The following is a 142143-nucleotide window of genomic DNA, read 5'->3' as shown; positions in this document are numbered from 1 at the left end:
CCTTATGTGATAGATCACGCTTAGAAGCGTCTCCCACCCACTACCAAGGACCATTACGATTCGGTACTCACAATACCCGCAGAACTCCATTGCAGCTGAGTTGTCTGAGCAGTCATCACGCAAGCACCGCTGGCACTCCGCCTGCGGCCGTCTCCTCTCCTGCCGCCTCACGTGATCCACCCGTCTCCGACCCCCTATCCAGGACCAGTCAATCTGCAGTTGCCAAACAAGGAGCGTTACTAAGCGATCCGAGACATTTCTTGAGTGGATCAACTTTTTCTTGGGACTTGCCATGGTTACGCCTCCTGCCGCCTCACGTGATCCATGTGTCTGAAACTCACTATCTATACCTACAGAATTGTACGATTACTTTCGCGCGTCCGCGAATTACACTGTTCTTTTCGCCAATTATATATAGCCCAATTATTGGATCAAAACTTACGGTAAAATATGTCAGTGAAACTCACGGCCCTTATTTTTTTTCCTAATTTAAGGTTTGATGTAAAATTATAGTAATTATCTTACCTGTACTAACGCAGCTTGATTCGTTCATGTGCTTTTCTTTACTGTCCGGATTTTATTCTCTATTTGTATGTAGCTATATGGTTTTCGTGTAAGCACCTATAATCTAGAAACTTATGGTTTACATTTAACAATTACCACTAAGTATACCTAATATTTTTATTAAAAATATTGTATTTAAGGGCTTTAAGTGGTCTCGGCAAAGAAAAATAATTTGGATTGTAACAGATACTGAAAGGGTATTAATATTAAATATTTGCATGTATACACAATTTTGTAATCGCTATCAGATACCTTAGAACAAATAAGCGCTTCCGCCTGTTCAATTTATTTGTCCAATGTGCATCGCGTCTCGCTCTCTCATTAAGCAAAATGTGAGATGTGTATGCAAATACACATTGGACCAAGAAATTGGACAGGTGGAGTACCAGAGGCAACTGAGCACGGGCTGAGAACTTATTTTGACGTTGAAATTTGTTCCAATACTTTTGAAGACTATGCGTGTTTGATGGCGACTCTACAGGCTTAGAAAATTCTTAAACTTGTCTTGTCCATTCTTCATGACAATAAATACAAAATGATATTGAAAATGTACGAAAGATATAAGCAATAATACATATAAAAGAAAGATGAATCCGGATATAAAAATAAAGTATCATTATCTAAGTATATATTATGTGTAACCCTTAAAACCTATGTAGTATATCAATTAATAAATACATGTAGTTTACAGCCCATTTTCCCTTGTTGCAACGAGATAGGGACCATTTATTTTGGGATTTGTATGTTTTGTTTGTGTGTACCGATAAAGCAAAGGAATCACCCGTTATTGCACAAGCGGATCCGCACATTGCTCCAGTGTTTGAGCAAGACAGTGCTATGCACGTATGAATATAGCCTGGGCGAATAAAATAAACAGTGTTTATACAAAGTCGCGATCTTCCAATATTCAGCGCCGTCTAATAACGAAAATTGAGTTACTATAACCAGATGTCTAAGTACCGAACATAATAGATGGCACTAAATCCTCTGGTCAAAATAACTCAGTTTCCGTTCAATAGGTGGCCCTTCGGAACCCCAAAACCTGAGGGCTAAGTAACAAAATGGATGGAACAGAGACCTGCTAGCTGCTAGTGACGCTGTCTGGCAATAACCTAAATATTGTAGGAACGCGACTTTGAGTTTTTGGTTTGGGGCATTCGGATCCGCATCTAATGTAAACACCGCTTTTTTATTTATATATACTTTTTGAAAGACCGCAAAAGTGTTTAGGGGAGACCAAATTTCACTGCCGCTTGCGATTTGATATACGGACAAGTCGGACATTGTACAGTTTTCGCATGTACATATGGTCTTTCTCTTGGTAGTGTTATGGCAAGAATATTAAATACAATCGATCTGTCTGTCCCGTCTAATGTTGAATCATGAAACATGACCTTAAATAACGTCATGTTGGTAAGAGATAAACGCCCACAGCGTAACGCTGCCATCGTTTAAAAGAAACCATGTCTTTAGATATGCCAAAGCCAAAGTAACAAACCACAGACTTTTGTATGGTTTCAAGGTGCCGTCTCCTTGCAGGGTGAACTCTTTAAAGTATCTGTAACTTTGTATAAGCTTGAAAGCTGCTGCTACTACTTTCAAGAGAATCTCTTGCAGAAAGCAGTGCAATATAAATTGTGTGGGGTCATTTATTTAAGGTCAATATTTCGCGCCTCGAGAGAAAATGACGAGAAATCCATTGAATGTAATATTCTTGCTCTATAAAAGGAAACAAATAAGTTAAAAAATAGGGTTTGTTAACTGATGGGATTTCACAGAATCCTATTTATATATGAAGTCTCGAAAACTTTGGGGACGTTGAAATACAACGTACATCGCAACTGGTCTCTGCGATTTGTTTTGGATGTTGCAACTATATAATGTATTATATGACATAATAAATGGTATTGTGTAAATGTGGTAGCATTAAAAGCAAAGAGTTGTTAGAGAGATTGGAGAAGAGGCGTAAAATTTATGAAAAAAATCGTACCGTGTCCCTGAGTTTGAGAACCGAATTAGATAGCGGTATATGGCGATATACGTTTTAATGGTAACTGGGGCGGTATCATGGTCGCATTTTTATCACTTGTCATGTCATGCATCACTTTCGCACTTACATACTTGTTAGAACGCGACAGGCATGATGTCAGACGATAAAACATCGACCATCTTGGCACTACTGAATTATAGAATGCGTTTCAACGCATGGTACGAATATTTCTTTGATTTTATCCCTCATCTACTATTAATAACTTTATAAATAAGTTATGTGTGGCTTAGAACAGTACCTATTCAACACGCCAATTAATCTTGTCAGTTTTATTATCTTGATTTAAATTAGTCTCCATATTAATTAAACACCCGGAATTTAATAAATAGTTTTGGGCATTATGATCCGCTTAAGGCCATTATAGGTATCATTCTGTATAACAGGCTCGCATTTTTTTACCACCTCTATGTCCCTTCGTGTCAAACCGAATCTTTTAACAGCAAAAATTTCGCCTACATTTTCTACTTCAAGAAACGATACAAGATATATTATGATCTTAATCGGATCATCAGTACCTATTTATTTCTGTGGCGTAACTATTGGCAATGTATATGACTGTGGCGCTGCATGGCGGCTAAAGGTTACTTTAGTTATCTGTCAGTTGACTGGAGTTCTCATTATTACGAAGTTGCTTTAGTTTCCCCACTACGCACTTCGCATATAGCCAACACGCCGATCCTGATTTAACAATTTGTGGAGGTGTTGATCGTGTTATGATACGACCTCGACGATCACTCACGTTGCACGCTGGTGCGCGTGAAATGCACTGTGGAGTCTTGTTAGGCATCTCGCTCGCGCTTCTTGTTGGGCGTGTGAATCGCGTCAAAGTCGTATCATAACAAGATCAAAAGTTTTGTTCTTGCAAGAGGTTTATATGTGTAGATGGATCTCAAATTGAGGAATCGTGTATGATTATTGTTATTTTCTACAGAATGTGCGTAGTTGTTCATGTTCATATATCCTCTAACTATAGTTCTTGCCATACTGCGACTCACACTTCATTAAATCTATTCGTCGGTATAATTCATTAGCCGTTTTTTTTGATTTCTTGTTAAATCTCGGGGTTCCTATCATTATCGCTTAAACACATGACATGAACGTTGAATGTAACATTCAGTATATAGCAATAAAATGTCTGGATCTTAGAATGCCATAATAAGTACGGTTCATTAGTTAAAAGAATCTAACAAGGAAGGGTACCCAACTCTCCGACTCCGATTTGATTAATTTTGATATATGTTATAGAGTAGTCTAAAATAACGGATACGTATTTTTTGAGTTAGAAGATTTAGTAACTTTTTAGTACTTTGAAGGCCATTTTCTCCTAACAGGTTGAGTTTAGGCAGCTAAAAAAAAAATACGTGTCCGTTATTTTAGACTACTCTATAACATATATCAAAATGAATCAAATCGGAGTCTGACAGTTGGGTACCCTTCCTTGTAAGCTTTGGATAATTTAATTTTTGGCTTAAAGTATTTCTTTCATTCAGACGATTTAAATTTCCAGGTCCTTTGTTACTTGCTCATTCTAATTGTATGTTGTTTTGCTGAAACTGTCTTTGCGCGATAAGGTCAATAAATCTGATAGGTACCCAGATCTCGCTTAACCATAGTAGATAGAATGGGATATGGTTGTATTGATTGTTAGCTTTTTGGCAAAGAGTTTCTGATTGTAGATTAAGTCCCATAAAGTCTAAGAAAAAAATGTGCCCCCGAGTTCGAGAGCTGAACTAGATGGCGCTATACGGCGCCATGTTTTGTAGTATAAACGTCAACTTTTGACAACCAGTGTTTCCGCATAATCCACCGTGTTTTTTTAAAATCTCCGTTAACTTCGGGTATGGCTACTGCTGAAAGGCATAGTTATTTTTTTTCCTAAAAAGTAATTAATAGCATTGCTGTAACACGGACATTATATTTAAACCCACCAAACAATTGAAAACTATCACATATGACACATCAATGACATTTAGGCTGGTTTTAGTGTCATGCGGACCGTCAGTACGGATCGCTCCGCACCGGACCAATATGACGGGTCCGCACGGACGGCGGACATGAACTTTATACAAATAGTCGCTGCAGTTCGCTCCGCACTGTCGATCCGCATGACACTAAAACCAGCCTTAGAATATCAATCGTCCGAGATAGTGGTTGAGCTTAGTAGCAAATTTATAAACTCATACTAAACGCTAATCAATATGTAAACAGGCTCTAAGGCTCGCTCGTAGGTGCCTTATCAGATAAAAAAATAATCATTGATTATATCTAAAATAGAGTTAATTAGAATACCGGTTTTTTTGAGAAAGTAACTTAATTTAAGCTCAGGAATACACCCTTGAAATTAACGGACTTTAAAAAAAACACCGTGTGTATGGGGCCGTACAGCATCATCCACTTTACCCATCGGATTTGAAACACGATTTTTTCTTAGTTTATAAGTTTTCTATGATAAATAATTCTTTGCTTTTTAGTAAAGTACAAGTTTCTGTGTGATCGCTGCAAACTTAATTATTTACTTACTGTCCAAATACTTTTATATTAGCGTAAAAAAGCAGCCGTTTGTTGAATTGTCGGTTTTGGTTTAATTAACTTTATCGGAAGCATGATAGATAATATTTTTTATATAGTATTTTTAGTTTTCTAACATCAGGTTTTCTATTTTTCTTTTTAAATAAAATCAGACCTCGCTTTTCCACATACGGTGTGTTTTATAAAATTATTTTATTGGATAGGTGTAGATATTAATACCTATAGAATAAAATTTAATATAGATAATTTTGGTGTTAAACTTGTCGAAGTACCTAGTCATATTTAGAATTGGTTCACACCAGATAGATAACTTACTTGATACACTTGTTAATTCAAATGAAAAATCGGGCTCTGACAAAATTATAAAAAAGCTTCAGTAGATGGCGCTGGTTCAGGGTCCTCCTGTAATTTAGAAAAAAAAATGTAATTTAACTTTGCGTTTGATCATCAGAACTATAGTGGCTCAAACAAGTTTGTCAGTAGTAAAGCGCGAATTTTAAATTTTCTATGGGACGTTAACCCTTTGCGTATTTTTTTTTAATTTGCCGCATTTTTCTACTGACGGAAATGGCTTGACAGACTATAACTACATATACCTTTATATGTAAGTCTTCGATTTAAGCTACGTCTACTGTAGTTTTATTATTGCGACTCGTATTTTCTTGACTTATCAGGTTTTTAATTCTATTATCTGTGTTTATATCGAGCTGATTTGTTTACTGATTATAATATCGAGCATTACTAAACGTTACTTTATGTGAACCGATTCTAACCGTGACATATTAATGTTCGATCTAACTCAGGGTTTCACAACCTTTTTCCATCGAGCATCCCTTAATGAAAGTATATTCCACGCCTCTTATTACCTTGCCATGTACCATACGGGGTGCCAAATTGGTTGGGGACATCTGATCTAAGGCCTTGGTCTCCGGTTGTGGATATAAGTATTTCCAAAGTACGTGATGCTGTTCACATCGGAAATGCACGGCGCCAACCGGAGACCAAGGCCTTAAGGCGGTTATTACATTGCTGTGCATCCGCAGGCCGCTCCGGTGTGTGAGCAAGACATCGTTATGCACGTGTATAGCGATGTCCCGCTCGCACACCGCAGCGGCATGCGGCTGAGCGTTCAATGTGATGACCTAATATTTTAATAAATTGTATTTATAGTTTTGTACTTAGCTTTTACCTCTGTTAGTATTCGGTGTGCGCGCAGTTGTTACGTTGTTCTAGGTGTTAGGATACTGTTCAGCCATATTGTATTCGAGATTATAGCGCGGATGATCTCACATCGCCAAAGGCGCTTAATTTGAAGAACTCAAATAGTCTGTAGTAGATATATGTATACCTATTAGGTTATCGAGAGGTAAAAGTGAGGTCTGATTTATATGAAAAATTATATATGTATTATCTTTACTCTTTAGAACTAAAAACAGATAATGTACAGTGCCTGACTGAACTGATAACGTGAAACAAAACAAAGAGAATATTAATATATTGTAAATAAAAAACGAAAAGTAATGTAATCTGAGTTTTTATACTATACTGCATGCACGATTGAAAAAAATGAGTAGAGTAAAACCACCTAAAATGAGTAGAGTAAAAACCACCTAAAATGATAGTGTTTCAAGGCACCAAGCAAACATATTTTCCGGTTAAGTACTTTAGAATTCAAGAGCTGTTTGGTGTTTGCCATAGAGTCTGACTCACCAAGCTAACTCTGACATTATTTCTGACATCTTATGACAAATTGTCAAGATGTTACCATACAGGTCAAATCTCTATGAAAATACTTCATTTATGGCACTGCTCCACTTAATCAAGTCGATGTCTATTGTCGGTGCCATATCTTAGATATAAGTACTTATTATAAAAACTGTAAACTGATCAGTTTCAAAACGAATGATTACGTGCGCAGTGGGAATTGGAGAAGGTATTTTTAGACTAGCGATTGTGTGCTCTATTTAGATCACGCTACCAGTCACTATTTGAGACATTAATGACATGGGTTTCACACTTTAGCAGCGGCTGATGTATGATTAAAGTCATAGTTAAAGATTACACGGAAAGCGATTATTTAAAATCGCTTTCGGATTACCAATAATGATAGGCTTCTGAATGGATTTTAATACATAGGTACTTAATTTGTTTTCTTAGAAATAAGGGGAAATAAAGTTATGCGTAGGCACACCTATAAATAGTATGTCGGATCTCGCACGCTTGTCGTTTTAGCATATCTTGTCAAAAGCCGCACGTCTACATATATACATCGAGCATATGGAGTCGGGACGAGACGTAGCGAGAAATGCAGAGGGTATTAGGTTGTTTACTTGTTTGATTTTACCACGTAACAAATAATAGCAAATAACAGTAATTGAACCTCAATACCTACTTGAATAAGTTTATTAATAATTGTAGGTATGTATCGAGATAGCAATATCGCAGGAGTAGGTAGACCAATCATGACTAATGAAGGAGACATGACTGCAATGGAAAACATTTAAGTATGTGAAATATTCTGTTTATCGGAATGCATGCAAATGTGCTGGTAGGATTGATAAACACCGGCAGCATGTCAAGTTCAAAATAAATAAATGATAAGGCGATCTCGCATTGCCAGCCAGAAAATGGCAAACGCTCGAAAAAAACAATTGTGCTAGTCAATACAACATAAGTATTGTTCGTGTCATCCACGATGACGCGCAGTTTGGTCAAATCTAAACGTTAATAACATGAAAATACTAGTCAAGGCATGCGTCTTCGTGAATGATACGATCTATGTATACTAAGCTTACAAAATTGGTACAACAACTTTACAACAAAAATAGCTAAGTAAACTGTTCTAATTTTAGTTAGTATCTTAAAAACGCAGCTTATGGCGAACGGCGCAAAAGCGCCTTTCCATATAGTCATGTCATCATAGTCATGGCGCTGCTGTCGCCGCGCTTTATGAACCGCGCGTTATTTAATTCGTAAAAATAGTAAAAGTTAAATTAAAGTGACAAAAAAGTGTTTTAAATGATAGAATAAACTGTAAGTGATAATAATAAATGTTATTTCAAAAAAACTGTAGTGTTACTACGACGCTCTGAGTTCAAATAGTGTGCCCTTACTTGAAGCTTTCAAATTGTGACTTTTTACGTAAAACTATAATATTATTCCACCTATCTCATTACAGTGATTAAAAATAGTGCTTACATACATATATAAACAAAGATTCTTGCTCTCAATTAGTGCGAATATCGAAAAAAATTCAAATTGCATAACTGCCGCCGAAAGGACGCTACCTATTACGGTCAATGACCTTTAGCCAAAACTTTGTAAATATTGTAAATAAATGCCATATAGGCGTACAGGATTGTTTACAAGTGCAGTACAAGTGTTATCTCAAAAATCTGTTACAGTGTCGGACCAAAAAGTGTTCCCAAAGTTAGTTACATTGCCAGTGACTTCTCTGATAACTATTTCTTCAAAATAAATCACCAAACCATGTGCATTTATCCAGAACAGTGAAAATAAGCATTTATAAACTAGAAGTGATGATAATTAGTATAATTACTGATAACTACTGCTATAAATAATAACAATTAAACTGTTTTCCTGCCGCTAAAACATCGCTTCTATCAAAAGTCAATGACCTCACAGCAAAACTTTGAAAAGTGCAGATTAAGGCTCGATTTCCTCTTACGCTGACATCGGCCGCTGACGCCGGTCGAGCCTAACTTTATTAGAACATAATAAAGTAAGTTGCATATACCTAATCTTCAGTTTGACATTTAAATTTAAATGAAAACACAAAATGTAAACAAACCACAACCCAATCAAAGAGCATATAATCTGAACCCAATAGCAGCATAGATGATCCGACCAATCAGGAAACGCTACCACAGACAAGATTCTGTTAGTAAATTAGTGCTAGACTGCATACGCAAGAGTGTAAAATGACAACAGCGCCATCTATATTTTAGTACCTGCACCACTCTAAGCTAAGCTAAGTCTATACTTAGCCCGAATTTGCCAGTGTCTGTGGGTTCGAACCCGAAGTATCACATAACTTTTTCGGTATTGTTTTTTTTTTATCTCATTAAAATGGCATCCAGAGCAAAACCCATCTGCGCAAGATGTGAAAATTACATCCAAGGAAAACATTACCTAATGTGTTCCCGTTGTGAGCGTTTTTTTTGATCTCACTTGTTCAAACATGGAAAAGTTGTATAATTTAATGGATCGAGAGCGTAAGGAGTCTTGGATGTGTACAATATGTAGACAGGGCAAGATACCGGCGAAAAAAGGTTGCACACCGAAAAGTCGAAAGCGGACTGAGTACAATAACTCATCACTATTACCTCAAACATCCACAGCTACGTCTGTGACTCCGATGACAGAATTGGAACTGATGCGACCATCATCAATTCTACACTCTTCGCCTGAAAATGAAACGGTAAGGAAGTATAATGTCCCTGTCCAAAACTCTTTCCAATATTTAAATAACGAATGCGGCTCAGGTACCTCATTCTTACAATCAGAAAACTGTTTAAATAGAAGTAGCAGTCTTGACATTACCGTTATTCACAAGAAGGAGGTAGAAGATAATGCTTTTGATTTAGATGACACATTAAAATTGACAAAAAATTCGGATGGTACATGTAAAATAAATGGCAATAAATTACAATACTCAGATATGCAGATGCAGAAAATAAAAGAACTCAAGAAGGAATTAAATAACATGAAAGACCAACTTCTGCGAGCGAACTGCAAAATAACAAACTTACTTACTGAAAACATGGATTTAAAAAGGGACATATCTGAGATACACAAAAAATATGAAGCTAACAAAAATACTTCGTATGAAACTACGCCTTTACCAACATCTCCAGTCATTTCTGTGCCTATCAAGAAAAATAAGTTAAGATCTAAATCACCAGTGACCGAAGCAATCCTAGAGTGTACAACTGAACAAACTGCATTACGGCCTGAAATGTTAACTCATGAACGTCAAACTACGATGACAGTTACAATACAGCCAGACGTAGAGAGCCAAGCCGACGAAAGTTCAAAGACTAAGGAGCATGATTTATCCAAGAAAAATAAACTGCTTATCTTGAGTAATAACAATAGGAACAAAATAATAAACATTATTAGAAACGATGACTACTTCGAAGGTCTTTCTGTTTGCCATCATATCACTCCAGGCGGAGGCGTAAGAGAGCTGCTCAAGAATATACAGAGTCAACTATGTGGTATGTCTATGAATGACTACTGTATTGTTCTAATTGGAGAAGATTTTCAAGATACTCAAGATATTGGTGCACTAGTACAATTAATAAGAGAAACTGCGAAATATATCACATTTACAAACCTGATTGTAGCGTGCCCGACATACATATATGGCAAACCTATCTATAATAGTAAAGTAGAATATTTTAATCACTTGCTATTTAACGACCTACAGAACCACAATGATTGTTTCTATATCTATGATTGTAACCTTAATGTAACTTTTGAAATGTTTTCACCGAACAATGGTAGGTTAAACAACTCTGGTATGAGGAATATTATACAAAATTTGAGCAATAACATACGATGGGTAGCAAAAAACCAACGAAATCTTAGTGATAGCTCTGATATTTTTTTTCGTAACTAACAGGATAAGTCATACAGACGTTTTAAATATATTTCATCAAAATGTATGCGGAGTCTTAAATAAAACAAATGAGCTAGAAATTTACCTTGACGAACAGGATAAACAAATGGACTATGTATGTATTAGCGAACATTTTCTCAATAAAAACTCTGTTTCATCTTTTACCCTACCCAATTATAAGTTAGTCTCATTTAACACAAGGCCAACCAAAAAAAGGGGTGGTACACTTATTATGGCGTCTTCAAATAGAGAGACACAAGAAATGGAAATATGCAAAAAAATATATGTGTCAGACGGCTTTGAAATATGTGGAATTAGAGATATCAAAACGAATGTATATATTGTTTGCTGCTATAGATGTCCCAAAGACAGTAATTTCGAAGTATTTATAAAACAACTAGAGCTCTTGTTAGATTACCTTTGTGATAAAAAAGCAATAATTTGTGGTGACTTCAATGTCAATTTATTAAAAGATACAAAGCAACGGTCTGACTTCCTTAGTCTTCTAAAATGTTTTAATTTTAAGCATCTTATTAACGACATAACCTTTAAACGTAACCATTTGCAGTCATGTGTTGATAACTTTATAACCAACTTGCCCTCTCCCCAAGACATATCAACATATGTTGAACATAATGGGTTAGCAGATGGACATGCTGCAATTTTCTGTAGTCTTACCTTAAATTCAGAAAAAGCAGGCAATGGCGATCAAACTGTAATAGAGAAAAGATACCTAAACAAAAAATCTGTAGAGTCGTTTAGAAGTAGGTTAGCAGACATATGTTGGACAAATTTGGATATAAACGGGTTTCTTCGTAAAATATCGGAAGAGTTTCATCTAAATTTCATTTAAAAAAAGAAGAAAATCAATAATAAAGATCAAAAGAAATTAAAATGGATCACAAAAGGTGTAAAGATATCTAGTAAAATGAAAAGAGTATTAACAAATATAGACAAAACATACTGCGACTCTTCTATTTTAGCATACCGTGATAAATACATAAATTTATACAGAAAAGTTATTCGACATGCAAAAAAAATAGCTGTACAACGGGATATATATGAAACAGGAGGATCAATTAAAGGTATTTGGAATGTTATTAATAGGCATAGAAATAAATCAACTGGCACGAAACAAAATAAACTAGTATTTAAAGTCGATAGCAATATTATACATAAACCCCAAGATGTTGCTGAATTATTATCTGATCAGTTTGATTGCAGTAAAACGTCAAGTACAGGTAATTTGCCCTCCGCAATCAACTTCTTACAACATCACAATGAAATCTGCTATAACGATATGCTGTGGTGGCCGATTACACCGTTTGAAGTTACAAAGACCGTGCAAGCCATGGAAAATAAAAAATCCTATGGCGTTGATGAAATGCCAATTTTTGTTATTAAACAGACTATCGGTCTTCTCTCAGAACCTTTAGCACAGTTTTTTAACCAATGTTATGATGAATCTATCTTCCCTGATCAGTTAAAAGTAGCCAAAGTTGTGCCTGTATACAAAAAAGGCCAAAAAACAGATCCGAAAAACTACAGACCCATATCACTTCTTCCAGTTTTGTCAAAGATTTTCGAAAAGCTTATTAAAACCCGCCTTCTGCAACACCTACAATACAATAGCATAATTAATCCAAGGCAATTTGGCTTCCAAAAGAACATAGGCACTATAGATGCTATTAATTACTTGATTGATGATGTCATATCAAAAATCCACAATAAAAAGAGAGTAGTAGGCTTATTTTTAGACCTTAGTTCTGCCTTTGATACAGTAGACCATGATCTGCTACTGAAAAAACTGGATTTTTATGGAGTGAGGGGCAAAGCTTACGGACTCTTACGTAATTATCTTGAAAACCGTATCCAGTACGTAGAAATAAAAGATATAAAAAATGGTTGCGTAAAATCCTTTAAGTCTGCACCAGTGAAAATAAGACGAGGTGTGCCGCAGGGGTCCATCTTAGGTCCTGTATTTTTCATTATGTTTACAAATGATCTTGTCAAATTTATCTCAAATGTAGTACCAAATTGCAACTTAATAATGTATGCTGATGATACGAATGCAGTGATTCATGCTGATCACATAATAGAGCTCAATGAATTAGTCAATCTTGCATTATCTTCATTTTACGAATGGTTTACTCTTAATAATCTATGCCTAAATACAGATAAGACTCAAATAATGCTATTTAATCAAAACTCTAAAAAAACTGACAAGCTTCAAATCGCTTTAAATGGAACCTCCGTAGCAATAGTTGATAGTGTAAAATTTCTCGGTATACGTCTCGATTTTAAGTTAAATTGGATACAGGAGCTGGATGCTATTGAGAACGCAGTTAGTTCAGCATGCTATGCCCTGAGAACCCTCAGAGATGAAATTGACATAGACCATCTTAAAATAGTTTATTATGCGCTAATAGAGGCTAAATTGAGATACAGTATTATGCTATGGGGAAACAGCTTCCAGTATAACATCAATAGAGCTCTTATTTCTCAAAAAAGAGCTATTAGAATCATGTTTCGCATCCCACAAAGGACATCTTGCAGGCAATATTTTCAAAAACTTGGTATCCTTACGGTGCCTAGTTTATATGTGCTTATATTACTCACGGATCTCGTTAAACATAGCTCTAGATTTGAAACTGATGAAGAACAGGAGATGCGCAAAGTGTCGCGCACCAAAAATATAAAAGTTAACTTCCGTCCATTATCGAAAGTAGAGGAGCACTGTACAAGACACCAGGCTGTTAAATTATTTAACAAATTACCTGAAGAGCTTAAAACAATTTCAAAGTATAATATCTTCAAACACAAATTGAAACAGTTTTTGTTGAGAGGATGTTTTTATACGGTAGATGAAGTGTTTAATGTTGTTTAAGTCTTAAGTATTGTTTCTCTTGTTATTATTTAGTATTTAAATGTTGCCGTATTTTTAGATTGATATTTATTTGTTTACTTGTAGGTACCTACATTTGATAAGTTCTTTGTTGTTGTTTTTCTCATGTTTTTCACTTTATGTACATATATTCAAACACAATTCTGTATTGTTCATGAATAAAGATACTATGACTATGACTATGACTATAAATGTTGTCCTCATTTATCTCATTGAAAATATTTTGACACAATTTGATGTATACTCGTATCAACCACAGCTATGCACTTTCGTTTGATTTTTTCGAATTTTAAATCTCATTTGATTTCACGGGCCTATAAGTCCCGGTCTTTTGATAGGCTTGCGTGGGGATATAGATCTAACACGTAGAGCTTGGAGAGTTTTTATGTCATGTACAACGCCAATAGACACCCATGTACCGGTCACAGCAGGCATTGGGACTATTGTAGAAAAAGTGAACAGTATAACCGTCTATGGATTGAAGTTTGGGTGGTCAATGAGACTGGGTTATTGCAAAGACGTCTGGACACCTGCCGTAACAATGTTTCAACACTAGTTGTCGAGGCAGGCGGTGACTCACCGTCCACTAGATGGGCCCCTGCAACTGCCGTCGTTAAGACGACCAAGAGCAACACCGGTGTGAGCGGCTCAGGGGTGTCGAGAGGTGTATGCCGCTTTTTACCCAGTGGCTGATAACAACATTAACAACCACTATGCCAACTCGCGTCTTGTGCAATTTATCACTTTCACCCCAGGAGCATTTAGCTCTAATACCTCGTTTACATTCAGCCGAAGTGGGCAGGACGAGTGTTTAAATACGATACGTCTCATGCCACTGCCATTGCCACTCGCGCTGCCCGGCGCTTCCCAAAATGGCGGTTTTTTGTGCGGAAGTCAAAGGACCGGCACACAGTGGATCGAAATGACTAAAAAATGGACAGTTGCATTTTTATGTTAAAAACCCTATTTTAAAAAATGCTTTTCGGTTGAAAATGATGTAAGGAATAAAAAATGTTATATAAAATTTTTCAAAATAAGGCTTATTTAAAGCAGAAAAAAAAATCTGTTTTTTTTTGTATGAAACTGAAAAATAGGTATCTTATTATAAGAAAACCGTTACCGATCCCGCTTTCTAACCTTTAGAATATTATGCTCCTACTTAAAAACAGTAGAAAATAGTAAACAGCTTGTCTCGGTAGGTGCCCGTTTTTTTTTAGTCCAGTCAAAAGTCAGTAAAAAAACAACATTTTTCTTAATGTTTTATTTTTTTATTTTCAATAGTTGCAAATGTAATTTTTAGCTATTTTCTAGTACAAAATTGTTTTTATCTTTATCAAAATGTCAAAAATATGTCGTATTTACACTAAATTATCATTAATATATCGTTAAACTGTTGAAAATAAAAAAATAAAACGCTAAGAAAAATTTTGTTTTTTACTGACTTTTGACTGGACTATAAAAAAAACGGGCACCTAACGAGATAAGCTGTTTACTATTTTCTACTGTTTTTAACTAGGAGAATAATATTCTAAAGGTTAGAAAGCGGGATCGGTAACGGTTTTCTTATAATAAGATACCTATTTTTCATTTTCATACAAAAAAATAAACAGTTTTTTTTTCTGCTTTAAATAAGCCTTATTTTGAAAAAAAATATATTACATTTTTTTATTCCTTACATCATTTTCAACCGAAAAGCATTTTTTAAAATAGGGTTTTTAACAAAAAATGCGAATGTCCATTTTTTTGTCATTTCGATCCACTGTGCGGCAGCGCAAGCAGCAGTGCGTGTTAACATTCTGCTCCGTCGCTCATTATCATTACTCGCCGAACGTCTGGAGGAGAAAGACGTGTGTTGGTCGTTTTTTTAAGATCGTTAAAAATAATACCCGGTATAATATACAAAATACTTAAATACATAGAAAGTTAATTATTAAAAAAATAATATTAGGTACTTACAAAGTTCTATTACGATGGATAGATATCATCCACCATCGTCTACGACGAACTTTCTTTTTTTGTATTCGATATCTTTTTAAATATCGAACCTAATTGCGTATCGCAAAAAGACACAGCGCGGCCGCTGTAATTATTTCGACGTCTGCCATTGCCGAAAGTTGAAAGCGAAGTGAGTGGTAGGCCAGTCTGTAAACACACACTCCTCTCGATCCTGCTGCAGCCGTATTTAGGGAATTATTGCCGGCAGCGGCAGGGGCTGAATGTAAATGAGATAGAACGATTCCTGGACGGGCAATGAAGTCAAACCACTATGCGCTATGATGTCAATATACATCCAATTATGTAAAAATATTTTCCATAATGTATTGACATCATCCAGAGAGGTAAATGGGAACTACGTTTGTATGAAGAAGCGGTCGTCCCCTTTCGTCTTAAGGAGCTTGCGCGTTGTCGCAACACCTGTTTTACAGGCGTTGCTAAATATGGTATACTATACTTGAGGCAACCGTTTAAATGGGCGCAACCGTAAATTTGACTTACATATCAGACGGGTTCGTACCGGTTATTACAGTCGTAACCTTTGACTTGCGTGTCCTGTTATGTAACTATGTAACTAAATAGGTATTATGTCGGCTTCCTAGTATCTAAATCGGGCGCTTCGGATAAACTTTCCAAACCTTTAAATCTTCTTTTTACATAGATAAACGTGTGTGCTTATTGTTTATGTCGCACCATAGCGATGAAAAATTACCCACGACCTCAATAATAATATAGGTACAAATACGCACTATATGTAGAGCTACTCAGGCATTCCGGTACTTCCCCTTAAAGATTACGTCAAGCGCCATTGCGTTCCATTTTATGTTTTCATTGTCACTTGTTATCTCGCTTATTTTTATTACGTAGAAAGTGATAAATGTAAATGCCATTTATTGAACTGGTTCTACTGGAGATTTTTATTTTAGTAATTTTGCAGCATAATTATTATTATTGTAGGACCAATCAATAATCTTTTATAATCTGTTTTTTATTGGCAAACTTCAAAATGGAACGTAACATTCGAGGAAAAAAATGACACTTGAAGTGATTATAAATAAAGAGCAGATAGAGCGTATATTTTGCTCATTGCCCATTAAGTGTGTTGTGAAAAGTGTTTAATTCTCAAATATAAGGCTAAATTCGACTGCTAACTGTTGGTCGGCAGAGTACAGTTACCTATAATACGCGGATACATAAAGTCGTCATAACAAAACACATTTGAAGCAGATAAAGTGTACGTATCTATGCGGTTTTTTATTCACCAGATATTATTATTGGTTTAACCACTCTTTATCGAAGTTAATTTATTATTATTAACTCATTATAACAATACGCGTAATTACAAAACGCAATAATCATAGTAGGTACACAAGTATATATATATAGCATAGATTGTAGGATCGTATAGATGTGCCATCCGCGCGCGCGCACCCGTGAGGGACAGGTCATATGAAATGCGACAAAATTAAAAACAAGTTTTAATATTCCTGACAACATACCAAAAACAATCTACGTAATTTGATCGGGTTATTATATATTAAAAACGTCTACCTTAGGCCCTTATAGAAGTAGGCAGGAAGGACAAGTAACACACTGACAAGGACAAACAATATAACGATTACTCGTACCAGTGAAACTACCTACCCCTACCTATTCCTACTGAAAGATACATAAGACTATCCTGTTCGGTCATTTCCCCACACAGTTCATGCCAGATCCAGTTAAAATACTAGATTCATGATATATAGTATTTTAGGTATGTAGGTATTTAGTCAGATCATAAGTTCTGTCATAAAGGTTTTGACTGATTTGAGGTTTGAAAAAGCTATAGGTACAGATGCCTTATTTTCATATATTTATGGGTTGAAAGCTTATTTATTGCTGAATTACTTACAATATAATCAAATGTAATTTGCTGTCTCAGTTTCACATAATTCTATGAAATATTGTGAAAAATATAAAAAAACATGCAATAAATACGCGACCTGTTCAAGGTGATTTTGATCCCTATTTATTGATTTTTCTTTTTTACATGGTTGAATCTTACATAAAAAAGCTGGATTTTAATTTTATTATTTTTAATTTATAACGTTTGACGATTATGATGAGAAAATAAACATACTTTTGACGAATGTAGCAAATTTATAGTGTAAATTTCATCGTGAAATAAAAAAATCTAAATCAAGTGTATTTTCAATTTCATTTTATTCAAGGACCAACGTAGATCATTTTTTGTTAGTACTTATAAAATATGGTTAGTACTTACTCTATACACTATAAAACGTCATTCTATGCATAAATATATTAATTGAAAGATAAAGAAATGAAATTAAACCAAAATAAAATGTAATAATAACAATATGTTTGAATTAAATCATATTAAAAAAAAGTAAAATTACAAATTAAAATTAATAATGTTAATCAATAAAAATGTCATAAATTTTGATTAAATGTCATTTCAATCACTTTCAATCTCTGCTCTTTCATAGTTCGCTTCTCAAGCTTCCAGGAATCAGTGTACCTATACATACCTTACATTTTGGTTTAGGTGTATGACACAGCAGTGATGGTAAATATGGTGATACACACAGGCTACACGTTCAGAGATCATTCTCAGAATGATGTTGGTACTGGCGCGGATCCGGCGCACCAGGGATGTACATCGCTTGCGCATAGTCGCGTAAAAACAGTCAAGTCAACCCGCGCCTCGGCAAACATCCCTGATGCACTACAGTATCGCAGCAGCCCCATCAGCACCCTGAAAGCGTTATTGAACTGTACACGAAGAGAATTGTACCGTGTTACTGTGTAGTTCGCCCATAGGCCGCTAGTATATAGGGAAGTACAGTACGCCCTGAAAAGAGTGAGCTTAACCTGATTAGAGCATTTAGCGAACCTACGGGCGATCATTTAGCTCTAATAGACAATGCTTTTCGTTTGCGTTCAATGTCTGTATCGTCTTTAAGGTCAGATGTCACAATATGTCCGAGATATTTAAATTGTGACACTACCGTGAGTACCTCCCCGTTTAGTTTCATAGGTGGGATATTGCATGGGCATTTGTTTCTAACTTTAAAGACCATAACATTCGCTTTTTTTAACGTTGTATTTTAAACCATGACTATTAGCGTGCCGTTCACATATACCTATTAGCTTAGTGAGCCCATAGGAAGAGGCACTCAGCAGCACCATATCGTCGGCATAGCTGATATTGTTTACGCATACTCCATTAATATGGCACCCGATGCGGGCGCTGCTGAGCTCCTCTATCAGTGCATTTACATACAGGTTGAAGAGCTTAGGCGAGGTCAATCCACCCTGCCTTACTCCGCACTTCATCCTGTATACATCCGAAAATACTCCCGCCCATCTAACAACGTTCGATTGGTTTTTGATACCAGTACTTCAGGAGTTGATTTAAGTCAGATGGCATATTAATGTCATTTACTTTTTCCAAAGAATGTCATAATTAACCATATCGAACGCCTTCGATAGATCAAGGTAGCATGCGTATACATTGGTCTGTCGGTCTGTGTAGTATTTGACAGTATGCTTAAGACCCAAAATTGCACTTTCGGTCGACAACCCCGCTCTAAAGCCAAATTGATTGTCGTGTAACTTTAGATACTTGTCAATGTGAGAATTAAGCACACTGTCAAACACTTGGGCTACTATGGTCGCAAGAGAAATTGGCCTATAGTTTTTTTTGTCGCTAATGTCACCGGTTTTGTTCTTCACTATTGGCACCACCACAGTCCTCATCAGGTCGTCTGGCAGGAACGCGTGCCCTATACAAAAAGAGTATAGCATGGCCAGTACTCTTGGTAGATGAGGCCCAGCATGCTGGAGGTGTTCAATACTGAGGCCGTCATGACCAGGAGACTAACCCCTTGTCATACATTTAATGGCTTTCTTAACGTCATGAGCCGTGAACTTGGTATTGGATTGCCTAAATTGCAACTACGTTTTTACGAAACCTATACTCGTTAGATGGCAGTCAAAAATTAGCACGTCACTGAAAAGTACCCTAAGTATGAAGGATACTAGCTGAAGTACAGACTTGTCGCAGAACTATATGCTGGTGATAAAATAACGTTCTAATAAAGTAGGTTCATGTAAATAAACAACTGTAACTAGGTAACTACCTATTTTATTAATGTGACACTGGTTTTTACTCTCTTTTGTAAAGTATAATTATTGACAATCCAGCCGCGCATTTGCGTCTAATGATAATCCCAAACCAAACAATTAGTAAATAAAGACGCGATCTAAACTAATTATATTACGTTTTGATCAGTATGAAACAAGCTTTCAAATCAAGGTAAACATTTTTTATTAAAAGGTTTGTATTACATTTTATCAGTCAAAAACCTTTGACACAGAACTTATGACCTAACTAAGTAGGTATATTTACATTTAGTTATTGTGTAAATTGTAATATATAGATGGTATTTTTTTACGATTAATGAGAAATAATTTACCCTTTAGGGCATCCTTAATAATTATTCTCGGTTTCTTTATGTTTAACACGAGAAAATAATTAATCAATGTATTTTGAGGTCGGAACCATTTACTCTTTGGTCGGGACCAGTTTGTCACCAATTGCTTATTGGCGTAATTTGAGGCTGTGTGTCCGTTGTGACTAAATTGATATGATATCATTATACTTATTCATTGTCTTTTGTTCGTCCTCATTTGAATTTATGTATGTATTGATAGCCTAAAATTTAGCTGTATGTACTTATACGTGTATTATGTACGTACTTATACATTTAATATACTTTTTTATACCGGTTGAGTCCTTTCAAAATCACATACTTCTTTACCTTTTACAATAAATAAAACAATAATAATAACAACCGCAATAATAACCGCAGGGCAGCTTGTGGCGAGCTGTTGGGGAGTAACGACCCCACGGACCCGAGTACTCCCGAGAGTCGGTCAGGGTCTCCGTCTCCGGCGTGTCTTCGTCGGTCGGAGTGGACCCCAAGGGGACCCGCAGGACTCTCAGCTTTGGCTTGTCGTTAGAGCTAAATGCTTCAGGGGTGGAAGTGAAAACTTGCATAAGACGCGAGTTGGCACAGTGGCTGTTATCAGCCACTGGGTAGAAAGCGGCGTACACCTCTCGACACCCCTGAGCCGCTCACACCGGTGTTGCTCCTGGTCGTCTTCAGGACGGCATTTTCAGGGGCCCATCTAGTGGGCGGCGAGTCACCGCCTGCCTCGATAACTAGTGAAAACATTGTTATGGCAGGTGTCCGGACGTCTTTGCAATAACCCAGTCTCATTGTCCTCCCAAACTTCAATCCATAGACCGTTATACTGTTCACTTTACTACAATAGTCCCAATGCCTGTTGCGACCGGTTCATTGGTGTCTATTGTTGCGCCCGTGAACGGGTTCCAGCAGGCGTTCTACATGACATTAAAGCTCTCCAAGAGGCCTCTACGTGTTGGATCTATATCCCCATGCAAGCCTATCAAAAGACCGGGATTTATAGGCCCGTGAAATCCAAGGCAATAACATTGGTATCTAAATGGGTTTGCAATTGTGTTTCAGATATTTTATCATGAGAATACGAACGTTCTGCAAGTTCGTAGAGGTGAGCGAGCTGACGCCACGCGAGCTGCGGGATGAACCCGTCGTGTTGGATGGTCAGAACCTGTTCTACAACTCCTACCAGCGCGCAGGCTTCTCCGTCGCCTTCGGGATCGAAGCTGACCGCTACGCCCGCTACCTCAGGCAATACCTCCAAATGTTCAAAAAGGCTAACGTCAAATGCTATTTCCTATTCAAAGGAGGACACGAGAACATGGAGAAAAGGCTGAAGAAAGATAAAGACAGCAAAATCATCCCTGTGCTCATGAAAGAAACTTACAAACAGATCTTGAAAGAAATGGATTTTGAATACGTGGTTTGTGAATATGAAAGTAAGAAAGATATCGTTGAACTGGCTCACAAACTCAACTGTCCCATCATAAGTTATGACATCGAAAATTGTTTCACCGGACTCCAGTACATACCTTCCACTACACTTAAACTTCAAAATGATACCATTCACTGTGGTTATTTCCTATTAGAAACTTTCTTGCGAAAATATAAATTAACCATGGACAAACTCGCCGTATTCATAGTTTTAAGAGATGAAAATATTTTCCCGGAAGGATTTTTCTTAGAGTTCTTTAAAAACATAAAAGCTCCTCTTGGACCATTCAAGTGTAATTTGCATTTGATGAGGTGGCTTTCTAAGAGCAGCAAGCAACAGATCTCGGCAACTATCTTTAGGTTTATATCAGCTGAAGACAAAAAGACGTTCATTGAAGAGGAAGCCAAAGCTCGGGCGCAAATAGAACGGCGTGAGTGCGGCGGGCTTGGCGCGGCGTGCTTGTTAGACCGCGACGCCGCCTGCGTGGCGCGCGCCGACCCGCGCTGGTTCGCCAAGGGTGTCGCCGCCGGACATATCGCTATCGACTACGTCAACCTTTATCGGTCCAAAATTTTTCTTGGAGCTCCTCCCATTAGAGGATTTGAACAAGACAACGCCACGCTTTTGGCTTTGAATATTATAAAGTACGCATATGATTTATTGACTAATTTCGAAAATGATGGTTTTAATTTTGTTTATGACGCTGGCCTGGAAAAAGAAACGATTCTCGTCGGAGACACGCATTCCATCCGAAAACCAGTTTACGAAGCGGATGTGTGTTTATTCGAGAACGGCTGGGAGTCAGTGAGTTCTCTTGGGCTGCTCGCGCACTTCGCGCACGAAACGTTGCACCTGGAAAACCTGAAACGCCTCGAGAGTGCGCCAGAGAAAACGCGACTGCTGTTGCTAGCGCTGGCGTACTTCTCGCGGCGCAGGCCGTCGGCGCCGGCCGCGCTTTCCTCAGCCGTGCTGCTCGCCTACGTAATGCTCGACGTGGTCGCCGACAAGGTAGACAAGGAAAGTCTTCCGAAGTTCCCCTTCGACAAGAAGCCGATTCTGGACTCGACCACAGACAGGAGCGTCGTCACTGAAGCCGACTGTGGGATCGCGGCCGCTATAATGGAGGAGTACTCCACCGCGTCCGAGGGTGACGCTGAGCTGATTTTGGATGGAAAATTGCTTCATGCGTTGGCGGAATTCCAGCAATGCCTGCTGCAGCTTTCTGCACTGAGCGTGCTGTGCGGTGCGGAGGTGCCGGCTCCGGTGTTTGCGCGCACGTACAACGGCACGCTGGTCTACAAGGTGATGCGAGCCGCCCACCGGGCCACGGACCGCCTGCTCTTCCTAGACGAGTTGCTGAGCCCAGCCCCCACTGTCTATGCTTTTTTTAACGGCCTCTTAGAAGCTTATGAAGACATTTTTTAAATTATACTCGTAATCAGTATAACTAATTATAGTTATGCATCATACTACTGCATTTATAATTATACAACGCTATCATTACGCAATTTATAATCCTATTTTGCTTACATCACAAAAAAAGTACAACTAATATTTAATAAATCATATTATCAGACTATTTCTGGATAAATCCTTTAAGTCATTATTATTTCCTTTAAGTACTATTTAATCTAGTGACGTTTGCACTGAAATAACTAAGATATATGCTACGAGTATACTGCACCTTTTGAATTTTAAATAAGCATCTTTGAAAGCTAATTTAATCTGGGGGCATGGGAGTGCCCCCGCCAAGACGAACAAAGCGAAACGCAAAGGCACTATCTACCTTTTCTCGAAGCGCTTCGGCGTTTTTTTTAACCTTCATATCTTGAGTTCGAAGTTTTTGTGGGGACTCAGTAAAACAAAGCAGATTGCATAAAAGATGCCCCTAGGTACGTATTTCAGGATTTTAAATAGTAAATCACCCCAACCCTTTGAATTAGGGGATGGAAGATTGTCATGAGCAACTTACAAAAAGAAGTGAAATCCCATCAAAAACATTTTCATGTAAAATGTTGCCAAGACGAAACCATACGGCTCGCATTGTCAAAAAGTTTAATAGATCTCATGTAGAGCCAAGTTTTTAACTCTACAAGCCCTAAATTCACAAACTCTACACCTTAGACAAAATACGTGGCTTGGCCGTTTCGGTACTACAAGAACTATTGTATAACAGAAAAGTAATGAACAGTGAATACATTTTACACCTTACGCCCATGTGATGGTAGCAAACCGGCCAAGCAATATATTTTGAGTAAAGTGTAGAGTTTGTGAAGTTAGGGCTTGTAGAGTTAAAAACTTGTTATCGTTACTCACGTTATCGTACGTAAAATTACGGTATTTTATTGTTTATAAATGATCAAACTGCAAAACGAGTGTGGCCAGTAAGTACAAACGGGTAATTTCCCGAAAATTAGGGTAACTGATGCCCTTTTTATCAAATCATTATGTATATTTGAGACTATTTAGGTAAAAGGCTAAATTATTGATTGTGCATTTCAAACTAGGTCGGTATGGTAATTTTCCGAGAATAAGGAGATTAAAGTCGCTTTAATGACCAATGTTTCCTAAATTGACTGTTTGCATTTTTTTTTGTTTCTGCGTTTGCATTGATACTTATAAACTTAATCTTATTGTGAATTGATGTACATACCTACTTAATGAGCAAAAAAATTTTAATACGTAGATTGGCTGCATATTAGTACATACAAAAAAAAATGTTATCCACGGCAATGGATGGCGTACTACGAGCCCGATTATGGCACACGTATAACGTCGAAATATTTTTTTTGACCCGCAGTTCTTTAAAAAAATCAGGAACCTATCGCGTGAGGTATCATATAAAAGCAAAAATTTTTTAGGCAATTTTAAAAATATACCAACCAAGTCATTTCAGCCATTTAATTAAAATTAAAACAAAAATACGAGTAATTTTCATAACATAACAACTTTGGGCTCCTCCAGATACGATATAGCTGATTTTTTTTGTACAATATACAATAAATGATATCCTCATATTTAAATTTAATCTATTTGGTTTTTTTTCTTAATTTTTCAATATTACAAAGTGACAGTTCTACTTCAGTACCTATTTTATGAGACTTATGGAACTGTACTGCAGATACGTTACATATTATAATCATAAAATGATACGTTACATCCATATAATTCAACAGGGAATACCTCTTTAACCATTTAACTGCGCCTCAATTAGGTATTTCGTATCCGAAGGACACCAAACTTGATATTTTGTGTAAAAAACTAAACAAACTATAGTATAAACCAACTGATGAAAATGCGAATTACCTATTCGCACATGTATCGTATAACGGATTAGAGTACATATGGCCCTTTAAATTTTCGACACAGTTACATAATGTGTTAATTATCGCACTAGTGTGATAAAGTACCACCATATGTACTGTAATAGTACATTACGATACAAGCGCGAAAAATAGGAAATTCGAAACGAGTGGCGATAAATTAAAACACGACCGAACGGAGTGAATATGTACAGTAAAAATAATAACTTCACCTTCGGGGAGAATTTGTGTTACATGATATCACTCGCCTACACGCACCCTTTGAAACCGTCCGCCATTATAGTGTCACAGTTTGTCATCATAAGTCAAATTATCTCTGAACATCGCCGGTGTCGAGGCCGCCGCGCACCAAGTATCATCGTACTCGTCATCTAAGTCGCTTAACTTAACAGGGTCGATCGACCTAATACACCGTAGGTATTGTAAAGAAAATCGCATGCAATTTCTTGAACTGTCTAAATGGGAAAATACAAGTGCATCATGACGCAAGTGTCGCACGGCGGCGGCGGTCGCAGGCAACAATGCGCGGAAGCTGGGCTCCGCGTCGAGCCGCAAGTGGACCACTGTGCCGCTACGCCTCCGCAACCGCCGGGGACGTCTATTTATAGAACCACGTGCATTTCCCAGATTATATGAGATGGATCTATGACATGATGTTGCTCTGAATTAGGCACCCACAGTTAATTAAGATAGCCGAAGGGAAATAGATGTAGAAGTAATGATACGTTTTTCTCGAAAGTTCCAAACCCACCTGACTGAAAAGTGATACAACTAGATTCTCCAGAATAAAGGTCATGAGTATTTGGTAACACGGCGCAAGAGGTTTGACGCATAGAATTTTATTATTGCCAGTGAAAACCAATTGACCAAACACAACTTTTTTTAATAGTGGGAAGTGGTTTATTGGATTTAAGTATCCAATAGACTAGGCTGCTCCAAGCTGCTAGGATATATTCATGGAGAAGTCAATGTCAGTGGGGTCATTTTTAGAAGGCATTTTCTATAGAGAACGTAGTCTATATTTCTCCGCTGGGTGTTTGGGAACACCGCTTTAAAAAAATAGTAGGTACTTTTTTCTGTGTTCACAATCTTAACATGTGTAGTACCTATGATGGGGAATGATGCGTTTCATCCATTAAACATATAATATATTGATTAATAGTTATGTCTAGTTACTTAAAAAAAAGAAAACAGGTACCAATACAGCATCTTACTGATATAAGTAGATCATATAAAACAAGTCCATATGCCATGTGAGCCTGTGAGATTGTGAACAATTCATTAGTTAGTTGGCTGCAGCAGGTGTCTGGCTAATAACCATAATCGAGAGATTGTGTTTAGTTCATCCAAGGTTGTCGTAATGTTTTGAAGTCAATTACCTCAGTACTCGATAATTGAATACCTATTCACAAATACTTATTTAATAATGGCTTTTGGCTTTTCATAAATGCCAACATAGCATATACGCAATTATTAGTTCTTAGTCTACAACTGACCTAACTTCGAGAAGCTATGCGAAGATACACAATAAGTATCCTAGCAGACCATTTTCCATGACTACAACAATTAAGGTAGAGTTTTATTAAGAAAGGTACCTATAGGGAGTTATTATTTCTATCTTTTATTAATTTTGTTAAATGTAGATTACGATATATCCACTTCATGGGGGTTTTCAGAAAAAATGGTTCCATTTCTTTTTTGCGAAAAACTAAAAACTTTTAGGTTATTTCGACTCAGAATCGCGGGGACTATTGATTGAAACAAAAAAGTGTGCCCAGTTTTTATAAAAGTGCGTTAAAATGCGTCACAAATTGTCATTTTTAGGACGCTTTTTAATTTATAAATTGATAGTCCTCGTGATTCTGAGTAGAAATAACCCAACAGTTGATGGTTTTTCGAAAATAAGTATAGGGTAAAATGCCCTCATACTCAATACAACTATGTACATTGTATTTACGTATATGTATACATACTAATAGTTTTGTTTACAGCGTATGAAGTGGTTACTCGAACGAACGTAGGTCGTGAAAGGATGTGCCGAGGATAACAGCTTGTCGCTAAAGTCCTTGACGAAGCCTCTACTAGGCAAACAGACCTATCGGACCCATCAGACCTGTTTGTATACACTTAGCTAATGTTTGCGTCTGGCGTAGCTACAATGTTTCATCTCAAATATTTTCAGATCTAAGGTGCAACAGATACGCGTACATAACTGAGTAAACACATAACAATAACTATAATGAACGTTACCGAGGTTATTTAACATTCAAGTACCTAACCGGTTATTCATTAAATTATGAGACAAAATGAGAAGGTGACCGTCCTTCCCCAACTTTGTTGGTTTTCTCATAGTCTAGGGTTTTAGAGGTCAGAGCAATCTTTCCATCGTCGCACGAAGCTTGCCCGGCGACCTTCTCCAATTAAACACGGGACAAACGCGTGAACATTCGGAATGCATTATGTGAAACAATATAAACTGCAGAGCCATTTTAGCACAAAATAACCTTGCCCCTAATGCGATGTAATTGTTTACGTTTACCCGTCTTTATGCGGAAAATTTTACACACTGAAGAGCTTTTTTTTAACTATGATTCTCATCTTAAACTTACATATTTACTTTCTATGAAGAGCGCACTGGTAGAAGAGAGGTTCAGAGGTGCGTGGGTTCGCATCCCGGTAACAATGAGTTAATTATTAGCATAGCAATATATTATTAAATTTTTAGGTGCTTATTGGTTAAGGAAACATTGAGGAATCATCCAATCTGGATTTAAAAATCAGATGGTCATCGCTTACATACAACATACTAGAAATCTTAGAATAGAATAGGTATTCTTTATTGCAAAACCACGGTAGGTACATATAGTTGTTACAATAAAATTTGTGAAAATTCATGGCACCCTATCAGAACATTGCTTCAATTGATCTAAGAATTAGGTACCAACTAAGCTGATCCTGGGTAATATGATCAGATCAGGAAAGTGCTAAGAGATAAGGACATCTTATTTGACGATTACTTTTAAACAGTCTTTTAAATATGTAAGTAAAGGTATGCGTCATATACGAATGGGCGACATGTCAGATACGAGCATGTAGAAGAACTGAAGAATGACTGCGCGGCACATGCGCTAAAACTAATCATTGCATTAGAAACGGATTGCATGAACTAATCGACTACTACGAACAACGTACACTACCACCTATGGCGTTGTCTCATCTTCCAAATGGTATTCGTTTCCCATAAACGCAAGAACCCCGCGGAGGTCAACTAAATGCCAATAGTTGGTATGCGGAACTGCCGTCGATGTGAGAAAATTCATGAAGATAATTGTCTATTTTATGGGCTATTAATCGATAACGTTCACCCATTGTTATTTTAAGATGTGGATATAAGTATTCCATCAATGTCTTTATATGTATTTCAATGTATTTTCACGAATCTTCGTTATAGGTATTGTTTTAAGAGTTGTCCATATTTTAAAATATGAAGGAGAGGTTGTGTCCTCGGTTTCGGCGTTTGATTCGTTCTGGGTCAGATCTCTTGGAGCGATCCAAGAGGTGGATTTCAAAAGATAATATATGTATTTTATTGAATCCAGAGATGAAGGTTTCTACCTACACTATGTAAAACATATAAATGGTGTAACCAAAATAGTTGGGATACGTTCATGGCATGGGACAGAAAAAAAAATTCTGACGCGAACAAAGAATGTTTTTCTTCTACTTTTTTTCCTAATCAGAAAACGATACCGAATAAACAAATCCCCACTATTTTTGTTACACCTTGTATAATGTTACCTATATTATGTGGAACATATTAAGAGATTACTATATTAGTAAACTATACCTTAGTAAACGCAATGACATTCATCATCATTATAATCTTTGGTATTTAACCTTAATTATCATATTCATCATCAAACATGCGAGAGACTTCCATTATCGATCAGTTTAAAGGTACTCGTAGTTCGATAGGTCATGTCATGATGCGCCGTTCCGTGTTTCACAAAAGGTCGCATTGACTGCTCATCTTTTAAGAGACAATATTTCAATGTTTCATTAAATCAATAGATGGAAAAGGGATTTTAGATTATGTAACCCTTAGGTATGACAAAACTTAAACATTAAATGAGCTGCAAAAGTGCATAAGAACTTTATTAATGGAATTCATTGGAATTCATACGTAGTAACCACGGATTAATTTATCCACAAAGAGATGGATTGATAACTTTCCATACCTTATTTAAACCGAATAGGTTACACTTTATACCTGCATTGACTTCCTTAATTACACATAGGTACCAAAATATGTATAATTAATTGTAGACATATTGTATTAATTTATTGATTATTATTGAATGCCATGTTGAATTTCGTCGGATGAAACACCGACAGACTTCAATGTGCCATCATTAGAATTGCGCTTACTTTGCGAGTACCGAGTGACTTGACAATCTGTAACATGCATAAGGCAGGAAACATCAACCTATGCCAAACCACGCCCAGTTGTCGACAGTCCCGGTCGATCACAATGCAATTTCTAGAGCCATCAGTAATTGATGGGATCAAATCTTAGACAAATGGTTCATAGGTGACGAAGGCAGTGAAAGCGAACGCAATTCTATTGTGACTTGATTGATTTGATAGATAGACGTGAATCATTCGGATCTATTGTTTAGTTTCCGGTGGCATTTGAGTTTGAGAAAACGCTAAATTCGTAATTAAAACCTTTGCTGTGGGAGTACGCTGTTATCAATTTGTAGCGGACGTTGTTTTTAGTAATCGCTTTTATATAATAAATAAAAAGTGAAGAAGTTACACCAGCAGTTGCAAGGTACTGATAATAACATCTAAAATGAAAAGCTGGTAACGTGCCTTTTTTTATAAGCACTGATGTGGTCAATTAGGTAGTAACTGGTCACCCATCCCGAAATATCAGTAACGTGCGCAATCTACTCGTCGGCATTATGAGAGCGTTTTTATCTTCCTTTACAGAACTTCACTTTACTTATTAGTACCTATAACTGGACGTTTGTGGGCATGGACGGACTTTGCGCAAACGGGTATTATAAGTATATAACTTGACACACTACTGGAACCTGGATTGACACAGAATTTTTTTTTCTACAATTCGGGTCGAATTAAGGGGTCCGAACGGAGTTTGTAGTTTAGATTATGAAGGCACGAAATCGAGGGCGAAAACTAATTGGAGCCTAAAATGTATTTTGTAATGTAGAGCAGTCACCTATGTATGAGACCAAAACGTGGCTGTTTAAGTAAGCGGGAGCCACGATTGACACGCGCGCACGAAGAAACCGCCGTCACGTGCCAGGAGTTACCAATGTTACCATCTGCGAATTATTACAACAGTTAATTAAAAGACATAGACACACATAGACGGTAGTTATAATACATTGGGTCTTTTTAAAATGTAAACAAAATAGTATTTTATACAATCGTGATATAATAGAGAGCTAAGCTATAAACTTTATTATACCATTATTGCATACACTTATTTTTCTACGAGTCATCTAAAATAATATTTTTTTACTACAAATTCTAAATAAATAATGAAATTGGTAAATATCTCAGTAAACAAGAATGTAGTACATAAGATATAAACGCGTGAAGAAAAATAGCTACTATATCGTAGTTATACAGGATGTTTATTTAGTCACCTGTAATAATTTACGGGGTAAATATATAGGTCATTCTGAGCAACTATTACCATGGGAGCAACCCCGAAATCACGAATTTTTTTTTACTCTCCCATAGAAAATGTCAAGGTTAGATAGCCAAAATGTATAAAACAGCCAAATTTTATTTACGATTTCGGGTTTGGTCCCATAGTAAAAGTTGCTCAGTACGACCTGTATATTCACCCCATAAATTATTGCAGGTGACTAAATATAAACCCTGTATTTACAACTCTGTATAATTGTTGCATCTTTCGGAATCTAAACAAAATGCATATCAGAAAGTAAAGTCGCATTCCGATTGCGTAATATGCAATGTACATTGCTTTGTATGTCATCAGTTCGGCTAAATCAATTCAAATCGTAAATCGGGTACACGTTCATAAATATCGATCAATAATTCACACCGGCGAATCAATCGGACATTCGTTGCGAAAGAAGTAAGAACCTAAGAACGTGCGCGAGACGAGCGGTAAGTGTGGGAAACACCGCTTCGTGTCGAGTTTAGCCTACTCTAGCTAACAGGAGACTGGTCAATTATAAAGAATGGCAATCTCCATACAAACTCGTGTTTTTTTAATTTTTATGTTCTCCCTATATAGACTGAAACATACACAACTTTTCAGTAGAAAAGGGCGCAAATTTTCTATGCGAAGTCAACTCTTCGCGCCAAATTTTTTAATTTCCCACCACCTATTTTTTTTAAATTTGCCACCTTTTTCTACTGACAAGGTCTCTGGGCCAGAGCATACTTTGCCATGTGTAGGTACTCCAATTGTAGGTATAGTCTTTTAACGATACGCTCAACGTGATAATGCGTATTCTATGCCCGCGTGCCAGGGAGCGCAGATATCATGTTTTTTAATTTTAGTTTTTAGCTTTAAAAATAAAAAAAGTAATCACTGCGTCCCTCAAGCATAAAATTGCTAATTTTTAGATTTTTTTTAATGCTTTTGTAAAAAAAAAACTATTTTGAACTATGTTCGTGATTTTTTTCTATCGAGCGAAAGTCAAACACTCAGGATTCGCTGAAGTCCATAGAGAAATGCCTCAAAATTGCTAATTAAACTTATGGCAGCCGTATTGTGATCCAAAAAAGCGGCCAAGTGCGAGTCGGACTCGCCCATGAAGGGTTCCGTACCATTTATGACGTATTAAAAAAAACTACTTACTAGATACCCCACACGTATGGGTTTGATGAAAAAAAATTTTTTTTAAATTTTTTATGACGTATTAAAAAAAAACTACTTACTAGATCTCGTTCGAACCAATTTTCGGTGGAAGTTTGCATGGCAATGTATATCATATATTTTTTTTTAGATTTTTCATTCTGTTATTTTAGAAGTTACGGGGGGGGGGGGGGGGACACACTTTTTACCACTTTGGAAGTGTCTCTCGCGCAAACTATTCAGTTTAGAAAAAAATGATATTAGAAACCTCAATATCATTTTTAAAGACCTATCCATAGATACCCCACACGTATGGGTTTGATGAAAAAAGATTTTTTGAGTTTCAGTTCTAAGTATGGGGAACCCCCAAAATTTTTTGTTTTTTTTTTCTATTTTTGTGAAAACATCATAATGCGGTTCATAGAATACATCTACTTACCAAGTTTGAACAGTATAGCTTTTATAGTTTCGGAAAAAAGTGGCTGTGACAGAATCGGACAGACAGACGGACATGACGAATCTATAAGGGTTCCGTTTTTTGCCATTTGGCTACGGAACCCTAAAAAGCGCTACGACTTTTTAAAATGAGAGGATACTAATAGGTATTCAGCCCTGGGATGTCGTCACTACAAACTACATATGGCAATAAAATGCGTAGGTCATGTATACATAGTCATAGTCAAATAAAATGTCACTACCGGTCATTTCAATGATAAATTTCAAAATATTTTTTACTGGAATTGCTACGCGATCCCTCGTCTTTTTTATGTAAATATTTTATTGTATTCAATATATTTTTTTTTGCATCTTTGGGATCTTTTTTTGTCATTTTGGTGGTATAATCGTTTTTAATTGCCAATTATTTTTTCCTTTTTTTACATCGGTGACACGATGACTTTTAACGTTTTGTCAAAGAGTACCCTACTTACTTCCTTGCCAGTAAAATAAATTAGTACCACTGAAAATCCGCAATATGGCGAAGCCCAAAAAATAGAACCGTTGACAGCAAGTAATTAGTAATACAGTAAAACAATTGTTGTTTTTCTATTTATGTACGAATAGTACTATTCAAAGCTAAATAATTACATCAATGATGAGGAATGCATACTCGTATAGATTTTCTAGTCATTATTATTAAATTGTCTCAACCCTACTTTAAAATTAAAAGGTATTGTGCGTTATAAATGTGTCACTACGCATAAACCCTTTTAAAGTAGCACGAAAACACTAACGTGTTATTAGATACACGTTAAAGTTGTTGCTAACATATGGGCTTACTAAAGCGGTGATTGGGTGGTGTAGTGGGGCTTTTCGTTTATGCGTATAGTAATTATATTATTATGTACGTGTATGGTCAATTGGTCATTTTAGTAATTGAGTTCATGAATATTTTTATATTTTTGTGCCCCGTTGGCTTCTATCGTTAGTTTTACTGTTACGTTACTTATTCTCTCGTTTTATCATACAACAATCAAACACGGTAAAAATCAAGTGAACCAGTTTATTTGTATATACATTTTGTAACATATTGTTGTTTATTGGTGATTCGATTTCGATTTAACGATTATTTTTCCTCATAAAGCTTTGCTATACAGGGGTGTTCATTTAGTCACCTGCAATAATTTACGGGGTGAATACTTGGTCACACTGAGTAAATTTTACTATGGGACCAACCCCAAAATAACGAAAGAAATTTTTACTCTCCCATACAAAATGTCTGGGTCGACACAGACAGCCAAATTTATTTCGCGATTTCGGGGTTGGTCCCATAGTTAAAGTTGCTCTGTACAGTATGACTTATATATTGACCCAATAAATTATTGCAGGTGACTAACTAGACACGCTGTATTATACATTTCATCGAATTTATGACCTATTACACGTTTACGTGTTGTTCAACGGTAGATTAGTAAAAGTAAACTATACAGCGTGATTCCTAAGCCGATCCATTGTAACTACGTTAATAAGTCTAATTAAACGTACACATAACAATTAATTGTTTGAACATGATAAGTTATCTGCTTTCCTCGTGGCCCGCATATTACAGGCATACTTACACCAACATTATATAAAATTAGAATTACGTAGACGGCAACGGAAAAGGAAGCGGTGTACACGCAGCCCGTGTTCGTGTCACTGGAACTCAGTCCAAAAGAAAAACATACACAATGTATCATCGGCACCCTACACTTATCACGTTTCGGAACTGAACAATCAAACAAAAACTAGATTCGTTAAAAACAATCGTTCGTAGTATATCTTTTTACTATAGGATTTGACAATAGTTTTCTATAGGTATATTCTCGCAAAAAACGATGTTTTACCACATTTGGCGTGAAAGTAATTTGATGCGTGCAGCCGTAGGTACAATAGCTTAATTAGAACTGTACATTTTAAGGCGGAAGCCTAGTTATCTAACTGAGTTGCAAATAAGTATTTGAAGAATTGTTATTTAAGTTACGTACCAATATGAACAAAACTGAACACTTTATGGAATCAAATTAACTGGATACCATGGCGTATAATTGTTACTGCTTCCACAGACAAAAGAAAAATAAACAAATATAGGTACGTTAGTATCACTAAACAGACTAGGATGTAAGTAGCTAAGAAATACGAGACAAGCAGACATCGTTTTTACACAGTACCTATATTATATCTACGGCACCTTTCCGAGGGGTGAATTTTTAGTTTAGTTTAGGTTTAGGGTTTTTTTAATAAATATTATTAATATTAATTTCCATTATTATTATTTAGTTTAGTTTATAAGTTTTCTCTTAGAACCCTCGGAAAAATGTAACCCACAAAAGAATTGTCATAGTATATTTAAATTTATCAACCAATCCTAAAAGAATGCCCCGCAATGGGAATGGGTGTGTGTGCGCCGCGAGTATCTAATATGTTTAGATAGGCAGCTTTGAACATAATTCGACATATCGAAGTGTTTTGTTTAATTTCAGTAACAAGATAAAAATAGGCCAAGATCCAAGAGCATGTCAGGCCATGCTCAGTGTAGGGTTTCGTAGTTACCATTCTATCAGAACAGACCAAACAGGGGATATTAATTAGTTAAGTATCATGTACTTACATTATCTTCACAGCGCATTGTTTGTACGTCTTTTTACCAAGTAGAGAAGATTTTTTGCAATAACTCAAAAAAGGCTGGACCGGTAATGTTTTATTTATTTAAACCTTATTGCACAAAAGAAAACCTTTATATACAAAAGGCGAACTTAATGCCATACGGCATTCTCTACCAGTCAACCAATCAATGTTCGCTATAGTTTTCATTGAAAGTATTTACTAAGCTTTTGAATCGCGGTTTTTTCAGATTTTTGTTTTTTGGGCCCATGTTTCAAAAGTTAGGGGGGGGGGGGGCATATTATTTTTCTTTCGGAGCGATTATTTCCGAAAATATGAACTTTATCAAAAAATGGTTTCCGTATTTGTTGTAATGCAATTAAAAAACAATAACTATCATCTTGTCTGGGAAATTAAAAACAAATTTAGTTTTTATTTGACCGTTTTGTTGGCATGAATGATTTATGTATCCATGCCAAATTGCAGCTTTCTTCCACTAACGATTACGGAGCAAAGCTGTGGACGGACGGATAGAAGGACACGGCGAAACTATAAGGGTTTCTAGGTGACTACGAAACCCTAAAAAGTAAGTTGACTTAATTATTAATAAAGTTCTAATCACCCATCCCACACCCGCTACCGCTAGCCTGCTTGCTAGTCTACTGAAACGACTGCTTAGTAATCAGAATCTAACAGAAACCTAAACATAAAATTGTTACTATCCCCAGAGTAGGTATGCAACATGTCGACTATCAGTTAGAAACCCAGAAACAAGTGCTACGAGTAAAGACATTTCACACGCTTCGCCATTTTGTTACTTGAACTTTCATAATGTCTAATAATACGTACGTATCAATGCGACGCAATACCTAATAAAAATGTCGACCTCAATTGAAGGTAGGAACACAAACGAGCTATGATGATTTCGCCATTGCCTAAATTGAACGCATTACCTACATTAATTTTGCGTCGTACTTATTTGACATTTGAAAGAAGATACCCATCTTTATCTTCCACCTATTGACCTCAAATGGCAAGTTAGATGGGTTGAATGAAGTTTTCTCGTGATTTGCAAATTCTTTGCTTCAATCAATAATAACGATCTTTTCTCATACAATATAGTCAAGCTAGCGCTCCAAAATGGAATTGAACAGAGATCAATAATGGACTCCATTTCAAAATGACGTCGCAAACGCATTGAAATGAAATGAAATGCGATGAAGACTTAATAAAAGTTATTAATGTTAAATCGCAAAGTTGTACACATTACGCAACCAAACATGTATGTTGTAGATCTATGTTTTAGGTATTCACTGTTTTTTTTTTATAAATGTAAGCTATGCTCATACATTTTATTTTATAGCATGTACCAAATATAAATTCGCATGTAATGTATAAATAAATAAATAAAAACGGCAAAGAGCATGTCGGGCCATGGTCAGTGTAGGGTTCTGTAGTTACCATTCTATCAGAATAGGCTATCATGTAAGTATTTTACTAAAAATAAGACTTTTTGCAATAACTCAAAAACGGCTGGACTGATCTCATTCGCTTTAGTTTTCATTAAAAGTATTTATCAAGCTTTTGTTTTACGGTTCTTTTGCATCCAAATTGCAGCTTTTTAGCAGTAACGATCACGGAACAAAACCGCAGACGGAGCCGCTGACTATGGAACCTTAAAAAGGTACATTTTTAAGTGATGTGGATGTGATGAAAAATGATGTGGGTGCTTAATTTTTAGGGTTCCGTACCTCGAAAGGAAAAAACGGAACCCTTATAGGATCACTTTGTTGTCCATCCGTCCGTCTGTCTGTCTGTCAAGACCCTTTTTCTCAGGAACGCGTGGAGGTATCTAGCTGGAATTTATATCAAATACTCAAGTCTACTGTCCCTTGGAGCTGTGAAAAAAATCAAACTTCTAAACCAACGCAATCAAAAGATGCAGCCGTTTATGCCGCAAATTTCCGAAAATTTTCGACACTCGCAAAGGAATCAAAACCTACAGGGTACCTTCCGTGAACTCAAAATCTTGAAATTTGGAACGAAACTTCTTATAGCACAGATAAAGGCCCGAATATGACCCGATTGTCGTGATGGGTGAACTATTACTTATATATCTACAGGTTTGTACGGAACCCTCGGTGCGCGAGTCCGACTCGCACTTGGCCGGTTTTTTTTTTAATCTTATTTATTTTATAAGCCATACATCTTTCGGCCGGTGCTGTTTTTTGATATATGTATTTAATGTATGACTGTAATATCATATATTATACCGCTAGAAATTATGTCATATATATATATCCTATATTGGGTAATCGTTATATTGAATGAATTTTATATCTATCCTTGATTATACATATAAAATTATTCCTCTTGTTGGTATACATATTGTTGATTATATTACCTAAGTGATGTTGTTATATCAAGTGAAAATAGATCATTAATTGTTATAGCGATCATTACACAGACACATCCGCCTACAAAAATCATTGTATAGTAATTTATGTGACGACTACATAATGAAAAGCATTAAAATACAAGTGTGGGTTTAAGAAACGAACGAAGTGAGTTACTTAAAAGGACCACACGAGTGTTTTAATACTTTTAATGCCTAATTATATAGTTACGTACACTATTTTATCTACACACATATTATAAACTTTCTATGATATATACATCGTTGCTCTCTTGGACGAACTCGTGGATATGTGGCGGCGTCGCCGCAATATCTTTATCGCTCATTTTAAACGAAACTTTTGCTATAGTTACTTTAAAAACAACAAAACAAATTCATTTTATACTTAAAACCAATTAAAACATAAACTGTACGTCTAATGGCGATAAGTGAAAACGTTTTTCACGCATATATATGTCACGCATTCGTAGTTTTTTTTTAATTCCGAGACAAAGACTTGGGTCGGGGGCCTATTTCCGTATCGTTCTGTTCGATACAAACTAACATGCGAGATTTGTCAAAATTGTATGCAATTGACATTTCATTTCAAACAAAGAGGCATCTCGACTGATATTAGAATAGAGGTCAAATCTATGGAGGTAGCTATGTATGCAGCTCAAAATGGTCCCAATTATTTTTAAGTTCATTGTGCATGCAAGATGCAACTGCAGTGAGAGTGACCTCGCGCTGGGTCGTCACTCCGTCAGGGAGGTCGGCCCGGCTGCCCCCGACGAAATCAACGTAATTGCACCATTCACCTCAAAACAAACCAATGTAAAACCCTCGTATACCTAACTATTTTATGACTGATATTTTGATATAACTTTCGCATGGAACGACGAAGACGTCAAAGATGTTACCATAAACATACACACACATACACTTGGTCCATAATACATGAGTGTCAAATAAATGCATTTAAATTCGTTTAATTAACATAGTTTAGTGTTAGTAAGTAAGTAAGTTAGTAACTCTTTATTAACTTACCATAAAAGAACATTGAATTTTTTTTCTATATGCGGAATAAAATCGAGATCGCCAGACCAGAGACAGCGGCACCAGCCATAAAAGCCAGGTTGTCACGCTCATAATTATCTAAAGTGCCGTTGGGCCTTCGGGTTAAAAAGTTTAAACAAATATATCGAACCAGAATGATGTCTAAAAAATATTCAAAAACGTTTCACAAATTATTTCCGACTGTACTAAGATGACATCAAGTAGGTACTTCCGTAAAGTGGCGCATTGATGCAAGCCGCGACATTCCCGTAGAAAGTTCAGCGAGTAGTGCCTTTTAGCGCATCAACATGCCTCGTGTCGTTGTGAAATTAGGTACCGTACCATTCAAATACCAGCCAAAGGGTCACAGGGTGTGCCAAAATCATTGCCTAGTGTGAGAGCAAGCACGTTGACATCTCTTTTTTCGGAATGAACATTGCATTTAGGCGTTGCCTAGTCTGGAGAGTGATAAAACGCAATATTGGAAATAAATCACCTAGCGCTAGCTAATTCATTCACCGATTTATTTCAACACCAGATTCCGGATTCTATACCTCTTTTTGGCATAGGAGTTTTATGACCCTATTTAACCTTACTATACGAACAAATATTAACCTTCCGTTTTTGTTTTACTAATAAACAGTAATTATTCGGTTGTACATATTTTGATATTTGTATTTGCTTATTAACTACCTATAGAAGCTATAGAGTACCTAGGTAGGAGATTATCAAAGTTACCTATTCAAACTTAGTTTGCAGATGCCGTCTCTTTCCTAGGGTGAGGTTAGTTCTTTGTCCAAGCGAGATGCACCGGTGCACGCGGAAGTATGGGGTCGTGATATACCGTGGGTGAAAGCGCGCCCGCGGCCCTCGGGTCAGCCGAGCAATACGGATATTGATATCAACGCTCATCCGACTGTTCCCGACCTCCAAGTTGTGTTTAACAGGCCGGTAAGTACTCGAAAAAGAAGAGTTAAATTATTTTCCACACAAATGTTCTCTCGGCTGTTACTTTGGTGTTTTATTACTCATATAGACCAAGATTATATACACACACACACATATATATATATATATATATATATATATATATATATATATATATATTATATATATAGGACAACTTAGCTTGGCCTGACTCTACGAAAATTTATGAAAACTTAGAATATCAGCCGGGTGCCATTGGACTACGTCTAGTGATTATTAACGTGTAAATGATAATGCCTACCTGCGGATATGTAAATAAAATACACCAAATTTAAAAACCATTAGAGAGGTAACATACTCAACTAAAATATTATAATCAATTTGATTTTCACTAATCCCCCTAACCTATTCTTGTGATTGTCTAGATGTTAAACATTGCTGTATTATGCTACCTATACTTACGTTTTAATGAAATATAAGTATGGGTAGTAGGTCAGATAAATAGGAAAAGGGTAGCCGTACTAACATTAACTATTGAAACTGACGTCGTAAGGTTAGGTAGCTTGATGAGTTCATATGTAACAATACCATAAAGGAAATTAAGAAAGGAAGGAAATAATTACAACTCAAGGTACATAATCTTGGTGGAGATTAAATTGCATACGTTATTATTCCTCCTTTTATGATATCCAACCTAAAGTGCTGGGTTGAGGTCAGTAGCAAATTACTTATAAATTTACATATTCATTTTACTCTGGTTAACGTTTCAAATTAAAATAGGGATGTGTTATTTTAAAACATTTAACGAAAATAACGGTCAATTATATTACTTATATTATTCGTCGGCTCTACTTGTGTTAACTTCAATGTAATCAATTATCTATTTATATTACCAGAATCTTTTCAACAGTTAATTTCAATAGTGTTTACTAGCATTTATTGTGGTTGTATCAATACATCTTAGTATTATAGCGAGTCTAAAATATATTGAAATATAATTAAAGCCTATTGAATGCATTTCTCAAGATGCATGCAGCTAACAGATTTTGGTGCGAGTGTCAGCACATGGTATCATAATATACTCATTAACTCATTACTGGTGTTGGGCAATCGAGAATCTCACTGTTTAATATATTACGCGGGCATAACTTATACTGACATGACTGTTTGTGCAATAGATGCTAATCACAGACAACTCTTAATGAATGTGATAATAAGCGAGATGTGAGGTATGGGATAATAGTTAAATATAAATATTTGGAAATAATTTTATAGTACATCAAAGTTCACGTTTCAATCCAGAGGTCATGGGGTCGGACCCCGGATCGTACCTAATTCAATGAGTTTCTCGGAACTCTTGTATCTACGGAATATATTTTATATTTACACCACTTGAACGGAGAAGGAAGAAATTAGATGAATCTATGTGTTAAAAGGGAAAATAACTGTCACGTATAAACTAGTTTACGCTGCGCCAATCCCTTTAGCTTAGGCTCCTTCATGATATACCTGAAAAAGCAAGAAATCCGCCTAGATGAGGAGGAGGAACCCATAATGCCAGCAATAAAAATAAGGTGTACCTTATTATCTAATAAGATGTAGCGCAAACAGGGGCGGCCTTTGGGGGTGGCGATGGCGAACGGGGCAACCGCCCCGGGCCTTGCGCTTGCGGGGGCCTCGCGCAACAGGCTGAGTAGTTGTTTTACGTGTTATCTAAGACGGACTCTTAAACGTCTGTAAGAATATCTAAGAGGAGTTAATTGCTAAAAAAACAGTTGTAAAAAAAGTATCATCACTATCGCTTATTATATTTTTGCAATTATTTAAAAAAAAGTTAAAATTTTGTTTTGCTGCGCAGCCTTACGATTTCAAGCGCTGATCTCTCGTAGCTCGACTTTGACCTTACACGGAAGTCCTTCAGTCTTTCGTGGAGCTCGGCCTTGCATTTTAAAACACTTAGCCATTGGTTTTTGTCTGTATCTCGGCCTTTGGCCACGCATAAATGCGCTGCACGAAAGTTATAGGTCTTACTGAAACACTAAACCAAGCTTGGCTTTCGGTCTCGCTTTCACTTGGCCATTTGTTCAATTGCAAGTTATACTCTTCTGCAGCTCGGCTTCAGACTCGCAGGAAACGCTACATATATCGGACTGCCAGCCCTATCTTTCCGTAGCTTAGCCGTCGGCCTCGCTCACTCTGTGAGTTCGATTCCAAGCTCTGCTTTCCTGCAGCTCGGTCTTCGGCTTTGCACGGGAAGCCATCGAGATTTGATGCCCCGGATCTTCTGTCCTAGATGGAGCTCGGCTTTCTGTCTCGCTTCTCGCTTTACAACACATAGGTACTTACTTAGTTCACGACCGAGCTCCATTCTCTTGAAGCTCGGCCTTTGGACTGTCTACAAGGTGTTTCCCAGATACGGCTTACCCATTTTTTATTTAGCACTAAAAACAGGGGCCTCGCAAAGATTTTCCGCCTGGAGCCTCGCAAAGGCTAAGGCCACCCCTGAGCGCAAAGACAACCGTGCGTACCTGCTCGACCTCCGTGGCAATGGCTAAATAAGTATTAAGTTAATGTGGGATTGTTAGAGGCATTAGATCATTAGATGAGAACATTTAGTGAGGCGGCGCTCGCAGGGCGTCGAGGCTGGTGATGGAATCGCCTCGAGCCTTAGTGACTCAGAGTATAGTAGGTACCTATCTACTCACACCATATAGACCCTATTTTATAATCTACGTCAACCTATGTCCCGCTTTGAGTGAAGGGGTGTACTACATTTGGACACTCCTGTATTTTACGCGCACCTTAGCTCGTTTCTGACGCGCGTGCCGCTGTAGGAGACCATCGGGAACGTCGACTTCTGGCAAAAAGTGTGTTGTGTCTTGGAGTACGAATATACGTGTAACCTGGCAATCTTACATAGGGCAGACGTTGCAAAAAATCCTTCCGCATACTTATCTTGTGGTTGAGCGATTTTTGTTCCTACGGATTCTTGTCTTGTCGCAGTGCTAATTTGAATATTGTTTAAGTAATTTCTTCATTGGCACATGTTTTGACACATGTGGAACGGGCTCGAATCAGTATCTGCACGGCGTCCCGTCCCATCTCCGATCGTGGTGGCCGCGGCGCATCGTCACGCGCGCAACACCCACGACTCGCGAGTGTCCCATATTGCCGTCACGATCTGGCTTAGGGACTGCTGCGACGTGCTTTTATTAAAAAATCTATTGAATGCAATATTAGTCTACAACGGACTCGTAGAAGCTATTGTTAGCAAGAAAGTTTAGGAAAAAATATAAATACCAATTAGATATCTAGACTAGCTACATGTAACATAATAAAGTAGGTACTTTTCACGCAATAAATCATAGAGCAAGTAGCTGGTAGATAGCTTCCCGATCTATATGCACTATTATCACATTATTTGTCTACTTTATAGATCTATACCCGTCATCTGTAAGATACCTACAGAACTGGCTGCAGGCACCCTAATATAATATAAGTAGTTTTATTAAAGCACTAAAAGATATAGGTACGTATATTTATCAGAGGATTTATTGCACGCCGCTGGGAATAATTACGAGGCTAAATTGTACCTAAGAACACCCAGTAGTTCAATCTCAATTGGAATAACATTAATAACATAATTACGTCTGATCGCTTCTCCGTTTGCCAAAAATTATTGGATGATTCCTAGAGTCGTTAAGGATCGCCTCGGGGTACAAATGTTATGAAATCAAATAATTTAAATCGTGTTGCAATGGCGGTGCTATCCACGACCTTCGGCAGCCGTGAGAAGCTCGGCGGCGCGCCAGCGTGCGATCAACATTGTCTCGGTTAAATAATCGACAAGCAGCGGGTTGCGGCAACTACAACCGCGGACATTTGCGTGTGTCAATACATTATTGAATTGACAAATTGGTTATTGTTCGGTAACCAACTGGGAGGTTGGGGGTCGAAACATTATTAGGTTGTGACCATTCGCAAGTGGGGCGCAGTTGTACTTACATGCCGTTATCAAGAATATTGCTTGAACGAGCTGAAATCATCGCATATTACTCGGAGTAGGAAATATCAGCTGCTAGTTAATTACATACTTTTATTTTATAAAAAAAAATCGTAATAGGCGCATCGCGCTGCACTACACCAGACCACCAGGACAAGAGCATGGGCTCGGGACTTGTTTCGACCCCTCCTACGCCAGCAGCAAACGTACTAGAGCCCAACGATACGCTGCACAAGGCAGCTTAGCTAAATGACGAAAAGCTGGAAGACCAATACCGGCACTAATTAGTCCTAAAATCGACGAGTGATTTGACCGTCCACAGCGGTGGGGCGCAAACCGACGCAGCTCTCATAGTCCAACGACGCTCGACGCGACGAGGGTAAGATTACCCTCCAGAATGGAGGATATCGAAATCGAATTCGAATGAGATCCAAGGAAAAAGGTTACATAAAATTTAATGAACTCGGCAAAGTTTTCAATGAACTCAAGCGAATTTTTCGCCTATACAAGGTATTCCCATTTGTATCGGCCGGACATGGATGGGGCAAATCATTCCTAAGTTTACCGGCTTCATGTATGGTAGCGATCACGTGGGGCGGGGATAATACAATTTCGTCGAATACATATTTCGTTACTCGAAGGAGGAAAAAAGTTATAAAGAAAGCTTCGGTAAAAGATAAATTGCTTATTTTTCTGGAATGTTACTGGTGGTAAGAACTCTTTGACATATTTCTAGTTGAATCCCTACGATGCCTTAAACACATGTTGGATTTAAATAGTGTCCATTGTGGAAGAGGATGGAAAGCTCGCAATCGCCATACAGCATAATGCCACCGGGCGTTGTTGGCAGTTGTAAACTTTAGAAGGTGTCAATTTCTCAGTATTTCACACATGTAAAATCTCATTTGCCAACTTAATGAGCTTACGTCACATTATACGCAATTCCCGTAATATTCTCTAACAGGATTATGCATACTAGAATCTGAATGATTATCTCGACCAATCAAAGTACGTTAATTGTGGGAAAGCTTTAAGAATGGAGCCCGGAAAGAAAGTGAGATCGCTGTCGGGGTCCCGCCACTAGTTAGATGCTTATACAGAAGAGTCAGTTTGCCAAACTAGAGTTTACTAGTTTGCATAACCTATCTCTTGAGTAGTAAAAGCACCGTAATTATGTTTTTACGAAAAGCCTCATCCGAGCGGAAATAACAAAATTAAATCTGCGGTTGTGATGTGTCATAATTTGCCGTGAGTTTTACAACATACCTAGCTAGTTGCATAAAGTTCAACCGAATCTAAAAAGACCAGTATATCGGTTAGGTATTATATAGTAGTTAGGTATAGTTTAAATTATCTTTGTTTAAGGTTTTTTTTAATTTTAGCATGCCAGCAGCAAGCCAATTTCCCAGTGAAGGTGAGCGACCTTTTAACCGGCAGCTTTTTAACCATCTCTCTATTATATATAATAAGGAACCCATTGAATTTTTATAGCGATTGTTATCCTGTGACCTCGACCTTAGTTCCGCGATGAACTCACGTAGAACATAAGGATGTAAATATCCTCTTTGATTGCAGTCCGGCTATTAAGTACTATTAAAATAAGACTAAATGCGTTTAGTGCCTTCGACTTTTAGAATCTAGGTATCCCTCCAAAACATTTTCATGTAAATGCTTGACTCTATATGATCTGTTAACTTTTTGACATTCCGAACCTTATGGTTTTGTCTTGGCAACATTTTACATGAAAATGATTTTGGTGAAATTTCACTTCGTTCTGTAAGTTGCTTATGACAATCTTCCATCCCCTAATTTATTAAAATTCCTGGAATGAGCATTTTATTATTTATAACAAGGAATTCAAATAAACCTAATCTACAATATATATGACGACCGGTTTGGCCTAGTGGGTAGTGACCCTGCCTACGAAGCTGATGGTCCCGGGTTAAAATCCTGGTAAGGGCATTTATTCGTGTGATGAGCATGGATATTTGTTCCTGAGTCATGGGTGTTTTCTATGTATTTAAGTATTTATAAATATTTATATATTATATATATCGTTGTCTAAGTACCCTCAACACAAGCCTTATTGAGCTTACCGTGGGACTTAGTCAATTTGTGTAATAATGTCCTATAATTTTTTTTTTTTAACCACCGCACCTGCTTGGTTACTGGTTCCGATGAGGTGGAAAGGGGCCAGTACACAGGTAGCGTCCCATACTAGCACCCTTCCCAAACCCCAAGGAATCAGGGTTCAATCCATATATCAATTTTTCAGACCTCTAACATTAAACTTTGCGGAAGTCTCATACAAACTTTCATCCCCTAGTTTAAGGGGTCGGGGGTAAAAGTTCCAAATTTTAGAATATTTTTGTTTGTGTAGTAATACTAGCTTACATACAAAATTAATTTTAACCTTCTAGGGCTTCAGGAAGTACTCTAAAATTTTGATGATCATCAGTGAGTGAGTGACAAAATCGGATTTTTTAGATATCAATAAATTCTAAAAAGTATAAGAGCTATGCAGTTGAAACTTTTTGTGTTTAATAAGTCCACTATTGATATCATATCCCGAGAATTTTGTTTATCTGGCATAATCCAAACCCAAGTTACGAGGGTTCAAAAAACGACGAAGCGCTTCGAGAAAAGGTATGTAGTGTTCTCGCGCTTCGCTTGGCTCGTCTTGGCGGGGGCACGGTAGATATGCTATCGATTTCAAGCTAACATGGCCAGTTACACTATAAATACTATTGAATACGAGGTTTCAACATGTATATTTGTTTTAATGGGAATTCCAACAGGGAATTTCAATTGTTTGATTAACTAGCCAGCAACCAGCTGTTACATGGTGATTGTTGCAGAATGTACAAATCGTAAATATGAACACTTGATTATAACTGTTATGTGTTCATTTTATTTGTGTTTCACCTTTTAGTTGTTCTCAAAGGTTACCTGTAAGAGATCCCTGTTAGGGATAAAGTCGCCTTTGAACGTATGTATATTTAATTTTTTTACTTTGTTTTGTCTTTTTTGTGCTAACTTGTCTCAATCGATCTCATCCTTCGAGAAACACCGGGAAGGGAGACGGCATTCGTACTATTTCCCCTCTGCCGAAGAATAGGTACAACTGTACCTATTGCGGTGCATGTTGTGACTCGTCCATACACAAAAAGAGATCGAGGTGTGAAAGATTTGTCTTTGACGTGTGTCATTTTCTATGTATCTGTGCTGTCATTACAGATTGGACTTTGTATGTAGTGAGTGAGAAGTGCGACTGTGTGCGCGTTTCCCCCGCAAAGAATGGCAGAATGATGTGTACAGTAAGATATCGCTTGGGCTCATCCCTTCCGACGTGTCGGAAGCCGGTGTTGCTCGAAAATCTCATCAGAGAAAAACCCCTCTAATTAAATCGACCACGCCGAGGAACGCCACGCTACCGCTCCACAATGCATTTCGAACTCTCCAACATCCTCAAAGGGCCAACCGCGAAATTTTTTTTTTTCTACCTGTATGGATTGTAGAGCCTAGATGCTAAGTCCACAAAGACGCAGAGCCACGACGGAGTGAGCGATTTGCGCGCACACTGGACGGCTGCACCGATTCCCACGCTACGCTTATGTTATCATCGGTTATCGGGTCCATCGCGGTCGGCACCCCTGGGAGAGCTCAACCTTTCAATGCTTCTTGATTTTGAAACTCTAGTGTTGCGGCTAAATCACGGACTCCTTATTGATATAGACGAATCAACGAGTTGTGATTCTCCATGAAAAATGTATACACACTATGTGAAATGACGTCACAAGTATTTTTTATGAAATATCTACTTGATATTCTGAGAAGGTATAAATAACGCAAACCGTAGTAGTAAAAAATACTTAAATACATACTAACACATTCTTCATAACAATGAAAGAAGAATCATGTCATTGTCAGTGCTTATAAATATTAATGTGGTAAAAATTACACATATTTATTTACAATCGTTACACTACCTACTACATACATTACCTACCATTACTTATTTTAAAATAAATCTTGGTTTGTAAGTTTCAACCGCAAGCATTATGAAGAAATTGCCGCCATATGAGATGATTCAGTTTAAACTCAATTACCAAAGTAACTAATCAAGCAATCATTAATATAATATAAGCTTTGTGGTTAGCTGTCCTCATGTAGGGTAGGCATGACGTAGTTAAGTGACACGCATGTTGCAAAACAGTAAATGAGTTTTTTTCACAAGTGCAGCACATATTCATAGCAACAATGCGTGTTCTGGGAAAATCTTAGACGACAATGATTATGTGTGCCTAGTTAAATCTTGATTATAATTTTGAAATCTTTGGATATTATACAAATGTTTAAAATACTTGTGTAGGCTCATGTCACATGTGGTAAGATTGCAAAGGTAACTAACTTGCCTTGCTCCAAAAGTATTAGGCTAGGTTAACACGGCGTAAATGTTTCCCGTATACCGGTAGACGGCTTTCCCGCATAGACGCCGTGTGAACGATTTTGAATGTTCCAGTACAAATTTCGCTGTCATTACGGTATTCGATAAAATCCCGGTATACGGGAAAAATGTACGCCCTGTGAACCTAGCCTTATTTACAGTTAATCAATGGAACGTGTCATTACGTATGAATGTTTTAATGTTTTATAATCTCCATATACCAAAAAGTGTCCGACAAAAAACCATAAATAGGTGGCGCTACAATAGGTACCTAGGATACGTGAGAAAAAAATCACTCCGTCAATAACGCCTAGGTTCTTAGACTTCTTAGCTACTCTACCGCTACTCTGGAGAGATTTGGAACTATTATTTATAGCTGACAGCTACTTTTGCAACAGTTCTGCCTAAGGAGATTCTGTTCCTTGCCTCTACCTTTCATAGTGACATTGTTTTATTTCTTGATTTTATACTTTTTCTGTCTGTTCTAATGTTCAGTTAACGATCTTTTAGTGAAAGCCTTTGTTTGATCCTTTTGTGTTAAATATGTCCTTCTGTGTCTTTTTTCTTTAAGAAATAAATATATCTAATCTCATCTATTAAGTATATCGAAATTAAAAGTTTATGTAAATGTATTTTTTTCCTATGTTGTGGTAATTGTTTAGTATCATTACAATCTTGTAAATACCTAATGGTTATGCGCGAAAGCGAAGGTAAAATACTTAGGCACTTAATAATCACATTGTAATTCACAGCGACCCGTCAATATTTTAAGAGGTTTTATTGCGTATAATCACACTGAACTTTCGACACACTCGCAAGATACAAACAAACAGACAGTCGATAAGTTTCGACACTTTGTACTTAATGAAAAAATAACAATAGATCATCAGAGATGCCTCAACAGGTTGCTTCAGTTTGTCCGCTCGCTGGAGCGTCTCGGCATAGGATAGGGATAACAGTAATCTAACTCCGGCCCTTTGGGAATTCAAAGAATGCCACCACATCTCTTCTCTGACTTACCCCTTACTAATCCGGGGCACGTAACCAAGATGACAACCGTTATCAATAACGGAAATTGAAAAATAAATAATCTATGAAAATTATCACCTGCCATTTTACTTTTAGAGTGGCGGTAACGACTGTCATATTGAATACGCCTTCGTTAGACTAATCTGACGGTGCCCATGATATTTGTAGTACGAGTAGTTATATTTTTTTTAGGATAAAACCGCGTTCATTTGCATTCAAGTTTGAAGATGGACTACTTTATATAAATCTGTACTCCGCTGCCTCAGTACCTCGAACCATGAACCGTGAAGAGCATTTGGTTCACGGCCACACACATTGTGTCTTCTGTGTGTTATTCAATTCGGCGCGGGTCCACTTTAAGAAGCAAATTACGCAGTTTAGTTCCGGTCAAGGAATACAATGTGTGGCCAATAACACAAAAAAAGAGATTTCAAGGTTTCAAGCCCTTGTTATAATTTATAATTTGTTTTAGTAACAAGGAACTAAGGTATAATACTTATGGCTGATGCCCTTGCTCCGTCAAAACTTGCTTTTCAATATTTGGATCATTGAAATTAAGCTATTTCTGTGGACATAGGTACCCATAGTTAATATATATATATATATATATATATATATATATATCTATATATATATATATATATATATAAATAAAGCGTAATTTTTTTATTGAATCCGAATTACGCGGGTAAGCGTAAAATAGTAGATAAATAGATAAATCATTTTCTATTAACTGGTACAGTACACCCACTACACACTAAGCTATTGATGTTGTCCACAGGAATTACATTTTTTATTAGATGTGTGTGACCAGTTTCTATTACTAACATTATTTATCCTTTGAGTTTTAAACTCTATTATTACCTTTCTGTCATACAGCCCGTACACGACGTGCGCTTACCGAATCAATGGCCACGAAGATCTCAATAAGTTCGGAATCTCATGTTTGCCATTAGAATGGGAACCGAAGTGGGTCATCTCGTCATCTCTCGTCACGCTCTGCACTGCACGTCTATTCATCAGACAGTATGCACTCATCTCTTTCATTACTTGACTCGGAGATTTCTAATATATATTCCTATCGGAAGTCCGACTTATGGTGGTTGTCTTGAGGCTATAAGCGTAGTACGTTTCTGCATAAGAGCCCTGTGTTGTATTAGATAGTACAATGCCACCGGCCTCTGAAGTTATTCTAAACAGCTTCGACTTGAATCAATGGCATTTTGAGAAGTTGATGAGTAGCATAGTCCTTACGTGGAAAATATAAAGAATCATCACTCACTAAAGAATCATCAACTCCCAAGTCCAGTAACCGTAATTAATTACTTTGTTCAAAAATTGTGACGAATATGACAGTTTTTTTTATTCAATTAAAGATCCGTTATATTTAAGAGTCCGGTTAATGCGGTCGGTTTACCTGCATTGTATTAATTATTGCAAGGACGTGATCCTTAAAGATTAATGCGTCATGGATGAAGACCAGATTGAGATGATTGTTGGAAAAATGACTTTAGCTTGTTCTTATATCCTGGTCTGGCCGATCTTTAACCGAACGGTCTAAAGACAGTGGAAATAAATATAAAAGTGGTAGTTTACTTAGGTACTCATTTAACAACCTAAATATATCCCAATATGATGGGCACCTAATCTTCTTCACCAGTCACTATCAAACTTGAAAAACACACACACACAGAGATGCAAAAATATTTCTAATTCAATGCCTACTTAATGAAATGTAAAAGGTCAAGTAGATAATCTTTCGTTACTTAATATTGACTGAGTCGCATGAAACCAAGACTCGTACCTCGTACAGGTGAATCACGTCATGTTACGAAAAATTCAATTAGAATAAATCACTTTGCGTTATAGGTAAAGTGTTTTCAATGTTTGGACAGCTTAATTACGGGTACGGTGGTTGATATAATTATCGCGAAAGTGTATTCTCACATGAATTATTGAATATAGGTTAGGCCAATATATTATTGGTTGATTATCTAGGTAGGTACTATTACTTATTATAATTTGTGAGAAATATTAGTCATTCTTATTGATATTTAAGTACTCACGATTAAAAATACAAGTGTTTCAAATATTTGTAATTCATTTTTAATGAAATAAAGTACCTATTTAAAATATTAAACTTTGTAGAATTAGTAAATTTTCCTGTCCTAATTTTCATTCGGAGGCAACAAATAGCAGCTGAGGCCATGATTGCAGTGAAACCCACGTAGTTTTTGCCGCTGCACAAAGAGCATTGTTAATTAATGAATGGCTAGATAATCAAATTAAATGCCTTTCGGTGTCATAACCTGGGTTTACAATGGCGTTTGGTTTTACCACAACAAGATACATATGCTAGTTAATTCCGCCGGCTCAGAAACGAAAGCCTACCTTATTTACAACTATTGGGATAATATACAGCATCAATGAGAACGAAAGGCAAAGAAAGAAACCCATTAATGTTTAGGTCATACTGTAGGGCTAAGATGGTCGGCTCTTTATCATTTGTCACCATGCCTGTCACATTCTAACAAGTATGAAAGCGTGAAAGTGACGGGCATAGTGACAAGTGATGAAAATGGAACCATGATGCTACCGCTGAGCAACTTTTACTATGGGACCAACCCCGAAATCACGAAAAAAATTGATTCTCACATAGGAACTTTTCGTGATATGTGGGTTAGCCCTATAGTGAAAGTTACTCAGTATGACCTAAACATTAATGGGTCTCTTTATTTGCCTTTCGTTCTGTCATACTGTATATGCTCGGCGTCGTTTCTCGCATTTTTATACCATATTCACATTTTAAATTCTCGAGTAGGTATCCTGCCGATTTATAACATATGTACAATAGGTATATTGTACATGGATAATGATATGAATAGTCTGAGATTCATTATTAACATAAGTACAGAAAGAAGTTTCAAATTTTGAATAGTTACGTTTTTTCAATGGTTTAGAACTTTAGATTATAGTAAAGAAACACCAACAGCATCCAAAGCATCCAAAGGGTTGAAACAAACAAATCGCGACAACCCTAGAAAAACATGGAATGTCCTATAAGTTAATAAGACAATAGTTTAGATTAGGGGTCGACAGAATTCGGTTTATGAGTTAATTGCGGCTTTTCAAGTCATCCAAAAAAAATTCATTTGTATTTAAGTTCTTAGAGCACTGAAAACAACATTTGTGACTCTTTGTGCTCTTCTTTCTTTATTAAGGCAAACGAGCAGACGAATTGCCCCATCATTTTTTCCCCATTTATTTCGTAAATACATAGTAATTAATAGCCTTGTTGTAACACGGATATTACATATATTTAAATCCACCAAACAATTGAAAACTATGACATATCAATAACATTTAGAATATCGATCGTCCGAGATAGTACTTGTCTTTAGTAGTACACATTAATCAATACGTTAACGGGATCTAAGGTATGTAAGTGTATACGTTTTTAGGCGCTTTATCAGATAAAAATAAATCATTGATTATCTCCAAAGTGGAGTTAATTAGAATACCGGTATCTTTGATAAAGTTACTTAAATTTTACCTATTCAGGAATATACCCTTGAAATTAATGGACTTTAAAAAACACTGTGTACATCGGAGCGGCCGAGTTACTCAACAACATCTGAACATGTACTATTCACAATAGAGGCATGTTCAGATATTAGTGAACAACTTCGCCGCTGAGACATATCTGATAGCGACTGCTGTATATTGGGGCTGGGGCTTCTTCTTAAAAGTTTACCGACCCCTGGCCTAGCTTTTAAAATTGATAACGATTACTTTTGCTTGCTATCTGGGAAAGCAGGTTCTGTCACAGATCATAAGTTACGCCATTCACTGGAAGAGAGGAGGCGTTTCTATGATGCAAACTACGAAAACCTGAATATACAGGTATAAGCAATAGAATAACACTCAATAAGTATTCACCGAACATCGAGTACTTATTTTGCTTAACAATGGCATAACTGATGAATATTTAAAGACTTAAAACACATGGCCACGTCAATAAATCAAACAAAGCGTTAAACTATATTTTGTAGATATCTACTTAAAAATCATTTTAATGTAAAATTCAAATTCCAAATTACTTATTTCATGCAATTAACACAATCCAGTAACCTTGTCCCCTGAGCATATTAAGTTTACAGAGACAATACTAGTCCCTATTGTAGCAAATTTAGTCTATTTTAAAAACGTCCTGAGAAAGTACTATAAAAAGTAGTCTTTTATTTAGAGTTAGGTATAATTGGGTAAATAAAAATAAAAATCAGAAATCGTAGAGGTTTTTTTGAATTTAGTGAAAGTTGGTTTCGGTAGTTCAGGTTCAACGCTCAAGATCACAAACTTGCATTATTTATTGTGTCAACATCATAAACAAGTGTGCAAAAAATCAGAACTACCAGATTTGACGTTAATACCAATGTATAAAGTTACTGTATTAACAAATAGAAATACAAAACATAAAACATACAACACAAACACACAACGCCACATAAACACATTAAAAGTAGACAAATAGACATAAGCCAAATTATTCACTCTTGTAGGGGAATGTAGTCCCTCACATTAGAGCATTATGGGATAGTCTGGTTTGTTCGCTATCAGTCTCAAGATGGTATTGGGACTGTCCCGCACCCGGCGCACCCTGGATGCGGCGCGTGGGCGCGGGCGCCTGGTTGCCTGAAAGGAATAATAATACGCATCGATTTGTTCTCCTAGAAAATCTAAAATATGCTTATATTTATAGTGGTATAATATGGTGGTGGTGCTATACAGGCTTAAAGATTATATTGGTTTAACCAAGGTTAAGCTTGTTCGAAGGGTTGGCATGGCAGCATGGCGCTATGATACTCATTTCCTGTAGGAAATAAGTAGGTAACAATTTATTAAGCATCTTAGGTATTCCAATTAAACTGAGGTTTTTGTATTCTATTTTAAATTATTGAACGGTAAAACCTTAATGATTACTTCCATTGCACAAAAACATACAAAGACGTTTATTTTCTATAGATAGCCTCCACTTATAATAACTCATCTCTCAACCTTGGTCTTGGCGTGCTTTGTTTTCGGACAAATTAGTTTGAGTGATTGCAGCTAAATGGTTAATAATAATAATTTGAGCGCATCCTTCGGACACGGAGCGGTTTTAACTAATGTAGTTCGGACCTTGCTTCAACTGAGCTCCTATAAAGCGAGCTATGCACTATCCAGCACGAAGATTATATGAAAGGGACTTATAAGTTATAATATAATAATGGTGTTTGTCCTTTCCGCCAATGTGCCATAGATATGTATAATTTTCCCCAATGACACAAACTGCCGAACGTGAGTAAAATCTTTATAAAATCGACAGAAGTATTTTTGTGGAACAACTACATAAAAAATGTAACCTACGGGTAATTGAAGTAATAAAAGACCGCAAACTGTAAAATAACAATCGAACCTGCGAGCGAAGTTCTTACATTCAATTTGGAACACACGGCTGGCAGGGGCACGTCCCGGCATTTCGATGTTTTAAAACTGAACTATTAGAAGATAGTTTGTTACGCAATAACTTAAGTGAATATGTTCTAATTTTTTAATGAAATTAGGTAAACGTGTTGTCATGGGCTTTATATTTTGTTCATTAATTATGGTTATGGAGTTACTTCTAGCTCTTCAGCCTAGAAGGCTGCTATTTGTGGGGTGTCCATAGTGTAGATACATAGGTACGGTAGGTAGGTAGGTAGCTCAATGAGGGTGCGGAGTGTTAGGGTCGGCAACGTGCATATACCTACTCTGGAGTTGCAGGCGTCCTTAGGCTACGGAGACTGCTTACTATCAGGCGGGCCGTATGCTTGTTTGCTACCGACGTAGTATAAAAAAATTAAAATTGATATCTGGGGATCCAAAAGTTCTCTTAATATGAATTCCTTGTACGTACCTTGTCAAAATTGTAAAAAATATCCGCCATCTTTAATTTCATCATTTTTGTCCGGACATTTGCCGATATTAATGAAAATTTATGTATGCAAATCTAAAAGACTCCTTCACATAAAATCGTAGTTTATTAAAAAGGGTAGCCATCTTGAATTTGCCCATTTTTTATTCAATCGTGTCTAAAAATAGTTTTTGGCGTACCACAGATTCTCGGTTGGGGGCGAACTCTGCTTAGGAATGTGGGAAATGAAAAAGTAAATTGCAAACTATCACATAAGAAAAGGAGAGAAAAGACATTTTTAAGACAACTGATACCTTCAGCTTTGAAAACAACAACTTGGATGATGCTTTGATAGATATTCCATAGCCGGCCTTGGACTCGACGGATATAGCGATCCGTTGTGTGCAGCGGAGGCGATGATTAATGGTTGTTCTAATCATTGGTATTATATAGCCAGTGTGGGAACAGATTCACTACCCTGTCTAATCTGAAGCATGCGCTGAAAACGCTATCAAAATAAATCGACTTTTTATAAGGTAAAATTTTTAGGGTTCCGGAGTCAACGAGGGTTATAGTGTCGCCATGTCCGTCTGTCTGTCTGTCCGAGGCTTTGCTCCGTGGTCGTTCGTGCTAGAAAGCTGCAATTTGGTATGGATAAGGTGAGGTAGGGGAAGTGCGCCATGCCGCACGGCCATGACGGCATGGCGCACTTCCCCTACCTTACACTCTTAGAGTCTAAGTGTTGTAGAATACTAGTAATATTAGTAGTATATAAGCAGTTTTCGATGTATTCAAGGTAGTCGCACTTAGACGGCATGCCGCACTTCCCCTACCTCACCTCATATAAATCAATAAAGCCGACAAAGTAGTACAATAAAATCTGAACATTTTTAGGGTACCTCCCCTATACGTAAGGTGGGGGTGAATTTTTATTTTGCTGCAACCCTACAGTGTGGGATATTGTTGGAAAGGTCTCTCAAAACTAATAGGGGTCTTCGACAAAACTTTTTTTGATAAAGTGAATATATTCGGAGATACTCGCTCCAAAAAAAAAATGTATCCACCACTTCATACTGAAAATCACACATCTACTGCTGGATATTCCATAGCCTGCCTCGAGCAGCGCCGGATATACCTAGTGATCCGTTGTACGACAGCCATGATTAATGATGCGTCTAATCATCCAGTGTGGGAACACATTCACTGCACTGTCTGAAATGAAGCATGCGCTGAAAATGCTTATTATGGTTTAGGCCAACGCAGATAAATCAACCATGCAGTTCACGCGGAAAGTTTGTGGAGTCGCAGGGTGCCCCGCTTGCCCCAGCCGCCCTTGCTTTAGGTGCACGGCGTGGCCCACACCCTTCCACTTTCTCTGTGTAAAATCTTCAGCATGCATGCGCTAACTGTGCATATACAACCAGCTGCAAAAGTGCATGGCTACTTTGTGCACAGTGCACTTTGCAGCTCGCTGTACAATGAGCTGTCTGTAGTATTCATCTTTCTATTGGAATAATTTTTATCTAATCTAATGGATCGTAATACCTCTTTCTTAACATGTATAATTATATACAATAATACCATTAATACCTCTGTTATCAGCACTATTGCTAGTGCTGCTGATGACTCGAAACAATGCCGTAATTATTGTAATAAAAGCATCAGTTCATTTTGTTATAACACCTTAACTTATAATAAAAGGTGAATCACAAACATGAAAACTTCCTTATAGGGTTCCGTGCCAAAATGGTACAAAAGGAACCCTTGTGGCGTGACTTGTGGCGCGTCCGTCCGTCCGTCCGTCTGTCACATTGCTAGCTATCGATATGAAATTTGGAACAGTTTTGAACAAGGCTAACCCTAACGCATTAAAAGTATTTGTTTAATTATTTTTTTTAAATTACTATGGAAAATGTTCAATATCAGAGAGCATCAAAATTTAAAAGGTCTAGTTACTGGGTCAAGTGGGGTGTCATTTGAAAGAGCACAAATTGAACATTCTAATTCAATATTTTATTTTATAAAATTTTCATTTTTTTTAAATATTTTTTTTAAGGAAACTGTAAATAAAAATACCATTCCCCTCCGTTATCTCCGAAGTTTACGAAAAATTATATATTTTTTTACATAACATTAACATTATTATACATAATAATATACAGGAAAAATAAAATCACACCTCTATCTTGATATTTTGTTTTAATTCTCAATAAAAAATCTAATTTTATTTGCATTTCACCTCCTTTACGGTTGTTTATTACCTATGCTTGAAATTTCTATGAGATTACAATAGAAACATGTTCTTTTAAATAAAAAATTGTAGAAATCTGTTCACATAAAAAAAATTGTCAAAAAAACAACATACAGTTCGCGCAAATTAGTTAGCCAATTTACCGATAGATGGCGTTGTTTACAATAATGATTAGTATACTTATGGTTCAAAGCCTTTCCAGTTTATTGTTTTGTTAGATGAGATAATTGAATGTTTGTACGGAACCCTCGGTGCGCGAGTTAAAAGGACTCGCACTTGACCGGTATTTTTTAAATTGGAATGCCAAAACAATGGATGAGCTTGGGAAATGTTCGCGGATCGGAATGCGCAGCTCATCCCGAAAGGTCACCGCGAGGTCGCAGAGATTACGGCAGAATTAAACACATACAATAGCACGTTAAGAGCAAAGATGTAACGTAATGTAGTATATTATGACATTATAATAGGCAAAATTTCCATTTCACGTAAGTGATTATGCTAATAGGTTTTGATGTGCGGTGTGCCTTTATGTTATTTATTGATATACGACATGCAATTTCGCAAATGCCTTTTACGTGTGCAGATCTTTATGAGTAGTACTTACGAGTACAATGTGAACCTAAAAGGGATTGGAATTTTTTAAAGACTAAAAAAGGTCACAAAATAGTTTAGGATTTCTAAGAGACACGTAGATACATTTATATACGTGCGTAGATTAAATTGAGGTATTTCCCGTAACGTAAAAGTGTTCTGATTTGCCGAGCCCTCTAAACCGTAGTGAAATATTTTTTAAATGTGAAAATATAGTTCAAGGTAACTCTAAATTATTCTCGGTATATCCATGTACCTATATAACTCTAAATTGCACTAGGTATATCCATGTATACAGCTACCATGTTTAGATATCAGAGTGATCCATCAATGATAGCCATATCAACCTCAATTCAGGTAATATATGTCAACATCAGAATGATAATCAAGAGGTTACTATACTTATTTACTTGTTTATAAAAATTTATAACAAAGTCTATCACAATTATAATAATATTCATGAATTCATATTCATACATCATTTTTGTATGCTCTTACATTCAACAAAGAAATGAAACGAAATGTGACAGAAAATTTACAAAACACAGATGAATGTTTATGGTACCCTAATATAGCCGAGGTGAGGTAATTTATTTCTCTTTTCAATTTTTTACGATGATGGCACACTTGCAGCTTCAGGGTTGTCACATACGCGTTACGACGCTTTATTATGTATACTACTTACAAACAAAACTTACTGTGACAGACAATCAATCGTCACATACCATCGTTATCATATTTTATTCAAAGACTTCAGAACTAAATATAGCGTCTATACTTATATAATTCCGAGCAAACATGTGCAGAAACTCGATGTGTGCACCAACGATGCACCTTCGTAGTGTCCGGGCCCGTCTTAATAAGTCTTAATAAGTCAATGTTTTTATTCGAACCTAAAGTAAGTATTAAAGGAATTTTGCAAACGTTCACTATTCAAACAATGATAGGTAAACAATTTTTTTTAGCTCAATCAAATAATGCATGATTTCGGAAGTTATTAAGTAACCGGAAAACAAGCCATTCAGAAATCAACGTTGGTATTTAAATTGCTTATACATTTATTGTGCATGACGACTAATTAAATCTACAATAATTTAAACTAAGTATTTGATCGCAAAAAACAAAATAAATTAAATGTGAATAAAGGACCTGGTCAGAAGCATTTTAGGTTGTAAGTTCCTCAGCCTTCTTCAACACGAAATGTTATGGAATCTAAATTGTCTTGATGTGATTGTTTTCCCTTAAAAGCGAAAGTTAAGATCCGTCGAAAGTTTAACTAGTCTATTGTTCCTCATTTGATTAATGTTGCTTAACTGCAATTAAGATGCTCTGCAGTTACCACTAAGAAGTATTTTTTATGGTCGACTGACCATTAAATTTCAGGCGCTTATCTTCATAGCGCACATGACTGGTATCGGGCGCGCGTCCATCGCGGCGAGGGCACGACCCGCGCGATGACCCGCGATGGCGCCCTGACAAGTGAAGCAACAGACGCATAGAGCTATCGCGCCTTTAAATCAACAGTGCGGTATTTAGAAACCATCGTGGTTCCAATTACAACCTTAATACGACAAAAATGCGTCTAGAATAGGAATTATTTTACGTTGCTGTTTTGTTTTTGAAGTCTGTCAGCTTCGCAACAGCCGGGTTGCTTGATGTAGGCAAGTTGACGTTTAAGCATGTAAACAGATAAGTTTGATTAGCATTGAAACGGTGGAGCAAGGCCGTGTTATTAAATGTGAAATATCTATCAATACGTATGTATTATGAATACGTAACGTAATGTATTAGATTTTTCACTCCCGCCACATGAAGTGGTGAAAATGAGGTCGAAAGTTTATAACCAGTTCTGCATTGACGATACTGCAAGCTAAGGCTAGCTACTGGCTAATAAAATAAGTAGATAAAAGTCCCAGTGCCATTAGATGACATCCTGTTAGCACCTCTATTGCTAATAACGTAAGTTTAAAAATGAGATGTGGGACAGTGATGAACACTCAGACGTATATACCCTGACAAGATTTTATTTGGCCTTCGTCATGTTGCAGATTTTTAGTGGTTCTAACTTATTTTACTAGCAAGGAGACTTTGACAACAGATGTTGAAAGTCATCGAATGTCACAAATATTAGCTAGAAAACATTTCATTTTCATTTCACATTATATTTTTTTAAGACCAAAATAACAAATATGATTGTCAAATATGTTCGAAAAAATATTTACATCAATAAGAAGATGAAGGACGCAGTCCAATAAACAATGTTATGAAATTAGTCGGTGACATGACGGGTACTGACATTTTATTTTACATAGGTACATGACGTACGTACACGTACGCACAGTATTGCCATACCTTTATAAGCTGCTTGCAGCGACACTAAGTACAGGGCTAAATATACTTTTGTCAGGTTAAAGCAAAGTCAAATGCCGCATCCCGCACTCGTTGCGCCACTAATCACCCTCGTCGGCGCCGTAATTGCCCCCAGTTATCGCACTCACCAAATTCCATGCAACTAGTTTGGATTTATCTCACTCGTGAGTTTGTTTTGCAATTTTAGCAAATTGACCGTTTTTTACTCAACTATCACGATTCAGATTGTGTTAAGTAACGAGTCAAGGGTTAGGTAATGAATATGAGCTTATAATATACTTGTTTATTTTACGATTTGTGATGAATGGTATACTTGATATGGTGCAACCTTCTTTCCCATGCAGTGTGTTGCTTTAACCCTCCATAATTTGCGAGGATAATGTGTAGGTCATATCGATGGACATGTAATACCTATCCCGAAATTGAGAAACAATTTTGGCTGACCCATTGAAAATATCTACACCTTAATTAGGCGTAAAATCATTCAGTACATTTTTACCCGATTACCTACAGTATGAATTATACAAGTATACGTATTCACCTCGCCATCATGGCTAATAGTTGAAACTACAGTGTAATACATACGTGTATATCTTTCTTTACAAATATCAATTAGGCATATGTATTTAAAAAAAATACTATATCGTGTTATATATTTAGTTTTAATTTTTTTTCTATTATTTTATTATTATTTTTTGTATTGTTCAACTAACATAGTTATTAAGATCCTCTCTGTAACTAACAAGCTATGGATCAACTATGATCTGAAATTATTACATGGCCTATTCCATCTTTTTTTTTCTATTGTATCATGAATCCTAATAATTATGTACATTATACATTACACACAACACGAACAGAGTGACAGCAATACTGTTTTTCGTGATCTAAAAAATTGTGGTGCAAGTGAACATGCAACAACATTGCTTGTGATCACTGTACGTGACTTTACGTCCCTGCCAATAATCATTGAGTGCAGAGAATCAATCATTAGTCATCAAATCAGACGACCCCGCTTATGCATTCGTTGCATAAGGAGAAACAAAAAGTTGATTGAGTGAAACTATTTTTGTTCTTCCGCCACAACACTACGCATTATTACCTGCGCAAAAAGCGGATAGAAATTTTTTGATCATTATTTTAGTTTTATTTATTGTTACTTACCAAACACTATTGAGAATTTAACAGTGTATAAAAAGTTTATCGAATTTTAAGAATGTATAGTTCGTGTCATCCACGATGACGCGCAGATTTGTCAGATCTAACCTTTAATAACACATAACAATACGAGTTAAGGCACGCGTCGTTGTGAATGACACAATCTATATAACTTTAAAAATTCATATTAAGACTAAAATGATGTGCATTTGAAATTCATTAGAAGCTATAGATTTTTTGACTTAATTGGGTAGTTTTACGATTTGGAATATTTGGATGAACTAAAAATCTTTTGTAATTTGCATATTAGCCATGAACTACATAACACACATTAAATGCCGTTTCATAAATGGTTTGTATGTAAATTGCTGTGCCCTAAAATGCCCTCCAAGGCGTGCCGCGCCGCAGCCGAAGACTTCAACGCGTGCGCATACCGAGATCTTCGTAATGATAGTGTACAAAAATTACCTACTTATACAACGAAAGCAGGGTTTTTATTTGTATTTATTACTTGATTGATAAACAAGATAAGTTTGATTTAACGCTTTGCACCTAAATACAACAACTTTGTCCCAAAATGAAACCAAAGCGTTTTATCAACATCATATATGAGCTGGGCTCATGTCGGTGGAGTTTAGTTTACGAGAATTAGGTATACATATTTACTTGATTGTAGATGTAGTACAAGTTGACAACTATTATTAGTTAGTAAAGTAAATAATTTAGTCGTTATTTTAAGTATTTTTATATGCTATTCACATTTTAAAGATAAGTACTCGGTCTGATTCTAATTCAATATATATAGATCCGATCCTTATCGTATCCAGATCTAATTTTTCACGTATGTTAGGGCCTTTATTGTATGTCCTTTATTGTATTACTAAGGATATTTAGTGGTTCTACTGAAGGTTGGCAGATGAGCTCCACCGTACTTCACTATGATGCCGGGTTTACCTAAAAGACCCGCAGAATCTAAGGATATAAATCTGAAGAATCTGAGTATATCATAGAAAATAAACAATCAAGTGTTTCTCTCAACAGTAAACATTCTCACTTCTCAATATTCATTCGTTATCTTAATATTCTTCTTTCGAACGAAGTAACTAAAAAGGAAACAAAACGAATGCTCTGTAAATAAGATAGTTCACACGTAATTACATGGAGGTGTTACTTCATTTAACAAATGAGCGTTATTTGTAACATCCGCTGATTGGTGCGCCCGACCCGACCTGTCGGCGAAATGAAAGTGACAGCTGATTCGAATCGCGTACCGACGGCATCGCTACAGGTCAACCAGAATAAGTCTGACCCCTGATTATATATAGGTTTACTTAGCCATTTTTGATGCCCATCGTATGATTGCCATTGTCCTTAAGACGAAAGGGGACGACCGCCTCGAAACAGCTTTTTCATACAAACATAGTCCCCATTTTCCTCTCTGGATATTAACTTTATTGAAAATATTTGTACGCAATTTGATATGTTTTATTCATAGCTATGCCCGACTGTTTGATTTTTTTTAGATTGTTTCAATATTATAAGAGTTAGGAGCATTTAAAATTTTGTACGTAACTTGTTTTACGCTCCTAACTTTTATAATAGGTAGATAATTAAAAAAACGATCGTCGATATCGTCCTCTTTCCTCTAAAGCCCACTCGGTCATCGATATAAAAAGGCAAGTTTGTGCGAATAAGATCTTCAGGTGCCACTTCTATAGAATGCTATTAAAATATTTGAATTTTTGTTTGCCTCTGTATTGCTGGAGTTTAAAGAAACTTGTAATAGATTTTGCTAGGTTTTGGTTGGCGAATGGATAATAACTGTATAATATGTAATTTCAGTGAAATACTCTTCATTTTAAACATCCTAGAGTATATAATATTTTTTTAATAATCTTTGGGTGATATGTCCCAAAAAGTGAATTTAAAACTGTAAATCCATTTTTAAACACATATTTAGTTAATTAGTATTTATACCTAAGTTTATATAACATGTTAACAAACCACTATCAGGTTTGTTGTTAGTGGGAACCCGAGAGATAGAACTAGTCAGATGCGCTTCTTCGTTGCGCCACGCCATTACTTGCTTAAGGCTAAGTATAATCTAAGAAATAAAACGGACCTCAGAAAATTCAATTTAATAAAAAAAAACGTTTTTTTCTTCTTTTTATGTCACTTAAAGAATAACAGACTTGCTCGGTTTCCTCAGAATCCCATAGTCAGATCCTGACCTGAGAACATTGCATCCTGACCTAAGAGCAACTACGAAGTATAACCCTTTCAAATATAAATATTTCCTTACTTATGTATTTTCCAAATCGTCGACTCTGACGTCTTTGAGAGATAGGAGATACATAATAAAAAAATCTTGAGGAGTTGTTGAGAGCATCCTCCTTCAAAATCTTGAAGTTGGTTACTTTTGTATTTGATTCTGTTGGTTTTATACTTGAACGGGTAATACTACAGAGGGGACGTGAATCCAGGACATTTATGGCGAGCCAAGAGAAACTTGCGACGGAAGATATGGCAGATATGGCGGTTTTATCTCAATCCCTATACCTCAATCTCAGTACCTACCTTTTCAGAGTAACTCGTAAAATATAGGTACTTCTCTTTAAACTTTTGCTCGTCAGATCCCTTGGCTATATCAATAACTCTATTTTAGGGTCCCGTACCAAAAAAGGTACAAAAGGAACCCTTATGATGCAACTCTGTCCGTCCGTCTGTCTGTCTGTCACATTGCTAAATATCTCGAAAACTACTATCAATTTGCATATTTTATTAAAATTATATTGCTGTGGTATGCAGGGTAACGATATATCTGAAAATAAATTATGCATTAGCCCCCAATTAAAAAACTAGTCTAAATAATGAGTGGATTCAATCTTAACACACTAGGAGCTCAGAGTGCTCCGATTAGAGAACCGGTGACAAAGTACATACGTAGATGCTAGCTAGATTTCATCAGGCCGTCCTCGTAACTCGTAACTAGGCCTACGAAGAGTAAAATTCCTCATTTTAATGGCAACCTACTTTGCTGTTACATGTCATTTATTCGGTACATGATTTAGAGGCAAAACCTTCAAACAATGCATGTAACACTCGAAGTATCGACATAATTTATATGTGAAGGCCATCATATAGTAAAAAAATATTTACATGTTTTTATACCCACGTGTATGTATAATTAAACCACTTCGCACAAACATTGGTAATACCTATGTTAATACTATGTATATGTATCTACAAGATGTAAGAAATAAAATAAATGCTTTATACTCGTCGACTTTAATGGTTGAATTATGATTTCGTATACCAAACTGTATTTGCGTTGTCTTCATGTAAGGGCTCCCAACTCAACTGTAATATTCATAAGCAAACGCTGTATTAATTATAATGAATTTTACCAATCACGTGGCTCTGTGGTCTAATGGAAAAGACACCAACGCGTGACTATACCATGAGTAATATTCATATATTATGCACGCGTTGATGCCTTTTGTACTCTTGAGACACTAACCTAATATTCTTAAATTATTTAGGTTTCATAGTAGAAAAGTTTTATTTTAGATGACTTAAAGTATTGTATACAATAGTGATATAATCAAGCTTTTCAATCTCTTACCCTCATTAGGCCACTCAGCAAGCTTCGGTACTTCGGTACGGTACTCGACTGAAAGCTCTCTATTATATCACGATTGTATAAAATTCTATTTTAAATACGATTAAAATATAATTTCCTTAGGGATTTTTTTCGTATTGACTCCAAATCTTTTAATATGATTTAAAAATTATGCACTCAACTACACTTAATATGATTTAGAAAAATGCTACAATCAACTTCAAAAATAATTGTAAATTTTGTATACCTGTAATAAATAGTTATCGGGAACGAGAAGCAAAACATATAACTACGAGTACCCCTTATCTTTATCACTAATAGTATTCTCATATTTGTATGGATATCTCTGATATTTCATATTGGTTTCATATTGTTTAAGATTACGTAACAATTTCATGCTGTCCAATGTAAGATCGAAAGTATGATTAAATCAATCCCAATCAAAACCCAGCAGGTTGGAACAGAACAATGATAGGCGAGCCGCAGACTAATGATCATAATGCACGGAGGTCAACTTTCCTACGGCTTTGTCTGCCATTCATCAGCCATTGCGTCGTCGGCGTTGGCGCATCACAAAACTCATAGACAGCAAACCTTTTGCGTACTAACGCATCCAGTGTAAGTGGGATCTCCGACTACAAATGCTTGTTATGGATATCGATTACAATGGGCTGGTCAACCTGAATCGATCATTTTACAATGATTGGTAAGTGCGCATTCAGAGCCTTAAATTAGCCAGAAGATTCACACGACACGGATATAATACGTCATACTTTGCGCCTGCGGCCAGTGCGGTGCAGTAAAAGCCTGAGTTTCCGGCAGGATTAAGGGTTCTATGTGTTAAAATAATTAACCGCAACTTAGCAACACTTTAAAAAAAAAAAAAACTTCTTGTCTATGTCTTACATCCGATGGTTTATTGGTTTTCATTGTGGTTTTCCCTAAGCCCTTAAATAATAATTAAAACATTAATCCGATTCATATTAGAAGATTCTAAGAATATGCATATAGAAAATAAAAATAGTAAAAGCTACTAGGACAATTTAAGCATAATTTTGATTTTGCACCATGACATTTGTATCACCAGTCTTCTTAACTTTTGGGAAGAGAATATACAAATAAGAACAGTCTCCCGTCACGCTTAGCTAATACGTTTAGGGTGTTTGACCGTTAGTGCGCAAACAAACAACATTCCCACCTATCTTGGAACCGACTTGACGAATTTTATTGACAATATTAACTTAAAGCAATATTATTATAATAACGCTTAAATTAATAATTATAAGCATGAATTATGATATGTTTATGCTTTATTATAGTATAGTAATGTATATTTCTAACACTTTTCATTTCGTTTCAGTTACAGGAGTTTTAATTTTGGAGTTTTTGTATTTCTCGGTTACAACTTCGTGTCAATTGCGTCCTTCTCACTACGTACTGAGTGTACCGACCTATTCCGATATAAAAATATGTTGTAAATATGTTTTTTAATACAGTTGCTCAAAAAGTACTTCTAAGCTACTTTACGTAGCTGTTTAGCGTGCGGAAAGTTGGATTTCGCGAACTAGTGAAAAGTACTATATTTACATAACACGGTATAAGTAGTATATCTAATATTACAAACGGAATCTAGTTTCCTGCGATTTAATCCTACCTTATTTGAACACTATCAATATATTTCGTACATGAGCACTGTCTGGTTAACAATCGAAAAGAAAGTAACAAGCACTTGACACGGCCTTTCTACCTCCGCATCGATCGAGGATCTCACGTCTCCCAATTGTTCGTAGTGATCTATTGTCATGTGCACTTGCCAAACGCACTGCCGCTATTGTGGTTTTGCTCTTGTGAAAATATCACAACAAATCGGCGTCTACAATTTTTAATATTTTTAAGCTGCTTGTATAAAAAAGGTTATATGTAAACGATTTTTTTTTCATAACACCAACTGGTAAAGGTCCTCTTGATTGTTGAAAAACTAATGAGAAAGTTGCATTTTGTCCACATGGTTTCTTTGCCCCAAAGAAACCAGTTGTAAGTTATGAGTTGTTGCCTTATGTTAGCTGGTAGAATTGACTTTTAATGTTTTTTTTATTAAGTTCATCTGGATTTTATTTGGTTTGATTTTTTGGTATTACATTGTAGTTAGTATTTTCCTCGCGCTGGCGTGGTGAAAATTTTTGTTTCACTTGGAGGCAAAATTTGTTTAACCCTTGTACCTTGAAACCCGCGCAACGCTCAAGATTCCACTTCTCGAACCATTCGCTACGCTCGTGGTCAAATCTTGGAAATTTTCACTTACTCTGGTATTAATTTTAGCACGAGTGATTAAACAACAAATTTGCCCCCTTGTAAAACAAATAACTATTATTTGGTTGCCTCAGATATCGCGTATTGCGGCTACGGATCAGTCATATATACGTAACAAGAGGCGCAAATCAGGTTCAATGCAGGTTCTGCAATTTTCTCGTTACACACTGTCCTCGTTAGTAAGACGTCAAGGAATACACACATGCAGTGTGTAGGTATTTATCCTGTGTCGTACATCTTTTATGTATAGGTCACGAACGTGCTGTGCAGGCCAATTCGTACGTATCAGTGTACGTTTGAATTGGATTATGAGATAAAACCAAATAAGGTCTGTTCGGAAAGAGAAGAGTTATGGAATGTATGGGCCCCAATACACTCCACGAGTCTTTTCTTTCCGCACAGACTATAATATGTGTATTAATAGGAATGGTTAAATACAACCGTTTGCATTCTAAAAATATTTTTATGGAAAACGATAAGTATGCATTTCATTAAGTTTCAGCATAGGTAATTAACACGGCTCTTAACAAATGGCATTTTAAACGTTCCGCAAGAAACTTGAAAGCGTTTTGCAAAATAAAAGCGCTGCAATGAAATAATGAAGTGCTAGAGAACGTGCGACAGATTATCGCGTCGTGCACCCAAGGGGGTTATTCTAGAACACTTCACTTCGTTCATGATTTATTGAGATTTTTGGTCTTAGCCTTTTTAAAAAAATAAAAAAATATTATAGACATACTATATAATATACAAACACAAATACTTAAATACATAGATTACATCCATGACTCAGGAAAAAATATCTGGCCTAATTTTATTTATTTAATATCTATATATCATCGACGTTTTTCCTTCATTTATGACATTATTGAAATTAAAATTAAATCAAGTTCCTTTAATTCAGCAAAGAGTGTACCACTTTTTATATTTATAAGCGGAGATATAGATAGGCTCCTTGGCATGGTAACTCTGACTTAAAATCCCTAGTGCTGCTGAAAACGTTTAATCAATATCATATCAATATCAAGTTGTGAGTTGTAATGTTCCAATAGGCATCCAGGGCATAACGAAAGATTGCAAGAATAACCCTGTGGAACACGGAACCACGGGGTTGGGCAACCGCCCCTCATGGGAACCTCACGGCACTAACAGCCGCTAATGAAGATGATTTACTGCTTAGTGGACCTGTTATTACGCCGATTACATCTACAGTACCTACAGAGAAAACAATGCGTATTTAAATCTTCAACATGTCAATTTATATTAAGAAATATTTATGCTTGCTTTCGGTTTCAAAACTTGGGTACCTATTATTATAGATATAAATGCCTACCTGCTTCGTTTATTTAAATCAATAATTACGGATCAACGGAAATATTGCTACGACCCCGGAAATTAATCTTGTGTACTGACGTGTATTGACGGCCGGTCGGGCCTAGTGGGTCGTCGCCTAGTACCCAAACTTGGCTAAGTTTGGATCTAGGTCGATCTGTGTAAGATTGAGCAAAATATAAAACAGAATTTTCTGAAATTATTTTCAGAAATATTGACAAAAAAAGTAAAAACCCGCGCGATCGCGAAATCTTCTGTCGCAAGTTACGCGCGGGGCGCCTAGTCTTTTGTTCCTTTCTAATTTCCTGGCTTTACACCCCTTCTTAAAAGATCGTCTCTAATTTCAGTGACAAAAAAAAACAGATTATGACGGAACGGAAAATCCAGCAGAAATATATAATTGATAAACACCCACACTTTCAATAAAAAAATGACTGCAGATTTCATACCTATTGATTGCTCCTTTGTTCTAACTAATATTAAGATCTTTAATTGATTACATCTTTCGATAATGAGTCAAGCAAACAATGCTTCCCATTACATGTACTTACTTTCAAGAACAACATGATTATTGTTCACTTCACTTTCACTGCAAAATAGTACCTTACTATGTTATGAATAAGGTATTACATGCTATTACAATGAAACTGGCAATAGTCTTTTTTATTTTAATTATTCATATGATGATGCACCAAACGGTAGGTAGCACGGAATGTGCGTCGGCGGGCCCCACGCCGACGGATTATTATATGACTGACTAAAATGTACTTATACAACAAACGGTTAAAGCTATTGCAGTTTTATGTTCAATTAGCGACTTTGTTATTATTATTACAGCCACCAAATAGACAGAGGGTGTGATTTATAAGTCTTACCAGGCAATTATTCCGTAAATATAACAAATATCAAAAAACTTTAAACTAATATCAGTCATCTAATTTAGGCATTTTTAGATTTATTAAAAAAGCTGTTGATGTGATTATACTCACCTATTCCGATATCATTTTCGATATCAGCTTTTTGATATTTTACGGTATCATTTTCTAGTAGATTGATTACAAATTGTGCTCATTCTGAACTTTTATAGCTATGTATCTCATAATGGTCAAATAATTAGCGAATACAAATAATAAATTTTATAGCTACGTATCTCATAATGGTCAAATAATTAGCGAATATAATAAATAAATAATAATAATAATACAAACGTAACTGATCGTCATGCAACGTTACGCTGCAGTTAGGTCGAGAGGCCTATTCAAATAGTATTATCTTGTTATCAAACTGTCATGCATATGATCTGTCAGCTGCCAACAGTGACATTTCTTCAACTAGAAGTATTGCAGCTGCCAAATTGTATCAATAACCGTCTCGTAACAAGAAATTAATATCAGAATTGGCCTGCGGAACGTGGGGGCGCGCGAATGAATGAGTCGGGCGGGCGGCGAGCTTTCAGCGCCCCTCCACTAGGCGGGCGCGCGGCCGCCGTCGGCGCACCGCCAGTCCCTTCGCGACGCTCGCGCCGACATGTCTCCCCTGTGGATCGTGCTCACACTGCTCCCCATCCTCGGTAAGTGTGTGAACAGGTGACAAGTGAACGGAAGTGACTAAACAATTTTCCAAGTGAAATTTCAGTGACTTTTTTCTTTCAGCGTATCAAGTTTATCCATTGTCTCATGTGTGTCGCCATGGATAGCGGAATTAACTGTGTTTTGCACGATTGTTTGGTTGCGTGCGTGTTCGTGGAAGTTTTTACGGTGCAGGATGTCCGTCCATATATGTATTTATTCGACGCATAATATTTTGCTGCACGTTACTTTGATATAGACCGACTAAAAACAGTCAACATGTTTAAAATTCAATGTTTTCAATGAAAACAAGAAGTCAGACAATGATACCAATTATTGCTTGCCTAATTAATGCTTTATGACCTACCACAATTCTCAAACTCAACAATAAACAAAAACGATATGATACTATCGATCATAAAATCTCGATTGTTTAAGACCTTTCGCAACATTGCGCGCCCATTAGTGGCAAAATGCATGTTTATAGGTAATTACGTAAACGCGTCCCGTATGTGCATCTCCGCTGCGCCTTGCGCAACCTATGCACTTTCCATTCTGCGCCCGCGCCGCGGTCGCCCATCGCTCGGTAATCGATTCCCCGGATTTGCATAAGCGATTTTCCCACGCTCCGTTCTCTACAAAATAGAGCGTGATGGTCGCTCAAGGCTCTGATTTGATGTATACATCAAAAATATATAATAAATTATAAAAAAAACACTTTTATTGCTGACTGTGCTCCTTGAGCCCTTTCTAATGAGCCTATACTCGATGACATTTAGTTTTCCATCGAGGAGTTCCTATGTCTATACCTTCCGGCCGCATTATTATTATATTAGCATTATACCTACTATTAGTATTTTATGGCATTGTCAGAAGAATTACGATAGTACGCCAAATGTCTATCTACCTAATCAGACACCGGGAAGTGTTTCAAATAAGGGTTACACAATTTAGTAAAGCTAATCAAAAGAGTGTAAAAAAACATACAAAACTTATTTTATAAATGCCACAGGTTCTCTACCTGTGGCATTTAATGCCTATGTCGTAAGGAAAGGTGATAAGGGAAAACTAATTTCCAAGGTTATTCTGCTTTTAGATTAATTAATTTTTCTAATTAAAATTCACGCGCCTTCTTGAAACATTCAATTTTAAATTGACCTTAATTTCAAGTAGCAAAATTGTCTAAATCGGTAAGTAAATGTTAAAAATGCATTTATTTTTCGTATCTACATATTTGTAAGCAAATAACAAGTTTAAATTCTTTTATATCAATATTGCTAAAGAAGTGTAACTAATCAATCAAGCCTTTATTTGCACATAACAATTAATAGACTCACTTAAGTGTTCAGTAAAGTATTGACATGTTTCGTAAGACAGTATAAAGTGCAATGATATTTATCGATCGGGTCACGACACTATGGGAAGATTACGCTCAAAAATCTGCCCTGTAAACTAAAATACCCATATGTAATGTTCGCATAAAGTCCAATTTTAAATGTAATTTTTTATTAACTTGTTACTTTTCGGACATGCGTCTTCGCTGAACGTTCTAATGTTACGCTGACTCATCACAACAATGCGTTATGTAATTAACATATTCATCGTAAACCAACGAGCATCTTGCACCTATTGTGTACAGTTTCTGGTAGGTATTAGGAATTGCAATCGTTCATCATTATATTACATTCGATCTTTTTAATGACAACCCGTGTGACCTGACGATGGTTCATATATATAATTGTGCAACAGTACTGGTATAATAGTTGTGTCACTAGTTAATATTAATCTACTACTTATTTCTAAACTGCAATCATGTGATTTTATCAAAAAAATATATATTCGAATAGCGTACTAGGTCATTAGAATGTTTTTTTTTTATATACCGTTTAAATTATATATATCTAATTTAATTACGAATAACAGCATGCTTCTAATTTGATGTTGGTTTGAACATTTAAAATTAATCTTACCAAAACCCACATATTCGTTCCATACCTATAGTTTCTGTTGTCATCAATATGTTGTAAGTAGGTATCCTGCTAATTTCGGTTTGATACATATTTTACCACATACGTATTGCCCAAATCGTCATCACGAGAGACCGGAAAATCGTGCTTACAACACTGTCATTTCACGCTGCATACTAGACAATAGAGCTTTCCACGCTGCGCCTTCAGTTTCTACCTTTGTTATCTTAATACACATTGTCTGTATAAATGCCGTGTTAGTAACATTATATTATACGGTGTTGGGTACGGGTGTCAACGAGTTATATGAAAGTGGTTGTAGACAGAGGTTTTTTTTGTGAATATTACGTACGAAGAAGATTTCTTTTTATCTGGGTAGATAAATGATCAATTGCATCGACCATATATCACATAGATAGGAGTTTTCAGAAAATAGTGTAAGTACCCAATTACCGTGAGTAGTAAAGAAAAGTTAATCGCTGTCAGTTTTGTAACATCAATTGAGTACTTGACACATGTTGAATATTATAACAAAATATAGCTAAATGGATAGAAAATGAGCCATTCATTATAAAAAAGTGGAAATTAAAAAATACATATTCAGATTATAAAAAAATTCAAGGCTCCAAAGCACAGAATAACTAATAGTACAGTCAGCATCAATAGTAGCGGATGAAACAACGCGCCAAAAGTATCTGTTATCCTGGATAATTTTTCCAAATATAGATCAATCTCTAAAATTCACGATCAAAAGTATATCGTTTACAGTCTTAATGGTTCTACGTACAGAACCATCACTTTTTGTAAGCTGTTACAGAATTATCTACACTTTTCAAAAGTATCTACACTTTTGAAGCGTTGTTTGATCCGTTACTTTTGATGCTGACTGTACTACAAAGTCTTAAAAAAAACACTTTTTTTAAAGGAAAAAGAAAATGGCACCATTCAATTCCTTACATTTTATTGAAAAATAAATTGTATGACAACTGTAAACATAAACGCAATAGTTCAAGGTCAAAATAGCAATTTTCTTAATCTTCCATACATTTAGGACAGATTAATGTAATGTGACGTCACATTACAATATCATTTTGTTAGAGGCGTTTCAATCGTCGAGTGCGGGCGTCAGACTTTATCTCTCATTTATGACCTTTGTGTTGGTAGTCATATATAGATATTTGATCCTCAGGAAAATTAACATCGATTGACATTATTTAAAAAAACTGTCAAGTAGCCAATTAAGCATAAAATCTTTATGGAAATCATCTTTTTTACCTTTTTTTACATTGTAATATAGCTTATAGTTAATGAATTGAACACCAAAACCAAGTTTTTATTGAAATTAATTGTCGTTACAAAACTGACAGCAATCAACTTTTCTTAACAACTCACACTAGGTTGGGTATTGGGTACACTATTTTCTGAATACATCAGATTTTCACGAACGTAATTTATGTTAATTACGATTAGATAGGTAGCTTATTAGATCAGCTGAGCTTTAATTTGTAGAATACCCCCTAAATTTCATGATAGTTGAGCATGTATGCTCAATAAAAACAACAAAATTATATATCCCCAAAAATTACTACAACAATGTATAATTCGAAGCACATTTGAACTAACGATAAATCATCAAATCATGAACGCAAACTAAGTACCAAAATATGAATAAGTGGGTAACTATAAAAATAATGAACATACTTAGAGTTAATTCATTATGTAACAGCATAGGGCCTAAAGAGCAAACTACGAATGATCCCATCGTATTTGCATGCAGTACCGGTGACCTTTCGCCGAGGATGCTACGGCACCTTGCAGCGCTCTCTTGCGCAAGGCTCGCGTGCGATGGTATCACCCCCCTCCCCCCACGCATGGGAACCTCGGTTAACCTCCACTGGACTAGGTACACGTTCACCCGGATTTAGTGCATGTTTGAGGTAGTTTACGTGAGGCAATCTCATCTCATTACGTTGGTCTACTTTGAGATGTTTTTGCGAGTTGTCAGTTAAGCGGTGATGGGTTAAATGTTTTCTGAGAATGAGGAATGTTTAGATTGTCGGCTTGCGAAAAACATTTAATGTTAAGTATGTACGTGCTTAGTCTTACACTTAGGCGATACTTCATAATTATAAACTTAAAATACCATAGCATAATATAAGTGGGGAACAATATCTAGCATAATATAAGTGGGGAACAATATCGGTGCACTAGGGAACGTGACGAAACAAATCTATGCTACCTAATGCAACATACGTTGCAATGTAGACATGCGTTAAGACTAAGACTGCATATAAGTTATCGATACGACCCAATTTCTTGTTACTATTTAATGCCTGCCAGAATAACTGATATTTTACGGAGACAGTATAATACTCCAATAGCAATGATAATTGGTCAGTATGTATGGAAATTTCCGAACAAAGTCTAAGTTTTGTTTTTTATTTCTTAACATTTCTCGTTCGCACATACAATGCTCTTCGCACATTCTTCGCACATACAACGTCTGCCGTAATAACCGATTTAGTGGCACGAAAAGATTACAAACGCCCAGATGATGAAAATTTGGCTTTAAAATCGAAATAGGTAATTAAATCCTGACGCTTAATAGTATTTTTTTACTAAAACCTGTAATTCTACCCCGAGGCTAACATTTCAGGTCTAAGACAATAAATCTACGTATGCCGTCGTAAGCGACCACCGCGGCAATAACATCGTTTTTAAGCAAATCTTATTAAGATGGCCGCTTCAAAATATAAGCATTTAGTTGCGTATAAAATAGAATAATACATACACGGTGTTTATTTAGTTAACTAAAATAATTTATGGGGTTATACTGAGCAATTTTTACTATGGGACCAACCCCGAAATCGCCAAAAAAATTGTCTGTTTCATACATTTTGGCTATCTGACCTTGACATTTTCTATGGGAGGGTAATTTTTTTTGGCTAATTACAATAACATTTTAATGCCTAAAATTAATCATCCGCTAATAGTTGCTTTTTAGGGTTCCGTAGTCAACTAGGAACCCTTATAGTTTCGCCATGTCCGTCTGTCTGTCTGTCTGTCTGTCTGTCCGAGGCTTTGTTCCGTGGTCGTTAGTGCTAGAAAGCTGAAATTTGGCATGAATATATAAATCAATAAAGCCGACAAAGTCGTACAATAAAATCTAAAAATTAAATTTTTTTTAGGGTACCTCCCCTACACGTAAAGTGGGGGTGAAAATTTTTTTTCGCTTTAACCCTAGAGTGTGGGGTATCGTTGGAAAGGTATTTCAAAAGTAATAAGGGTTTTTTAAAAACATTTTTTATAAAGTGAATATATTCGGAGATAATCGCTTCGAAAGAAAAAATAAATGTGTCCCCCCCTCTAACTTTTGAACCATAGGTCCAAAAAATATGAAAAAAATCGTGGAAGTAGAGCTTAAGAAAGACATTAAATGAAAACTATAGCGGGCATGATCAGTTTAGCTGTTTTTGAGTTATCGCAAAAAGTTTTCCCTTCATAGTAAAAAGACTTACTTTAATTAGGTACTGATTATGCAAAGGTACCGTTTCATCCCTTGGTTAACAATTTACTATACTTTAAGCTCCAGTTTAGCTTATTGTGACGGAAGAGTAACTACGGAACCCTACACTGAGCGTGGCCCGACATGCTCTTGGCCGGTTTTTTAAGCAAAAGATGAACATAGCTTTTTATATCTAACACGGTTATTTAAGGTTTGTTTTAGTTGCTTCATCTACTTCTACTTATGCCCAATGAAGAAAACAATCATTTTGTTAGCTTTTATTCCTAAAACTTAAACAATCAAAAATTCAGTTAGTTCAGTTACCGAAACCATGACCAAAAGTTGAACCATCTGTTTTATTGGTTCATGTTTTAGGAAGTAATCTATAAGTTTGTACTTAATTTTATTTTAAGTAATTAGGCACTTTATTTAGGCATACAAGCAACGAATGGTTTCTCGTTTCTATGAAAAGTTGTCTTTTGAATACTATAAGACCTATATGATTTGGTTCATTTCTATACTGGAGTATATCATTTATATTGGTTTAACTATATGGAACAAATTGTTCATAAGTAGGGCACATTGTTCATCTTCTGAGCAAATTGGCCTATTGTGGTACTTATAGATTTTTTACAAATGAATAATGAAAAGAGAGTTTGGAGTCTTTTAACAACTTGATTATATGTTAAATCATATTAAGAAATAAAAGTCGATGAAAAACAATTACAACACATGGTATAAAGTATAGTTTTGTCGCTTAAGTGTTCATCTTTTGGTGATTTCACCCTAGCTAAAATTGATACTTGGGAGATTTCGTTTTCTCTAATTTTCTCGGTCACCCAAATATTTAGATGATTTTAATATTACATATAACATTTAGGGCCAGTCGCACCAACCATATTTAGCGGCCTGATAATCGTCATTTAGCAGGCAACTATGTACATTTAAAGTTATCAAAGGCTTTATCGGTGACAGATGGTTTGGTGCAACCGACCCTTAATTATTTAAAAAGTCAATTAATAGATGCATAATACCGTTAAACTAATATGACTTGGACTAGGTAAAATTACTGTACCTACAGTAAGCAGCTGAAGTAACTAAGTAGGTACGTAAGGTGTTCAAAATTACCTACACACGCCCTTAACAATGTCAATTTATCTATTCCAAAAGACTAAAATGGTCTATAATGGTTAGTAATATTTAAGGTTTAAAACTAAGTTTTAGTAGAACAAATACAAAAAGACAAAAAGAAAAGCGAACAGTACAGCAACAAAAGCAAACAATCACCTGGTAGCGGTCATGATACCCTCAAAATGTCGCACAACAGGTGAGTCGTATCGGCCCGCTACCGTAGCCAGGATGGGGTTGGAGCCGGCCCGCACTCTGCATATTAGCATGTTGCATCGGACCGCCAGTGCCCTGCGCTCCCGTTCTATATCGAATTGGTCATTAAGGTCGTCAGTGACATAGTGTCCAAGATACTTAAATGTATACACGCGCTTGAGCTCATTATTATTAAGTTTTATGGCAGGTACATTTTCCGGTAGCTTGCCCCCGACGGCCTTAAACACCATATATTCGCTTTTCTTAGCGTTATACAGTAAGCGATATTTACTTACGTATTCTTCACATTTGCTTAGTAGTTTTCTCAATGCCCTGACTGTTGAGCAGCACCATATCGTCTGCATAGCTGATGTTGTTGATACTAACATAATGATGATGTTAGTTAATGAACTCTGCATCCTACCGGAGCGCTGCCCCCCCCCCCCCCCCCCCCCCCGATCAGGTCATTAACGTACAGGTTGAATAGCTTGGGGGAGGTTATACCCCCCTGCCTCACCCCACACCCCAACCTGTACGACTGAGAAAACCTACCAGTCCATCTGACGCTATTGCTCTGGTTAAGGTACCAATACTGAAATATTCGAAGTAGCTTCGCCGGTATTTTTTGCTCCCTTAACTTATTCCAAAGGACATCGTACGGCACAAGGTCAAATGCCCTGGATAAGTCCAGGAAACAGGCCTATATAGGTGTTTGTCGCTCAGTGTAGTACTGTACCTTGTGTTTTAGACTTAAGATTGCACTTTCCGTGGATAGTCCCGGGCGAAACCCGAACTGCGCATAGTGTAAGTTTAAATGCCTTCCAAGTTGTGCGTCCAGTAGGCTATCCAGTATCTTAGCCAGCACAGTAGCAAGCGAGATTGGCCGATAGTTGGACTTACTAGAAACATCGCCAGTTTTGTCTTTGAGGAATGGCATAACAATGATCTTCATTAGATCATGGGGAAGGTAAGAGTGAGACATGCACAAAGAATAGAATTTGGCCAGAACTGCATGTAACTGTTTGCCCGCAAACAGTCCGACATCAACCGTTTGCTGCGCTGGGCCCAATGGAGAATCTATTTTAAAATGACCAACAAACATGTTAGCAATGGATTCCGGCTCACTCACCTCTCCGATGCTCACGGGCACGCCAAGTTGACCATCCAGTTTCTTGACGGCCTTCCAAAATTGTTTGAAATTTTTCGAGCTATGATGCGACGCTAAGATGTCTAACTTAATTTGCTCTTGATGATTTTGGCACCATTTCAACTTACTTTTGAATATAGCCATAGGCTTATTCAAATTGACCCACTCCTGAAGGTGCATCCTAGCCTGCCCGTGCGTGTTTATTCCAGCCCACGACTTTTTTATCCTTCCAATTATGGCCACAGGATTGATGATAACTTTGCACTGCAGCATCTGATAAAATATTAACTATATCGGTATTAACGGTAAAATAAACTTGTGTTCAGTTTCATTTTGAACACCTCGCCCGCTTGGTAACTTCTACTGCTGCCTGTAGGTACCTGCATAAGTAGATACTTGGTACTTTTATACCGGTAGGTACAGGCAGTAAACAGATGGCATAACAGCATCACCTGCCCTGCGCATGCGCTGTGACATGTCAGCGACCGCGGTAATTGGATACATCATTATGCAACAGCAAAGCACACTCACACAATCATTTCACTTGCGACTTTGTTACTTCTCGGTGTTCAAATATTCACTGTTCGAGTTTGTATAATAATAAACGAATAACATAGACATGGAAATGTAAAGTATACACCTCAATAAGATCCCCGGGTCAAAGACATTTTGGAAAAAGGTCACTTCAGTGGACAATACAGTGATAGTTAACGACTCTGGTACATTTTTTATCAGAATGCATTTTGGAGTACTAATAAAATATAGATGTTTCTCTAGTACATAGATACGGTAAAACAGAACGAACTAGTGTTTGACAGCCTAATCCCAATAATTGACTGCTTCTTTGTCATATCTCTTGCTTGGAATCAAAATAGAGGATGACAAAAATTGGTACAGTGTGCAGCCCCAGTGCTTTTCTTTAAGTATGTTAACGTATTAAATCGAATGAATATACTTTCAAGAGTTGGCACCATGTCTATAGTAGTATAAGGCATAAAGCGACCCATTTTATCCGAGGCAATTAATCGGTTCGAGCGTAAGAGATTTTGGACTTTATTGCTAAATCGATAAGGGTCGTAATTGATGATGTTACTCTATGATCTAGAGCATAATAAGCAACTTTATACCGCTTATAAGTGACTTAAAATTGTTCTTTACAAATTTACGAGCATGAGAAGTGAATAATTATTGACACATCTGTACAAACATCGCACCAAAATATTTGTCGACCTGTAGGAATTACTCACATATTTTGTTATTCGCCTAATTGCTTAACTGATTAATCCACGTAATGAAAAAGGACATTTCCATTGACCGTTTTATTTACAATGCCTTTTTTGTCATTAGCTCATTCGGCAGGAAATGTCTCTTATTATCTAATCCCATTGTAAAAATATAATGTCTGAGAAAGGTCAGATCTAATGCTGATGCTCAAGATAAGGCAGAGTTGCAACACACTTGTGGGTTTGGTGTGAAACCGCGGCGAACTGGCAAACAAATGCAGCTTCACATGTTTCTGTAAACGTAACCATGGAAACCGGAATTCCTCTATCTCCGAATCGCAAAATATTATCTTCATTACGTAAGTGCGTAGGTGGTGCACCTCGCACACTGTCTCTCAGTGACCTGGACGGCTACCGGGAAAATCGAAATTCGTCAATTGCGGGCATTTTTCTCTGTCACTCTGATTACGTCTTACTAAGAGTAAAAGAGAAAGATCCCCGCAATTTGCGAATTTCGGTTTTCGCGGTAGGCCCCCTGAGTCCTGAGGGCCTAACGCGAGCCACGTTCGATGTGTTGCCTCTCTGTCGCACTTGTAAATTCGTACATTAGTGTGACATGGTAACGCATTGAACGTGGTTCGCGGTAGGCCCTCTGACCACACGCTACCGACATCTCGTACTTATTATACCAATACTTCTGTGTGCGAACTGATTGCAAAATAAGCAATATCAATACAATATTAATCGAAAATTAAATTAAACAAGTTAGAATGCCGCTTATTCCAATTATTATTGTTATTTCAAAGTTGTTCCAATTTATGAAGAGTCATACGTGTCTAGTGACCTAAGTTAAAGCATTATTCAATAAGGGGAAGCTATATAGTAAACGCCCGTATCTTGGGGCTGGCACCAGTAATGGGATGGTATAGAAAAATCCTGTAAAACAAGTATTTACCATCAGTTTTTAAAAGTTGCCAACATTTTACCATAAACAAGAGAGAAAGAGCTGCTTAGTTTAATTTTTACCATACATCCCATGACTGGAGCAAAAAACCATAGTTTAATTAGTTAATAACATTGAAACCAATTGCAGTAGCTTTCATTCAATACATAGGAAACATGAAGGATGAATAGGACATTCATCTTTTAATGCATAAAGCATTTTACAGGTCTTGGTGAAATATCAATAGTACTCCAAATTTTCTCTTAAATGTCCCATGATTGGTGCCGTTAAAATATTAAAGATCTCGATTTCATATTTCCACTGGTCCGCAAAAAGGTAAGAATTGATAGGTTTTAGTAACTAACCAATTAACCTACTCGACCTACTTGGTTTTAATTATTTTTAGATAATGCATTCACCGATAGATAACCCATCATAGAAAAGTTTGACACCTCGGCCCGGACCCGTAGCTATTCCTAAGCGTAGTTATTGCTTATGTTATGGTGAAATTTGGGTGGATTGACTATTCATTGTTGTTATTCTGTCCCATCGGCCACAGGACAAGAATGAACAGAGTTTTTTAAAAAAGCTCTCGAACATATTGCTGAAAAGTGAAAACCAGCGACCCAGAAGATGCAACCAAGGCAATGATTGCTAAGGCATTTACCCTAGTCCACCTTAAATTACTGGCCTAATCTAAGTCAGCAATAGAACTGCACGACCCGTAGGTTAACTTGGGTTTAATGAGCCTACCGCAACATGCACTCACATTTCATTTTATTACAGAAAACTTTGCATGATATAATGCATTAACATAATCATAATGATATCTTATTACATTGTGATATAGTTCAAAGATTGGATCAACTAAGTGTAATGCTATATGAACATGCTCATTTACTTAATATAAGTAGTTACTGAGATCAGTTAGATCGTTTATTATTAGGTTTGTAAAGTTTAGAATGTGGGTTTATATTTTCTCTTTAACTACTCAATGTTAGGCTACATCAACTTATTACAAGACATGATAATTCTTGCCTACCATTTATTTTGCAATGTTTCTAAAGATATTTTCTTATTAGAAACAAACAAAGAAAGAAAATACATTTATTTAACGCCACAACACATTACATTTGGAAAAAGAAGAACATACAGAGAAAGAAAAACATTGGACGCTAAAATAGGATATCGCACTCAGCATAATGCCGCGGCAATCCGTGCCGCTGGTTTTCAGTAGGGATCAGGGGGTCTACCGCGAAAATTGAAATTCGCAAATTGCGGGGATCTTTCTCTTTTACTCTCACTAAGACGTAATCAGGGTGACAGAGAAAAATGCCCGGAATTGACGAACTTCGATTTTCGCGGTTATAGCCCTGTCTTAAAACTATGATAGTGGCGGCACATACGTCAACGAAACAGAAAAGAAAAACAGACATAAAAAGGAACACAAAAAATTTTATACATACTACCAAAAACATTAGAATAGTACATTACGATACAAGTGCGAAAAATAGGAAATTCGAAACGAGTGGCGATAAATTAAAACACGACCGAAGGGAGTGTTTTAAATCGACACGAGTTGCGAATTACCTATTCGCACATGTATCGTACAACGTTTTACAGTACATATGGCCCTTTAAATGTTCGACACAGTAACATAATATGCTACTTCTCGCACTAGTGCTATAAAGTAGCCCCATATGTACTGTAATATACTTTTCAGTAAAAACTATTTTAACTTCAATGTCTTTTCATTTATTACGGGCACTATTCGTTGTGACAGCTTGTACTTTTTTTTTATCTAGCGATTGCCCTTATTAGTGCACATCTGCTAAAAGAAAAAAATAAACTAAGTTTTCCATAATGGAGATAAGGATCAGCTGTTCTAACATTTTTCTTGTATACAGGGGGCGCGGAAAGGTTCAACTGTCGGGGCCGCATCCTGGGAGCCTACTACGCCGATGCCAAATCCGGCTGCAAAGCATTTCACGTCTGCGTGCGTGTAGCGGGCGGTGGTATACGGGACTTCAGGTTCTTTTGCCCGCCCGGCACGCTGTTCCACCAGGAGGCGCAGACCTGTACGGACTGGGGCGACGACGATCCGCTGGCCTGCCCCGCAGACCTCTACGACGGTCAGTTTGATCTCTACAAGATCGGATCCGGTGAGCGCTTCGCTACTAACAAGGCCTAAACTCGCTAATGTATTTAAATGATCGCTTGGTTTGTTGACAATAATTTTCTTGCTGGTAAATTAAAGGAAATATAAATTGTGTGAAATCTTGAAACTGATTTATTTAACTACGAGTACCTACACTTATTATCTTAGGTTATTAATTTACATTGTTTCATGTTCAGAAATATTATTTTTAATGGGCTCGATATATTTCGATCCATTTCAATGATGATCTTGTACCCGAGCAATACCCGAAGCGAGTGCCCGGCGTGTACCTATACCTACTTAGTTCCGCTTGTTTTAGACGGTTTTGCTCCGATAGATGATACTCGACGAAACGAAGTATAACGATAATCTACTAAAATTCAAGGTTAACAGTTTAAAATAATTTTAATAAGTATATGTAAATCTCACGGCAGTTGTATAGTGAAAAGTTCCTTCTTCCCTTCAGAACTTCGACAGTTTCCTATGAAATATGATGAATCGTAGTTTCGTGTTTGTTCATAGGTAGTAAAATGAAGTTGGTAACATTATTATTATATAATTATATCGTATCGATAAACAGTATGTAGATAGTATCAACTACTTAACTCTAGCAGTTTCATCCCAATTATCAACAATGTCAACAATCCAATTGCTATCCAATGTATTGCAATAACATTTGATCTCAAGGTAAACTTAACGATAATGTTTTAATAAGCCATTAATATTAAGTACATTTGCGAGTGATGCTATAGCAATAATATCAAACAGAAAAGTACCTACCTACATTTAAAAGTAAAATTTACATACGAATGTGTGGTGTGATGGTCTCATTAAAGTAATATTAATTAGCAACATGCAATCGACCTTCCGATTGATCTAAATACTAAAGAACCCGGCTATAATTAATGAAGATGAAGCAATACTAATGCTCATGCATATGGTCTACTAGCCGTGTAGCTATTACCTACCAAGGTACCAAGCATATACGGCCCAATGCCCACTGCCCGGGTAACCAGTTAACGTGACCTGGAGATTCGTAAAATCAAAGCTTAGTCAAAGAGCGCAATTATGCTGGCTCATCCGAGTCAACATTTCATTTGCACTCGGTAAGTGGTTGGTATAACACGCTTGGTTGTAAACGCGGAATCGAATTAATTGCACTGACATTTATACCGCTGACCCACTCAAGCGCAGCAGGTACTATCGTTTTTATTACTTCTAAATCATACATGATTTATAAGATTAAGGTTGTGATTTTGATAAACATGTAATATGTGATTTTCTTAGAGATAACAGTCTGTACACTAAATTAGGGCATAAGTGGAGATGACCGCTTGCATCATGAGTGCTTGAAAGGTTAAAGCAAACTCAGTCGACGTTAACGCAGTATTTGGTAACGGATTGCAAAAAACTAAGCTTCAGTCGTACGCTTGCGTTGTGCTTCTTGTGGTGATCTCAAAATGTGTGTTTAATAAATTATGCTTGCGTTGGTTGCCTAAGTGCGCTACTACTATATACCTACGCACTGCATTCTGGGCTTACATGAAAAACGTACGGCATGCCTTTATTATTTAAACCTGTGCAGTTAAATGTGGTACTCATAGTCTGCGGTAATTTATATATAAATTATCTCAATTTAACATCCACACTGCAACCATCCATGCATGACGGATGCTATCATCTGCATCCAGCGGTGAATTTTTTACCGTGGGACTTAGTCGTGTAAGATTGTCCCTATTTAACATTAGAAACCTAACAACTGCAGCAATGCATGTATATACCAACTGTACGTGTAAAATCAATAAAGATTTTAGGTACTAGGTATATTACATTATGTAGGTACATACATATATGTAGGTACGTGTAGGTATAATCGGTAAAAAAACTGATGTAACAAATATAAACCAAATGAAAATGCTGTGTTCACAGGATTTGACACTAAGAAACTGTCGTCGCCTGGTGCCCGCGAGGAAGAAGCGGAATTCGCTTTACAGCGCGCCGAGACCGGCGACCGCCGTCTCGCCCAGAACAACGGTAACGCTCCTGCGTCGGACCTCCGCGCCGCACACTCCTCCGACTTCTTCAGCGGACAACGTGACCGCGGCCGCGACGACTCTGCCCCGCCCGCGCCCCAGCCCACCGCCTCAGCCCCCGCGCCCGCCGTACCCCAACGTGTCTCTTTCAGAAGACCCACCAGCCCCAGGACCACCTCCACTACACAATACACGAATCCGCCGCCCCCACCGCCACCGAAACCATTCAGCAATAACCAATACGACCCCAAACGAAAACTCGTGCGCAAACGCCCCATTCATCCGTCAACTCAAGCTCCCTCGACATTTGTACCTAGCTCTCCTCAACCTCAATTCCCAGAATACCAACAACCTGCGAATTTCGAACGTCGAGTCCCGCAGCAGAGCCGACCGAACCCTACTACGGCACCGGCTAGCGTCCCTCCTCAGTATAAAGATGAGTACGTCGAAGTCAGCCGCGTGACCCCTAAACAAAACCGATACTTCTCTAACAATCCCTCTCCTGCTCCTTTCTCCCAACCCACTACCCTAAATCCCTATTTCAGGAAGAAGGAAGGGCTTGTTGAGTTGTACAATTATAACGCACAGTCCACTCCAGGAATCACCGTTCAAAATGACAACAAACCATTCAAAGTGAGAAACAGCTTCAGCGTGGCGACAGATGTTCCTCAAGAGCAAGACTTTGTGCGTACTAACGTAAATAAAAATAATAATAATGGTCGAGGCACACCCACCACGATAGACTATAACACAGCTGCGAACCGCGGCTTCAGCACGACTCCTGCGTACAGGAACTTCAATAGCGTTTCCTACGAGCCGGAAAAGAACAACTTTGTCCAACAGTCGAATGCCAAGAATTTCTTTAATAGCCCGTCGACTCCGGCAACAACAACTACGCTATACACTACTACTCGCGCAGATCCCTCGTATAATCTGAATACGGTAGCCTATAATACGAACGTTGGCTTTAACGCACAGTCATCCAACTTCGCCGAAAGCGATGAAGACGACGGCCAGTACCGCCCCCCGGCCGGTGAAGACGACGGCCAATACAGACCTGAACTGTACGAACGTGAGCGTGAACGTGACCGTGAACTCCTATCTGGAGCTCACTCGCTCAACATCGCTGCCAGCGGAAATAGGTTGCCTGAAGATCAACAAAAACAAAAGGGTAAAACGCAGAAACCATCCAAGCCTGTATCCCAAACGGCAGCGCCGCGACCTTTCAGACCCGCTCCAACACCCTCGACTACCGCAGCGCCGCCGTCGACCTTCGAGCCCGCATACACAACTACGTACAGGCCACAGACAAGCACTCAGCGCGTGTTTGATTACTTCCAAACTTACACAACCACCGTGAGGCCCAGCGAGCCGCCAGTTCCCGTTCACGTGCCGACTACGGAAAACTTCGAGAACGTGCCCGTGAGGTCGTCGACGACGGTCCCGCGCACTCCTGAGCCACGGCCGACAACGCGCGCGCCCGCGCCGCCCACGCCCGCCACACGGCCGCCACCGCGGCCCACGCCGCAGCCGGCACCCAAGGCGCCACACTTCGCCAATCCCGCCAACCCCAAGGAGGACACGAGCTATGACTACGCGTATTACGACTCAGACCCCGGGTTTTCAGAATACGATCACATAGAAGAATTCGGTAAAACAAAAACAAAAGCGTAAAATTATCGTATTAAAAATTTAACTATTGCCATTAAATTAGTCGCCTCTTTAGATGATAAGACAAATGTATGTTATGTTCATCAGTGGTGTGACAGAATGCCTTAAATTGCCTTAAGCCAGATTAAGTCAAAATATTTACTTTTCCTTTAAAAATAACTGTAGATAAGTCAGGTTAACACAGCTGGCTACTCTATCGTTTGCCCCGTGACAAAGTAATCCATCACTTTTTTTATTAGGTATCTACCTACTGTGAGATAAATGGATAAATATAGCACGTTACATGACCAGTGATAAGATATTTATCGCGGATAAAAAAGTACAACATAGCAATGTAAGTACATATCTAATTGAATCTTTTTAAAATATAGCTACACCATAATGGAGATATGGCACTACTCAAAAAAACTTTAATAGCACCCAAGTAATTTTTATTATTTAAAAGTACGTAAACGAAATCAAAAGAACAGAGCAGAATATTCAGACTGAATAAACCGTGCCAGTTGTATCGATATTGCGTATATCTGAAGAGGCTTTGTAGTTACCCGCCCTAAATTATTTGTGATATTATGGATGTTCGAAGTTACTTTTTTCTGTTGGGTTAGTCGCTGTGTACTCACAGGCCTACTTGTAAAAAGAATTAGTACCGGAGCATGCTAGTGACAGCGAGTCAACCTGCTGCACTCCAATCAACGAGGAGAATTCCAATTATTCTAACCCGATAAACATTTTCTCGTCTTTAATATTCTTGTTACAGTGATTAAAATGTTACACGGATATAAGACAATAGATATTCTTAAATTAAAAAGTATCTGCCTTTATTCTAAAATTTTAAATTCCAATGGACGGGACAGTTTTTGTCGGGAAACTACTTCGTTGATTGTTAATCGATGTAAAATGCTTGCCAACATTGGTATTTATGACGCAATACGCGATTAAGAGAATATATGTCCTATGTATGTACAATAGAGAGTAAGTTATAACTATAGATGTAAAATAATTCAATGTAAATAAAGTTTTCTTAAATACAATGGTTTGCGTAATTGTATTCTCAACCTGTGCGCGTGTGAATAGTTGGTAATGCTTACGCCGGTAACAATGTTTCATATTATAAGAAACTAGTCACTTGCCTTGGTAAACACATTATCTTTTCTCATTGACATCAAGAGGAAAGGGGACAACGTCTTCTCAAACGAATACTTCCCGATTCGCCGGATTCCTGTTTCGTCGGATTCTTGTTTCGCCGGATTCTTGTTTAGTCGGATTCTTGTTTCGTCGGAAATATTAATATACAATAAAATCACCCAGGCAAAGGAAACATGCAGGTTTTAACCGTGGTACCACGGCTTTTGTACCACGGGGGAATACTTCCCGATTCGCCGGATTCCTATTTCGTCGGATTCTTGTTTCGCCGGATTCTTGTTTAGTCGGATTCTTGTTTAGTCGGATTCTTGTTTCGTCGGAAATATTAATATACAATAAAATCACCCAGGCAAAGGAAACATGCAGGTTTTAATCGTGGTACCACGGCTTTTGTACCACGGGGGACCACGGGTATTTTTTTTCCCCGTATTTTCCCACTGCTCCAGTTTTAAGTTTCAATCGGACATGCCCTTGAAAAGTTAAGATAAGTTTTTATTTTGGTGCTTTGTTTTACTAAAGCTAATAAAAAAATGTAAACAATTAAAGCCATTTTAGTTCATACAAAGTTTTATTTAAGTCTCAGACATTTTGGACACAATTCACTAACAATTGTACCGAAGTGTTTATGGAATGTATTGCGTTTCTAAAAATAAGAAGCACAGCAGCAAGATGTTGTTATAAGAAAAATGCAGCTACATTGCTTCGATGTTACACAGTTGCGTCGAATTAATATGACAAAATATCGATAAGAAAGGGGCATAGTTGATGACTACGTCGAAGGAAGAATAACAGTCATAGAATGTTTAAAAAAACAGATTATGCCAATTATATTAATTAAGTTACCTAATTACGTAATAATTAATTAAATGAATAACAAATACTCGTAAATATTTTTATTAATGTAACGAAGTGTCTGCCTTTTATTTAATAGATAAGTAAAGCCGCGATATTTCTATAGTATTTCTTAATCAAAAAAATGTGGCGAATCAAGAATCCGACAAAACAAGAATCCGGCGAAACAAGAATCCAGGGAATCAGGAAGTATTCATACAAATCATTTTCCTCTCTGTTTTTTTTTATGGAAAATATTTATACATAAATAATTATCAAACTATTATATTACTAGATAAAAATAATATATTTTTTATTAACTTAATATATTTACCATATTTATGCCGTTGACTTTTTTAGATTGTTTAATTATTTTAAAAATTAGAAGGCAATAATAGTAGTAATTAAAACAAGTTAATTATTTAATAATAGTAGTCATACGATTTTTTAAATGAACGCATTCGAAAAAATCTAACGTGTGAGCAATAGCATAGCTGTAGTTGGTATACAACAAATTGCGTCAAAATATTTTCAATGATGTTAATATCCAAAGAGGAAAATGAGGACTACGTTTGTATGAAAAGGTGATTTCGCGCTGGTCCTCCACTTTCGTCTTAAGTATACCTAATATACCTATTTATCGTAAAATTTGATGAAACACTCAAATAATTTAAATATTAGGTAGGTACTTGTCCGCTCAAGTCGGGTTGTATTAGCAACTGGTTTTCTTAGAAGTTGGAACTTCATGTTTATAAGTTTCCCACAAAAGTAAATTTATCAACAAGAGCCCTTACATTGTAAATTATTACTTCAGATATCTATCAATAAAACATTCATTATTGGCAATATTTTCGAAATGGTAAAAGCTAATTATAAGACAAGAGGGAAGTGCATAGCACATGGTCGTCTCGTCCATACAAAAAGAGAAAATGTTTTTTCACTTCTAAATATTTTCTCCATGATTTTTAGGGTTCCGTACCAAAAAGGTACAAACGGAACCCTTATGGTGCGACTCTGTCCGTCCGTCTGTCTGTCACAACGCTAAATATCTCGAGAACCACTTAAGCTATCGATTTGAAATTTGGAATAGTTATGAACAACGCTAACCCAGACACCTTTACATTTAGACACAAAGTATTTTTTTTATTAACTATGCAAAATGCCCAATATGAAGAGGGGGTAAGAGGTTTTTTCTTTTTAGGGTTCCGTAGTCAACTAGGAACCCTTATAGTTTCGCCATGTCCGTCTGTCTGTCCAAGGCTTTGCTCCGTGGTCGTTAGTGCTATAGAAAGCTGAAATTTGGCATGGATATATAAATCAATAAAGCCGACAAATTCGTACAATAAAATCTAAAAAAATATTTTTTTTAGGGTACCTCCTTTACACGTAAATTGGGGGTGATTTTTTTTTTTTGCTTCAACCCTACAGTGTGGGGTATCGTTGGAAAGGTCTTTCAAAACTAATAGGGGTGTTCAACAAACATTTTTTGATAAAATGAATATATTCGGAGATAATCGCTCCGAATGAAAAAGTAAATATGTCCTCCCCTTCTAACTTTTGAACCATAGATCCAAAAAATATGAAATAAATCGTGAAATGGAATTTCATAGAAAAAGTACCGTTATTTCGTTAGGAACGCAAAGCTATTCTTCCCTATTAAAGTACGCATCTTTTTCTAGGAAGACCCCTTTCTTGAAAGTAGGTCTTTTGCAAGTTGCTTGATATCTGGGGGCACGGCCGTGCCCCCGCTAAGACGAGACAAAGGGTAAAAGGCAGTGCCTATCTTTTCTCGGCACGTTTCGTCGTATTTTCGGATCTCCCTTATTACACCCTATAAAGGTCACACCCATATAAAGTAAGACAAACCGACAATCACAATATAAATTCCTAAGAATTTAACACGCGTAGTTTTAAGTGAAATTGTATATTGTGAGATAAATAAATCATATTATATCATATCATATCATATAAAGGATGGGAATTATAAAACACACACAACGCATATTTCGACATAGGTGGCATATTTCGGTGAATACATTTTTCCTCCAATACTTGTTCCTAGGATTTGCACTTCGGATCTGAAATGTATGTGAAGATTACCATTCCATACTTACCATTCGCAAATTGTGTTTATAGGTTCCTAGAAATACTGCCATCTTTTGAAGGATAGCCGAACTGCATAGGTAATATATTGTTAGGCCGAACTTAAAGGCGCTTATCTTACGCTACTCAACGATAGATGGCGCTTAGTATAAAACAACTTTAAAGTATAGTAGTAGCAAATAGTAGTTTGCCGGTGAGTAAGGTTGCCAGAGGTCGAGGGTGGGGGGTGTCAGGGTCGGCAACGCCCACCTCTGGAGTTGCAGGCGTTCATAGGCTACGGTAACCGCTTACCGTAGTATAAAAAAAGTATTTGACTGACATGTTTTTCTTTTCCGAGCAATTAGTTGTGAAAATATACACTTTATAAAAAAAATATTTTGTACATCCCTATTCGTATTTAAAAGACGACCTCTATACAACGACACCCCAAGCCATAGGGTTGAAGTGAAAAAAAAAGCATTCCCACTTTACATGTAAGCAGTGTTGGCCGAAACGTTAATGCAATTGACAATTAACCATTACAAATTGAACCGTAAATTGTAACCATCCGTTACAGGAATCTGTCTGTCCGTCTGAACTAGATTCCTAGTTGACTAGGGAATCATAAAATTATAGTTGAGATCTGAGATTTAGGACTTGCTTCGTGCAACCTAGCCTTCTACCAGTCTGTAGCTAACAATAATTACTTATTACCAACCGCCTCAGTTAAATATTAACACCTACGAGTATAAATATAAATATAGGTTGTGTCCTTCACGTAGACCCGTGCCTTGACTCGTAATGTCATGTTATTAAAGGTTAGATTTGAAAAATCTGCGCGTCATCGTAGATTATCTATATAATTTGTTTGTAGAAAAATGTAAAAAAAACTCATAGTTTTTATAATCTTATTTTTTATTTAAATAAGTATCACAAAGTTTGATAACGCGGCGTTATTTTAACCATTACCTATATGTTACATGATATTAACAATGTCAATTTTGTGTAACTACACTTTCATGGTCAGACCCCTTAACAATCATCTGCTCTTCCAGTGGACAACCAAGATAAAGGTATTCTTAAATAGGCCAGCCAAACGGGGCTAAGAAATCTTTTATGTGTGAATAAATCAACAGGATTTTGGTTGTTTGAAAATCGTGTAAATACAGTTAAAAATTAAATGGGGATCTCTCACAAATGCTGCCTGGAGTCACATACAACCAATTTATCATAGTTTTAATTATAACCTTTTTAAATTGTCAATCAAAATAATGCTTCAAGTGAACCTTTTTACGTATGTAGGTATTTAACAGATTTAAGCGAAGACTACTACATGAATCGGTCGAGCAACCAATGAAATTACATTTTATAGGTACCTATCAATTGTTTGTTTGTCATAGGAATTGGCATTATGCACTTCCTGATCCTGATTAGACTTCCGGTGTTACCCAGACCCCAGACACCTACGCTACGTCCATAATAGTACAGGACGTTTCGACGACGACTTCCAATATGTAATGAAATGTCTGGTTAACATTTAGTTTAGACATAGATAAATAACCATACAAAGAGATATAACAAACCTAAAATCCTTCTCGAAATACAAAAACAATTTTCTTTCTCCACATACTACGACCAAAAAAGTGATCGGGCAAACAATACCTACTAATATGCTTGGATATTATTAAAAAACAGTCATGTAATTAACAACTAAAAAGAGATAATTACTTTCAATTATAAATAATAACTAAACTAAATAAGTAAAACTATTTTACAGGCTAGAAAAATGGCTTGATACATAGGTACATTCGTATGCTACAAAACTTACAATAATGCCTTGATTATAATAGCCTGGGCTAGATAGAAAAAACCCAAGGGTAACCTCCGCGACTACGCTGGAACTAAGTAGGTAAGTACCTACTGTATAGTACTGCTGCTGTATAGTTCGGCAAATGTTAAACCAACCACAGAGTGCTTAGCCTAACATTCAGCCGAGAAATATTTACTAGATTTCGTGACACGGACGTGTAAAGAAGGTAAGATAAGTCCTCACGCAGCCTCTCGTCAAATCGTAAGTTGAGATCTGGAGGCAAAAATAACAATAGGATTTATTTTTCATCGTGAAATAAGTTAGAAAATTCTAATTATACTTGCACTTGTACGTACTACAATATCAAACCTTCCACCTCCACTTACATCGTATTTTTAATTTCCTGAATTCTCGGGGTACGATTTACACCGTTTTGGCCTGGCACTATTTTAAAAGTATATTTACCGTTTAGATTTACCGGACTGGTCGGATTATGTACAGTTTAGCAAGGCATCGGTACCAATGGCACTCACACATTAGACACACACTCATACCATTGAACAGAATCGTCAACAATAATATTGACGTCCTTCAAACGTACTCACACAATTACTAGCAATGTCGACACTTGAAAAGTACTTAGTTTTACTAGACTATTACCTCTTTTATCGAGTACATTGTCCGAGACGAACCAGTATAAAATGTGACCTCCTTAAAAACTAAGCGTAATCGTAGACCATACCAATACTGGAGCGCCTAAGGCGCAGCGCTCGGTGCATATTGGAAATACGAGCTGCAGTCATAATTATAAAGAAGGTAATAACTTCGTTACAATATAATTAAACTAAGATCAATGCCAGATTCATAGCACAGGAAATCATAAAAGCAACAATGAGAGCGTAACCTAACTATTGCTTTAACAGGTAGTTTTGAGGTACAATGAGTTGAAATATTTTTTCATAGATTATTATTACTACTGACAACCATACAAGTATCCCAATTTTATAATTGTCACAGATAAACATGCATGCTTTTCTGGTCAGATTGCATACAAAAAGGACGACCCTCTTTAATTATCATAAACATCGGTTTCCTCACACGTGGACGGTTGCTAAGCTAGCAACTTTTAGACAACAAAATAAATCGAAACGGTAATCTAAACATGTCAACGGGTTTTTCCATTAACCCCACAAAGGCGTATAGACTATACTAACCGCAAACCAAACTGACGGCGTAGGCGAAAATCATCTGCATCGCTTCAGAAAGAAGGAAAAAAAATCTGACTGCGGTGTTCTGTTTGGTCTGCGGGTAGTCTTATTTTATTACGTTGTAAATTACGCAGTCACACAACATCTACACTGATACTTTATAACAATTCTACATCTAATTATTAACAATAACTTAAGATTACCTAATTGAGCTTTCTCCATCGGGTACTCTTATTTAAAGGGCCACATAGAATGCGAAACGTCTACCCCTTTCGCTCTCCGGTAGCGTTTGGATACCGGAATGAGGAGCAGAGTTGGCTATCGGAGTCGGTAGTGCCCCCGTGGTTGCGGGTGGATTGTTCTAGGATCTAAGGGCGCGCGGCGGTCACTGCGCGGCGACGGCGCCGGCGACTCGCTGCCGCACGTCGCCAAGCGCGGCGCCATTGCTGAACCCGTTCAGGAGTGGGTACATCATGTCCTTTGATTCCGATTTCGCTGCCTCCGCTGCTACTTTCGCTTTGGCGATCTGAAAAAAATATATGATATTCACAAAAATATTCTTAAAACACTATTTATCTTAACTATTTTCTAATTTCTACTATCGTGTCAAATTGAGTTGTTTGAAGTAGTTTCACTCCCACATTACTCATATTAGGAGTTAGACGTATCTTTTAGAGTATTAACCTTTGATTTCAGGGTCCTCACAATCTAGTTATGCTTGTAGAGGTTTGTTTACCTAAAATATTTACCAGTGAAGGTAGCACGCTATGTCAAACACGCCTACATATTATATAAAAAGGAAGTGGTCATGTACAAATTAGGTTAAGGTCTTGAACATCAACAGGAAATATGTTTTAAATATTTCTAGTGACCAAGAGAACAGGTTATGGAAAGATAGCCTAGACATGCAAATGATCAAGGGTGTGACCCTAGAGTTTTACAATGTAATCAGTGTTTGATAACCATGATCGTCTATGGCAGTTCAATTAATAGGAATTATAGTACCTATAGTAAAGGTGTAATGCCAACAATGATACTTTTTATTAAGTTTCTGCTATAGACAAACATCAAGAAGATATGTCATATCGGCCTTGAAACACAATTATTTCTATGGTGACTATTTATATGTATTAGTACAAAGAGAGCTCCAAGTACTAACTTTAGCTTTTTCCTTCCTCAGATAAGCCTGTTTGTAGAAGTCAGAGAAGAGGTAGTAGAACAGGACGGAGTGCATGCCGATCCACCAGACGAAGGCGCGCGGGTAGTCGCACTCCGTGAACAACAGCTGGAACGTGTGGAAGAACACAAGCACGAACTGGACCTGAAATAAGCAGCAACAATTAAGTACCCTTTAGCAAAGTAGACGGGTTACATTTTCGCATGAGTTAGGGTTATGCGTCTTTCCTCTGGGCGTCATAAAATAAATGGACCTATGAGCTTACAACAATACACTTAATTTTATTCGTGTGCAACCTACATTCGTGTGTACCTACTGTCTTATTTTCCTGTAAACAATAATCACATTAAGGCACCACAAATTCATCATCTAAGTACCTACTTTTTCGTTTTGGATGCTCATTTTAAGTATTACTGAGTTTTTCTTTTGTTTGTACTAACCATCTGCAATGCGGTTAGGTATTTCTTCCACCATAGGTACCTCTGCACCTTAGGTCCGAGCGCGGCCAGTAGGTAATACGAGTACATTATGATGTGTACAAATGTGTTCAGCATGCCGAAGAAAGTCGAATGACCACCTGCAAAAAAATAAACATAAATTACAAATAACTCGATTTTAGGTTGTATTTTAAATTCTTTCAAGACACGAAGACCATGAAAAAACCATGGAAACACAACTTATAAAAAAAATAGTAATATAATAAGGACACCGCGGCATACAGTAAAATCAAGGTTGCTGGTAACGATCCCACGTTTTATTTTAGGGTAATAGTGATGCAAGGGAAAGCTGTTAGTCCGGGTTTTTGGTAATTAAGTGCTTACGTCACAGGGTTCAAGAGTCTGGATATCATGGTATTTAAAATAGACACTTTGTAGCAGCATTTGAATCTAAAAAAATAGGAAAGTTTGGGTAGGTAAATAAGTCAAACATAGATTGAGGCAAGAGAAACACTTATACCGAATTCCTAAGCATAATAAACTATGTTATATAAAAATGTTCCTCTTAGCCACATTACCTTATTTCATTTGATATAAGCTGTGCAACATTGCTAGCTAAAATGGATATAAAGTGTGCAGGAGAATATATTGAAACATTATCAAATATAAATAAATTATTTCGTGTTCCAATGACGCCGCAAATCACTTTCATGTAACTGATGTAACTTTAACATGAAGAGATGAAAATTAATAGAACAAACTAAACTGAAGTAGGAAATATTCTCATTGGATTCACGTGAATTATTTAACTCTCTCATACACGAATGACTAAATATTTACTTGTAACATGAACATGACTGTAGGTCGACATTGCAATTATAAGTTTATGCGTTGACCTAGCCCGCGCTCAGGTGCCTTTTAGAATTATATGACCCTTTTTTTTGCAGGTAGTAAGCACGTGCGGTTTTACTTAACAATAAACAAAGGATTAGCCGCTTGGGGCCAGCTTCAAATCGAACGACTATAAATATGAGCGCTCTTCTAACAGTCATTAATTAACCTCATTTAAAGCAGTTTCCTTAACTGATTCCTTATAACACTAATCTTACAACTTTAATATACAATGCCATGTAAATGTATTAAAACTGTTAAAGGAATGATTTACTCGATCCAAGTGCAACCAGAACTGGTCTATATTTCTGTAATCGCTTCTTGGAACCTGCCTATGGACATAAATTGCATCACTCAACCGTTTTTGTTGAAAGGCACACTGCTGCTTTTTGTTGACAATTTTTAAGTAAATTTCTGAATTATATCGAATAAATAAAAAATACTAAAAAGTAATAACTAACAAAATACTTGGACTATGACTATGACATTGAATTACCTTTTTATAATGTTACAACATAATAAAATAATTATTACCCGTGATTTTGTTCTGGTTCTTCATAAAGATAATAATTGTTATTTTCGGTAAATACATAAGTATAAACCTAATTTGAGGATGCTCTCCTGGCTGCTGCGTAAGATAAAACAGCTGTAGATTTATTTTTCTTTATATCATTTTTGATCCTTTAAATATTTTATTAAAATATTTTATTAAAATATTTAAATATATATTTTTTTACGGCCGGTCGGGCCTAGTGGGTCTGGGTAGTGACCCTGCCTATGAAGCCGATGGTTCCGGGTTCAAATCCAGGTAAGGGCATTATTTGTGTGACGGACACGGATATTTGTTCCTGAGTCATGGGTGTTTTCTATGTATTTAAGTATTTATAATTATACATTATATATATCGTTGTCAATAGGTAGGTACCTACCTACAACACAAGCCTTACTGAGCTTACTGTGGAGTCAATTCGTGTAATAATGTCCTAAAATATTTATTTATTTATATAATTTGCAACTGGTGATGGGTCGTTACCAGTAACTTACTCAAAGTAGAAATTTTCCCGGTAACGCTACCAGTAATATTACCCGTGATCGGTAAGATTGAGTAACTTTGAAAAAATAATTAGAATGTTTACGTTTTTTTCGTGTTAAATACTTAAATAAATAATAATGCATATGCAATCTACAGTCATAAAACAGTCAAGGATTCTCTGATAGAGTAAATTTCCAATGTTACCGGTAATGTTCCCACTACTACCGGGTATTTTTCCAAAGTTACTGGGAACAATACTATCTGGAAGTAATTATCAAAATAAGGCTTAATTGTATAAAATAAAATAAAATATGCGTATAAATCAGTATAGTTAAGTTTGAAAATATAACAATCAACATTTTGTATAATAATGATCACAGTTTTATAGTAAAATATCAATTAATTTGTTTAAAATAAAATGAGCTTTATACATTTTTTATATAAATACAAAAGTACATATATACTAGTATCCAACCGAAACATGTTTTTATGCCGAAACCGAAAGTTCGGTTTTGGTTCTAGTTTCGACCAAAACCAAAACTTTTATAGACGTATTAAAATTGCGGAGTAAAATGTAAATGGACCGTTAGGTTAGACCTTTCTTTTTAGGCGTGTGAACAATAAAATATCTATAATTCGCGTAGATGGTACAAAATAAAACAAGTTTAGTAAATATACGTTAAATAAAATGTATTTATGAGTTTAATCTTAAGAGATCACAATCAACCAAACTTCAATAAAGCCTATTCAATTCACTAAGCGGAGACTCATTCTTCCACCTCTTTTAATCTGCTAATTTAAAACAATTGTTGTACAGCTCACTACTACTGCTACATATTTGTTGCCTAATAGTCAAATATTTTACTCGATGGACCGAATTCATTTGGAACATTGCAAGTTAGTTGTGCAATCATAGTGCACAATGCACAGGCAAGTATTAACTGCAAAAAATCGTAACTATGTTCAAATTTTCCTAGTCAAACGTGAATCAAATAATGAAAAAATCTTTAGAGAGCATCGTAGGCTTTAAGATTTTTCAAAATACCGGCACAAAAGCGACCCAGCTAATCCACAAACCGAAGTATTCTCATGTGGCTATTAAAATCGAAATCGAAATTCACAAGAAAGCAGGCTATAGCGTAGCGTAGGCACACTTTGAAATTGATTTTAATTGTGACGTTCTCAAGCAAAAGGTACCACGTCTTCGCTTACCATAAGGACGAAATTTGCTCTTATCTTTATACGAATAACCTTTCAGAGCGTCCTTATGGCAAACGACAATGTAGTACCTTTTGCTTGAGAACGACACAATTGTTGACCCATTTACGGTTCAAGCAAATTGGTTGTAAATACTAACGCTATGATATCTCATATGTCAACTAAACCCTAAATGGCTCAATGATTAAAGTCCGCGACTGTACATAAATTGTTGGACTAAGACAATAACTTCTGAATCTTATTTTATCTCATATAAATAATGAGTTTCGTATCTTACCATCTTTTGGGAATGTTAACGGTAACATTGGTAACTTACTTATAATATTCCCAAATGGAAAGTTACTGGTAGCGGGAATGTTTCCGCAGCCCATCACTATTTGCAACTATTATAAAATAAAGAAAACTTGGCTTGAAAATAAAAAATTCACTATTGAATCTTTAAGTTTAAGTTACAGATCTTAAGCATTAGCGTTTATTATACGTAGTCACTCGATAAAGGGTCTAGCCGCAATCCTATAGTGAAACTGCCTCTGGCTGAAATGTATACCTTTCTTAGAAGCGTTAATTGGTCTTATTATAAGATATCATTTTACAATATTTCAAGCCTGGAATCCCCTTGGTTTGGATAAAAAAACAAAAATATATAAAATCTTTTTTAATTTTTCTAAGCTAAACTAATGGTTAGATTTCTTTGAAATTCGGATTATACATGGCACTAATAGCAATACATTTTCAAAAAAAAAAATCAAGGTTCTAACTTATTAACAAAGGACTAAAAAAATATTTTTTTTTTGTTTAATTTTTTTTATTATTATTTACAAGAGGGCGACAACCTCAATTTTTAGGTATTTAATGCACAATACAATCTTGTACGAAATATATTTTTTTCATAAAAATACATTTGTGGCAACAAGGTAAAAATGTCTTACTAATGCAGGCCATTCGACTTAAGGCGTCTGTAGGTTACACATTGGGCCAACGTACTTGGCTCATTGTGTACTTCCGCCTTTACAACCATTTAGTAGGTATTAACGAGCAGCAGCTAGTCGAGCAGAAAAATTGTTTACACTAAGTATATATTTTTTAATGCAGTATTGCGTATTTCATAATAGGAATGTTTACGTATTAGTTGTTTACGTACAGCAATGGTAGATTACATACCGAGGCCAATAAAATAAGAAATGTCTCAGAACACATGTAAGTATCGGCCGAAGCGAAGCTGAGGTCTATTATGACATACGCAATACTGCCTTAAAAAAATATTACGTATCAAAAGAAACTAAAAAGTAAAGCACATTTTATTAATATTTAACATAACACATAATTACTCATCCTCGTCACTGTCTGTATTAATACTAACATTTATACCTTCGGTCTTGAACAGTGCACAGAGTTTATGGCTAGGCCGCGGAATTCTGGATAAAAACCTGCCATACGACATGTAATATATAATTGCCTTTACATGTGAACAACAACCTACTGTTCTTAACCCATTCGCACATTCACAACAATATTGATCGATTGCTTCTACTCCCCTCTTTTCGCCATCATACTTTATGAAGCATCTATATACCTTCTTAGACATATGCCGAGAATGTATCTATATTTTATGATTAATGGTCGTAAGACGAATGGCCTGCATTAGTAAGACATTTTTATCTTGTTGCCACAGATGGATTTTTATGAAAAAAAAATATTTCATACAATATTGTATTGTGCATTAAATACCTAAAAATTGAGGTTGTCGCCCTCTTGTAAATAATAAAAAAAAAAAATTTAACAAAAAAAAAATTTTTTTAGGCCTTTGTAAATAAGTTAGAACCTTAATTTTTTTTTAGGGTTCCGTAGCCAAATGGCAAAAAACGGAACCCTTATAGATTCGTTATGTCCGTCTGTCTGTCCGATTATGTCACAGCCACTTTTTTCCGAAACTATAAGAGCTATACTGTTCAAACTTGGTAAGTAGATGTATTCTATGAACCGCATTAAGATTTTCACACAAAAATAGAAAAAAAAAAAACAATAAATTTTGGGGGTTCCCCATACTTAGAACTGAAACTCAAAAATCTTTTTTCATCAAACCCATACGTGTGGGGTATCTATGGATAGGTCTTCAAAAATGATATAGAGGTTTCTAATATAATTTTTTTCTAAAATGAATAGTTTGCACGAGAGACACTTCCAAAGTGGTAAAATGTGCCCCCCCCCCCCCTCCCCGTAACTTCTAAAATATCAGAATGAAAAATCTAAAAAAAAATATATGATATACATTGCCATGCAAACTTCCACCGAAAATTGGTTTGAACGAGATCTAGTAAGTAGTTTTTTTCATACGTCATAAAATAAAAATATTTTTTTTCCATCAAACCCATACGTGTGGGGTATCTATGGATAGGTCTTCAAAAATGATATTGAGGTTTCTAATATCATTTTTTTCTAAACTGAATAGTTTGTGCGAGAGACACTTCCAAAGTGGTAAAATGTGTGTCCAAAGTGGTAAAATGTTGAACGAGATCTAGTAACTAGTTTTTTTTAATACGTCATAAATGGTACGGAACCCTTCATGGGCGAGTCCGATGTGTTCTGAGACATTTCTTATTTTATTGGCCTCGGTATGTAATCTACCATTGCTGTACGTAAACAACTACTACATAAACATTCCTATTATGAAATACGCAATACTGCATTAAAAAATATATACTTAGTGTAAACAATTTTTCTGCTCGACTAGCTGCTGCTCGTTAATACCTACTAAATGGTTCTAAAGGCGGAAGTACACAATGAGCCAAGTACGTTGGCCCAATGTGTAACCTACAGACGCCTTAAGTCGAATGGCCTGCATTAGTAAGACATTTTTACCTTGTTGCCACAAATGGATTTTTATGAAAAAAATATATTTCATACAATATTGTATTGTGCATTAAATACCTAAAAATTGAGGTTGTCGCCCTCTTGTAAATAATAAAAAAAAAATTTTAAACAAAAAAAAAATATTTTTTTAGGCCTTTGTAAATAAGTTAGAACCTTGATTTTTTTTTAAATGTATTGCTATTAGTGCCATGTATAATCCGAATTTCAAAGAAATCTAATCATTAGTTTAGCTTAGAAAAATTATAAAAGATTTTATATATTTTTGTTTTTTTATCCAAACCAAGGGGATTCCAGGCTTGAAATATTGTAAAATGATATCTTATAATAAGACCAATTAACGCTTCTAAGAAAGGTATACATTTCAGCCAGGGGCAGTTTCACTATAGGATTGCGGCTAGACCCTTTAGCACGCCACCAAAACTAATAGAGTAGCACGATATGAACATTTCTCAAATGACATTTGTAAAAAGAATATTTGAGATAAGAAGCGGTAGTTATTTCCGAAACTATTCAACATTAAATCTCTATTTAAGTTTAAAATTCCATAAGTATGAAAAACACATGAGATAATACATGAGAAGTGTCTTTTCAAAAGGACTTATTTCCATTTCTCTTTATTTTTTAACTATCAATGCGGTTATGTTTATAACATAAAATTATGCATTTTCATTAAGATGAAAGTTCTAAAAAGTCTTTTCTTATTTTCTAAAAGAAGGTTCAAATATCGAAGTTCGGATCAAAAGGGCTTATTTCTTCTTTATACATACACAGTGTTTTGATTTAATCCAACACGATTTTTATTCATAATTTTAAAACGAACGACGTTTCGAACGTGACGTTACGTTCGTGGTCACAGGTAGACTGGCGATAAATTGTATGAACATCTTGCTGCGCGGGTTTTGCGAACTACCCGCACTTGATCTTGATTATTCACTTGTACGCTAGGGTTGTCACTCCCAGAGTCCTCTCAAGGGAACGTCTTTACTACAGCAGGAAAGTACGTGAAGCAATTGAAATCATTAAACACAGAAATTGCTGATAATAACCTGAACCTGAGTATAGTTATTATGAAAAATTGAACAGTTTGTTATGCTTTTAAAATTATTCATTTTTATATAAAATCTACTACAGCACGGAGTATCGAGACAAACCTTACAGGTTTAACGATACTTAGTAAATAAGCTTAGTTTTTTTTTGTAATTACCTGAATAAATAAAAAAAACACCACCATATTCCATAACATTAATTTTAGTAGTTACTTAGTTTAATTTCTGGATAAAAAGTTATCGATTTCGAAAAAGTTGATTCATGAAATGTGCAAATCAAAAAAGTGGATATCTCACAAGGCCATAATAAAACGGCTTAATTCCTGAAGTTTGCATCAAAAGTGCTTAATTTTGAAATTTTATAGTAAGTTAAATAATTATTTAGATAGATAATGAAACGTCAAAACAAAATTTATGCCAACTTACGGTAATACTGTGGATTTATGTTTTTTCTCGATTTCCCGAAAAAAGTTTATAGTGGAAATAAGCCCTTTTGAAAAGACACTCCTTACATGTCTTTGGATTATGCGTAAGAAATGTGCAGTTTTTAACGTATTACTCAACTATATAGCACAGGATACTCGTTCAAGGAAATCCCAGTATTGCTCTAACCGGTCGTAACAACATATCGAAAAACCAGATAACACTTTGCAATCGAAGCCGATTTTGATGTTTCATTATAATAGCCTAATATATTCCGAAACAATACCGGTTGGAAATCAAATATCTTAATACCTAACACTAAAGAGCTTATTTATGTAAATGCATATTTAATATGCTTTTCACACTGATACCAAACAGAAAAACTAATATTCCTAAATTCTAAATACGACTGTAATTGCTCAGAGACTTGTATTATGTAAGATTCCCATTTTAAACCTTTCTTGACGTCAATATAAGTCAAACAATGTTGGATTGCGCATGTTATTTAATTAATGTATAGGCATTAGGCAACGCAATACTTTGCTTTAATCTATCCCATCTAGCATTTTACCAACATTAATATTAAGATCTGTATTCTGTATGGAATCCTTTCCATCAGAAGTAATACTGTTGTATCAGCAGTTACCAATAGGTCAATTAATCCTGTTTTAAAGCTTATATTATAGCGGGTATATACATAACTATAAAAGTATCAGCCCCAGAGTCACGCACACAACGATGTCATATCATATCAACACTAATGACAGCGGAATTTTTAAATTAGTGTTCTTTTTTCTCACCGATAGCAAGGTAAATTGCAAGATTGAATGTTAGAAATTACTCCAAGAATTTTCATTTTAGGTAAAATTCTTTTATTTAAAAAAATATCTGATTTAAATGACACATTGTATTATTGCACAATTAGTTACTAATGAAAATTACGAATAATAATGATATTATTGTACAATTAATACGCTATAATATACGTAACATTATCAATTTATTATTTAATGCGTATAAAATAGGGTCAGACCAAGATAAGTTGGCAGCGATTTTGATAGCTCAAACGGGGCAAGTGTCAAGCAAACGGTATAATTCTATAGCAGTTTGACGTTTATGCAAACTCGTGCACCGTCAGGGCTGTCAAAATCGCTGCCAACTTATTTTGGTTTGACTCTAGGTATTTGAATTGGATGAATGAAGAATAGAAAATTCAATCATTCGTAAAGATCAAAAACTATTTATTTAGAAGTACCAACATATTAGTATGTACCTACTCTATTGTTTAGTCACTAGCTTTTTTGCTATTTGTAGGTACTTTGTGTCGCTATATAGGTATATGCAATATCATATCAATTGTGCAATATCAAATATGTTTAAACAAGTTAATTTGCGTTTATGCCAAAACTACGTAAGTTTCCGAAAATACTTATTCGAGAAAAATCCGTTCGGGCCTCGACCGCGTTCTACAAACATCGTGATTAATAATACAAAGCGAGGCTCCAGGGGTCCGAGGCCTTCGAACACATTTGCTTTTTTTGCAGACATTATGATTATGACTGCCCATCAAGTTACTCGAATATTATAATTTCTTATTACAATGACGTTAATGACATACAATCAACAAATGAAGTATTTATGTTAAAATTATAACCAGAGACAGGAATTATTGTGGCATTATTGAACTGTCATAGGGAGTTTTCATTTATCGACTTCGAATACACATATATCGATACAATATAGAACACAATTAAAATGATAATAGTTAAAGGATATTTGACAATACAATAAGTGATTTAAGCGTATAATATGAAAAAAATAGGCTACATATTTCTTTTATAAAGAAACTAATATAATATTTGTTAATACTAAAACAGACTTTGAGCGCCAAATTGGAAAAAAACACGGAACTGGAGTACCTAATTTAATGTGAAACTATTAAGTTTTCATTGTTTTATTGCACATCTCTATTTCGCATTTTCAACTAAGGACTTAAAAGTTATCTGGAAGAGATCACTCATTCTTAATTTGGTATATCGAAAGTTGATAAATGAGAACTCCATAATGACAAATCAAACTACCAGGAGAATTCCGGCCTCTGATTATGATCACACTGAATTTAATTTAACCGTTAACAATAAGGTAACTAGCCTAGGTTGCTCGGGTGTGCTGACACGTATCACTAGCATACGACTAGCCTCTAGAGGGGTTCACGGCACGGTGCACTATGAATTATATTTTCATTTCACAGTCTGTCACAGTTACAGTGTGGGAACTTTTGAAGCGTTTCTTTTTTTCTGCTATTTTAAGTGACTTTTTGCCGCTTTTGTGTTATTTATAGCACAGTATAATACTAGTTTATAGTCAGGATCGCGAGCCCTTTACATTCTCGTAGGAGAAAATGTGTCCCGAAATTTCCATACATTTTTCAAACTTTCATTTTTGTAACCGCCATACAAAGTTTATGGAAAAATGGTAACGCAATAGGAAAACAACTCTGGGACATTTTTTTATCCCATTAGGATCGAAAGAACTCGTGATTCTGAGTAGAAATACCACAAAATTTATAAAAAAAAAATTATGAAAATGGCAATTTTTTTAAAGAAATGCTCTTTAACCATTAGTAAGTACGATTAAGATTATCGAAAAATTAATGTACTTATTTTTTTCTTGACGCTAAATGAGGGGTAGGTATTTTTAATTTCAGGACGTACAACTGCAAACTTATTTACCCTTATCAATCTTATCAGTATTGCCTTTATACAATAAGGTTAATTAAATACAAATTAAAACTCAAGTGTCGTTTATGTGTATCTGAACTGACCAAACAAAGTATAATGACCTTTATTTAAATGTATAACACACCTACAGCTCTATAGAATGACAGTCGTTAGAGGCAAAGGAGAATGATCGTTTAAATATGATCATGACCATTATTGAAAATTTTCCAAATTAGACTTGTTTACATTAGAATTGGAATTTTTAAAGGAATTTAATACTACGATTAAAGTGATTTAGATTGTGGTTAATTGTGCACGTGCTCAAATTCCGATACCACTAATTTCGTCCTTAAATTTAGGTATTTTAAAATAGTTGTAAGAACTTTAAATACTATGTTTTTTACACATTCCTACTTATTATGTATCTTATCAATTATCATACAGCATATTCAGTCTCGAGATCTTCGACAACGTACTCAGGCATAAAAAGTACTTCTTTGGGGAATAAAATACTGTAGATACTTTATTCTACTTAGTCTCTCCCCCACAAGTTCCCCAACCAAGTAGGCCTGTTTAGGTTATATATATAATAAATCCATATCGGTAATAAATTTATAAATCGTTACGAGTATTAAAAATAAATAATAAACGCGCATATTGTCGCTAATAACATTTTGGCCACTGCTCATAATGGATGTAGGGTTAGGTCCCGTGGTACTAAAGAGCTCCTCCTCATAGACATGACCATTTGCCAACAAATCCGACGGAAAAGGGGGGGCCTTTTCCGCCGCTTGACCGATTGACTACAAGAAGGCCTATGATTCGGTGCCTCACTCATGGCTGGGGAGGGTCTTAGAGCTGTATAAAGTTGATACAGCTTTAAGAGCCTTTCTAAGCGCGTGTATGAGGCAGTGGACCACAGTTCTTCGTCAACCAGGCGGGGATGACCGCCCTGGCCCGCAGGATTTTATAAGGATTGAGCGAGGAATATTCCAGGGTGATCCCCTGTTGTTCTGCCTAGCTCTAAATCCCCTCAGCATCTATTATCACTGACAGGACTATTGTAGCCAATAAGCCTGACATCGTGATCGCAACGCCGGGCCGTGCTCGTCGATATCACCATCCCCCATGATGAGAATCTCGTGAAAGCCGAGAAGGACAAGTTCAGCAAGTACCTAGACTTGGCTGACGAGATAACCGCCATGTGGGATGTTGATTCGACGATCATTGTCCCAATAGTGTTTCAGCGAACGGTCTCATAGATAAGAGAAGAGTCTCGACCAACACCTTGAGAGACTCTCGCTAGGTGGTTGGATCAAGGGTCAGATGCAGAAGGCGGTGAACTTGGACACGGCGCGGATAGTCCTCTCTCTGCGGCCCTGACCACCGGCAGCTTGGGCCTTGCCCCGCTGCTGGCGGCACCCTAGGTTAGGTTTTTTATAATGTGTTTATATCTTTTGTATTGTTTTTTTAAGTGTTTTTACTTATATTTTACTTTTATATACATATTGTAAAAATCCTAGCCTAAGAGAAATACAGATAAATAAAGAATAAATAATAATAACTAACATATTTTTACAATCGGTACCTACGGCTGCAACGTGTTTTACTTTAAATATTTCTAACTTTTGTATTGGTTTTTGAAATTGAAAATGTTTGTTACATACCTGGTGTGAACTTGACACCGAACCACACAGACATGGGCATGATGCCGTGGTGGATCACGTGTAACTTGGATACATGGTCAAACTTCTTTCGCATCACGAAGAAGATCTGTAACAAGCGTCGAGTGCAAATTATGGACACCATCCGTCTAAAAATATCTTGGTATGAAACCGGTCAGCGGTCAAGAATGAGATTGTTCCCGGCATTCTGGTTCCTCTATAAATAAAGTATAATATACATTCTGAATTTATTTGTAAAGAAAACAGGAGCTGTTGCGCCTCTTATGAATTTGGTACTAAAATTAAATGAAAAATTAAGATATTTTAATTGAACTGCTTTGTCAAGTTGCATGAAAACGTAGTATTCTGTTATAAAATATATGTTGGCAGACTGAAGTAAATGAAAATGGATTGAATTAGTTCAAAGTTAGATAGAGATTCAAAGAACGTGTATTAAACTCAAATATTCGAAAACCAACCTCATGTACGACTACGATTCAAAGAAGCAAAGCGAAGCGTACGTAAGTATCCAGCAAATTCTTACAATATTAGTTAGATCGGACTCATAGACTTATGCAAATAATGCTGCGATGTGACCATATTAGTTGCGGAAATAAACATAACCGCCAACAACTTGCCTTCGTGTTGGTGCACCTTGGCAGTGTTCATTTATAACTTTTATAAATCTATAAAAACATTTATTTAAATGCACTAGTATAAACATTTTCTAATTTGTTTCCAACTCTTTCAAATAAGTATATTCATAATATCAGTTTAACGTATAACGTATGTATAGGACTAGGGAATAAATCAATTATTTTATTTAATATTTTGTTAGGAAACACTAATTTGTGAATTGTAAATTGAAATAGATACAATTATATCCGAAAGAAAAATTAACCGCTGTCAGTTCCCAAGGCTGCGATTGAAGAAGACGTTGGTTCCCAGCCCTGGGCCTGTTGTGTTGTTTGTATAATGTTTTAGTTTATATAATGTACCTATCTATTGCTTAGTGTCACTCGCGCTATCCAGGGTTACTCACTAACTCGGGGCTTACCGGTTAAACCCAGAGTTACCAGTACAATTTAACCCTGGGTTAAAGTTTAATTCCGAATTGAGACATTTACACCTCTAAATAATTTTAGTTTAGGTATGGCTTTGATTTCTTTTTTAATATCTAAGTTATTATAATACTTTAGTTTGAATTGATATTTACAGTTATTTGTATTTTATAATTTTTTGGTGTTTTTTTTAAGAAACAGTCATTCATTAACATTAATCAGTAGATTAAGCAGCAGTAAATGGACCTATAGTCTCCTTAATTTACATATCAAAATACGTAGCTAATGCACTTTTAAATACAATGTATTGTATGTAAATTTCGAAATTTCCTAAATTCTATGTTGAAGCGGAAAAGTTCCCTTAGACATAAGTTTGCCTTTGTACGTAACATGTTTGTTTTGTCTGTTCTACGTTAAGGGTAACATAGGGAACAAGTGTTTATGTGCAAAAAAGTGACATACAAACATACAATGTTAAAGTTTGAAGTTCGGACCCAGGATTGGTGCAAGTGGCCCTTGTATAAATAAGGTACCTAATTTCCAAGACAATGTTCTATGTTATAACTTATAATAGGGCCCGGAATTTTGGCTGCCGCTATTGATAGATTGTAAGGCGAGACGCTTTTTATCGATATAATCAGACTGTTACTGTATCAATGCATTTAATTAATTTTATTAAAATTACGGATAAGTCAACTTGTTAAAATGGATACTCATATCAATAAAGCAATTTAAAAGGATTAAACTTTCCGATAGTCCGATTTTTTTTAATATTTGACCGTTGTAAAAATTGCGTATCAGAAAGTTTTATACACATCGTTTGAGGTTTGATGTTTAGACTTATAAAAGAACTATCATATTATCGATAACATCGATAAATTGTTTTGTTCTCTCCCTATAATCCGCACCCAAAATTCTAGGCCTATGACCAGACCTCGGACAGAGTGAGCCATTTTTACGTCATTAATGTCAAGTGTAGATGTTAATATAGATATGCCTCAAGATGAAATATTAAAAAGAATTCATGAATAATAATTAAACAAAAATGACAGTGCATTATGTACAAAACGAGTAAGTATTATTTATTTATTCAAATTTTTCTTTGTTATTGGTTATTGTAATAAAGAACTATAATTTTTTCTAGATTTTCAATTTTCAACGCACTTCTTCTTGAGTTTAATATCCACTTATAGATGGAAAAAGACCTTTCTACTTCCACTGAAGTGAGCGGAGTGAAGTTGTACATTAAAATACCGTCCACATCTGTTCCTTCCGAAATTTTTTCAGCATAGTCCCTAAACAGATCTAAGTCTGGGTTTCTAGCTATGACGTCTTCTAATTTCTGACTGACAGAAGCAGACGAAGACCAGCTTATAAAATAATATGCTTATCATTTAAAGAGGCTTGCTATACAATTAATTTGTTTTGCTAGTTATGTAAAGATCTAAATAGAATAATTTAATTCGTTATTCAATTACATCACATCTGCCATTGAATGACTACGTAGGTATGTCCATATTATGCAAACTCTTAAAACAGCTCACCCTGTCCGAGGTCTGCCTATGACACTCCTAAATAGTAGAATACTTACAGTATCGAAAAACTCCGTGAATTTAGAAAAGTAGTACCACCAACATCCGGACGCTGTCTGTAAACAACCAACGCATACATGTTATCATTAAAATATATAAAGTATCTATTTTATTTAACTAAAATAACAATTTCGCTAGTATAATGATTCATGAATAACTTCCTAATTAACAAATTGAAACATGAAGAAATGAATATATTTTTTTTTTCTCAAACATACGTACCTACCTATTGCGACGTTTATTTAAGATTAGAAAGAACTCCGTAGAACTAAGCATGAGGATTTTATTGGGGCACTGAATATGGAAACGAAGCAGTTCAGCAAAAGAAACATCTTAAAAATTTGGCATAGAAAATATCTGATGACGTGCTGATGAGTTAAGTTTTTGATACAAAAAAATCGATAGATAAATTTATCCAAACTACCTATCATCAGGTCACGTCGCCTCAAATGAGTTTATCAAACTACATATGTTACTAAGCAAACACAAATCCCCACAACCAAACGTGTTAATTAAAAGTAACTGTCGTGTTGGATCTTTTCTTACACTTTCCGAGCGATGCCATATTAGACAGATATGAAGTCCGGCTTTGATGCTCATCAGCCATACATACACGACCGTGTATGTAAATTAGCAATTTGCGGGTTATTAAATTTCGTTTGCTTAACTACTCTATCGACAAGTGTAAAACGATTACACGAGTCAAGCGAGAATAAGCATGAATGTATATGTTTTCCACTAGAAGATAAGATGTCGTTTACCTAATACCAAGGGCAAGTGTGAAATAATTACACTAGTAAAGGAAAATAATGAAGCTAAATATCATAAGCTGAATTAATATAAATATTGAATCGTATAACCATAATTATTGGTGATGTTTTCATTCATAGCAAACGAAGAATGTACTCATTTTTGTAAATCTAGTATTATATATCCAGTTTATACATAATTACGAGTAATTTAGCATTTTTTTGCACAATTACTTGCAGCACTCGTCCTAAATTTTTTTTTAAATTAACATTGCTATTACCCATTCACAATCTTCAAGGGCTCATTACTGTTTCCGTATTACTGACAGCTCACCAACAATATGTAGATACACGCCTACTCTGTGGCGATTCTATTGAGTTTTCCGGTTATAAACTTCATCAAATTTACCGGTGATGTTATGCAGGCGCATACATTAGCCGGTCACTTGATCATTGTTCGTGTCAATAACGCATACGAACTTGAAGGCAAACAACCTGTTGTTTTACTCTCGATTCACTATAACGTAGCCGACAATAGACATCTTACTCTAACTAGATACCTAAATCTTTTTTATGTTTATTCTCTTATGTAACAGTAAATGAATGAGCGTTTTTTTCTTAGACAAGTGGCTAATCTTACAGGAACTCCACAAAAGACAATGGAAATACATACCTAAATAGGTTGATAATGATAATGTCTGTCATCATTCATCTATTTTGTCTGTCAATTTAGGTATACATATTTACAATATCCTTATACCCTTTCAAAGTAACATAACTTTAACCCACTTTCACGCATAAGCTGTTTCTGAAGCGAAGACTGAACGCCCGAATCAATAAAATCGGACAGACAGACGGACATGACGAATCTACAAGGGTTCCGTTTTTTTGCCATTTGGCTACGGAACCCTAAAAAATAACTGCAGTCGGAGTAACATAATTTTTTTTTTGATAATTATAAACTCATTTATTAATTGACCCTTATAAGTATACACCGTGGGCCAATTAAACCCGAAAAATTTTAAAGGTTAGACTACTGAGAGACATTTAGGTTTTAAAGTAAACTCGCAATTTTTATCTGTAAAATAAAACTTTACTTATTCGTAGTAATGTTTTTTTTTTACCAAGGTGTATAAATAAATAACGTGTCGTGTGCCGAAAACGCAAAAAAGTTCCGGCGAAAACATTTAGTTTTTGCGGTTTTATCTCTTCATTATCCCTATGATCTCAGGAATACGTGGTTAAAATTTGTCGGGTTTAATTGGCCCACGGTATAAATGAGGCTAAATGCTATCAGCTAAACGGTAAGTAGATGTTAGCTTCATTAATATAAGGGTCAATTCATGACTGTCGTCAATCAATTCTTACGTTACTCCGACTATGCTCCGTTAGCTAACATATTCTCGGTATTTTTTTCAAATAATTACTTCTAATTAAGCATGAAATAGGTATGTAAAGCGTCTGCTAATAAACATGACAATGAGAGTTTATGTTAATAAAGCTTGGGCCTATGCTATGCTATCAAATTAACCTGAACTAATTTACACAAAAAAATAATTGTTGGTAAGATTTCATTTGACCTCATTGAGTATTAAATAAAAAATAATATCGCTTACCCTCATTGCCATTGGTGACCGTGAGTAGTCTACAGGCTGGCATCGGAAACTATACGTCGTGAACCATCCACTGGCTATGCTCTGTCACGGGAAAAATATGCAAATATTAATCACATACTCACATAAAATTGCCTTGACTTCATGCAACTCAATATACTATCTTATGTTAAAATCTAGGTTTAGGTATGACATATGTGGGTAAAAAAAAAAAACAATATATCATTCACTCATTTTACATAATTGCTAACCATTTGAATGTCATCTTAGTCATTTCAATCTCAAAGTCGGCAGGTGCCGCTGAACTCACACCGCAAACAGCGGCAGTAGTTAATTTAATACAAAGATAAATACAATTGTATAAATAATATGAGTACAGTCTAAAAAAGTAAAAGTTTGACGATTCTTATGTCGATAACTACAAAACTAGGCAACTACTTAGGCTGTCAAATTCGGAATCTCGGAATATGTACTGCCCATTAAATATTTCAATTTTATCGAAGTGAATTAAGGATTAAACCACTTTTTCATAAAACATAGTAACCTCTTACAAACCTCTGTTAAGTTTTGTCTCTTTCTGACAAACAGAAATGTCAAAATGACGGATGGGACAAACGATTATCAAAGGTTTGTCCGATTTCACAAAAGTTTATGGAATAATGGCATAGTAGTACATTACGATACAAATGCGAAAAATAGGAAATACGCAACTAGTGGCGATAAATTAAAACACGACCGAATAGTGTTTTAAGTCGACACGAGTTGCAAATTACCTATTCGCACATGTATCGTACAACATTTTACAGTACATATGGCCTTTTAAATTTGCGACATAGTTACGTACCTAATGTGCTAATTAACGCGGTAAAGTACCACCAAATGTACTGTTAAAATATGAATCCCTTGAACATTAAGCAACTGGATTAGTAATTACATAAAACGTTGATTTCTTTTTTGACTATTCAAGAATATATCTTTATTAAAATTATTACCAAATATCACATATCCGAATAAAAGAAAAAATAAATATGTCATAATATTACAATCTAGGTAGTAGGTACATATTTACGTTCTAAGCAGCATCAGACATGCAACGTACCTAAGTATACTTAAGGTCAGGACAAGCAATAACAAACACATTATAACTATAAAAATAATTACCTCCTTAAATAACCATATACTGAAGAGCACTTGAAATAAATTGTACCATATAAGCACTTGTTTGAGTTCATAGGGTTTCCTGTTTTCCATAAACTTTGGCCCCGCTACCTGTAAATAAATAAAACTTTTTAAAATACTGTTATCGCTGTTTAATTCTTTCTTATCAAGAATTAAGTTGTTAAGTCCAGTCCTAAAGTGATCACAGTAGTAGGTAGCTGCTAGTTAAATCCTTAAGTGACATATTACATATAAGTATAATGAACATCCTACGATTGAGTACGTACATACGGGGTATATAATAATGTTGTACGTTCCTTTTTTGTAGCATAGGCATGAAAGTACTATGCCATCCATTATGTTGCTTCTTCCAGCAGTTGGTCGGTTTTTACACAAAAACAGAGCCCAAATCGGGTAGCAGGAATAGAAACATTCTCATACAAAGAAAATCAACTTCTTTCGATATTTTATAAATAAAGTTTTATTTCGTAATTCGGCATCAAGGTTCCTAAATACATATTTAGTTATCTTGTCTCTTATATCTTTGATGTTTACTGACTGACCTAATAGGATTCAGTACCCTGTATATTGAGTGAATCTCATTTATAGATTACGCAACATCAATAATTGTCGCAATACACACAATACACCTACCGTACTTACGCGTCATTTACTACTATACGGTACTCGTTTGTAAATGATCATAATCGTCTATGGTATATACCGTCTACCTAACTAGGTATTAACTTCTAGCGCTAATATAAAAAGGCAAACCTCTAGATTCGTTTCTCTTATAGTTAAAATTTGTGGTACGGAGAAATTTTAATAATTTAACTATCGATACGAATGTATAATTCCATATTTTTATAAAAATACAAATTGACAACCATAACGACGCGCTATCTCCGAAAATACCTATATGTAGACTTAATATATCCTGCAAATGATTGGTACACTTTTGTAAATATTCGAACCCATTAATGTTGATAATATATCTCCGAAAAAGATTAATTGTATGTATCATATTAGTGTATGTACTTAGTAACGACGACACGATGACAAGTTGACGATGACGAAGCTTTTTATTAGAGGAATTAGGAGGCATTCTTAACGAGTTGTGTATATTGTTACTAACCTAATTCGATTATAAACTAAAATTTAGCAATTACAATATCAATGAATACCAATTTGTTTTGTTTGATTACTGTTACACATTCGTGACGACGGTTTAACATCTGGATGTGTTTTATTAATTATATTTAAATAGCAATGAAACACGTATCTTTTAATCTATGAATTGATGCAGGAATTTGTGTCCATATATATTCGCTTTAATTCAAGATGCCTTTTGCACTTAAGCTTCTTAAAACCTTAAAGGTAGGTAATTAAGAAAAACGAAATATTGCCTTCCTCTAGATGTCATAAAGTTTAGTTAATTAAAAATCCAGAATTAAGCATTCTAAATGAACAACGAAGGTTAACATCGCAAATAATAAAAGCATTATTGTTACTTTAGTTACATTCTAGTTTTAAGTAGGCAAAATTTCATGATTAAAGAAATCTTGAGACAGTAATATCATGGTTATTTATAGATAATTATGTTATTAGAATCGTTGTTATAACTCATGAAGAATGGAAGTATATCCAATGAAACGTATTTTACTTACTTTGACTACGAATACGTATGTGAGGCATATCGCCAGCGTAGGCAGAGGGGACGACATCATGGGCCAATCTTTGACCCTCGGATCACTTTTGTTGTCCATCAGGTCATGGTAACCCGCCACTAGCCGATTCAACGTCTCCATTTTCACTGCAACAAACAGAAACTTATTTAAATTTACGACAGTCGAGCGTATTATGTGATCAGGTGAGGTAACTAGCTGCTAGCCAGGCCGAATGTCAAGACAAACTGGCTCTCAGATTAGGATTAGGCATTTAACGTTCATTCGACCAAATTCTGTGTAGTGCCCTTGTACTCATGAACCTAGTAGTGAGTGGAGTGGACTGATTGATAACAGATGGTTTCTAAAGTATAGAGACAATATTTATCAGTTTATTTTAAATTGGATGCAACCAATTTATTCAACGAATGTAACGAATGAAATTAAGTTTCCGATTCGTATAAGAGTCTAATATACCTTTTTTTAATAAAAATTAAAAATATAATCTATAAAAAATAATTTATTTATCATCATACCATCCACTATTTATACGAAACAATCACAAATGACTGTCAATTTGTTACCTATATTTGTTTCAGCCGTTCAGCGCGGTAACGCCGCCAGCCTTCTTGGCACCCTACTGGACGACGGCACAGATCTGGAGCGCATTTTTTATTTGTAGAAATTTTGCTTTTTAGATAGTTTTAGTTTAGTTTTGTATAGTTTATAACTTTATAGTTTAATTTATTTTGTTAGTTTTAATTTATTGTAGGCCTTATATTAGTTTATTTTTATGATTCAAATTTCAATTATTGAGATTTTAGTTGCCCTGGCGCAATTTTAGTGGCCCTCCCATGAGCCGTGGCAAAAAGCGGGGACAACGCCAGGAAGACCATATTTTTGATAACCGTAGATAAACCATAAACCATCTCTATTTTGTTTACATTAAAATTATTTTGCGAAAGTTACGACAACATCTTTTTCGAGGCGTTTACAAATTAGCTCCTGCATAGGTATACTGTAATCGGGTACTTATGAAATAGCAAAGTTCCAAGACAATCATAATTAATCAGTTATCTATGAATCTAAACCCGCTCACTAGCCATCAAGGCTAATGCTATATGTGGACATATTAAACGCATACCTTTTGTCAGTAATTTTGTTAAAGTTTTAATCAAGATATAATTATGAATTTGGTGTAATTTAGAAACTTATTTAGGAGATATGAACTGAACTATCGGTACATACATACTTAAGATTAATTGACATATTAATTGACGGTAAGACTAAAGTGAGCTATGGAGTCGTTGTTAACTTTAAAATTAAAGTTATACTTATACTCATCCTCATTAATTTAACAACATTTGCAATCCACGTACCAGATTCAAGCACATCCAATTCAGATGAAGATAGGTGAGCGTCAGGATGGCGGGTGGCGGGTATTAAATGGATGTATTTGTATTGTACCTTCAGTGTACCTCTGTAAACTATGAATAGAAATCAGTGTACCTATCCTTGAAGCGAGATATTTAACAAAAAAGGTATTTATATTTTCGTAAATATCTCGTTTTAGGGAGAGGTACACTGGTTTATATTGAAGGTACAAGATTATACGATGATTGAATAACATAAATTTAATATGCACACGAGAGAGGAAGAGGAAATATAGGTAATTTAGTCCTACAAAACCTTTAATCTAATACTACATTACGCTTAATGTTTGATAAGATCTACAGGTACCTACAGTCAAGGCGCAGATCATATAATACCAGTACCTAGTCACGGAATTAATTATTGACCACGACAAAGTGCCAAAAACATGTAGAATACCCGACCTTAATGCCCATACATTAAGATAGTGTGTAGGTACATACATTGGCTCTCCATCATCAACAATCAATACATCAACATCCGACCAGCCAAAATGTATTGAACAGTAATTTTTTTTTTTCGTGATTTCGGGATTGTTCCCATAGTTGAAGTTACTCAACTCAATATGACCTATATATTCATCTTTCAAAATATTGCAAGTTATAAAAAAACATCCCATTTTTTTGGTACTATGTCAGTGTCGATATTTATTTTAATACCTTGACTGTGAGAGTATTTTAAAGCTAGTTTGTGATTAGAGGATGATTTTAATCGATGATTTTAAATTTGCGGTACAAAAGCACCAAGAACTGTTACAATAAGTTCCTAACCTACATTTTAAGTAAAGATTACATGTCTATTTTCTAGCTTAAATCAATTATATTAACGTAACCTTAGTTAAATAACACCCAAATGCTATTGCTTTGTTTCTGAGAGATCAAAGAAAAAAATCCGCGATATATTTATGACGTTAGGGGCAATTGTATATTACCTACTTGATAAAGTAATTAAAGTGGAACTCAATAAAAAAGACAAATTATGTACCTAAACAAATATGACAGATTTTGTAAGCCTTTGACATTTAACCTAAAAATGTACTATGATTGTTTTCATTGAAATATTAATATTAACATATATTTAAACTAGTAGTGTGTAACTAGCTAGCAGTAAGAATTTAAAGGGAAACACGAATAGAACATACGAGTAAATATTACGGAAGTGATAAATAATATTCTTTCACTTGAGTTTTAAAAATATGAAGTGAGAAGGTAATGATCTCCACAACCGAACTGCCTGGAACGTAAAAGAATCATTTAAAAAATTTGAAGACGATGACGGGACTTTAAGGAGATAAATGTTATGAGATACATAATTTTGGGAAGATCTGATAGACTGAACAAAGCTAAAACGGTCTTTGAGATAGCAGGATTGGAGGATAGCAGATTGCAGGATTAAAAAAAGTATGCAAAAAAGAAGTATGTATGTGTAAAAATAAAAGTATGTCTTGGTTGTCCACAAAAAGTGCGAGATTATGAAAAAAATAAGGTAAATTTGTTTGCTTACTTTATTTTTCTTTTCTATTGAATTCCACTTTATGAGAAAATATCCTTTTAGTTACTTAAAGCCACGGATAAACTAAGCACAACTGTCCCCTATCTAAAATTACTTTAACGTAGAAAAAGTTATAGTGTAACTAATAACTGTATCCGTAGTCGTAGTCGATAAATGTAGATTAATCTCATCTGTCTGTGATCATGACTCTAGAACAACTCGAATTTACTAGATAACCGAGCGAATAGCGGATCCTGGCCAGAGAAAAGTTGTTTCCACTGTCAAATCTGTTTGTAATTTTTTGCAAACATTCGAGTGTTGACGTCAACTAAGCGGTTAATCTGGTCAAGTCGGAAAATAATAAAAACAAGATTATCAAATCGGGTTGACCTCAGAACCTTGCTGCCGACAACTGGTTCTCGGCTCGAGTCGCAAATATGTAATGCGATGCGGAGCAACGAACTTATTTGACGTCATATCCGAAATACCCAACATAGTAAGTATGTTCTGAGCATGATGCCAACAAAAAAATAACTTCAAAAATGTCTTAACACTTAGAACTAACTACTTACTACTAAAATGTTTCGAAACCTGTCCCTTCTAGATGTACCTAAGAACTGTAATAAAATTATTCTTAGTCTTATAAGCTTTCATATTAAAGCTGTATACCTATGCTATCTCTTAAAATGCCCGTAAACGTCGCTTTTAGAAATCAAACGATACTACTTAAATTTAGTATGACGATTTGAAACTGTTAATAAATCTATCATAATGATTTTCTTTCAGTCTCGGGGTATTAGAACAGAACAGTACTTTGTTTTTATACACTTTTTGCGGTAAAAGTTTTGAAGTAAATCATAAGTAGCTATTAACCATACTACATTAAATTATTCAATTAATATTAACAACTAAAGAGCCCGACAAAAACTGCACGCTTACTTCTGTGGAGTTCTTACTAATGTTAATAAAAAATAAGTATAGTTTATACGTGATTAGATCTCATCAAAACGAATCGAAGAGACGACTGTTAGAAGTTAATTAAAATCGGCTTGCAAGATTTTATTTCTCTTAGTTATTTTTTAAGAAGGGAAGGTAAATAAAAGTGTGATCAATGGGAGCTTACCGAGGAACCTTCTCGAGCCCGACCGCCCCGACAAGTAAACAGCGCCCGCTGTTCTTGTTTTACGGAAAAATACCGATAAGTACATTTAACCATCGCGGCATCGATAGGCACTTAAGGCACTTGCTTAAAACACATCGAGAGTTTAAACATAACCACAGGGTTACAGTATCTAATGGCAGCCATGTAATCAATGTATGAAAAAAAAACTATTTTCTCAAAAATTAAACATACCTAACATTCGTAAACATTGTGAGCGACTAAGCTCGCGTAATAGAAGACTTCAAAACATGCAATACCATTTTCACCCGCTTACAGGCTACATTTCAAAAGCTCCTTCCTTAGTAGACCTATAAGTACATATAAAAAGTGGCTGTGACATAATCGGACAGACAGACGGACATGACGAATCTATAAGGGTTCCGTTTTTGCCATTTGGCTACGGAACCCTAAAAACTGAAGCGATTTGGTAAAAGGCGATGCGGTAAAATAGTTTTAAATAGTAGTAACGCGTTTTCACTTTATATTAATATACATACAAGGTGCCCACGAGGAACCCGAGAGATTTTAACCATGTTTTTTTGAGGCTAAAGAAAGGAAACAATGTTATATGAAAAAAATTTTTTGCTTATTTTATTTTTTTCGTTTTTTTTTTGTATATATATGTGTACCTACATAAAATGTAAACGCTATTTGTAAAATAACTCAAAAGAATTTGAACTTTTTTTGTAAAACCTATTTTATTGCAAAGTAAGTAATTTTTTTTATGTTTATCCTATAGTGGCAACATCATCACCAAAAAGGCGTTTTTGCACTAAGTAATAATAAAAAGATGTTTTTTTGTATGTGGCTTTAAACCTAAAAGTAGGCGAATTCCAAAAAAGTTTATAAGATATTTTGGTCTTTAAATAAGATCAGGAATATACTGTTAAAATCTCTTGCAATGCTCACGGCCCTCACGGGCATCGTGTATAATTTTAACTATAAGGATTTTTTTTTTCTATAACTGACCTGACCTGATGTTTGTACATTTAATTTGTATGTAAATATTGTTTTAGGAGCTTTCAGATAGCTTTACTGCAATATAATACCTACTTCAGTGACTTTGTGGTCTTGTTCTATGTACTAATTACTAGAGTCCCCTTTGATTGTCAGCTACACATTAAAAATATAGCCCCCCTTCCATGCACCTTTATGTATACATGTGAAGTGGGGTTGGAGAGACTCCGCGCTATGCGACTGCGGCATCGATGACCAGACCATGGAGCACATCATCCAGCGGTGCCAACTCCGCGCATACTCGGGTAACCCAGATGATCTATTAGACTTATTGACGCCCGATGCTGTACAATGGTTGCAAAACTTGGATGTTGCCTTATAAATAAAATAATACGGTATATGCATAATTTTGCCTATGTGACTATATCGCCATACGATTAAATAAATATGTATACATACTTATACATCGTATCCAGAGATGTGACTTATTTGTAATACTTACTTGTTTTTAAAATGCAAATACAAAATGCAAAATACCTTTGTATGTATTTAAATACCTTTTGAAGAAAACTATTTTGTATTTTATTAGAAATGGTTTTTGGGACTTTATTTCTATTTTTTTAATACAAAATACTTTATAGTAGGTTTGTAGGCTACAATTACAATATCTCCTGAATACTTAGAATCCTTGCAACTCTCTCATTATTTTAAAATATAACTGTTGAGTCTGTTTAGCCTTGCCTTATTGCCTATTGGTAACGCCGAATCTTGAGCGTTGCGAGAGTTTCAAGGCACAAGAGGTGAACAAACATTCGAGACGTTTTCACCACACCAACGAGAGGCATATACTAGCTGTAAAACATTAAGAAACTAAATTAATGCTTTTGAAAATTTACCGTTTAAAAACAATTACTTAAAAATACATTCTCCCAATGAACATGAGAAAACAACTCGAAATTGGCACTCTAGAGTCTGTTTTCAAAGAATAAAGAGAGCCTTTCCAACGCGTAAATTCCGAGCAATACTGTTTTATTCAAACTAAGTAGGTGTTCACTATTCAGAGTACCGTTTATCGCAAAGTATTTGTATTTATGAGAAAAGTATTTTGTATTTAGTATTTTAAATACAAATTCAAAAACTATTTTGCATTTGAAATAGTATATCAAAGAAGTATTTGTATTTAAATACTTTTTATAAACTATTTTTCACATCTCTAGCCGTATCAAGAAGAGGGACTTCGCCGCGTTACATTATAGATCCATAGTTAACTATTTTTATTGCGAGATAACGAATGCATATTAATAATGCTTTTGTATAACGTAGTAAATAGTCAATGTAAAATATTCCGTAAATAGATTCAATGTAACAAATATATTTGGAAAAATCCTACAAGCTTATAAATAAACACACGATTTCGTCAACGGAATCATAATAAGTATATTTATTTCATTATTTAAATATTCTATAACATTTACGTCATTGCAGGTCAATTAATTATTATACAAAATATTTGCATTCACTATTATTCGCTTAGACTGTTTGAGGGTTATACAAAACAACACCTTTCTCTTTCCGTTTTTGCTCCTACACATCTCTTTACCTTTTATTTCTTTATTTGCATAAATCTACGATTAAATTTACCTTCAGACTGAGTAAATAAAAGGAAGAGGAAGGAACTAAATGGATCATAATATTTGTGCGACTTTGACCGTGACTGCTTTACTACATTACGAGTACTGCCCACTCGGTAGATATCCTTGTGAGGCGAGTTTTTTTATTAAGTAATTTATGAAAGCAATTTTGTATCTCTTTCGGTACAGCACAAACTTTACTATATTTTTACTCTCCTCGCGTTGTCCCGGCAATTTAGCCATGGCTCATGAGAGCCTGGGGTCCGCTTGGCAACTAATCCATAGAATTGGTGTAGTCTCTAGTTTCTGCGAAAGCAACTACCATCTGACCTTCCAACCCAGTGGGTAAACTAGGCCTTAGTGGAATTAGTCCAGTTTCCTCACGCTGTTTTCCTTCACCGTAAAGCGACTGGTAAATATCAAATGATATTTCTTACATAAGTTCCGAAAAACTCATTGGTACAAGCCGGGGTTTGAATCCGCGACCTCCGGATTGAAAGTAATACATAAAGTGGAAGCTTGTAATTTGCATCTAGTAGATAAGTTTATTAACTTATGTATTTTAGGCAGTAAGCATCCCGAATAAATAAAAAAACATCCATGACCCAGGAATAAACATCAGATCTATGCTCATCACACAAATAAATGCCCGTATCGGGATTCGAACCCAGAGCCATCGGCTTCAATTCCAGGGTTACTACCGACTAGGCCAGACTAGTCGTCAAGACTACCATACTATATATCAATAGGTTAATATAGTTATTTGTACAACAAGAGAGCAAATTTTGATATTTCTTCGAGTGCTTGTTTTGAGTCCCGTGCAAGCGAAAGATTCTATAATAGATTCACGAGCGTAGCGAGTGAATCTAATTTAGAATCTTGAGCGCAGTAAGGGACTCATAAGCGCACGAGATGTAAATAACTTTGATCTCGTGTAGTACACAAAAATTTTCACGTCAGTCAGCCATCAAAAAATACAACCTGAAAAAATGTAATCCGTCTTCATCACTATTTCACTCATTCTGAAGTAGTGAGTGTTTTCTGAAGGTATTCTAACAATTAACTTTAATTACCGCAATAAAACAAAACGAAAGAAATTTCAATAAAATGATACGAAAATAATGAATTAACGAACATCAATTGACAGTTCAATCGTCAACTTTTTTTTGTTAAAAAAAACTTTGTAAGATACGGTCCGTACTGCGGATACTACTATTTGTCAACTATAGTAGAGATCGTTAAAAATCGTTAAGTAGAATTATTTACTGCGTAACAATTGCGTAAATTTGTATAAGTATATTGTTTTGATTGTATAATAAAATACGTAAAATATGGGTATTTTTATTAAATTTTAAACTTTTATTTCATTAATTAATTATTACGAATGAAGACTCGTAGGGTGTTTTGGAACGATGCGGTCTGACTTATTTCGGGGGTCTATTATAAACCGTCAATATATCGTTGAATTACGTATGCACTTTTTGTCTCTTTCTTTTTGCTAATGACGTGAAAGAGACAAAGAGAATAGAATCCAAATACTTCGAACTTGTATTAGGCCCCGCACGTTGAAATGACATTCGAATATGAAGGTCACTTGAATGTTATTTTGTCTCACTCAGTGAGTAAAATGCGATTTTGCTCACTGTTTTTAAGCAGCAAATTACCCTTGTTCCAGCTGCTGACGTGAAAAATATATTTATTTGTGATATTTTTTTAATCCATATTTTTAAACAATATGATAATTTTATATTAAATATATTTATTGATTTTTTTCAATTTAGTGCTCAATTTAGCTTATTATCTGGTATTGTTTCAACCACTTGTTGTTTGGAAGGAAACGCTTATTAGGGATAAAACTATATTTTCTGTACCAATCTTATTGTTTAATTTTATGTTTCAAGTGATAAAAAATACATTGTATTGTGTATAACCGCAAAGATCTCAACATCCTAAAATGTATCTCCATCCTGTAATAATATTCAATAGTTAGGACAAGGTGTGCAAAAACATCTACTTATTTCTGTAGAGGTTATAATCGTAATTCTGATACGTAAATAAACATTCGAGAAGAATGTCCCAGATTGAATTTAAATTAGATTTATATTGAATCAGATAAGTGCGGGTTAAGCACATGAAGAAAATAAGGTAACAGATTATCATTTGAATCCTGCATTACCTATCTCAAAGTGTTAGTAATAGAAGTCCCAATAAAAATGTAAATCAAGTTAAGATGTCATATAAGTAATTAAGCCATTGTGTTGGTTACCGTACTAACCAACTATGCGGTGCGCAGGACCAATTTAAGTGCCTATTTTGTAAAAACATGCAGTACTATTAAATGGGGCCAGCGTTGTATCTTCATCTAATTCGATATTTTTACTCTTAGGTATCTGTGTGTCGCGTTTGCACACATTTATTTTTGCATTAACGAAAGAGTGCACACTATAATTCCATTCAAATGTAATGAAAATGTGACAAATTTTCATTCGGTAATTACCTCCTGAGCCTAGTGTATTAGAGGTATATTCGAATTATAATAATCTCAACTTGATTTAGATTTAGAGGGGACTGAAAACGCGCCGCTCGAAACTTGCGAATAGGTTTGGCGATCGCGCGGGCTTTAACGGTATACCTCATAACTCTAAAACTACACTTTCATTTAAAATTTTGCAAGTCAAACTTTATACCAAAATTATATTGTCTATATGCATAGTAGCAATTAACAAGAAATTAAATGAAAATTAGGCACGATTTCGTGACTAATTCAATCAAGACAACTTTAATACAAGGTGCCCACGCGAAACCCGACAGACTTTAACTACGCAGTTTTGAGGCCAAAAGAAGGAAATAATGTGATATGAGTTTCGGTCAATGTCACAAAAAAAATTTTTTTGTTCATTTTTTTCGATTTTTTGTAGACAAAAATATAAACGCTATTTGTAAAATTTTCTTTTGTAAAACCTATTTTTTTTTCAGTGTTTCTTGTCACATTTTGACATCTATTAACAAGGATATTTGAATTAAGTCCCATAGTGGCAACATCGCCATCAAAAAGGTGTTTTGCACTAAGTAACAATAAAAATATGTTTTAGGGTTCCATAGCCAAATGGCAAAAAACGGAACCCTTATAGATTCGTCATGTCCGTCTGTCTGTCCGATTATGTCACAGCCACTTTTTTGTAAGTGGCTTTAACTCTGAAATTAGGCGCCTTACAAAAAAGTTTACGGGACATTTTAGTCTTTAAATATGATAAGGAATGTACTGTTAAAATCTGTCGCAATGCTCACGGGCACCGTGTTTATAATATTTCAAGGTTTTGGTTGGAGTCTGCCCTTGCAAATATAGACCTAGTTTATGTGTGATTTTTTATGGCATTTACTTTTGATTAAACATCAAAATAAATTATACAAATAAAAACTGTAATTTTTCGGTAGCAACCCGCAAAGCATCGTGCATATAGCAAATGGAGAGAAATTTTGCGCTTTGACTTGTATTAGTGCGAGCGAGACGCTCGCGCGAATGACAGATAATTGATATAATTCCAATATCATTCAAATATCGGTTTGTGTTTAGTGTATGTTCGAATTGGCCTATGGATCGTTTATTGCGCATTGACGGGCGGCGCGCGGGCGCCGCATACACACGACGTCGTTGACGCCTTGGTCGGCCCTGAGTGTGGCCCTGTCCACACTACCCTGTTATATGACACATTGCATTATTCGTATCATACAGAATTATACTTCCATTTCGTATTGTGAGCGGGAAGGATATAAAAAGTTACCATTTTTTAAGTGTACACAGTGTGTAATTGCTTAACCCTTAGTGTGGCAAGAAGCCGGAAATCGATCGATGAAGTCAATTAAATATGAAAAATAATTAATTTGCTAAAAGTTGTCTTTTCAACAATGACGTATGCCATCTGAAGTGATAAACGAATTGGTTTTTGTGCCGCTTTAGTCTTTAATGGAAAGTTCCAAATAGCACATATTAATGACTGTCGTATTATAAATAACATAAACAACGGTGGAGTAAACAAATTCAAATTCTTTCCGTTTATAAAAAAACTGCCATTATTAGTAACCAACAAGTGCTTCCTGTTGATGTTGAATAAGATCAGCCTTTGTCGCTATAATTATAATATCTCGTCGTCACGGCAAGATTGAGCAACATTAAGTACCTACTTATAGAGTGTCAATGAAACAACCATTGCTAATAAGGAAAGCCTCTTTGTAGCAAAACCATTAGCAATGACTGAACATTAATTAGAATAAAATTTACGGTGATATCATTACCAAGATTCTATCGTTCGATTCTTAAGGATATCATGTTTTATAACTTCATTCTTCAACAGAGTATTTTACACAAAGCTGTACGTTACCTATATAACCGTATTCTTCATTTTATCCGCATTTTGTAATATAGAAAAAACAAACAGCAAAACATTATTTTTTTATTACGTTGGTCCGGTTTTACGCAGTGTCGGTCAAGATGTTGCCCTTGGAATATTACTCGGTGTACATTATATAATAATAGGGCTTCTATTTTTTTCTATGTATAAGCAAATCCAAACATCACTAATATATCTAAGTATTGAGCGCACATAGCATATTAAAGGTACTAAACACAATTTACGGTTACTAAAAAAAGGCCGATTTTAATTTACTTTTGTTACCTACTTATTGAAATTGAGAGTTAAATGAGGTTTTAATAATATTTCTGTAACTATTTTAGGCCAACCAATCGTTTTATTTACATATGCCTATACCACACACCTAGATCTATTTACATTTACATCAGTAAATATATTTGTACTTATATAGGTACGGTATAATTTTTCATCGAGTGTTGTTATGAATACAAAACGCCTTTAATGTGTAACATACCTCTTTGTTATGTTTCCGAGATTTGCGTTACGCGCAGTCAACGAACGTTAGACTTACTCTTGAGTAATCCCCGATACGAACACAAAGGATGACTTCAATTAAATGACAGTAATTGATGTAAATGGTCCAGTTATGTAACATGTCATTTAATTATGAACAACTAGTTTAATTGCAGATTAATAGAAAATGGCGCCGTCACCACAAATATATTAAGACTAATTTCGCTTTTATTTAAGAAGAATTTAAAAGAATGCCAACTAACAATCTAATTAGATTACTGGCGCCTCATTTGGCGAATCTACTTATACGAGTAATCGCGGAGTTTCATATATAATAATTTTAACATGGTGTTTCACTGAATTCATATGTATAATTTTACGAGAGGCTGCATTAGTCTTCTTCTTCCTCGCGTTGTCCCGACATTTTGCCACGGCTCATGGGAGCCTGGGGTCCGTATGGCATCTAATCCTCATAATTGGCGTAGGCACTAGTTTTTACGAAATCGACTGCCATCTGACCTTCCAACCCAAAAGGATAAACTAATCCTTATTGGGATTAGTCCGGTTTCCTCACGATGTTTTCCCGAAAAGCGACTGGTAAATATCAAATGATATTTTGTACATAAGTTCCGAAAAACTAATGGGTACGAGCCGGGATTTGAACCCGTGACCTCCGGATTGAAAGTGGCACGCTCTTACCGCTAGTCCACCAGCGCTCTGAGAGGCTGCATTAGTGTGGTTAGATATAATTTACACTTAAGTAGTAAGTACACAAATATTGAATGATACATTAGGTAATTCAAAAAACTATGTGGCCTATGTGTGGTCAGTTCTTGTTAAACCAATTATTGTTTTGACGTCAGACGTTTTTGGCTCGCCTCATTTTATATGGGTTTCATAATCTAGTGTTAATTGGTGTAACACTTATATGAGTTTTGAACCAAATAAATTAGCACCTATTTAATAAAAAGCTTTAGTTCTCCGTTTCAATTTCGAAATTCCTTTTGTCTTTAAACTTCTTAGAGTAAGCTAATCGAAATTAAAAACAAAATGTTTAAATAGGAATCAGTAATTGCAATCAAAGTCCATGGAGAGTGTGCCAGCAAAGTGACAGTGGCGGGTGTTCAATTGCAACACTAAACCGCGGCGGCGTGGCTTGCGCCACGAGACCGCTCCGCCGTCGGCGGCACATTCCTCGCTGCTCAAGCTCTTGGAGAAGTTCAAAGTCACCAGACTAGTCCTCTCAGATAACTGAGACGGCATTATGCTCAAGCCTAGCTCTCCGTTCCGCAGTGCTTCGATCTACTACTCGACAGGCAAAGTTCAGTACAATCACAATTACTTACATAAGGCCTCCGCTCGTCTTGGGATTATTTGCCCCATGTTTCCGTTATGCGTAAATCGACAATTTCCATTGATAATGACATCTTGCAATAAAATGATCAATTATCTGTGACGCGCGTGCTGCAGGTATAATACATAGTTATGATTGTTATTTAGCTGGCTGCTATTTCAGTGTGTGTGGTTTTTTCCCTAAGTCGGAACGGAACCCATTTTGTGTAGATGTAGATATTACTTATAACTTCTCTAAAGTATATTACTGTTTCTCATTTTTTTAAAGTTATGATTCTTTCTAGATTACTAAATAAGCTTTAGTCCGGAATTACATTTTGAAAAACACATTTATTTATTGTCGACTAATCCCAAAGTGTCAGCTCCAAATATTGTATAATCTAAATGAAAAATTGTAAATCGATAAGGATATTAGAAGATTTAAAGTAGGTTAAAATCCCTTGTAAGATTTTTATTACATACCTACCTACCAAAATAAATCTCTAAACCCAACTAATTAAAAGTTCTAAAAGGTCTAATTAAAAGTTCTAAAAGGTGCTTCCGCTAATATCTCCCTCACAGAATAAGTGAAAAGTTCACGGCTGCATCATGTAATATTAATTACGTCCTCATGCCCATTTGTTCTCGAGTTACGGGGGATTAACGTGCTTATTAATACGTAAAGTCCACCTAAGCTAACTCTACGACTTTAACAGAAAGAAATGGTAAGTGTAATTGCTTGCGCTTGTATCTATGTCTTCTATCAAATAAATAAAATAATTTTGAGTGCTACTGTATGTCGTTCTAGCTGTAGATTATATTTTACATGAGAAAAATTAAAAACAAATTTTTTCTCATACAAACAGCTCCACTATGTTACATTTTTTGGGGGCAAAAAACAAGACAACGAAAAGAATTTTGACCCAGCCCAAGTAGCATTTTACTCCATTTAAGAGTACACATTTAGTTCCCAGGTGTACTTGAAGCATTATTACAGTTCACTCGTGATGTATAAGCTGCATTATTGCGATTAATAACACCTATACCTGTCTAAGGGACTTATAGGAGGGTAGAGTTATACTTTTATACGACTGTTGGTGTTATAATACTCTAACAACTATCCTTTAGTCAGCCGTCTGACTAAGAGCATTATAGGAGGGTAGAGATACGGCAACCGCTGTTTAACAGCCTACTTGTACGATGTTGTAGAGCTAGCATTTTAATAGAACACACATGGTCATTTATAAAGCCAAAAGCTGTTATGTTTACTTGTTTGAGACTGTTATACAGCTAGTAGCTGTAGTAGGACTTGTTTGTGATCATTAAAATAACCTTTTTTTACTAGATGTACAGAAGTGTTTAAATGGTTCGCATGTGCACTGTAGGCTGTTAAAAGGATTATATGTGTTGTCCATTAACATCAATAGCAGTTTATTTGTCCACAAGTACTACTCTAATTTGCTGTAAGCTGAAAATGAATGTGAATGTGATATTCTATTACACTTATCCCACAAGCTGTGTGTTTATATTACGTCGCGTGCAAAAATTTCTGAAAATGAATAACAAACCTTGGAAAATAAGAGCGAGAACCGGTGGAAGAAGAAAGGATCTCTAAAATTTCAGTATATTGAAAGAATTATACGATGATACACATTTGACCTAAACTACATCTTAAAGCTGTACATTAGTTCACATTAGAATAAATTTATAGACATTGGCTCTGTAGTGGTACAAATGTGGGACTTTATATAGGTAACAGCATTCTAACAGAACACATGTGAACCTATTATACGCTCACCGCATTAAATTGGAGTTATATCAGTTCACATAACCGTATTTCATTTCCACCATTTTGTTCTGCGTAACCTAAAATATTTACCAAATAAATCTCCAAAATTATCATGCAAATTTATCACAAAATACGCAGATAGAGCGATTGAGTTTTGGTTTCATGCTATAATTAATTACCGTAGTATAATTATAATGCCAATATAATGTCAAAAACTGAAAATTGTTGATTTCCTCTCAGCCAGTTTTAAATATTTTAAAATGAATATCGCGTTTTTACAGAGGCGCGTGAATATTTTAGCTGTAAATATGTATACATTTCACGATAAACTTGCATTCCCATAGCATTTAACATTATTAAGAATTTAAAACAGGTACTTTACCGCGTGTTATCATAAAATTTATCTAAAGGATATCCGCCGGTGTTTCTGATGGCACACAAAAAACCAAACTTAATGAGGAATAAATAAAATAAAGAAATATAATGGACCCACGTGAATTTTAGGTAGCACTGGAGTACTTTTGTCGGATTTTATAACTGTGATAGCTGTGTATTTAGCCACTTGTTACTCTTTATTACACTCATGTACGTTGTATGGTTCACACTGCGTCCCATATAGTGCCATTAGTCAGCCTTAAGTCCGATGTTACTACTTAAACTGCTATTATAATGCTATTATACTGCTAATGTACAGCCATAGTGAACTTAAGGCTGTCTAATTTGTGCCCAAACTGGTTCTATAAGAGCATTATAGCAAGCTATACAGCTCTTATACAGCTGACTTACACAGCTTGTGGAGTACATGTGAACGACTAGACATCTCATATAGAACCCCGAATGCTACTTGGGAGTGATCATTACATGCGTCATATTTACACAAAAACATTCATAAGAAATTCCATGTAGAAATAGCATGGTCCGTCTTTACACTTCGTTTGTAATAGCGGCTACTATACCCTACACTGAGCATGCCCGATATGCTCTTGGCCGTTATTTATTGTAAATATTTTGGGTGTAATGTTTAGTTATTGCATACAACTGCTAAGTCATGTACGACTTCAAGCTGGCACTGTGGTTTATATTATAACCACAAATTTACACGGTTGGTATTTACAATTTGGTTTGTATTTGGTTAGCCGTAACTTAAGCTATAAGTTGTAATATCAACATATAACGGTTATCTTCGTGTATTTTTTTCGGTACTCGGTAACTCATAGATTTATTATTTTCCATCTTGAGAAGCACAACATGTTTAGAATACTCGTTTGTTTTACTAAAACAATTATAAAAATCGCCAAGAGTAAGATAAATAACTACGCAAATATAAAATTTAAGCTATAGATGGCAACAAACAGTCGTGCCCATGTAGGGATGGGTAGTGAGTAAATGCTCACGAGTAAATACAGAGTAAATACCCAGTATTTACTCAATTTAGCAGAATTTACTCGATATTATGATTGATGGGTATAAACAATTTAGAGTACTGAAAGGGACATCTAAATTTGAAATTTAGGTGTATTTTGTAAGCTACTACTGGATTAGTACTCAAAATTGCAAGAAATATATTTTTAAGGGGGGCACTCCATGTAACTAATTGTCCCAAAATAAAAAATTTGAAACTACCAACATGTTACACATTAATAAATTGATTTTTTTAATTAACTTGAATGTTTCTAAGAACTTTTTTGGATAAATTAAATACTTTTGGAAAAGACCCATTTCTAAAGGCCGAAATAATGCTTATCCCTCCTTTATCTTTCAAACCAAAGTTCAAAATAATATGAAAAAATATCGGGAGATTAGCCGTAGAATAGAGAACTAAAAATACTCTGAACATGATCGGATGTACCATTGCATTGTTGAGTTATCATTAAATATCTAGAACATCGATAGAATTTAAGTCCCATATTTTTTTACTAAATACAACCTTCTTTATTAAAAACAAAATTGTTGGAGTCAGACAAAGATAAGTTGGCAGCGATTTTGACAGCCCAGATAGTGCAAGTGTTATTTTAAACGTCAAACTTCTATGAAATTATGACGTTTACTTAACACTTGCACAGGTTGGGCTATCAAAATCGTTGCCAACTTACCTTGGTCTGACTCTAACTACGCACTATCACAAATTGCCTCTCACTGATGATTAACCCTTTTTTTTCAATTGAGGGCCCTATATATATACTTTTTATTATATTTATAAATATTGTTATTATACGTTAACACTCTTCAATAAAAAAACAATTTAGTTCTGTAATCTCACTTTTTAATATATTATTAGCAATCGTTATTACTCACCTAAATGAGTAAATTAAGACGGGTATTTATCGGGTGCTTTGAGTAAATACTGAGGTAATACTCAGTATTTACTCGCCCGTACCCATCTCTATGCCTATGAGACTTAGTGTCCTTCCTTGTGGACTAAACAAAGCATTATTTAATTTGATAATTGTATGAGAACACTATCTTAGATATACATAAAACAATTATATTCATAGTTCATCGAGACAACACAAAAATGTTTAATCGTAAATTGGAGACTAAAGAAACATTTGACGATTTCATAAGAAATCAGAGACGAATGCTAAACCTACTAGCAAAATTGATTGAACTTATAACATATACAGGTGAAGGGCAAGTAGTTCATACAATCATACAAGCATTCAGCTATTAAGTACGTACGATCTCTGTGAGCCGCGAGTCCAAGTAAAGGTAAATCGAGGCCCCGGTCCATGCATGAGACCCATTTTGTTTAGATACTTAGCCAAATTATATAAATGATTCTTTACATCTATGCCAAGGCGCTACGAAGTATCATGGCTATGTTAAATTTAGTATACAAACCTATTCGAAATTAGACAAATTTAAGCTAGAAATACATTCAGTAATAAAATCAAGATAACTGCAAAATAAATAAATTTTTAAAAGTTGTAAAAATGTGACCTTGAAAGCATTAGTGAAAACTTTATGTTGATTCAAGTAAAGTTCAAGGGTAAGCTCGAGCCGGCGTCAGTCATTTCGGACGTCACGTGTAGCCGGTTCAAGACGAGCCATGATTTTAATAGCAAAATTATTAGCCATGAAGTATATGCCCAATTAATCAACGAACCATGGCAAATGTTATCCAAAAACGGGAAAAATCTATCTCCGTTGAGTAATTATAATTAACTGTACCTACGAGCTGATAACTATTAGAACGACGGTTTTTTTAATTGAAATTAAATTCTCGGTCTTGAGTATAATTTGATATGCAGCTTTAAATTTGATTAACATTGAAGATGAAGTATCATGAAGTAATAAAAAGTCAATGGGCGGTAAACGTTGGTTCCGGAGTGGACTATTTTCACATGATTCTATTTTCGTGAACGCATTGTTTTGGTTTATTGTGATGTGAATCATAGACAGGATGAATCTATGAAGATACGAAGCCCCTAAACTGTCTGCCCTAAAAATACTTAGCTTTGTGATATTTACTTTTTATTACTTTTTTTAACTTGGAACAGGTAATGAAGGAAGACTGATGAAATATATATAAGTGGACATATGTCTACCGATACAAAAGCGATCGAACTTCAAGCGCATGTATATTGTCAGACGATAACGATATATAGTGAAGCTAAAAGACAAAAGATATGATATAAACAGCACCGTGTCGAACGAAGAGTGCACGACATATGTGGTCCAAGACAATCATACAATACGATTTGGACTTTCACATAGAAATCTATACTTAGGATTTGCTATGGTATTGTCCGCTTCTAGACATATTCTGCATAAACACTACTTTCCGCGACACAAAGAACTTGTCCGTCACCTGTAAGCAAGTTCTAAGAACAATTTAAGCACAAGACTCCACTGTCGATACGGTTCTCAGAGCCAGTCATTATTTACTAGATAAATGTTGAGCAATCTAGGTAAAGCAATTATTATCAATGCTGTCCATTTGAAGACTATTTTCCTCATCTCAAGTTCATTATTAGTAAACAATATCTAGGTGACCGAGAAAAGTCGAGGCAAGAATTTTCGCAAGGACGAATCCTAAATTGATTGATTTTATGTCTTCGTAAATACCTATATTGTAAGTTTCATAAAAATCTTTAGAACCATTCTGACCGAGTTATGAACGCCAATTACGCTATTTATTAAGTATAAAATAATAGAATCTGAGTATATTTTTTTCATTTCGTTTGTCTTTTTCTTTAGTTCATGTAGAAATGTTCAAATAAAAAAAACGAAAGTAACAAACATTATAAAAATATCTGTCACTTTAAAAAATAAGGGCTGTATCTCCAGTTTATGGTAGATTACTTGTACCAAAGTATGTATATTCTTTGTTAACTACTTAAGTGCTACTAGATTAAACACTGCTAGACTAAGTTTTAGTCGCAGAGTTGTTAGAAGTATATTAACATTATTTAATTGAAAGATCCATTAAAGAAATAAGGACAATGAACACTAATAAAACTAGATTACTCTAAATATGCTGTAACAGTAATAAGTACCTATATAATGTTCTATGTTTTCATAATCAATAAGTATAATCCAAATCTTACCAGCTTTATTAATGCTCCAGCACAGAAATGTTCACTCAGGGCACTGGTGCAATAATTCAATAATATTTTATGGATATAGCACCGTCCGCAGCGATCTAGATCTGTCGTGCGAACTGGCGGCGCGGGCGAATGCGCGGGTCTATTGTGGACTAATAATGAGCGCGCGCGCGGCACGCCGCCGTATATATGCCTGCCCCTGACGTCACTCCGAGATAAGGACTTCGCAGCATCAAACTCCCATAAAGAAACGTGTTTAATCGCGGATAGCCGCCTGTAATCCGATAACCGGCACGGGTGCGACGCTGTCCAGAGTACGACTCCGATGCTTGTCGCTATCTCCTATTAGAAGCAACAGTAAATACCGCTTTCCAAAAGTGTGAAGATACAATCATTTACACGGATAAGGTAATCAAATGTTAGACTATACAAGTGACATTTATTTTTCTTTTCAAAAGTTTTTATTTGTTTTTGTGCCTTTGATTTGACACTATCAATGTAAGAAGTATAATTGTGAGAACTTTATATACTTTATAGTAAACGCTATTCTATAATTCCATATTAAATTGCATCAAATATACGAAGTTTCCACTTGCCGAAAAAACGTACCTATGAAGATATTATTCATAGTTTTGAATAAGTTTTTAATTTCATTAAAATAATTTAATGAAATTAAAAACCCAACTGCGGTACTAAAATTAAATTATCTAATTTATTTAGGTAGCTATAGACTGAAAAGCATGAAATGGGTTCTAAAAACAGCGGGCAGGTCAGCGCTTTGGGTAGCAGACTAAGTATCAGATAGAAGGGATACCCACTTCAAAATACAATCTGAAGGCATAACTACAGTGCAAATTTTTTTTCTTGTGATAAGATTTTAAATAGTGAGAGTGTAATTAAGACAAAAGTGGACTACCGGCACGAAAACACCTTTCCCTACAAAGGAAGTTCTCATTTTCCTCTATGGATATTAACATCATTGAAAATTTTTAGGATGCAGTTGGATGTACAGCTGCATCCACTGTTTGATTTTTTTTAATTATTATAAGCGTTAGGATCATTTATAATTTTTTATGGAAATGGGTTTTCGCACCTAATTCTTAAAATAATCAAAAACCGATAAAAGTCAAACGAAGGGACGTAGCGATGATATTGATACACATACAATTATACAAAAATATCCATAATGCCAATATACAGAGAGGAAAATAGAGAAACCGTTTGTATGGAAAAGCGGCCGCCCCCTTTCCTCCTAACGCAATAGAGTTATTCGTCTACGTTCGATAAACAAACTAATCTAGTACTTTTGAGAAGGACCGGACAGGACGTTCTGCAAAAAGTACAAAGCCGCAATGCCAATGATAAATGTCTACAAAAGTAACCTATAATATCTGTGACACTTAGTTTGCCTGCAGTGAGATAAAAATAAATTAGTAATATGTATGTTTGCAAATCTGTATAATTCACTTACCTCCAAGTAGAGTTCAAGCGGGAGTGCCTCGCATATCGATGTGCCAACAGAAAGTATCTAAGTATGGGGAATTGAAAATTTAAACATAACTTTTGTTTCTTCTAAACGTTTTCAGATAGGTATTGTGTATGCGGAGAAGGCTATAAGGTATTCCATGTAGGGTAGAGCTGCCGCTGATGCCCACTTTACATCACTTTTAGGAAACTACACGAAGATGATTAGGAAGAGACCTTATGACGAAAGTTGAGGACCCGCTCGAAATCGCCTTATCATACAAACGTAGTCCTCATTTTCCTCTCTGGATATTAACATTATGGAAAATATTTTGATACAAATAGTTGTATATTAACCACAGCTATGCCCTATGATTGATTTTTTGAATTTTTAGTTATTATGAGAGTTAGGAGCATTTAAAATTTGTATAAAATCTGTTTTTCGCTTCTAATTATTACAATAATCAAAAAATCGAAAAAAAAGTCGTAGCTGTGGTTGATATACATCAAATTATGTCAACATATTTTCTATAACGTCAATATCCAAAGAGGAAAATGTGGACTACGTTTGTATGGAGAAGCGGCCGTCCGCTTTCCTCTTAAGATGGATAGGTGTTTAACGGCTGCAAAATTTCGTATTAGTATTTCAATTTTTACACAAACACCAATAATTGTCGCAATTGAATTTCTTTGCTTGGGTATGTACCTATACAAGTTTTCTTGCAATGTTTTCCTTACCGAAAAGTTATGAGAGTAATGACCGCACTGAATAAGTCATATTTAGTAAGGTCAGCATGATTGTCAAATCACAATACTCCCGAGATAGCGCCTTTCGTCTCTTTTGCACAGTTGTTCTAATGAAAAACGGGTCGGTGTTAGAATGCCACGGGCGCGATTTGACTCGTGCGGTGAGATTTATGTACTAAAGCTGGTCTATAAGAACACATTTTTTGCATAGATATAATACACCCAGTACTAAGTTTGTATGGTACGGTACAGTAATTATTCGGTATTTGGGCAAGTTTTGCAATGTTCGAATTGTTCGGTTAAAGTGCCGAATATTCGGCAAATATTTTTTCACCACACCAACTGGTAAAGGGTTTCTTGATTATTCAGGAACGAATAAGAAGGTTGCATTTTATCCACATGTGGGGCAAAGTGATCAGATGCACATGTTGAGTTGTTTCCTTATATTAGCTGGTAGAATTGACTTTGAAATGATCGTTTTGAATGATATTTTTTTTTACATTCATTTGGGTTTGATTTGGTTTGATTTTTTTTGGTATTTCATATTTCGTATTTTCTTCATGTTGGTATGGTGAAAAAGAATGTGTTTCACTCGGAGGCAAAGTTTGTTTAACCCTCGTGTCTTGAAACCCTCACAATGCCCAATATTCCATTTCTCGAACTACTCGCCACCCTCGTGGTTTATTTTTGGAATCTTTCGCTTGCTCGGGTATCAAGCGAGCGGTTAACTTTGCCCCCTTGTAAAACATGTAATTATTTATTATGTTTGTCTTGTTACAACACTGTATTTAATATGTAAGCTCCTCCAGAACTTGTCAAATACTCTCTTCCGTCAGATTGAGTTTTCCCGTTGTCGTAATTAAAGGCTTTTAAAATGGTTTAGTAGAATGATGCAGGTGAACCGAAACATTTTCGGTCGAATATTCGTATCCAGCAAACTCCATATTGGAAAACCCGGTTCCGATACAGTTTTAATATATACGAGTACATAACGTACCTAACTCCAAAAAAAAACTTATAATCATATTTTATAAAACGATAATTAATAGATACGAAGACAATTCAACAAACATTCATTATAAACCAAGTTTGTATAATTTTCGGTCCTAAATATAAACATAGGTATAATTATTATGTGCGTTTACTACTAGCTGATAAAATATTTGTATGCGGTTAGCCTCTAATATTGTAAGCGATACCTAAATGTAATATGTGAACCCCTTAAGGGCAAAAATCTTTTAAACGTCTTACAGGCGGTGAGGCGATAACACAAAAGTGACCACCAATAGTATGGCACTTAAAAAAGCGGCCAAGTGCGAGTCGGACTCGCGCATGAAGGGTTCCGTACAATTTAAGACGTATTAAAAAAAAATCTTATTAGATCTTGTTCAACATTTTACCACTTTGGACACACATTTTACCACTTTGGAAGTGTCTCTCGCGCAAACTATTCAGTTTAGAAAAAAATGATATTAGGAACCTAAATATCATTTTTGAAGACCTATCCATAGATACCCCACACGTATATGTTTGATGAAAAAAAAATTTTTTTAAATTTTATGGCGTATTAAAAAAAAACTACTCACTAGATCTCGTTCAAACCAATTTTCAGTGGAAGTTTGCATGGTAATGTATATCATATATTTTTTTTAGATTTTTCATTCTGTTATTTTAGAAGTTACAGGGGGGGAGACACACTTTTTTTCACTTTGGCAGGTTCTCTCGCGCAAACTATTCAGTTTAGAAAAAAATGATATTAGAAACCTTAATATCATTTTTGAAGACCTCTCCATAGATACCCCACACGTATGGGTATGATGAAAAAAAATTTTTTTTTTTAATTTCATGACGTATTAAAAAAAAACTACTTACTAGATCTCGTTCAAACCAATTTTTGGTGGAAGTTTACATGGCAATGTATATCATATATTTTTTTTAGATTTTTCATTCTGTTATTTTAGAAGTTACGGGGGGGGGACACACATTTTACCACTTTGGAAGTGTCTCGCGCAAACTATTCATTTTAGAAAAAAATGATATTAGAAACCTTAATATCATTTTTGAAGACCTATCCATAGATACCCCACATGTATGGGTATGTTGAAAAAAATTTTTTTTTTATAATTTCATGACGTATTAAAAAAAAACTACTTACTAGATCTCGTTCAAACCAATTTTCGGTGGAAGTTTACATGGAAATGTATATCATATATTTTTTTTAGATTTTTCATTCTGTTATTTTAGAAGTTACGGGGGGGGGGGGACACACATTTTACCACTTTGGAAGTGTCTCTCGCGCAAACTATTCATTTTAGAAAAAAATTATATTAGAAACCTCAATATTATTTTTGAAGACCTATCCATAGATACCCCACACGTATGGGTTTGATGAAAAAAGATTTTTTGAGTTTCAGTTCTAAGTATGGGGAACCCCCAAAATTTATTGTTTTTTTTCTATTTTTGTGTGAAAATCTTAATGCGGTTCATAGAATACATCCACTTACTAAGTTTGAACAGTACAGCTCTTATAGTTTCGGAAAAAAGTGGCTGTGACAGAATCGGACAGACAGACGGACATGACGAATCTATAAGGGTTCCGTTTTTTGCCATTTGGCTACGGAACCCTAAAAAGTGGGTGTCGAAAAAAAAGGGTTAGCTCAGGTAAAGTTTATTGTCGTCCATTGTTTTTGTGACGGGCGGCATTTGTAAACTAAGATAAGGAATCCTAAATGCATCCTAATTGGTTATCTTTATGGGAAGGCGAAGTTTAGCCTAAACAACAACCAATAAACTGTCCTTGCTACCTATTGTTTGTCTTATTACCTGCTTTTACCCTTTTCATTATTTAGATAAAGAATTCTAAATGCATCGTAATTGGTTATCTCTATGGGAGGCGGAGTTTAGCTCGGTCGTAAGGATCGGGGCAAAAGTTTTCTGAACTGGTTCACCGCGAATGTCCCCGTTATGTATTAGTCTTATTACATAATTATTATTTTTTTATACCACCTCGGTGGCAATCAATCATACGACCCGCCTGATCACCAAAGCAAGCAGCAGGTAAGCAGTCACCATAGCCTATGGACGCCTGCAACTCCAGAGGAGTTACATGCGCGTTGCCGACCCTTTGAAAACCTGTAAACTCCTTTTTGAAGTACCCCATACGGTAAAACCTCGAGAAAACCTCCTTTTCAAATAAAATATGTCCACCTTTTTTACCCGACTGCGTCAGGAGGGTAATGTTTATCAAGCGTATGTATGTATGTCCATTTCTTTGACACACCCTACAGCCCAAACGGCTTGACGGTTTTAGACATATGAGGTGTCGTTGAATTATAAAATTGAAAATGGCGCCCGCATTAACAAAGGGGTTATTTTTTTACCATAGCAATATGCGTATCAAATGAAAGCTAATGAAAAGACCATTTCCTATATTATATATCCTCCTTTAATGAAGCAGTCGAGTTTTTTGTTTTGATATTTAATTTACCTACTTGATTAAGCAAATATTTCGGTACTCAGTCTAAACGTTTCCATTTAACGTGACATAATTACAGCCATGTACGGTACCGTTAGAAAAATGAATGAAGGTTTTGATATATTGCCGTCGGAACGTAGGAAGTATCAAACACATACCGGTTCTATAACATGTCATTATCGAACCCGCGTAGGTATTATAAATTTTCTGGCCTACGAATATATATAAAAATTAGTAAGTTGTAGCTATTTTAACATTTTGTGTGCTGATGTAAAATTTTGACTCTTAAAACGTAAACGTGTAAAACGTGAACTTAATATTTAGACACAAGTTGAATTTAGGGATGCACTGAGTACCAAGGCATACCAAAGGTTAATGTCCTCTGCGTTTTTAATGCTGTTATCTTTCATTTTATTGAAGTAACTATTTATTTTTTAATTTATTTGTGGAATGAATGAGTGAAAGGAGGCTAACAAAGAGAGTGTATACGGAAGAAGTAGAAGAGGGAGCTGGAAGGGGTAAAAGACCACGCCGGACTTTCTCTGATCAAATCGGGAAAATCCTGAAGAAAGGCCAGGTCAAGAGCACCCTAAAACGGCGAGCATGTATGAGAAATGTTATGAAAGTATTGATTTCCCGGTAAACTACAGCCAGTACTTTTACATCTTTTAATTATAAATCTATGGCTGACTTATCGATGTTATTATTTGTCGATGTTTCATTTTCTCAAGCACTCCTTTTTGCCACAAAAACTTATACCTATGTCTGAACTTAAAACTCCGCACCCTCGTTAAGGTCTGGCAACCTTACTCACCGGCAGGAATAGAACACTATGAGTAGAGTCTAGTGTTATTTGGCTGCGGTTTTCTATAAGGTGGAGGTACTTCCCCAGTTATGCTCTGCTCTAGATCTCGAATGACATCCGCTGTGCTGTGTCCTAACTACATGATGACATTCACAGTGCCTAAACACCTCTTACACGAGATAGATAATGTCATCAACTATTTAAAGCTACCAATGATTCAAAGAAATAAAACAAACACCATTCACAATATACTAATGATTACAAATCCAAAAAAACATACTTAACCATAACTTTGGCACCAAGAATAATCCAAAACAGGAATCCCAAATTCCCAAAAAAGTCCTATCTTCTGTGAGTATATAGAGGTATCAATTGGTAGCGCGTATAAAAATGACAAATGGTTATTTTATAAATTTCGGAGTCGGTTTTCTATTTAAAAAAACAGTTCATCTATATCACTATTTAGCCTATTTACTGCTTACTAGTAAACATATCGATCTATATAGACACCCAAAACTCCCAATATAAGTACTATTTCAAGATGGTCCTTGTTACGGCCATCGCCCAGTCGCCACCCCAATAACGTAATGAGCCAGTGTTTGAGGAGACTACAATTTTAAATTTTATACACAATTTGCAACATGTTAAAACATCTTTGCCTTTGGATATTTGACATACCACTCCATTTGTATTGTTACCCTGTGTTGTGACTATGGTAAAAAGAAAATCAGGAATCACTAATATTTATTGTGTAAACTGGGTACAGTTTTTGATGAGTACTTATCAACAGTTTTACCCTTTTCGTGCATACAATTAAGAAAGAGTTATGTTTCAGATAGTGTCCGACTGAAACCGAAATTTCAATTTTGCTCGAACCTTGGGCCGAAACATGATGTAAGTGCCGAAACTGCTTACATTTTTTACTTGGAGATGAATCTCCAAAATATAAATATTTTATCTGTATTTCATAAGTATATCTTGTAACTTAACATTTTATGGAAATTGTAATATCGGAGTTATACAAATACTTCGTCAAAAAAGTTGCAGAAGGATTTTCCCCATCACAGTTCATTATAAAGTTTTTAAATAATCTTATATCCAACATAAAGCATAATCAACTTTTTACTCATAATTTGCGCTCATTGATAATCGAACAAAAAAAAGACGTACGAATTGGCGTACAAGTTTTTCCGAGACGTGTTGAATACTTCTCCTGGCAATTTTTGTAGATAGAGATCCGTTAACATATCCGTTGCCGGTAAGTGTAATTAATGTAGGAAAATCCCCCATGCCTCGGATATTTTTTTCACTTACTTAACAAATAAGGAAGGGCGGAGGAAAAAGATTCTTCGGGAAATGGTTCACATTGTCTATCTCCGAATTATAAAGTTCGTTTGCGATTTAAGTGCCCGTATTATGAAGGGATGTAAGACCACAATTAGGTTCGGTTGCACCAAAATATGTCACTGTTGAAGCGTTCACTTAATTTTATTGTATGGGAATTTTCATAGTTCAACTGAGTGACGTCGATCAGTTGGCTATTTGTAGTTAGTGCAACTGGCTCTATTACAAAGTAAATATTATATTCACTTTGTACTTTGTGTGTGCAAATACGAGCGAAATGCGGGATAACTTAATGACATCATTCTGTGTACGTTCGAATTAGCCTGTTTGATGAAGCTTGGGTACTATTATTTTTACAGGGTGCAATTTATAGCAGACAACTTTTAAAATAGTGCGGTTTGGTTAGGTTATTTACATATTTGCCACGGCTCCCGCTAAAACTCAAAACCCTCGTTTACTTGACCCTCTCTAAATGGCTTCCACGTAGCCATTTAAGGTGAGTCATTCTTAGTTTCTCACTCCATAGTTCGCGCCTCGCATCGGACAGTATAATTGTCATACAAAATCAAATACTTAGTTGCTTATGAGGTACACACGTCGGATACGAACAAAGTGCCAAAAACATGTATACACGACCTTATTGCCCTTATATTAAGGTAGTGTATGCATATTTTTTGGCACTTTGTCCATATGGATATTTTTAGACGCAGTCACGTCTGAAAATATAGATACGGTCGAAGTGCCAAAAATATGTATACACGACCTTATTGCCCATATATTATTAAAGTAGTGTATAGGTACATATTTTTGGCACTTTATCCTTATTGATATATTATTTTTAGATGTGATTGT

At 35.8% G+C, this 142143-nt stretch overlaps 3 protein-coding genes across 4 annotated transcripts; 2 read left to right on the top strand and 1 right to left on the bottom strand.

The window, feature by feature from the left end:
* Positions 1–16724: 16724 nt before the first annotated feature.
* On the top strand, positions 16725–23191 carry LOC133533745 (protein asteroid homolog 1-like). Its single transcript, XM_061872778.1, has 2 exons — positions 16725–16921; positions 21246–23191. Exon 2 carries the CDS (start codon positions 21256–21258, stop codon positions 23035–23037), a length of 1782 nt encoding a protein of 593 aa, XP_061728762.1. The 5' UTR covers positions 16725–16921; positions 21246–21255; the 3' UTR covers positions 23038–23191.
* Positions 23192–69767: 46576 nt separating this feature from the next.
* Positions 69768–86873, top strand: LOC133533709 (mucin-2-like). Of its 2 annotated transcripts, none has more exons than XM_061872743.1 (3): positions 69768–69874; positions 81888–82112; positions 84068–86873. In XM_061872743.1, exons 1-3 carry the CDS (start codon positions 69832–69834, stop codon positions 85843–85845), a joined length of 2046 nt encoding a protein of 681 aa, XP_061728727.1. In that variant the 5' UTR covers positions 69768–69831; the 3' UTR covers positions 85846–86873. The 2 variants fall into 2 exon arrangements, with proteins under 2 accessions (XP_061728727.1, XP_061728726.1); XM_061872742.1 differs by having other exon boundaries at positions 81888–82142.
* Positions 86874–90795: 3922 nt separating this feature from the next.
* Positions 90796–133622, bottom strand: LOC133533765 (elongation of very long chain fatty acids protein 7-like). Its single transcript, XM_061872805.1, has 9 exons — positions 133460–133622; positions 114237–114382; positions 112573–112680; positions 111415–111495; positions 109049–109105; positions 106400–106505; positions 94534–94670; positions 94076–94237; positions 90796–93442 (listed from the first exon to the last, which is right to left on the bottom strand). The coding sequence occupies exons 2-9, from the start codon at positions 114375–114377 to the stop codon at positions 93302–93304; spliced, it is 933 nt and encodes a 310-aa protein (XP_061728789.1). The 5' UTR covers positions 114378–114382; positions 133460–133622; the 3' UTR covers positions 90796–93301.
* Between the last annotated feature and the right edge of the window lie 8521 nt (positions 133623–142143).

This window comes from Cydia pomonella, unplaced genomic scaffold (genome assembly GCF_033807575.1).
Source record: "Cydia pomonella isolate Wapato2018A unplaced genomic scaffold, ilCydPomo1 PGA_scaffold_202, whole genome shotgun sequence".
Classification (NCBI taxonomy): domain Eukaryota; kingdom Metazoa; phylum Arthropoda; class Insecta; order Lepidoptera; family Tortricidae; genus Cydia; species Cydia pomonella.
The sequence above is the reverse complement of the archived record's forward strand: the minus strand, read 5'-3'. Positions and strand labels throughout refer to the sequence as shown.

Excerpts from the sequence above, each read along its gene's own strand:
- LOC133533745 (XM_061872778.1), top strand. The coding sequence starts at position 21,256 with ATGAGAATACGAACGTTCTGCAAGTTCGTAGAGGTGAGCGAGCTGACG.
- LOC133533765 (XM_061872805.1), bottom strand. The coding sequence starts at position 114,377 with ATGGAGACGTTGAATCGGCTAGTGGCGGGTTACCATGACCTGATGGAC. Across the intron at positions 112,681-114,236 it reads CATACGTATTCGTAGTCAAA|GTAGCGGGGCCAAAGTTTAT; the intron begins GTAAGTAAAATA and ends ATTTATTTACAG. Across the intron at positions 94,238-94,533 it reads ACCTAACCGCATTGCAGATG|GTCCAGTTCGTGCTTGTGTT; the intron begins GTTAGTACAAAC and ends TGCTTATTTCAG.
- LOC133533709 (XM_061872742.1), top strand. The coding sequence starts at position 69,832 with ATGTCTCCCCTGTGGATCGTGCTCACACTGCTCCCCATCCTCG. Across the intron at positions 69,875-81,887 it reads CACACTGCTCCCCATCCTCG|GGGGCGCGGAAAGGTTCAAC; the intron begins GTAAGTGTGTGA and ends TCTTGTATACAG. Across the intron at positions 82,143-84,067 it reads TCTCTACAAGATCGGATCCG|GATTTGACACTAAGAAACTG; the intron begins GTGAGCGCTTCG and ends CTGTGTTCACAG.